Below are 144179 nucleotides of genomic sequence, written 5' to 3' on the forward strand. Positions count from 1 at the left end.
TTATAAAACTTTTAATGATAGTTTCAATAAGTTTGTTTATTTTTTCAATAGGAGAGGTTTTATTATAATTGTTTTAGAATAAAAAAAAAAACAGGATAAAATTTAACAAAAAAAAGAATTTATTTCTTCAAATTATGAGAAGTGACTAGCACTTAATTACAATCGACCAACATCTTCCTCTTCCTTGACAAACAAGGAACTCGATTGCTCAAACATATACACACGCACATTACCGCTGGAATGTATCAATAATCATAATATGCTTCATCATTGTTTGAAGGTATTAACAATAATTATTCATCGGCTATTTACAAAATTAATTACAACACATTTCTATTATCTTATATTGCGTAAAAAATAAAGCACATTCATTTTACAATAATCATTCTTAGAAAAAAAAAAAAAAAATTCAAATATATATTTATAAATTCTTAATATTAAAAGTACAATTATTATTTTATAAATAATTATTTTAAAACACATGACTTTGATGAAAACTTGATATATAGTGTACAGTATAATAAATCACAATTTTTTTTCTTATTTATACAATTTAAATATTTATAATTATAATTTTGATATTAATAATAGTTAAAATAATAATAATAATAATAATAATAATAATAATAATAATAATAATAATAATAATAATAATAATAATAATAATAATAATAATATTAATAATTAATAGAAAATACAATCAAGTTTACATAAAAGTCTCTTTCTCTCTTAGTAAGTTTTCATTCTTTCTTTCACGCAAATATTCCAATCGTGTTTTATTATAATGGGTGATTCTCTGTAAGGACGTCTTAAATCTGTACAAAATTGTCCGACTAAATTATTTTTGATTTTATTAGAAAAAAAATTAACAAGGTCTACAAAACTATCAGCTTAATCATAATAAATAAACAGCATTTAATTTTTGCTTTTTTGATATTTGTGTATCTTTTGCCATATAACATCACAGGGGACTGTTTTTTTTTATCACATTGAGAAAAATCAAGCCAAATATTTCAATGCATTCAACTTTTCAAGTTCTCAATGAATATTTATATTAATTAGAATAATATTAAGACTTATGGAACCAATTTTATAAATAAATTATAGATAAAAATAGCTGCCAGGGGACTGAGTTTTGAAGTGGCCCAGACACATATTTCCAGCACAAGCGATGCTTTGACACTAAATAAAATGGCGATAAAGCGCTAACAGACCTATGGTTATTAACTCAAGGCTAGTTAGATCCTTATAAACCTGACAAAAAGTAAAATAACACGCTGAATTTTTTTTTTGGCTTTGAACTTCTGGCAGGGGACTGTTCTTAAAATGCCTGGGACAAACTTTGGTTTAATGAATTTAATAAAACAAATTAATTTTCGGTACTTTTTATTGAAGAAGATTGTTAGTTAACTAATTAAGTTTATAAACAATATGGACCAAATTATATATTATTGACGAATAACTTAAAATTTAATCTTAAAGTTTTAATTTTGGGAATGGGACAGCCCAGGGGACTGATATTTCGGTGGTTTACGAATTTATCGTAATTTATCGCTCCAAATAGAAATGTTTTTTTACATTCGTAACAAATTTTTTTTAGTAATAAAATAACAATTTTTCTAATAAAAAAATGCCTGGGACAGCAAAAAACATCCTTACAGAGAATCACCTATATATATTATTAAAAATAGTTTATCAGTTTATTTTCACTGTATCTACCTACACACGATTACTCAGACAACAAAAACACACTTTGACACTTAATAATAGACACCGAGGTCACTGAGTCGGTGAGCTTTTATTCCATTAACCGGTGATAATAATTCCGACTGATCTGATATATTATAAATGACAGTAAATAAAATATATATTGTAAGGGTATAAATGTCCAGTCGGCGTACAATATATACAAGGCAAGAAAAAAACAACTTTTTAATTGAAAAAAGTACCCCGGGATTGTCACGACGCTTTATAATAATCACAATAATTATTATACTTGAAATTTTTTAAAAAATAAATAGCTTTTAAATATTTATTTTAGTAAAAAAAATTCCGATGAAAAATTACAATAAGTTGCAATTAAAATTCAGGTCCCAGTAGTCTTGGCTTGACTCAAAACACCAATAGAAAAAAAATAAAAAAATGTGACCTCCGATTACTCTGCTACCGAGTCCAAGTACCAGAATAACCTTTTTACAACCTTACAGAGCCTCGTAGGATGGAGCTATTGACAATATATCAGCGATTAACATAGCCGGTGCTAGTGAGAACGATAACGTCGGTGGTAAGCTCGGGCTCGAGAGGTTTTTCATCTTCTCCGAGGAGGAGGAGGCACAAGAGGCGTCATATGCTGAGAGAGGGTCTCTTTTTTCTGTCCTTGGTGGTGTTTTTTCCGAATATCGTCCCCAAGACCCGTGAGACTGAGTGCACACCCAATTTACGCCTTATCGGTAATGCGCGGAGGAGTTGGACTGATCTAGCTTCCCTGAGGAGTCCTTGAAAGGCTAATGCTGCTCCCGCTGCGCTTTCTGCCGCGCTGACCTCGTAAAATTGACAGCCGTGTGTTAATGACAACTGCTGGCCTTCATCCACGCATACTTCTCTGCAACACAAACATTTTCCGAAAATTAACATCTTTTCATTTTTATTTTCAATAAAATTTACTCTAATCTTTACTATCTTCACTCATAAAAAAAATCGACTTAATTTAAGATAAAAATTCTTTAACCAAAAATATAATTTTTATGAGTTTGATGATCTTGAATTAAATAAAAAAAAAAAAAAAAAAAAAAAAAAAGTGCCATTGGGCAGCGAAATGGAAGTAGATTTCCTACTTAAATAAAATTACAATACTAATAATACAAATAATTCAATCACATCGATGGAATCCCTTCTCCCTAAGTTAAAACGAATGGAATAGTAAAATTTCATTAAATATAGGAGAATAAAATGACATGAAAATTAAAACTTGTTTAATGGGCTTTAAAATGCAATTTACAAAAATTCGATAAGTTATTTAATTAAAAAGTTATCAGCGATAAAAACTGCCAAAATATGAATTTTTACAACTTTGAAATCCTATAATTTTTTAACTACTTGACGAATTAAGCTCATCTTTGAACTTTACCTTGGTATTCGTCTTAAAATTAAGTATGTTGAATTTGGAGAAGATCCATAATGAATTAGAGACGCTATCGTCCGAACAAGCCGCGTTATATCATATATGTATACATACTAGGGTGTGCCAAAATTCAACTTCCGTGATGGACCTATTAAAATTGGAATTTTGAGTTCTGCTTTTAACAGGAGTTATGTTTAGGCATTTCCTGAGATATTATGAGGGTAAGGGATTTATATGATTTTCAGAGAATTTTTTAACAGGAGCTTTGTTTGGCCATTTCCGCTGAAATTTCAAAATTTAGCCAGAAGTACCCAAACAAAGCTCCTGTAAAAAATTCTATTGTAATGTTAAAAGCGAAACTCAAAATTCCAATTTTAAGAGGTCCATTACGGAAGTTAAATTGTGGCACACCCTAATACATACATATATAAACTTATGAACCATATGTATTTTATGAATAGTCCGAGCTATCTAATAATTTTTTCTCGCATATTCTATAAACTCACATTAAGATGATCCTCTCCACAATCCTTTCCTACCAAATATCTTGTTACGTGAATGTGGAACGCTTCACGTAATAATTACCGTAACTCCTATTCTTTCCCGCTTCACAGCATTATTTAAATTTATGTTCGATGAACTGAGTCAGAAAATAGCAAAATTTTTCGAAAGTTCTGCCATGACGACAAATGCAATACACTGAGAAAACAGTTTGTTTGGCTCAAATGCGCAGATTTATTTGAAATAAATTAAAAATATATATGTAATGTTAACAAATTTCTTTTATTCAAATATATATTACTTTGAATCAAATACTACCTCGTTTTGGTTTATTTAACTGAATCGACTCATTTATTTCATTTAAATAAAGATTTGTTAACTATTAACAAATATCACTTTAAGTAAATTACGCTTGGTGTCGATACGGTCGCCACTGTTATTTCTCGACGTGATTTGTAAAAAATAAATAATGAAAATTAACTCAGTTTACAAATGTATTTTGTTTAATTTTTGTAGAAATAAATAAAATAAAAATATATATATATATATATATATATGCTTAGACAAATATGTATTGAAATAGTTAACTATAATAGACATTAATAATTATGATGCTGAAGTTAGCAGACAGCTGTCAATTTTTTTAATTTTTATTACAGATCAACGATAAAACACATATTTTAATGCACTTGTAATTTTTTTTTAATTTTTAGACGTGGAACTTTTTAATTAAAATTTTTTCGTGATAATTTTATTATTATAAAAGTCCTAAAAATTGACAGATGTTTGTTAGTTAATGAAAATTAAGTTAGCCGTCATCTAAAAATTTTTAGAATTTTTTTTATTGAAAAAATTGTTACAAAAGAAATTTTTTTAAAAAACTTCATTCGTAAAAAACTTGAAAAATTATAAGTGCAATTTTAAAAAAATATTTTCTAGATCTAATTTAATAAATAAAAAAAAAAAATTAAAAATTAAAAACGTCGACTAACTTTATAGTATTATTGTTAATTTCAGTATAATTAATAATTCCAAAAGAATTGCCCATTCAACCCCAAACGTTCGATATGTCTACTTTTACTACTTTCCTAAAACTAAAAATCATTGTTTTGAGTATATTCAAACATACCATTTATTTATAGTTAACAAATCTGATTTGGTTGAAATATATCATTGTTAGCACCAAAGAAATATTTGTTAACTATAAACAAATCTGGATTTCATTCAAATATACTGTAACTTTGTCTCAAATAAATCAATTTATTTGTATCAAATAAATATTTCTTGTGATATTTAAATAAGAGATTTATTTATAGTTAACGAGCCTCATTTCATTTAAATGAACTGTTTTCTCAGTGTAGTTAGATTTCTAAAAAAAAACTCGAAAAATTACAGTATATAATGCAACGTGGCGCTTTGTGATGAAAACTGGAAAAATTACAGTTTCAAATGTAATTATTACAGATTTTATAAGAATTACATTGTAGAATGTAATATTTAAATTGAAAGCTCTGAATATTAAATTAAAAAATTGAATTTAAAAAAATGTTATTTCAAACTGTAATTTTTCTAGTTTTGATTTCGACGGGACCGATTTTACATTTTATACTGTAATTATTCGAGTTTTCTTTTTTTCGTGTATGAAATCTATTAAAAAATATTAAACAATTTCTTAGTTCAAAAATTTATTAATTTGATCCAGAGTGATCAAAAATTATATTTTTGGTTCAAGAATTTTTATTTCCAATTAAGTTAATTTTTTATCAGTGTTCATATTGATCAACAATTAATTAACTGTGTCTTTTATTAGACTCTGGGTCATCAATGCCAATAAAATTTTATTAAATTTCATAGAAATAGTGTAAAAATAACTTTGGATAAAAAAAAACTAAAAGAGAGAAAATCATCCCTTTGTTAATGATAATAAAAGGGAGAAAGATTAGCAGAATTCGTGGATCCGGTATGAGTGTAGGTATATATAAATATATATAATAAGAGGCAAAGAGAAAATAACATGTGGAGCCTCCTACGCAATTTCAAAGTCTTCGAATAATATCCACTACGTTGTTAGTTGTTCCGGCGAATTTAATTGCACTCATAAATAACATTTTGTGTTTCGATATATTTTTATTTTTTCTGCTAGTAGTGATGGTAACACAAGCCTTTATCTGTACTTACATCGAGAAACTTTTAGCTATTTTTTTTTATATTTTAAAAAAAGAATTAATTTAATAATTAAATATAATATTTTTGACAGGTGTAAGATAATATTAAAATAATTAAATGGTGTGTTAAACCCGATGACTCGGCGTCAGATTTCTTGCGTCAAGTGCCCTCAAATAATATAAGAGAGTTGGATTAAATATTATATTATAGTGATGCAAAGTAACATTATGATAAGTTTAAATAAATTGTAATAAAAATAAATATGATCGCGTGAATGGTTTCTAGGTGAAATTACTCGAGTATCGACCACTGCCGGTTTTAAACATGAACATACACGGTTGTGCAGGTACAGGGTGTGTCATTCGATTGGATATCTGTTGATCGTGCGGTCTAATGTTTTTTATAAATTTGCTAAACTTTTTGTTTTAAATAAAACAACCAACTGTTCTTCTCCTTGTCCCGTATTATTTACTCTGTTATTTTATTAATCGAGGGTGGGAATTATTTATAAAATAGTTTTAAAAGATGTCGCGTGCAATACAACTCCTGGTTTTCGAAATCGTTCAGGATATAAACACGAAACTGAAACTAAAGATCTTGTTACTTAGGTTTTCTTCATTTATATTATTTTAGTTTTTTATTCAATCAATAGCCAATCAATTAATTACTATAATAACAATTGCAACAACTAGAGGCGGAATATAAATAATAATTAAAAGGTTCGTGCTACTGCATACAGCCAGAAATATTATTTGAATTTTAATTGAAGATACTCCTTTCACTTTTATTAACTCTTATTGTATGTCATTTATTTTCTTTATCATAAATATTAATATAAAAAGAGTCCTAATTATTATTTTTATATTGATAAAAAAATAAATTTATTTCAAGAAAAATTTTTGAATCAAAAATTGTCATTTTAAAAATTTTTCTACTTTAATTAAGACGATAAATTTCTTAAAAATAAATTTTTTGGTTAAAGATTTTTTTTCTTGAATTAATTTACGATTTTTGGATTTAATTTTACAAATAAATGATTTATAGAAAATTATTTAAAAGAAATTGTATCTATAATTTTTTTAAATTTCTACAAATGGAATTTTTTTTCTCATTACTTATTTATTAAAAAAATTATTATTATTTTTGATTCAAGCAAATTTAACTTAATTTAAAAATTTTTAAACTTTAACTAAGACACTAAAATTCTTAAAAATAAATTTTTTAATTCATAAATTTTTTTCTCTTGAATAAAATTAATTTTTTATAACTACAATTGCTAATAATTTAAATGCAATTAAATAAACTGTTTAAAAAATAGTTACCGAGCATGATCGAGATCACGTTTATTTCCAAGTAAAAGAGCAGTAAAATAAGAAGGAAGTCTGAGATCAGCGAGCTGTTTGAGCAAGCCCCTTGCTTCTTGAAAGCTGCGCTTGCACGTAACGCTGTAAACAATGACAAAAGCTTCTCCCCATCTTATGTGCGAGTACAGACATCCGTTTTCCTGAAACACAAAATCATACCGCATATTTTTAGCCTCTATAAACGCAAAAACAATAAAAATAAAAATAAAGAGTAATGAGTAATGAAAATCCTTTATGTGTTCCTTTAATCATTCTTGTTCCACACGGACGTATGTGTGTTCACAGCTCCAAATTACCAACAATACATTATTCGACGGGTCATTCGTGGGCGTCACGAATTGCACGAGCTGTTCTCTCTTTTATTTTTTTTTGCCTCCATACTCGGACAATGCATTAAAGAAACAAAATAAAAGGTAAATTAATTTAAATTTAAAATATTTTTTTTATGTTTGAGTAATCGGTTTTTTTTAGACGAGAAATTCTTGTTCACTTGAATTCTTTATTTTTGTATTTTGTATTTTGTATTGACGCAAGTTCAGTATAGAGTGTAGTGTAAGATAGCTAATGTTACCTCCCGGCCCGCGGCGATCGTTATTCACCGGTAGGAACCCCCCAATCTCCAATCCCAAATGCAACTCGAATTAAAGATCGCGTGTAACACGGCGATAAATGGTAAGAATGAATGAGGATGAGTCGTACATGCTCCATGGACATTAAACATTTAACATTTAACTTTAAACTTGTTATTCCTTTTGGAGTTTATTTTTAAACAAAACTACCACCGGAATTCATTTCAAGTTTTTAATTTCAATTTTTGGCATTCAAATCTAATAAATAAATAAATAAAATAAATAAATAAAAGTCCACTTATTTTTTTTGGACATAAAACTTGATTAAAAAAAAAATATTCACAATGATAAAAGGATTTTTTTATATTTAATAAACTTTATTAAATTATTTTTTAACATCATAGAATTTAATAAATATTTATTAACAGTTAATAAATTATTTATTAAAAACGATTTATTAAATGTTAATACATATTTGTTAACAGTTAACAAATATTTATCAACAGTTAATAAGTAATTTATTAAGCACAATTTATTAACTGTTAATAAATATTTATTAATGGTTAATGAATATTTCTTAACTGTTAAAAAATATGTATTTAAAATAACAAGCAAAAATAGCAATTTTTTTTTGACACTCTTTATAATTCTATGGCTGGAATACATGATAATAATTAAATTCACTAAATAAATTAGCCTTTTTAATATTTAAAAATATAAAAGATAATTATGAGCTGGGGTATTCCATAGTGACTGGTGGGACATTTGACTCTGGAATTCTATCAATTATAAGCTTTAAAAAGGCCATTCGGCTGCCGAAATGGAAGTAGATTTTCAAATAAAAGAAAATTGATTTTTAATAAAATAATATAATAACATCAATAATGTATAACTTATTTATGAATTAAAAAACAAAATTCAATAATAAATTTAAAACTATTTAGAACAAATTTTGGAAAAAATTAACTTTTGAAGAAAAAGTTTCTCAAAAAATTGCAAAAGATTATAAAATTTGAATTATAAATGACCAAATTTTTTAATAACTGCTTAGGAACAACAATTTGCAAATCAATCAGATGTTTGAAACCGGATAAAATTTTAATTGAAGAAAACAATATATAGAACTAATTTGTGACATATTTACTGACGAATCACCTGAAAACATTACACGAAAGACTAATCATTATCGTAATTATTGAATTTACATCATGATTAAGCTATGATGCAGACAATAATTCTAAAACGGCTGCAACAGTAAAACTGTTTCATTAAACGAATGCTAAAAGGAGTAATATTGAGGCTATTACCACTTCTGAGGAGTGGAGAGTGAAGCTTATTAAAAGAGCTTTTACGATACATTTTACCGACGATTTTGATATCTTGTCTCGATCAGTAATTATATCAAGTTGAAGTAGTAAAAACATCAATTTTTACGATTTTCAAAAATTTCAAAATCCTGTCATTTCCAAATTACTCGCCCGATTAAAACTCATCTTCGAACTTAACCTTGGTCTTGATCGATAGATAAAGCATGTTGAGTGTGAAAAGAATCGGTTATAAATTGAAAACGCTATCGTGCTGACAAGCCGCGTTATATCGTGTATATATATATATATATATATATATATATATGCTCATATATATATATATATATATATATATATATAAATACATACATATATAAACTTTTGAACTATATACATTTTCTGACTCAGCTCGACAAACTGAGTCAGAAAACGATTTCGCTTTTCAAAGTTGCGTCATGAGGACGGCTGCAATAGTTAGAATTTTTATAAAATCTACTAATTATGTGACTGAAACTTATACTATAGTAAAATTTATCTTATAATATAGAAGAATAACTAATTAATAACATCCCTTTGTCAAAAACCTCCATTACTTTTCAAATTTCTCGTAATTATCATTTGACGGAGTGTGACTGGTGGGACATCGAAAAATCCTTTTCTCTTATATTACCGCGGTATACTTAAAATCCAATTTTAATTCGACTACTAAACTTTTAAAAAATACTTCCCTCTCAATAAAAAATTTATCCTACAAACATTCAATATTATGAAGAATTAGACTGATTACCTACGTAGAAACAATTAAAAAAATTTTTTTTTATTGTGACTGGTGGGACAGGCATTTGTGACTGGTGGGACAAGTACAAAATGTCTCCATCAAGTTGTTTATTAAAAAGACTTTTATATTATTTCAACCTTAGAAATATTATTGTTTATATATTTATCTATAAATTATTTAAGATAATTAAAAAAAACTAATTAAAAAACACAAATAAAGAATTTAGCATGCTGACAACACGATCTTGATAAACTTAGGTGTTAATTAATAACGAACATAAAAAAATTTGTTCTTAAAACTATAATAATAAATATGTTAGTTAATAACAAACATTAAATGAATTTGTTGTTAAAACTATTAAAACAACATTTGACCCGGATACAAGTTAGTACGGCTGAAAAGTTACTAGGAGAGAAAAATCCATTTTCTTATTGATTAAAAAAAATTTTCTTTACAAATTAGTAAAATATAAACTTTTAATAATAAATTAGGATTTAATTAGAATGAATTAAAGAAATTTTAAAATTTTGGTCATTTTTCCATTTTGCATGGAATGCCCCAGCTGTAATAGAATTAATTTGGTATTTAACAATAAACGTTATTATAATGTAATATAGTTAATGCAAATAATTTATAAAAATGGTTTTTGTTTATAAGAATCTTCATATCATATGACATTGCAAGCAAAACAAATTCACTCAATAAAATATTTATTAACTGTTAATAAATATTTATTAACTATTAATAAATATTTATTAACTATTAACAAATATACTTTCCTCCCAAATAGATATTTATTGAATGTTAAAAAATATTTATTAAAATTTAATAAATTAAATAATTCTCTTCAAATAAATTAAATTATTAACAATTAATAAATCCTTTTTATCAGCGTATTTAATTTATTTAATTATTTATATTGTCATCTTTCAGATTATTTATTAGCATACTTTATTTTATTCCAAAGATTTTTAAAATTCTATTATTCTGTTTCGCGTATAGATTGGTGGGCGTTCAAAGACGGAGAAAGAGACGGAGACTTCCATCAGTGGAAATGCACCCACGCAAATCGATTCTCAATAGTGTAGACTGGGGACTACACTGCATAACAATATGTTCAAATCTTTAGTCAAGCTATTACGATATATATACTTTATATTGTCTACAGATTTGTATTGCGTAGATATTGTGGAGTTGATGCAGTATTCGCTAGATTTAGATTCAGATGGACAATGTCCGATTAACGGGTTGACATGTACTGAACTTTTACAATTACACACATTTACTCCTTCACGTATTTTTTATTCTTTACACGAAAAAAATAATAATATAATTCACAATATAATCATAATTTTAATTTGTTTTGAGTCCACGTCATATGCTTACATCATTGCATTATGAATTAGTTCGTTTAATTATTATTATCAACATAAATGTTAAGATTATTTGTATAAGATTATATACTGTAAGGCCCTTAGGGAGCTTTAGCTTCAGGGTCTAAATTGTTAAATAAATAAATAAAAAAAAGTGGAATAATTCTTTTTACATTAACAATAATTGTGTAGTTTATCATTGTTGGCAAAAGGTGAGTTCATTGTAATTAAAAAAAAAAAAAAAATAAATAAACAAAGTTATAATAAACCTGAGTCAATAAGTATCTAAAAATAACAAGTTGATTCATTGAGAAAAAGATAAAATGCAGTACTACCGTAAGCGCAACCGAGTAGTATAAAATGTATGAAAACAAGAAAACGGATAGGAAGTAATAAGTGCAAAAAATGTTTTAAATGTTTTTCAGTCTGAGAAAAATCGGAACAGTAGGAACCCGGTAAATGGTTGCGGACATCCCGCGGCGTAAAGACTCTTCGTGAACGCCCTCGTTACCGCTCAGATAGCGGAGCGCTTCCTCCTCCTCCTCCACGTACAGTGAAACAGAGAAATAGTTAAGTACAGTAGTAAAGAGCAACCGGACAGTATATAAACGTAGTAAAGTTATATTATATAGTATATCGTAAGAATGACTTGAATCATCCCGCGGTATTACGAGCTCGTTTGCCCTCTATATAATCGTTAATACATATTTACTGCATTTACTATATTTACTACTCGTTACTCAGCAGAACAGTTGCATAACCCGTCTTCACTAACTTCACCAACTTACCCATCGGTAAATGCCCCACTATAACGCTAAATACTCTGTTATTATATTATAATATTATTAAATTATAACTCTCTTGAATATTTAATATTAAGGATTACTCGAGCTAGATAAGAGATGACTCTACTTAAAAAGACAAACTCTAAATACTCAAGAGTGATAACTATAACTACAACTATATAATAAGCATGTGAGATGGACTCTGGTTTCATATAACTCGCTGATGTTAGATAACACATTCTCTTCCTCAATTCTTCTTTCCGTTTATTATTATTATTATTATTATTATTATTATTATTATTATTATCATTATTATTATTATTATTATTATTATTATTATTATTATTATTATTATTATTATTATCATTATTACTAGCAACTTTGCAGTCACTATATGACTGCCAGGACTTGTGAACTATAAATAAATAGATTTTGCTTTTTTAAATAATGACTTGTGTTAAATTGCAGTGTACTTTTTTAACTATTGACGTTTTTAAAGATATAAGCTCATCCCGATGTTACACTTATCAAGAGCTTTCATTTGAGTACCTACATGCATTTTGATATATTTTTCATATATACATATATATATAATATATATAAATATATGAAAAATTGACGTGGGTACTCAAATGAAAGGTTTTGATGAGTGTAACATCGGGATGAGCTTATACTTTTAAAAATGTCAATAGTTCACAAGATACAAGGTCGTTTCTTAATTATGTTAAATTCTACTGTAATTTTTTAACTATTGACGTTTTTAAAGATATAAGCTCATCCCGATGTTACACTCATCAAGAGCTTTCATTTGAGTACCCACATGCATTTTTATATATTTTTCATATATACATATATATATAATATATATAAATATATGAAAAATTGATGTGGGTACTCAAATGAAAGGTCTTGATGAGTGTAACATCGGGATGGGCTTATATCTTTAAAAATGTCAATATTTCACTAGATAAAAGGTCATTTCTTAATTATGTATCTAGAGATATAGCATTTTTGAATGCAGCCTAAGTATATATCATCATAAATTGACTATTGGTGAGAACGATATAAAACCTTCAAAAGGCACAACTTCAGGTCAAGACCTCTCTATTGATACCAAATTTAATCATAAAAACCTATTTTATCATATAAACACACTGGCCACAAAATTTTTCTTATCCTCTTAATAATATATTATTATTATTATTATTATTATTAACTATCTGGACATATATACGCGTTAGTAAAGATAGTAAGGTAATAATATGAGTAGCCTAGATATCTATTGTAACAGTTAAATAATAATATCGAGATCGAGATTGAGATCCCAATCTCGATCCCGATTGAGAATCAAGAATTTAAAATTAAATACTAAGTGTAGGTTTATGTTTGTAATTTCAATCAATGTTATAATTAGCCGAGAATTATGTCAAGATATCTATCTACTGTAATTCATCACAACAGCCTTTATATTTTTTTTTATTTATTTATTATTATAGTTACGCTTTATTTGAATTGTAAATTAACTATACATCCTTATTATCTATTTATTTACTAATCCATTTTACATTTTTATTATTTATTATTGCGAAATCGATATAGAATTTTACTTTATTAGCTTAATTCGATTCTCTCTCAGTATTACGTAATTGCTCTTTACATGTTTAAATATTAATAATAAATTTTATTGTTATGTATTGGGATTTTTAAGAAAAAAAAAAAGGAATGTATTATTTATAAATTCCACGATTATGTAATGATTTATTGTCAATGACATTTTTGCAATTAGCATTACATGGTTGTGATTCAATTTTGATTTTTTATTTTGAATAATTTTATTGTGATTTCCGTGTTATTAAAATACTAATAGAGTTACATAATTAAAACATAATTAGATAAAATGAAAATAATCAATTTGTGATTATGATTAATGATTACTTAACCTATTATCCACTCATTGGTCTAATTCCATCATCATATAATAAATATATTAGAATATAATCAATGAGAGAGTCTTTAATTGCATTCTATTCTCAACTAAGTAATAATTTCGTTAATTTTAAAGGAAGAAAACATCAACATCTTTCATAACATTATTTATATAAACATAAACACAAATAAAATGAAATTTAAATGATGATGACAAGAAACGATGGATGAGCTTGCTTACTTTTGTATATTACATATTTGCTTACACAATACATCAGTCTATACATATATGTACTTACATTCACAGTCCAATTGCACTGATATTGATCGATCAATAAATATTTATGAGCAATTGAGAGAGTTTAGGGACATACAAACCATTTATTTAATGTTTCAGTAATCTAAATATATATATAAATATACCAAAGACTGTTTTGTAAGATAAAAATATTCTAGGTTCGAAGATTATTTTTCAACCAATATTTTATCAACAGTAAAAAAATAAATCGACGGTCTAATTAGCAATTGATCTAACTCATATTTTAGAGAGTGATTTTTTAACTTTTTAATGTAGCAATAGTCCAATTATAAATTATTTCATGAAAATAAGGTTAGTCGACATTTTGAAATTTTTAGAAATTTTTTATAGAAAAAATTTCAATTTAACAATTAAAAAAAAAATTTCATATGTAAAAAACTTGAAAAACTATAAGTGAAATTTTTTAAAAATATCTTTTTAGTTGTAATTTAATTAATAAAAAAAATCAAAAATTTTTAGACGCCTGTTAACTTCAGTGTCATATTATTTTAATGATCCAAACCCATACCGCTTTCAATATTATATTGAATTGACCTCTTTCAGATATTAAATTGTTTTTTAAAGTGATAATAAATTTTGAACTTATTGTTTTTTTGTACAAATGGAAAATTCTCTAAATGGAGTTAGACAATTTGTTAATTAGAACGTCGAAATTTATAATTAAGATTTATTGGAGTTTTAAATACCAAGATCACTGTAGTGTGAAACTGTAAAAATAACATTATTTTTGAGACATATTTCAACTATTACAGTTTCACTTAAAATCTTTTTTAATTTATAATAAGTAAAATATTTAAACCTTTAAATTTTATTTTCACATCTAATATCTCACACTAATTTTTTCTATAAATTCTTTAGATTTCGATAACTGAGCTAGAGAGTTTGAGAATTACAGATTCAGCTGTTATACTTCACAGTATATTTATTATTATCGATAATTAGTAGCTCACACTTTAAATCTTATTTTTCCAATTAAGAATACATTTATTTTGATAAAACTAAAAAATTCATCACCGATAAATCAAAATTTTGAAAGTTTCAGTTATTAACTATTAATTTCTCAACAAATAATTTAAAAAATAGTAAGTAACTTCTAGTTCAAACTTTCCTGCAACTAAAAATACATTCGAAGTTGTAAAATTAGAAATTTCTAATTGTAATTGCATTCTTACAAGATACAGTCTTAATTATTACAGTCAAGTGTAATACTTGCAGTTTTACTAGGGATCTGTTTTACCCTAAAAATTATAACACCTTTTTTAGTTTATAATAGTAAAATGTTCAAACCTTTAAATTTTCTTTTCACATTTAATATCTTACACTTTAATTTTTCGTATAAATTTAGATTTCGATAACTGCAGTTAATGCAGCTCATGAGCTTAAGAGTTTGAGAATTACAGATTCAGCTGTTATACTTCACAGTATATTTATTATTATCAATAATTAGTAGCTCACACTTTAAATCTTATTTTTCCAATTAAGAATATATTTATTTTGATAAAACGAAAAAATCCATCACCGATAAATCGAAATTTTGAAAGTTTCAATTGTTAACTTATTTTATTTTACTTATTTAACTTATTTTACTGTATTCATTGTATTAGAATTTAGTGATGATTGAGTGATTGAGTGACTGAGTGTTTAACACACTACATTATATATACTACTTTATATATACTACTTAACACACTACTTTATATATTATATTAAGATTTTTTGTATCAATTTTGGATGGCTGCAAGGAGTTTCGACTTCATGGCCAATTAAATAAATAAATAATAATAATAATAATAACTATTAATTTCTCCATAAATAACTTGAAAAATGATAGTTAACTTCTAGTTCAAACTTTCATGCAACTAAAAATACATTCGAAGTTGTAAAATTAGATGTTTCCAATTGTAATTGAATTATTACCAGACATAGTCTCAATTATTACAGTGTCAAGTGTAATACTTGCAGTTTTTTCTCCGAGGAACCTATTTTTACTCTAAAAACTATAATTTATCCCCTCCTCTTCTTTCCATGTGGTTTTGCGTCTATGTTTACGAGCAATAAAAATGTTATAAATAATAATTCAATTTTAGGACTTTTTTTACTTAATGATATAGGTGTATAATTTGCGTCAGTCTGAATGCATTCGTAGGTACAGTTATTGAATTACGTTCTGGCAATATCTTTGACCTACTACCGTGTACTTGTTCGTTTAATATTTATTTTTTTAACTTTATTTAGTTCCTTTCTTTATTTTATTTTTTATTCTTTATTTTTCATACCAGCAGAGCCCAGAGTTGGCTTTTTCGCTCTTACTCGCCTTTTTATTGCGCTTCAATGCCCCTAATTACTCCCGGGTCAAGATTACAATCTTCCTTATTAATTGTTATATATATTTTTAAAACGTTTATAATTTTTTCTCTCATACCAGAAGAGCTTAAAGTGTAAAAAAAACATTATTTTTAATCTCCAAAGAAAGTTTTTATAATTTTATTTATTATGATAAATAATACGGAAATGTAAATACACTAATCGATTTGCTTATAATGGAATTAGAATACAACAACGGGGAAGAAATAGTATTACTTTTCTCCCGCGGAATTATTTTTTTTTTTTTAATAAATATAAAAGTATTATTTATTGTATGCAATAGAAGCACCGGGGCGTAGACGATCACGAGGATCGATTGTTGCTAAAGTAGTTCGATTAGATTCGACGGCCTATACTATACTGTTTTTAATGTCCGCACGTACGGATTATCAAACAGCACGATTAGATCCATAGACTTTTTTGTAATATCGATTTAAGATGTAATGCAACATTGCAAGAGTGGTAAGTGCTGGTATCCACTCGATTTACTAACTATATTTATTGTACTGTATTGACTATATTGACGACCTACCAAGTAGATAAAATTAAAGTTAGATATGTAATAACTAGTACTAGCTTTAATAATGTTTACTCTTATTTAAAAAAACTTAATTTATTTTTTAATAAAATTATTTTTAAAAAATTCATATAAAATTATTAACAAAAATTATTGAAATAAAATTATTAAAAAAAAAAAAACAAATATAAAATTTTAAAAGAAATTTATTGAAAAAAAATTATTTTTAAAACAATTATTAAAAAAAAAAAAAAATAAAAAAGTATTAAAATAAAGCTATTAAAAAAAAAAATTATTAAAAGGAATTTAATATAAAATTTTTAGAAAAAAATTATAAAATTTTCCGAAAAAAATGATTAAAAAATAATTTTTTTTTTAATATATTTATATTAAATCCCCTTTCTTACCTTCATTTAAATAATATTTATAATTAATGTTTTAAGAACAGACACATTAGCCGGAAAGCACGTTTAGAAACTGTTTCCAATACGTGGTTAGAATAGACCAACATTAATTATCTTTCTATTTTTTTTTTTTTTTTTTTTTTTCTAATAACACATTATATAAATTAAATTATTATTCCCAGTAAGTATGACATATACTACCTTATAATATTTTTTCTATCCAGCACACAATTCAAAGTTCAAATTAGTAATTGGACTATTTATTTTAATTACCAGGTCAAAGTTTATTATTTTATAATAACAAAATAATTTAAAATTAACAACATCAATGGTTATTTTTTGTAACATTTAAAATAAAAGATTACCGATTATTCATACACGTTGAATAAATATTTATAAAATGTTAAAGATTATAAATGTAATAAATATTAAAATAAAAAATAAATGATGTATGAGTTTAACATTTAAAGTATAAAAACGCGATAACATCTATTAGCAAATTAAACTCATTATACGTTTGGTATTGGTAAACCAAAAGATTAAATATGTAAACAATGGAAAGATGGTTAATCTGAAGAGGAATACGCGTAAGGTATGCACCGTTACATCCAACAGATCCAATAAATAAACGGCCTCTGTACTGCTGTATAGTCAGGAAGCTTTTGCTTCTGCTCCACTCTATACAAACAAACATACATACGAACATACGAGGACACATGTGACTACTATACAAATGACAATATACCTTACTCGCCTTCTCATATTATCTCCACGTAACGATTCTCTAACGATTTGTACGTACGTGTGTACAAAGTCGTGTTTGAAAAGTGCCGACGCCAAGTCGCGGACAAAATGCTCCATGAATTAACTATATGTTATTTATCCTCAAACATTCCATCTGTATTTTTTAATATTTTTTATTTTAATAGTGCAATTTAATTGCTCGACAAAAATATTATTTCGTGTTCAGGTGCAATTAATGTGCGGATGTATATGTGATGGTTTGTGGTTGATGGTCATTGCTTAACGCGAATTGATAATGCGGACAGTAATCAGGCACGGAATGTAAGTGAAATAATTATTACGGGGAGGATGGACGAGAATATAAATAAATTTTAAGAAAAAATAATAAATTAAAGACAGGAGCAGAAGCATGCTCTGCAGGAGATATTCTTAAGAATGGACATAAAAACTCTCGTCAATTGTATTTTTAATTAATATTATCATACTAGCAACCTGCAGTCACTATGTGGTTGCAAATATTTACGAATTATTAATAAAAAAAACTTTGGCTTAGTGATTTTTTATGTTTATCATACTGTACGTAGTTTAAGTACGTTTTAAATAAATTTTAAAAATAATAGTGCTATCACAGGATCATTTACAAATAATTTAATGGACAAATGTGACAGAACAAATTTATAGAACCAAAAAACTATTAAAAACTCCTCCAAAAAATTGACTACTAAAAAATATATAAAACCAAAAGGCACTAATTCTTATCAAGACCTTTCTGATGATACCAAATTAAACTATAAAAATTTCTTTAAAAATAATAATATGCTCGTCACGAAATTTTCCTTTTTCTCTCAATTAATTAAATCATAAATAACTATCACTAAAAAATATCAAACTCAATTTAAGATAAAGATATACCCGTTACTAAATCTTTCTTAGTCTCTTAATTATATAAACTAATTTTTGACATATAATTACATTCACTTGTACAAAATAAAATTAATAAATAAACAAATTTTGTTTATCGCTAAATTCGTATCTATTTATAACTAATTCAAAAACTTATCATAATTAATAAACTATTTTAGAAAAGCATATCGACGTTCTAATTAGCAAATTGTCTAACTCCATTTTAGAGAATCTTCTATTTGTACGAAAAAAACAATTAGTTCAAAATTTATTATCATTTTAAAAAACCATTTAATATTATTAATATTTAATAGAGATATAATATTTAGGTTTGAATCATTCAAATAATTTATAAATGAATTATTGCTACATCAAAATTTTAAAAAATCACCCTCTAAAAAATAAGGAGTTAGACAAATTAAATAAAATTTTGCAACCTCAAAAAGCCGTTTGAACGGAACTCGGCGCCAGATTCTACCGAATCTGTGGATTGCTAATTAGACCGTCGATATGAAACATTGAAAAGGCACAACTTTAGGTCAAGACCTTTCCAACGATACCAAATTTAACCATAAAAACCCATTTTATCATATAAATACTGGCCTCAAAATTTCGCTTATTTTCTTAATAATGTAGATAATACAATCATTATTGTCCTTCTCGGCTAGTTTTAAGTGCCAGAAAGTTTATTCTTTTAATTTATTTTGAAAATTATAAAATTTTCAACATTACATTGCTGTGTGTAAAGACCAGAAAAGACTAAGGAGCGAGATGAAGCTTTAAAACTCTCGATAAATTTTTTTCTAATGATCATTATATACCAATTGAATTGTTTTTGCATCCCCTACAAGATTTTTAAGCCAAAAATTTGATTCGTTTATTATTTTTTTTTATAAATTAATAATTTTTAAAGTTACATCCCCGCATGTCCAGAATAGCGAATGCCTAAAAATAACTTTGGTGGAAGATAACTCGTTGAGGAGTCTCGTGTTTACCTGCTATACCTTATATCTTCATACATAATATACACATATATTACATATATAATATATGAATGTGTGATCTCGCACGAGACCAATGTTATATGTTATATATATTTATATATAACTCGTGAGCTCCTGTAGATTCGGTAGCCCGCGAACTTTCCTCGTAGCCGATTGGCGAGTTGTCTTCAGCAAACAGGTTTTCTACCACTTCTCATTTCTTATTTCTTATTTCGCCCTTTACTCTTTATTTCTTGACTTCTTTGGATGGTTAGGTATACGTATGGACCGTCTTCTCACGTCGTCGTGAGACTTGTGTCTCCTTCCGCTTGTACTTTTCGATTCATTTTTTAGTCAACTTTTTTCTCTTTCTCTCTCTCAGCTTTATTTGTATTTTTATTCCTGGCGTCTCGTCGCGCTCCAAATGTTTGCACCTGTCTCTCACACACCAGTCGAGTCTGAGAGAGAGAACTCCTAAATATATCTGTATAATATGTATAAATGAATATAAATATATATGTAGACTTCCAATGCTGATGCTTAAAATAACTTTGAGACGAAAAAAAAATTTCAAAAATTTTTGTCTTTAATTAACTGTCTCTGGTTTGTTTCGTTATACTTTATATTTTATAAGTTAATTCATATTTTTATTTGAGCTCACATTCTTTGTTGAAAAATAAATATATAAATATTTTTGACACACCATTTTTCAGATAATTAATTATTTTTTGAATTATTTCATTTAATTTTATGAGTCCAAATTTTATGAGTGGAATGTAAATATGACTCATGTTTATGATACTGGATCAAATATATACAAATAATATTTTGTAATACTTTTATATAAAGGACAATAAAACAATAAAAATGAACGTCATGTCGCTGTCATTTACAGACGAATGGTGATACCATTGATGGGGTTGGCATACGATGTATACGCTATATTTGGGCACACCCTGTAGTCCATCTTTGACTACCAACACCGGGAAGAACGCCACGTGATATTACTGATATGCAATGGTAGAATCCGTTTCATGCTTACTTTGATTGACAGGTTAAAACGGTAGTTTTATTCTCGGTCATCATTTACATAGAAATAATATATATATCGAATATCGAACATTGCCACGCCTCTTACACATTATTTCACTCTTCTACCCTCTCACTTTTTCATATTAATCTTCTTTAATATGTCTTTTATTTAAACTTGATTTTTATCCGACTAAAAATATTTTTGTTTTAAAACATTTAATAATATTAGCTAGCAACCTTGCAGTCACTATGTGACTGCCGAGACTTGTGAACTATAAATAAATAAAATTCTGCTTTCTTAAATAATGACTTTTATTAAATTGCACTGTACTTTGTTAAATATTGACGTTTTCAAAGATATAAGCTCATCCCGATGTTATACTCATCAAGAGCTTTCATTTGAGTACCCACATGCATTTTCATATATACATATTATATAATATATATATAAATATATAAAAAATTGATGTGGGTACTCAAATGAAAGGTCTCGATGAGTGTAACATCGGGATGAGCTTATATCTTTAAAAATGTCAATAGTTCACAAAATACAAGGTCGTTTTTCTACTATGTTAAATTGCACTGTACTTTATTAAATATTTACTTTTTCAAAAATATAAGCTCATCCCGATGTTACACTCATCGAGAGCTTTCATTTGAGCACCAACATGTGTTTTGATATATTTTTCATTTATTCATATATATAAATAGATAAAATATATGAAAAATCGATGTAGGTACTCAAATGAAAGGTCTCGATAAGTGTAACATTGAGATGAGCTTATATCTTTAAAAATGTCAATAGTTCACAAAATACAAGGCCGTTTTTCTATTATGTTAAATTGCACTGTATTTTATTAAATATTGACGTTTTCAAAGATATAAGCTCATCCCTATGTTACACTCATCAAGAGCTTTCATTTGAGTACCCATATGCATTTTGATATATTTTTTCATATATACATATCTATAATATATATATATAAAAATATATGAAATATATAAAAATATATGAAATATATATATAAAAATATATGAAATATATATATATAAAAATATATGAAATATATATATATATTATAGATATGTATATATATATATATATATATATATATATATATATATATATATATATATATATATATATATAAATGTATGAACAAAAGATGTGGGTACTCAAATGAAAGGTCTTGATGAGCGTAACGTCGGGATGAGCTTATATCTATAAAAATGTCAATAGTTCACAAGATACAAGGTAATTTCTTAATTATGTATCTAGAGATAGAACATTTTCAAATGCAGTATAAGTACTTACCACTTATTATCATAAATTGACTATTGGTGAAAATGATATGAAACCATGAAAAGACACAACTCTAAGTCAAGACTTTTCCAAAGATACCAAATTTAACCATAAAAACGCATTTTATCATATAAATACACTAGCCACAAAATTTTGCTTATTCTCTTAATAATATAGATAGTAATAATCATAACGTTATTACCATTAAATAATAATTTTTAATTGTTACGACTCTTGACCTCCTGACACTAGTGGTGATCCCTTATCTCGATGCAATTAAGACCCGTACATCCCACAAATAAAATAAACCCAACTACAATTATCCTTAACATCAAAAGTGAGATATAATAAAAATTAAACATTTAAAAGACGGTAAAAATTCGTTTACAACCCAACTGAGCAATAAAAAGGTGTTGATGGCACGTACGAAGGAACTAACATATACCAATGATGCAGAGGTGGATGAGGCGGATCAGACGGACAACAGAACAATCTTTTATCCTTTTATCCTTTCTTGTCTTCTGTATCTTTTTAACTATATACATGTTCACATAATACCTCCCCCTGCCCCCTCAACTGAGTCTTTCCGATGCTTTTAACTCTACACATATTCCGCGCTTACCATTATAACAGTTACCTTGTGTCCGTGTGTTGTCCAAGCAAACATGAATCCCTCAAGTACATGTAGGTAATGTTAAGGTAAACGCAAGTATTCGGATGCAACCAAGCCGCTATCTGAAAGTTACCGCGTTACCGCGATATCAGCTATGAAGCACGTGCTTCTTCTTGTTCCCCCAAGATAATTATCTTTCAGTCAATTGTTTATTTATTTTATTATTTTTTATTATTACAGCTGTAATGGGATTATTCAGAGATTACTCTGAGGCAGTTATTGCAGTAATTACAATAATTAGTAGTACCGTGAAGTGATGATGAAAATGAGGATTTTGATGTCGCTAAACTTGCCAGTACAGTGCTTTTGCCTCGTCTTTGTTCTTTATTTATAAATATAAATTCATGGGCAAGTAAACTCTCGAGACCAAGAGTACAAGAGTAATGTTTGAGTCACATATATATACGTATAATATATAACATATATTAAGTTGAGTATTGAGTATGTAATATTAGTTGTGACTCGGTAAGAATAATAGCCAAGGTAAGTTAAACGTAGGTGGCACGTGTCGGCTCATTACTTCGACATGCCATATATATGACTATATGTATATATATGTCTATGACCAAGTCTCGACCCTTGGCAATGCGACGTAATTCATTCGTAAGCCCACTCAACCACTAAAAAGTTCCTTGTTATACGCTTACGTTTTTCGCTAATTCTTTTATTCCATTATGTTTTTATGACAAATCTTTCCTTGTATCCTTTTCTCAACATTTTTACTTTTATAGAAAAATCTCTGAATTATTTACTGACTTAGTTACAAAGAAAACTGTCCGGAGTGATGTATTCGCGAGGAGGTCGGGGTTTAAATAATAATTTTAGTTTTAGAAATAAAAATTAAAAAAAAATTTAAAATTAAATAACTCACCTCGCACCTCGATGTGTCAAGAATTTCAACATCAGTCATGACATTGTCTATCGTTACACTGTGTCTATAAAGAAAATCTGAAACAAAAAATATAAATTGGAATTTAATTTTTTTAATGATAAAAAGTAATAATAATAAAAAAACAATAATTTATTGGGATTTAACAAGGTGTAATAAAAAATAAATCAGACGGGCAATAAATAAGTAATAAAAAAATAAAAAAGGATGAGCTTAAAGAAGATAATATATAAATATGGGTTTTATAATGTATAATACAGTTCTTTAGGATATTATGACGTCAAAGACATCCTGTTGATTTAACGAAAATAATCTGATAACGGTTTAAATTTTGTGATGGGAACAATGAAGCTGAGAATGATGGCTCTTATTTTATATTTTTATTTTATCTTAACTCTTTATTATTATACTATATTATTCTCCTTATTTTTCGTCTCATCTTCATTCTCTCTGACTGAAATTGAATTTTAAGGAGGACAAGCATGGTGGTAGACGTCCATCGCCTCAATTCATTCCTAAATTTAGGTCGTCGTAAAATTTTCTCCCTCTTTTTCACCTCCACCTCCTCAATTTTTATTCTCGTCATCTTTTTCCTCCTTACAATATTTATCTGATAACATTTGACACAATTTTTATCGACATTAATGTCCCTCGGCCAATTAATCACTATTTATACATCCTTCCTTCCCCTTTCTCGTTAACAATTAACAGACGAAATTTAACTACAATCCCCCTGAATTTAATGATACATTACAAACCTTTAATTAAAAATAACAAAAACTCATTACTGTCGACGGTCATTTAATACCCGTAATTTAACAATAACATTTATTACACCCATCATAAATTATCAGCAAAAATTTATTGATAAAATTTTTATTTGAGATATTGAAAACCTGGATATATATTTTATGTATGATCTATAATGATGGGTTATTGATAAAAATTTAATAGAAAATAATGACGAAAATTGAGCATAGAAAATTGAATTGCCGTAGAGAGTCAGTAATTGGGATATATATATAGATAGTTTGTCTTTAGATTTAGATATTACATTGTACAGATGTATATCACAGAACATAATGACCGTTAAAAGTGTGAAAGTATGTGAGAAACTCTCGATTACACTTAGTAGTTTATTATAATATTGAACATTTTAGATTGCACATTACATTAAACATTATTAGATTATAAAACGACGACAATTTTAACAGTAACAACTGAATAGAAATATATATTAAAAATAATAAATGGACTATTCAAAATAACACATTTATCATTATTATATTATTATATACCAAATACCGCTCTATCATTATCCTCAATAGAGAGACCAACAATGACGACAATGACGACTTTCCCTGACAACATCTTTATATGTCTATTCACATATCAATATAATAAATATATAAATTTTAAGTTATACATATGTTTCATTTTCTCGCCACAGTTTTGCAATCAAAGCGCTCGCTTTCATTTCCATTTATATTATTTTATAAACCAAAAGTAGGCCCCCTAAAATGGTCAAGTTCAATTTTATAATTTTATATTTTAATAAATAACATTCACCGTGTATTTATTTATTTATTTAAACAAAATTATCGTTACGATAAATAAACTTATTTGATTACTCTCGAAACGAGGTTGTTATCTCGAATAGCGCAAACCCGATTCTCGTGTTTTGTTACTAATAAAACTTTACCAACCGTAACGCACTAATAACGAGGCCTTATTTGCTTCATATCATTCGATATAATTTACTTTTTAAAAACGTATAATCCTCTGCTCAGAAGCTTGATAAAAATAAATAAATGAACGAAATTAAATGGATACATGTCGAGGATAGGAACAAAACATCACTCTTAAAACTATTAGAGTAACTATACCTAATATAATAATACTATCCTATGTACTGATGGTTGCTCACTTAAATAAAACGAGCCTCGATTATAGACACGATTCAAACGAGGTGTTTATGGGTTTATTTATCGTTTTACCTTCAAGAGAGACTACTGGACACTTTTCTATCTTTCGAAAGATCAAAGTCTCTATTTTTCATCTTTTATTTATTAATTATCATATTTTTATAAATTATCTTTATAAAAAAAATAATAAAATTTTTGAGTTAATAAAAATGATACAATTTTTCATTGAATGATCAATAAAATTGACAATTTAATAAAATTTTTTTTAATGATCTAAAATCATTGTTAAAAAATCACGAAGCATTAGCTTTCTAATGATAAATTAGAAACTTATCGGGGGAATTATTTGACGAGATGAGACTAGAGAAAATTTGCATTGTTAATCGGGATCGCGAAATAATCGCGACAGACATTATATGCCAAGACATCGGCTGATATATACCCGTACCATCATCAAAACAAGTAACTATATCCACAACATAAATATATAGGTATGTATACTAACAGATAGATAAAAAGATATACAGATAGATAGATAGATTAAAAGAGCTGATTTGAGTGTGTACTCTCAAGGTAATTATTCTTCAGTAGGATCATCGTGATGTTTTCTCTCTCTATAATATGCTCCAAGATACTCTAGTCTGCAGTCCGATATAATACTTGTACTTTTTATAATTTCATTGTATTTTTTCATACTCATTTTATTTTCTTTTACTATTCTAATTCTCTTTAATTTTTCCTATCGGGAAATTTAAGCGTTTACTTTCACGACCTCCAAGATACTCACGACCGATTTATCGATACAAATGTATTATTCACCTCAATAATAATAATAATAATAATAAATAATAATAACAATCATGTTCCCATTCTCTAAAATACTTTGGTATAAATAAAAAGTAATAATTTATAAAATTTAAACAAAGTTTCTTTAAAAAAACTCACTGAATAATAACATCAATTTGTTCTTTCCTGGTGTCTAAAAATTTCGACATTTATGCAACTGTAACGGTCCTCTCGGCTTTTTTATTGCTCTCGATGGTTATAAATAAATATACACTATAAGTATAAAATTTAAAAGTTTTAAAGTGAGTTACTCTTAACGCGTAATCGACGTCTAGCTTTCACCGTTTGAGGGCGTCTGTTGTGTAGAATGCGTTATTCGTATCCAGGTGATAAATGTTTAAGTACCCACTCTTAATGTTTTGTCATACATCTATACAATATAGTACACTTATTTTTTGACCGAAGACGAGGACCAGTGGTCTAAAAAATTTAAACATTTCTCTGTATACTAATAGCAACAATAACACACTGGTTTAATAATTTCGAGAAATAATAATAACAATAATAACGTATAAATGTTAAATGTTGGAATGCCGAAAAAAATGCATCGCGTGATTACTCTTACTATCCAATTTTCTTTAGCCATTGTTACTTTGCGTGATTCGCGTTCATTTATTTAGGTCTCAAGTTTCGCACGTTTTATGTCCGAAAAAAGACTCTTCAAATTATCCACTTAGTACCGGTTATTTTTAGAGATCGTTAAATCGAAAATATTTAAAATAAGATACTAAGACACACCGAATACCGGACGATTATTCATAAAATCGTATTTCAAATAAAATAAAATAATAAATTTTATTTTTCTTAATTAACCGAATATAATGTCTTAATTATTTTTAATTAATAATTCTTTAAATAATTAAGTTCAAAACTAAAAGTGAAATCAAAGAAAGCTAATAATTTAACGCCAGAGCCAATTCATCTTGCTAATAGGTGTTTTCCAATGGTTATTTTTTTTAAAGGGGCAAAGTAGCTCTCATTTTACCCGGGAAAAATAAAATAAAATATCCAATTTATATTGAAGCAGTAGCAAAAAAATAAATAAATCTCAATGAATAAAAATAATGAATAAATCGATTGAAATCACCTGTTTGATTGTAAGTAGGAAGGAAGGAAATTGGTCCTTACTCTTGGGGTTTATATCCACAGGCGAGTAGCAATTATTACGGGCGAGGTAGCCGAGTATGAGTTATGGGAGAGATCTGCATTCTATGTGATTTAAAGGTGGGGGTGAATAAAAAATAAGAAGAGGAAGAAGATAAAGAAGAAGAATAATAAAACAAAGTATAATACGAAGAAATAAAATAAAATATATAAGTTAAGACCCCTGAAGCTTGAGGCCCTATTTCATATCGAGTCTTTAAATCTCAGCTGCCTCACTCACAATATCCCTCTCGAGCGTATATATCGCATTATATTCTCTCACTTTTATTATATTGCCCTCTTGCTCCAAATAAACCTCCAAGGCAAATATATTTATATACTCCACGTGCATTATATTATTTAGGATAGAAAGCTCAGACTTAAACTCCGGAGGACGAAGACGCTTTACTTCCTGCAACCTGTACTGTCGATCCCCATAATTTTAAAATCCCAATAAACAATATTTTTCACTCTCGCTTATCGTTTATTTCACTTTAGTCAATTAATAAATTACTCCGTTTGTGTTTATTGATTATATTTTATTCTTTTTTTTTTTTAAGCGCTAAATGCAATGAAGTGATTGTCAAGCATTTTAAAAGTAACATAAAGATCATCTAAAGTGTATAGTGTCTTAGTCTAGACCGCCTGGAAGGATATGTCTGAGGTATATCCTCTGGGCTAGCTCGTTGTTCTCGATATGGCTACTGATACCACCGACTAGAAAAGACTACACACAATATTTAATGCTATGTGTGTATATATGCTCTGTGTATCCCGATTCAGAAGCCTGGAAGGCTAAACTGGAACTCTCGGTGAAGAAAGATGATCAAGACTTGTAAGCCAACCAGATAAAACTCTTTTATAAGGCAACGCCGGAATTTTCTTAGAATTCAACTCTATCTTATTTTTTTGCTATTAATTTAATGGATTATTATTTTTACTGAGAGTTGAGTTATAAATTTAAATAAAAATATTTACGTGATAATAAAGCAATATTTTTATCTTTACAAGAATCCAATATATTACTTTTTTTTTTTTTTATTGTATCGGTTAAGTGATCTTTCAACGAGTTAGTCGGCTATTTTTTTAAAAGGAAGAATATAATGTATGTACTGATCTAAATCATAAATATTATAATAAAAAGTATTTTATTGATGTAAAACTAAAAATGAAATTTTATTTATATAATTATAAAAATCTTTATATTCGTCATGTCAGATATTTTTATAAACTCGTACATATAGCTTTATTACATATTTTACGTCCCGGCAAAATCCCTCAGTGACAACCGAGTAAAAATAAAAGCTTAAATTTATCTTTAACAACAATATTTTTAAATGATTCATTTTCGGGCGTGAATTGCCATTATTGTACAATATAAATCACAAATATCCATTTTATATATTTTTATTTTTATTTAACTTACCACTGGTTGAACTGTACTCTCCGATATACCGCCTCGTTAGATACCGCACCACCACAGCTAAAAAATAAACATTAAATCAGAGTTAATAAAAATAAATATAAAAAAAATTGCTTGCATTAGTTATAAAGGGAGACTTGTGTTGTATGAAGAACGAAATTGATTTTATATGATGAAATATTAGCATTTTAATACGCAGTAAATAGGTCCGTAAACGATTGATCCGGATTTCGCGGGGATTATAATCACGGTGGAGCTGTCTGCACTATTATATACATATATATATATAGATTGAGAGTTGTTAGTTGCAAGCATGCAAGTCGCAACTTGGAACCAAATGGACATCTTGGCGACACGCAAAGAACCTGAGTACACACAAGTGTTATAGATAGATCACGTAAGGAATAATTAACTCTACACACGTGCACACAGACTGTAAATACAGCAAGTACATGCATGCAGATATATATAAATCGATCTTTAGGTTTACATGCAGCTCTAATTGCCATCGATAAATTTGACATCTCCTTGTCTAACTCTACCCAAGGGGCTTGTTAGAAAGTTAACTATAAACTCTCTTTAATTTAATACATTCACACATACACTCATACAGATATGTTAATATCTATGACTTACTGCTGTACAATATTTGTAAAATATGTAGACATATATTTAGTACACGCGTCATTTGTTTGCCACCTCGTTACGCGTGACTGAAAAGTAGAGACAGAATAGACAGAGTATTCAAAATAATAACTTTGAATTAGAAATACTAATTGATTATATTTTCAGTTATTTGTTAATTTTATTGTTATAAAAATTAAAGTTTTCAGAATAAAAACAGGTCCCTAGAAGATACACTTGACGCTGTAATAATTAAGACTATATTTTGTAATAATGCAATTACAATTGGAAATACCTAATTTAATCAATATTTATTTATTTATAAAGATGTTACCTTTGTGCTCTTAACTCTCTATTATACTCGAATGTATACGTTAAAAGGATTAATTATTTCAAATAGATGGACTTGCACTGGTTAATTGAGTAGTTACAATTAAAAGGTGTCTATAAGTTCTAATGTATATTTTTATAGGGGAAAATTCGAGTTTTTAGAGTAAAAATAGGTTCCTCGGAGAAAAAACTGCAAGTATTACACTTGACACTGTAATAATTGAGACTATATCTTGTAATAATGCAATTACAATTAGAAATGTCTAATTTTACAACTTCGAATGTATTTTTAGTTGCATGAAAGTTTGAACTAGAAGTTACTTATTATTTTTCAAATTATTTATTGAGAAATTAATAGTTAACAACTGAAACTTTCAAAATTTCGATTTATCGGTGATGAATTTTTTTGTTTTATCAAAATAAATGTATTCTTGATTGGAAAAATAAGCTTTAAAGTATGAGCTACTAATTATCGATAATAATAAATATACTGTGAATAATAACAGCTGAACCTGTAATTCTCAAACTCTCAAGCTCAATTCTCGAAATTTAAAGAATTTATACGAAAAATTACAGTGTGAAATATCAAATGTGAGAAGGAAATTTAAAGGTTTAATCCTTTTACTATTATAAATTAAAAAAGGTTTTAAGTGAAACTGTAATAGTTGATATATGTCTTACACAGAAAGAAGAAAAATTACATTATAAATAGTAATAAGCGTTGCTTCGTATAAAAAACTAGAAAAATTGCAGTTTAAAATAACATTTTTGTAAATTCAAACTATGAATGTTAATTTTCAGAGCTTTCATCGTAATATTTACATTTTACAATGTAATTCTTACAACATCTGTAATAATTACAATCTGAAACTATAATATTTCCAGTTTTTTATATGGAGCGCCACTTTACATTATATATAGTGTACTTATTCTATTTTTCTTTTTTCCGTTTATAAATAATCTAATTTTTACAATTTCACGCTTCAGGGATTTGGCTGGTATTTAAAACTAATACATCCTGGTCATAATAAATTTAATTTTAAATTTAATTTTGTTTAAATTAACACTCTGACTAAAATTGGAGTAAAAAAATAAAAGTTTTGTAATTTGTCGGATTGAGTGTGAAAAGAAAGAGAGAAGGACAGAGGAAGATAAAATTTAGGTTTACTTTCTCGTGGTAGAACGTCACAATGACGCAAGGAAGGCCACTCAGTTTGTACATAATATTATATCGGTGGTATTGTGTATACACTGTACACCAGGGAGAGTTCAAAATGCCCGTAACGATGTTTTCACAGCTGATAACCCGTTGTTTGTATTTATAAAACAATGTCTGCTCAATCTGATTTAATCACAATCAAGTTCAAAGTCTGGTTAAGTGGTATATAATGCAACAGGATATTTTTTATTTATTTTTTTTTTTTTTTTAATAAAGAAAATAAAGAAAAAGGGAGAGTATTCTCGTGTAAATCGACGGAGTGAGCGTAGAGCCAGAGTAGTGCCCTGCGGGATCAAAGAGTAGGAAGAGAGGACGACATCGTGGCCGAGAGTCGCGCGTGCCAGTTAATAAATATTCTCGACTGATGCACTTGCGGCGAAACTCGTTTCCCCGCTATATATACATACACATATACATATATATAATATATACTAAAGAGTATTAACTTTGAGAGTAATAAGAACGTGGAGATTCGAATAACCCGAGAGTTTGAAAAACATTTAACTTTTATTCCGCGAGACAGAATAGTATCGCTAAAAAATTTACTGATGTATAAAAATAATAAAATATAAATAGATTTGTCGCGGAAAATAATAAAGTCGCTGTGAAATTCTTTGATATAGGCATTAAATAAAACAGGTAGGCTTTTTTCCAAAAAGCTTTAGCTTTATAAGCTTTTATGTAGCAATAATTTACAAGTTATGGTTGTAAAATATAAAATGATTCTTTTTGGAGTAGTTTATATAAATAGAAAAATATATTAAGTCGCGGCAGCGCGTCGCCTACCAAGATAAAGAACCAGAGCAGTAATATCTTTCGATGGATAATATAGGTATTGAAGAAAACAAGTGTCTAAGGTATAGAGTGTAGAGTAATTCATTGCATCAATGGATTTATCCGTAAACTCTGTAAAAGTGTTGCCAATGAAGCTCGAACATAAATTGTTGGTTACCTTTCACGTGTTATGTGCTAGTATGTACTCCAAAGAGAAAATAAACAAGAATAAGAGGTAGAGGAAGAAGAAGAAGATAAAGTTTATGAGAACAGGGGAGAGTGTCGTAGACTAAAGCGAGGACTTAACCAAGTCAACTCACCTGAGAGGTCGATTGTAAATTATTACCAAAGTTATTAAACGTTTATTAAATAGTCGTAGTGTTTACATTAGTATTTTTTTTTTTTTTTTTAGTGGTAATAAATCGGGTTTAAACTTTATGAGATAAAAATAATAGATTAATAAATAGAACTTGGTGAGGGTAAACTTGTAATATTGAAATCGAGATGAATGCTAAATAATGGAGTGTATTTTCCGACGGTGAAAGGAGTTCACCCTACGTCCCGGATGGCAGTGATATAAGCTTGCGTGTAAGGATCTTTTATTTGTGAGAGTTTGTATTATATCGATACACATTTAATTTTTTTATTTTATCGTGGGTAAGGAGAAGAGATCGTGGAAGATGAGATGAGTAATTGAAAGTTTTAAATACCCTCCGGCGACAGCTTTGAGACGAGACAACGTCATAGCCTGTTGCTCTTGCTCTTGGACGGTGTGTCAAGTACAACCGAGGAATAACGTGTGTACTATAATAGATCGACTTTTTCTTTTTTTGTTGTGAAAAATTCATTTAATTACATCACAGGGGAATTTAATTATTTTAGTTTCTCACGAAAAATAAAAAAATAATCTTTCAAGTGTGTAATTTAAAATCAGCTAAGTAATGACATAAATCACGAGGCAAAAAAATAATGATAAATAGGTAATTATTATTTTAATTATCGAATAGTCAGGCATGTCTAATAAACTTTTAAAAGCCAGTGTGAAATATGATGTATTTATTTTTTTGCTCTTAAAACCGCATAATACTTAATACTTAATACTTTACCATATTTAAACATAAATATACAAATATGTGTATGGAAAGCGATATCACGTTGAAACATGAGAAAATTTTTAGATTTATACGCGGAAAAAGAAATGTGGAAAAATTAAATTTATAACTAGGATTTATTAGAGTTTTAAATACCAGCCAAGTCCCTGTAGTGTGAAACTGTAAAAATTAGATTATTTTTAAGATATTTACCAACTATTACAGTTTTAAGACCTTATTTAATTTATAATAGTAAAAGGTTTAAACCTTTAAATTTTCTTTTCACATTTACACAAAAAAAAAAGAAATTGCATTATAAATAGTAATAAGCATCGCTTTATATAAAAAACTAGAAAAATTTTAGTTCAAAATGACATTTTTATAAATTCAAATTTTGAATGTCAATTTTCAGAGCTTTCAATGTAATATTTATATTTTACTACGTATGTTATGAACCAATAAACAGGATTGCCAATTTAGTTAATAATCACTGTATTGAGTTAGATTACTTTGGTGGTTCACTATCCTCCTCTACATCTAATGTAAAAAACTTGTAACTACTATATTAGTCTGTGCAATAATTCTTTATATTTAATTATATTGATAAAAATGATGCTATTTAATCATTTATTTCTGTAATAAAAACTTTACATGTATATAGTCGATTTCCGTATGTTCTATCGAAATAAATAAATAAATAAATTTTACAATGTAATTCTTACAAAACCTGTAATAATTACAATCTGAAACTGTAATTTTTCCAGTTTTTTATATGAAGCGCCACGTTACATTATACAATGTAATTTTTCTCTTTTTCTTTTTTCCGTGTAATATCTCATACTGTAATTTTTCGTATAAATTATCTAGATTTCGATAACTGAGCTTGAGAGTTTGAGAATTACAGGTTCAACTGTTATAATTCACAGTATATTTATTATTATCGATAATTAGTAGCTCACTAAGAAAAATACATTCGAAGTTGTAAAATTAGAAATTTCTAATTGTAATTGCATTCTTACAAGATACAGTCTTAATTATTACAGTCAAGTGTAATACTTGCAGTTTTTTTCTCCGAGGAACCTATTTTTACTTTAAAAACTCGAATTTTTCCCTATAAAAGTATACATTAGAACTTATAGACACCTTTCAATTGTAACTACTCAATTAACCAGTGCAAGTCCATTTATTTGACATAATTAATCCTTTTAATGTATATATCGGAGTGTAATAGAGAGTTAAGAGTACAAAGGTAACATCTTTATAGATAAATAAATAAATAAATAAATATTGATTAAATAGGGAAGCTTTCTAAATGCCTTAATTAGTCGAAAATATATCGCACGAGCGGAGGATGGAATTGAGAATGAGAATATAAGTTGAGAATGAAAGCGGCGATGCTTTTCACCGAGTTGATTAACCTTATGGTAGATCGGCTTACAGCCTCACAGCAGAATTCTAGTGGGTACCAGACTTTAAACTCCTCGATGGCATGCAAGGTAATAGATGCAGGCATAAAAGGAGGATAAGGATGAGGATGAAGATAGAAGAAAGAAAGGAATTAAAAGAGGTAAGGCTTTGCTGCATTGATCGTCCTCTTCCTGTCGATCGATATACATACGAGTTTGCTGAGGAAACCAACGACTCTGACGACTCTGATGACTGTAAGACCCATACCAAGACCCAAGACCAAAGATTAAACTCTTTACAACAGCTCCTAAGTATACATTAAATAAATATATATAAGTAGGTAGAACTTACATAATTGCTCGATTGTCTGTTAAATAGATTCGAGCCATTTAAACCATTCAAACAAGTGGACAAGTCTATCGGTGATATACTATATATTTTATTATATATTGTCGATCATTTCCTTACTGGTATTATCATTTGAAGAGTAATTGGTTGGTATATATAAATATATGGCAGTAAAGAACCGACATTTTGACCTTTGACGATTAAAAGAGAGTGAAATAAAAAGAAGGAGGGTATTACAAACATTAAACATTAAATATTATATTATATGTGTATCTCAGCTCCATTTATCTCAGTTTATGTTTTATTGGCGTAATTAAAGTACTCAAGTGCAATGTCCTTTATATAATTATAACTTTGGTGGTACTGATGATGTGGCAGTTATTGAATTTTAATTTACATACTATCAGACACACTTTAAATTTATTTTTAATTCTCTAACTAATAAAGAGAAACCATAAATATTAATTGATTATAAAAGGTTTATTAATTAAAATACTAAATTATTTAATAATTTATATATATGATTGATAGTAATTATTAATAAATGGAAAAGTTGTATCAGTTTTTATTAATATTATTTTTTATCCTCTTTAATTTGTTTGTAATATACTGCTTTCTTTAATTTCACTTTGATTATTTTTTTACACTTTATGCAATTAAAGTTAGTTTTTAAATAAAAAAACCTACTAATTTTATTTTTAAACTTTAATTTAAATTGATCAAATAAAAATTTTATTATTTAATGTAATAAACTTCCGTGATTTACTTTTACAATCATACTATCGTACTACATGTTGTATTATTATGTATTTTAAATCTACTTGTTGACTTTTAATTATCGTGCACTGTAACTATCGTCTCAATTAATCGGAATTAATCAGAGAAATTAATCAAGGAAGTGTCGTTGATAATTAACATACGTACTAATTGATTAATCAGATTTAAAATGTTTAAATAATAATAATAAAAATAAAAAATTACTATAAGTCGAATAATCTAGATCTGAGTATGCAACGATATTGTTCGGTGTTAGTTTAAAATTTTCTAGACCCAAATAAGAGTACAGAGAATACTGAAGAGAGGGATCGACTGGATAACCGATAATGTCCGGAGGTCCTTATTACGCCGCTGTAGAAGACGATACAAGTTAAACTTTTACGGATTCCTGTCGCCTTTTCCTTAACCAGTCTGGTTCAACAAATCGGCATTAAAGGAAGCCGCGTGAGAATAAATTACAAATGCTACCGCTTCTCTTCTTTATTCACTATTTTCTTACATACTTCTTACACTTTACTTTACTTCTTGTTCGTTCATTCGTTTGTTTTTTTTTGGTCTTGTTTTTCTCAGCATCTCCTTAACTTCTCTTTGCGCCTTTTTTAACTCAAACCAATCTGCTTTGGGTTCTTTTGCAAACACTGTTCAACGTAACGACTGTAAGACCTTAGGATAAGAACACTTGTGGTGTTATGTGCTTTAACCGAGAAAATAATTTACCCTGATCAACACGTTGATAACAAAACTCAACGGTACCGTTCGATTTACATTTTACAAATTTTTTTTTATCATTTTTAATGTATTGATAAAAAAATTAACAATTATAAATAATTAAACAATCATTTATTTTTATGGTCAGTGAAAACTATTTTACACTGAGAAAAAAAAGTAGTACTCTTGAGAAAATTTTCTTGTCACAAGAATATATATTCTTGATAATTTTCAAGAATATATTTTCTTGTCTCAAGAATTGATCGAATTATTTTTTGTTCAATTCAAGTAAACCTATTCGTTTGTTAATCTATCAAAATTAATGCCAATATTTTATTATCATGATAGATATTAATATTCTTCTATCAAAAAACCAAAATTTATTTTAAACGATTCTTGAGCCAAGAAATTTTTTTCTGGACAAAAATTTTTTTTTCTCAGTGTAGAAAAAAAAATAAATAAATGGATTAATCTAAAAAATTCCTGGGATAATTAGAACTCGATAAAAATATTTGGATATTCAAATGAACTACTATCTGGAATTTTTTAGTTAATTCAAAACAAAAATTTAAATATGTAATTGATTAAAAAAAAAAAAGTATCTTCTATGTAAAATAACAACACAAGACTCATTAAAAATCAATAGCGCAAAAGATAAGAGAAGAATAATGAAATTGACTCACCAGATTTGCCGACTCTGGGGCCGCCGAGGACGACCACCCGGATCCTGTTGACGTTGGTCATCCCAAATCTTCTTCAGGTATCATCAGAGCCACTTTTACACATAATAGATACAATAAATTCATCAATAAAATCACTTTACACTTTAAAATGATAAACTTTTAACAACAAATCACAGTGTGACAGTTTTAAAACACTTAAAAAAAAAAAAAAAAAAAAAAACAACAAAGTTTGTTTATTTTATCCGGAATGCAGCAATCGGGCAATCGTACGTACTAAAATACCGCTTTGTAATTATTTCCTCGGCACCAACACCGAAGGACTCGTCATCATCATTATCATCATCATAATTATTTTCATGATAATAATATTGGTCGTGGTGTCGCTAAAGTTAAATTATAACTTCCTCATCCTCATCCTTCAGCTTGAGAATAAGCAGTATTTTCCCTCCTCTTGGTTCTTTTTATTTTGATTATCACATAAATTTTTATTTATCCCTCACTATTCAAGTATTATATATATTTTTATAACCAGCAGGTTGAACGTGAATCAAGATGAGGTGTCTTTCTCGGATGAAGCTCACTATAATACATTATTTTCCTTCTATCCGGTCAGAGGGCCAGAGTTTATTCTCAACAAAACTCCAGAGTGGTCTACAGAGTTAAACCCACTGTATAATACTGAGTAACCAGGTAACAGCACTAGCACTAGCACTGGCAACAGCAGAAGCAGTTTGTCTTTCTTAAAGAGCAATCACCTGGAGCTGTGATGAACCTGCGGTCGAGGAATAACTCCAACTATCCTCGGATCTTTTTTTTTTTATTTATTATTTATTTAATATTACTTTTTCTTCATACTCTTACTCTCAAGCACGTGCATAAGATCTGAAGGAATAATCCAAGACAGAGAGAAGCATCTAGACCACAAAAGGCCTTACGTTAATTCTTTCAGTCTTTCAATGTGACAGGAATAATTTAAAACCCGAATAATAATTTAAATTAACAACAGCAGCGACGTTAGTAGCCCTCAGTATCAAGTTCAATGACATCCACTCAATCAGCAAATATAAAACGACGTAATTCTTCTCTCTTGTCCTTATTTTTCTGAATTAAATAATAATAACTGATAAATATTTAAAAGTTCTTGATGTGTTATGCTTTGAATTTAAAATTAAAAAAAGATAAATGAGACTGGTAGTTTCTCACGATAAAGGTGTAAAACACTCATGGAATCTCGTAATAGACAGTGAATCGTCGTTCGTCACGTTGTCCGACTGTAACTTCTGAGGCGCCACTTCGACCTCGGTATTTTCTGATTCTCTTGTTGCTGTTATTCTCTCGCTGAAACTTGTACTATTACATACTACCCAGTACGACGACCAGTTAATAAGTACATACTACAAATATACAAACACAATTACACGGTTTTATGTATATATGTATATATATATAGATATAAACAGATGAATTTTGCTGTCGAGTATTGAAGCACTGAGTATGACTGACATCAACCGAGTAGATGAGAGTAGAGTAGTACAAGAAGTAAAGGAGTGAGCCGTTGCTCTTGGTCGCGGCTTCTTTCACTTTCTCTGAATCCTTCACTCACATCAAGCTTCAGGCAACACTCTTCTGGTTAACACTGTTACCAAGAGCTGTTAAATGGAACGTGCTTATCCCAAAATATTTGATAAATTTTCCTGGTGCAGTTTATTATTATTTACACACATAGTCTTCCATTTTCTGAAACAAATTAAATTAATTTTATTTTTACAACACGTTAAATAATTTAAAAGCAAACGACACGAAAGTTAGCCGACGTTTTTAATTTTTTTTTAATAATTAAATTAGAACAAAAAAATATTTTTTTCTTTTTTTTTGGAGTCATTTTTTCAATAAAAAAAATTTTTTTAATTTTTAAATGTCGGCTAACTTAATTTTTATACGAAAGTAAGCAGACGTCTAAAAATTTTTTATTTTTTTTTATTAATTAAATTGTAACTAAAAAGATATTTATAAAAAAATGCACTTATAGTTTTTCAAGTTTTTTACATGTGTAATTTTTTTTTTAATTGAAATTTTTCCAATCAAAAATTTCTAAAAATTTTGAAATGTCGGCTTACTTTATTTTAATTAAAAGCAAATGTGTGAAAATTAAAATTACTCCAATTTATTAAAATTTTAAATAAAAATGACAGAAAATAATAAATTTAACTGTTGTTATCAAACAAAAGAGCAAACACTGAGAGTGTGACACAACTCCCAATGTCAATTATACGCTTTGATAATAAACATTGTTAACTCTGAAATTTGCGCGCGTGTTATCAATTAAACGTCAGCGGTTTTATCAAAAATAATTATTTACTTAAATAAGTTAAGTTTAATCACCTTATTATTTTATTGTATTTAATAAAATTCACTACACTCACAATTATAAATTCAACTGACAGAAATATTTTAGTAAACAAATTGGTAATAATAAATCAATTGTTGAAATAATGTAAATGAAATTGAATGACATACCACTCACGGCGAGCTCTCGCCCGCGAATGCGAGCATTCGTCTCAGTACACCGTCTAATATGCACACTACCGGCTACATGCTACACGGTACGACGGTACACGCGTTTTACTTGGCGCATCAAGACCAAGAGAGCGCCGTCGCAACACCTACATACACTACATATAATATAATAACTATTTTATATTCATATTTTCAAATTATATTATTATATTATTACACATACACCTTATACACTGAGTTGAGTAACATTATTCCTCGCCGTGAGACAATTAATAATTTTTATCAATTACATAATTATCTTCAATAAATATCGATAGACATTTTAATTAATAATCACTTGTAATACACCTCCTGTTAATTGATTGTTGTAATTAGCAGTTACTGATAACGCGAGTCTATTACAAGTTGTTACGTTTTTAGAGAGCTTGTTTTATAGTTTATTAATAATTTTCATTTAAATAATTATTATAATTGGATATTTTTATCGGAGAAATGATGCAAGTGAGTATTAAGTAAATTAACATGAATTTATGGAAATAACGGGATTGTTTAAAAAATATTACACAGGAAGAGAAATGAAAACAATCATTGGAATTTTTAAAATAATGTTTGTTTTAACTCTTCCTGTCATAATAACAATAAATTTTACTTTTTATTTTTAAAATTATGAATTCTTTACTCATTAATCAACTATTTTTAATTTTTTAATTTTATTTTTGTTTATACTTACTTACATTTAAGTTTATATTGTTATTATGATTGTTTTAGTAACATTTCTACTGAAGTAATAGTCTTCATTAATTTTTTCTAGATGAAACTATTTAATTAATTAATTTACACTATTATTTTTACAATAATTATTTATTAATTGTGATTAAAATTTTTTTATAATGATTAATATTAATTTTTATATTTTTAATAATTTAATTTTAACAAAAAATTTAAATTTGTGCTGAAAAATATGATCAGCTGATTTAAAAATAAATAACATACAGCGCCACTAGGAAGTTTCACATGAAAACAGTCACTAAGCCCCCGGGAATTTTTAAAAATAGTTACCATGACAACGCAAAAAATAAAATATAAATAGATTGACATAACTTGAATGTTAATAATTTTCATTAGTGCTAAATATTTTTATTAAACAAAAATAAAAAGTAAATTGGAAAGAAAAAAACGAAATTTAAAATGGGTAAACCGGAAGCTGAGTTGCTTACTAAAATAAACTCATCCAAAAAGAGGTCATTGTTGAACAGGTATAATATTCCAATTGAACACCTGTCTTACGAGTACATTACCGAGTGCAACAACACCAAGAACCTCGAGAGAATTGTTTTAATATTGAGGTGAGTAAATATAACCTTACTCAATAAATAAAATTATAAATTTCGGTAAATTAAGTGAATTAAATATTGATTATTGTTGTTTATAATTAGATCTGGTGAAGAAGGTTACTATCCGGAGTTGACAAAGCACGCTGAAATTAAACTAGCCTCAATATTTCCCCAAAGTATGGTTTTAAGAGAACCACAACCAATAATAAAACAGAAAATGCTGAAAAAGGATAAACAAGAGGAAATTGATTGTGAAATGGATACTTGGATAAAGCAAATGAATTTGAGGGAAAAAGATTTAGAGGATGGTAAAAGTTTGAATAATAATCAAGATATTCCTCAGCCGGATATTCGTAAAATAATTCCCAAGTCGAAATCAACGGGCGATGATTTGGGAAATGAAAATAAAGGAAATAAAAATAGAATTAAATCATTCGATTACGATGCATGGGATAAATATGATGCTGATACTGAGTTGAACAAAATAGATTTACAGGAGGAACAAAGACAAGCTAAATTTAAAAAATTGCAGCATGATAATGAAAAAATGGCTCAAAAATTTTCACAAGATGAAATTGTCAACAATTGTAAGTATTTTTTTTATAGAAGTGTCTATTCATACGTAAAAAAAATCCTGATAAATTCACACAGCGTGAATATAAGGACCTTTATATTCACGCAGCGTGGATTAAGAGAGAAATAATATCAACTTTAAGTTACCAAATTTTACATAGTATGAAAATTCGTTTGTTATTACTGTAATTCGCTTGTGAGAGCAATTGCCTGCTGATATTGTAGATTCTGCGATGAAAATAAATTTAGCAGATACTTAATAATTTTTTTAAAATAAATTATGACAAAAAAAATTAGAAATAAAATTGACATGTAGAAATTTTAAAAGATAAAAAATGCATTTTTTTAAAAATAATTTTTTGGAATAAATTTGTTTGTTAAAAAAAATAAAAAATTCTCTAGTGACTGCTAACTTTAATGTCATATTCTGCGAGCTTGGAAATTTTTAAAAATAAGATGTATGACCACTTATTTAATCTGGACGTTTTAGAACACTCATTTATTTAAACTTTATTATTACTTCTGAATTTTGTCAAGCCGTTGAACAAATTGGTTAAATTGGAATGTTTTTTATTTTTTTTTTAATTTAGAATAGATTATAATTAAATAGTTACTTTAGCAAATACTAATATGATTAGTAATAATGATACTAGTAAATATTGTTAATTTATCACTCTAATTGTATACTTTTCATTATTTCTGTATGTATATATGATGTACCCTTAATTATGTCTGTATTTTTTATGTTTGCCATTCAGCCATTAGGCCTTGGCATAATAGAGCAAATCTATCTATCTATCTTATATTCACGCAGCGTGGATTTATCAGGACTTTTTTACGTATGAATAGACATGCCCATTTTTTATTATATAATAATTGAATTGATTTATTTATTAATAGTTAATGTGTTTTACAGTAACGTTGTCTGGTACGGAGTTAAATATAATGAGCGAACGTGAACGTGAAAAGGGGAATGAAGCCTTTCGTGCTGGTGATTATCATGAAGCATTAACGTTCTATAATTCTAGTTTATCTATTGATTCATCGATAAATGGATACAATAATCGAGCAATAACATGTAAGTATTTAAAACAATTAAAAAAAAATTTTTTTTAATTGACAGAAACAATTATTGTTTAGATATAAAATTAAAAAGATTCAAAGAAGCTGTCGATGATTGTAACATGGTCTTGGAAATAGAGCCAACAAATATAAAAGCTCTGTTACGAAGAGCTTCTGCCGCTGAAAACATCGGGGATAAATCACAAGTGAGTTATATTTTTATTTTATTTCAATTATTTATTATTGAGTCATTATTTATTTATCATTAAATTTTGTTTTATTTTTTATGTATCTGTTTTTACTGGTAATAAATATTATTATTAATATTGTTTTAGGCAATAAAAGACTACGAAATGATTCTCAAGTTAGAGCCTATGAATAAACTAGCAACGAATGCTTTGAAAAAATTACGTGGACCTAGTGTAGCTAAAAAAGTACGAATTAAAATAGAAGATGAAGTAGAAGAAACTAAATCAAATACTTATGGGGGAGTAAATATCGGTGAGGAAGAAAAATCTGATATAATGTTACAAATGGAGCAGAAGTATTACGAAAGAAAGGGAATTTGTTTTTGCAATCGAGCTCCAAGTACATCTCGGTACACTAAACCTCTACCGCATAGAAAAGCTAGTTATTGTTATGAAAGTATTTCTACCAAACCAAGTTTGTATAAATATCCAAACATTTCGTCATCAGCTTCATCAATATTTAGTGAAACATCTACTTCTTCAAAAAATTCTGGAGTTTTTATTGAAGAAATAATCGAGAATCCAAAAGTTAATAATTCCGAGCCTAATTTACAAAAAGTTGAAACTGCTCAACTCAGTTCTTCAAAATCCGAGTCTGATATTAATTTTAAACACAAAAAAATATTGTCTCACAATAATGAAGATGATATGATGAAGTTTGGAGAAATTAGAACTCCATATGATTTTGGTATTGCTTGGCTATCGGTGAAAAATAAGTCTCTCAAATCACGTGCTCGGTTATTGAGAGCTGTAGGTCCAAGAAATATTGGAAGAGGTAATGATTTATCAACATATATTATTAGTGTATTAATTATTGCCATTATCGCTATTATTTTTCAACAGTAATAAGTAACAAACTAGATGGACCAATGTTTAGCTTAATTTTAAAAACTTTAGAAACTAATTTTACTACCAGTAAAGATGTTGAACTTCTGAAAGAATTTTTGGAAGCTTTTAGTAAATTAAATCGTTTTTCAATTATTTTATTGTTTGCTGATAAAAACGATCAACAAGGTATGGATAATTTTTTAAAATTAAATTCTAATAATATATTTAAGAAACTAATAATGTATTAATTATTTCAGCGCTGGAAAATATATTTAAATTTCTTGAACAAGAGCAAGTGCCTGATATAGAAAATCTTTACAATACATATCTTTTGAAAGAACAATTTGTATAAATAATTAAGCATGTTAATTTAAAATAAAATAATGAATTTATTACAATAAAAAAATCTGATTAAGGGGCACAACCAGTGTGACAGCCTAAAAAAAGGCGATTTTTGGGAATTAAAATAAAAAAAACTCCTGTATGAATTGTTTTAAAATTTTAAGGGTATATTAATACATATTTTAAGAATATACAGTAAAATTTTTGAAGAAAAAAATTAAATATTTTCCGAGTTACACGTGATCTCCGATGGCGCTAAAAAAAAGTCCTCCACTGCTGGAGTGATTCCGGCCTTCTCCGTGGATAAAACCAATAAAAAAAAAATTCTCGCTCAACTAGAAGATATTGTCCGTATGATGACCCATGGTCGAAAAAAAAATATCAAAAATTGACAAAACGGCGGCGTTTAAAAAAAAAATGTCGAATTTTACCCAAAATTTTGGTCGTTTTTGGCCTGCCAAAATTTGATTTTTGATCAGATCAAAAAACTGGAAGATTGTCGTATGGATAATTATATACAGAACATGCAGAAAAAAATTTGATAGTGATTGGATCATTTGTCTTCGAGTAATCACTCCAGCAAATTCGAAAATATGAAAATTAAATTAGCCGACATTTAAAAATTTTTATATTATTATTATTATGAGTTTTACTTGTATACCGTTTTCTGGTTTTTACAAGGTTACTTTCCGCTCTATATTATCAACTCAGTTTTTCAATCCTTTTTTATTATCAACATATTCTCCACTCTTTTTATACTCAACATGTTCTCCACTTTTTATAATCAACATATAATTTTCGCACATATAATTTCATTCCAATGCGGCTGTAGACCGACTTGTGCTTTCTGTACTGCATTTACCCTATTCCTCACCCCTTTCTATCGGTTGTTGGAATAGTGGCGATGGGAAAACCACAGAGAAAACCCATGCCAGTACAGTTCGGCTACCGGAGTGACCCCCGACGGTTGGTGTTGAAACTATTCGAACAACCGTCGGGGCTCGAACCCTCGCCTCACGACATGATGCACGAACGAACTATTGGGATACTGACTTAGTCCGCTTGATCATCATGCCACTTTAAAAATTTTTATAATTTATTTTATTAAAAAACAATTTTTAAAAAATTAAAACAAAAATTTTCACATGTAGAAAATTTTATAAATTATACGTGGAATTTTTTAAAAATAGTTTTTCAGTTCTAATTTTTAATTAATAAAGTAAATCAAAATTTTTTGAGTGTCGGCTAATTTAATTTTCATTCGAAAAATGCTGTTTCGAGAAAAACGCGTTTTTCTTTAGCTAATGCAACGATCTAACTGCCGAGCGGCTACTCTTTAAATGGCTGTAAGTCAAAAACTATTTGAGATATCGATTTAAAATTTGAGTATATTACTTTTAAAGGTATAATCTATCGAATTATGAAAAAAAAATCGATTTTTTGAAAATTTCACACTAAAAAATTAATGATAAATTTAGGTGAATAAAAATTTTAAATTGTATTTGGCGCTAAAATTAAGATGAACTGCAGCGTTCCTGGCGGCAAAATTATTTGTTGCATGCCATGACCGCTTAAGGACTGGTAATTTCAGCGCTAGTGTTGCATTCATTTCCGTTACATTAATTTTCTATCCTTATTTCCCGCGCTTCATTAAAACATTATATTTCACGGATTAAAAACTTATTTAACTAAATTAAAAAATTAATTTTAGCATAAATAGAAAGAATAATTATAAACGTTTAATATTATAAAAAAAGAAAGTGATAAAAAGTTGATATTAACAAATAAAAAATAATAAAATAAAAATAATATCTCTCTCTTTTGATAATGATCTTAAAGATGGCCGGGAAGTTGGTAGGTGGTGGCATCTACCTCCGACCGTGACTTTAGTAATTTAATTTCTGGTTACTCTTTCTCTCCGTTTCAGTAGATGCTTGTGACATTTTTTTCCGTTGCCTGCAAGATGTTTACTCGGTTTAACAGTGAAAAATTAACCATGGCGCCCGGAAAAATTGGATATAAAAGCGCAATGGTATCACTGCCAAAATCAATCTAATCACAGAGGTACGTTGTGCGTCTAACAAATATCGAGTGATTTAGACAATAAATATTAAAATTTATGTTGGGATGTATGTGTGTGTGTGTGTGTTGCCTTGAACTCTCGCGGCTCGTGAGCGCCCAGACAGGGTACCAAGTGTTGATGTGTTTGTGTATACGTATATTCACACACGTAAATATACCGATGTGTGTGTTTATAGCCTACAAACCCTGACATAGCAATGGCGTTTACTGTTGTCGCATTATCTAACATTAATGTTGATATTTAACCAAAAAATTAATAAGTAAGGCATTTAATTATCATTTTTAGTAAAACTTATTAATATTTATTTTTGTAAAACTGAATAAGCGCGGGTGGATTTACTTTTTTTTTCACCCGGGAGTCGACGCCCTCGGTTTCCGTCAGTACAAGTTCCGAGTGTGCCCACGTCGGTGGTTTATTCTTGTGTTGGGGTATATATACATATATGTGTGCGTGTGTAAAACGCTGAGTACAAGAGTGTATTACTCGTGTGAGCCTCTTCTGCCCCCGAGTAAGTCGAAACGGAACGAGCGGCACGCCATCCTGCCCGTGACTTCACCAAGTCTACTCATTTTATTCTCTATCTAATTTATATCCTAGATAATATATTTTATAAATTTGTAAATATTTTGTTATTTATTATTTTTATCATTGTTATTGTTTAAAGTATTAATTAAATGCCGCCGGTTATTGTTTTTGAGTTGGAGTTTTTTTTTTCGCTCTGTAATTTTTGCTTCTCGTTTCCTGAAGATTGTACTTGTTGATGGCGGAAAAATCGTGACTGCTGGATATTTTTTTGTCATGCGATTCGAATGAGGGGGTGTTTAAAACAATTAAATTAAATGTCTTTGTTATACACAAGTGTATGTATATAGATCTATATGTGTACTATTATTATATACAAGTATGTGTGTATTTGTTAATGTTTTATTGTAAGTTTAATTGTCTTTTTAAATGTAAAGTGTTTTTTACTGAAAATTTGTGATGTGTAAAATTATTTTAGTGTTAAAATATAATATTGTATATTTTTGGTGATTAGAAACAGCTAAGAGTCCACACACGGACCATGGATGATGAGGAACGTCTTGAAGGTGAGGAGGAAATGGAACTCGATGATGCATCTGATGGTGATGATGATGACGAGGAGACGTCGGGAATTTCTGTATCACCAGCAAACATGAACATGGATCCATTTATTGGAGCATCATCCACTCCAGGAAATGGTAATTATAATTTTATTTATTTTTTTCTTTTTTTCTATTTCTAAAAATTAATTAATCAAATTAAATTAACAGGATTAATGATTTCAGTTACTCCTGATGAAGCCTTTCATAACCCACTGCGCTATCAAAAGTTTCCATTTCCTGGTGGGAAACCTCTGACAAACATCAGGAGAGGTCCTGGTAGACCGAGAAAAGAAAGACCTCTTGGGTCCATGCGTGGTGGGGGTTCTCGTCGACATTTTAGTAGAGGTTCAACTAGAGGCAAAGGGTCAGTGATTAATAACATTTTTAACTTGCTATTTTAGAATAAAAAAAAAAAAAAAATACTTAGTTATTTTTATTAAATTAATATTTTTTATAATCTTTAAATTATAAAAATATTTAAAAATATTAAATATTTATTTATAGGTTGGGTTATTCCAGGGGAACGCTTCGTAGAACAAAAAGTAAAGACGATGATACTCATTCAGAGTCACAGAGTCCTTTGCGACTTACTGATGATTCTGGTATGGATGGTGAGTCTTCAGGAGTCGGAATGATGCCGGCACCTGAAGAGCCTCCGTATTTCCCAGAGCAATGGTAAATAAATTTTCAAAAAATAAAAAAAAAAAGGAATTACAGTAGAACCTCATTAAGTCGAAATAATTATTGAATCCCTACAAGCTATTTCTGTACATTTTTACCCGCCATAACTCGAGTACATACACTTGGACCTCTTTATCTCGAATTTAAAATTATTACCGTATGTAAGTATCTTATTAGTTCGTGAAATTCGAAGACGACTAAATATTCTATTATTATTAATTATTAATTTCTGAAGAGAAGAGCATCAATATTTATCTTTGAATAATATATAAACAAGAGAATAGATTTATTTAAATTAAGTAAAAATGATTACTGCCTAACTCGAAACCCTCTATAACTCGAATTTTTTTGCCTCTCCCTTGGAGTTCGAGTTATAGAGGTTCTACTGTAATTTAAAAATAATAAATTAAATAAATTGAAAATATGTTTTAATTTTTAGGCCGAGGAAAGTATGTGCATTTTGCAATTTAGGAGAAAGAAGTCAACTAGGCCAGGGCGAATTGGTTCGATTGTCTTGTCCTGAAGATTTCACCCCTGAGAATGCAGTTAACCACGTTGAAACAACAGACCTTATGGACGTGTCTTCCACCGGTGATAAAAGCCCTCGCGGGTTAATGGGAGGCGGCGCAGTAACTTGTCGTCGTCAAAAGAGCCTAGCTAAATGCAGAAATCCTAGTCTTACTAATTTTACAGAACCAGTTGAAGAGCTGTCAATAGTTGGTTACTCCGACAAGCCCGAGTTAACAGCACTGTTTGAGTCAACAGGTTACTATTATGTTCACACTTTTTGCGCAATGTGGTCAATTCAAAATCGAGAATTGATAACTGAGCGTATAAGCCCGATATTAGTACAATCATCATTACGCCGATGCGCTTATTGCGCTCATTATGGAGCAAGTATTCCATGCAGAGTACAAACGTGCAATCGTACATTTCACTTGCCCTGTGCTGCAGCCTCGGGTTGCTTTCAAGATATGAAAATCTTCAAGCTATTCTGTAACCAACATCTTGGGCAAGTGTCTATTTTACTAGAAAACAGCGACGCTATTTGTGTTTCTTGTTTTAAAATGGACGATATCGCTAGCTTGGTTATGTGTTCAGTTTGTGGCTCTCATTATCACGGTCATTGTTTAGGAATCACGATAAACCCGAGTGTAAGAGCTGGCTGGCAATGCACTGTATGCCGTGTGTGTCAAGTGTGTCGTCAGTCAGAAACAGAGATGTCTAAATTTATGGGATGTGAGCATTGCCATAAGGCGTATCATCCTGGCTGTTTACGTCCTGTTGTTACTTCTGTGCCTCGATGTGGTTGGAAATGCAAGTGTTGTCGTGTGTGTACTGATTGTGGTTCTCGTACACCTGGTGCTGGTTTGTCCTCACGTTGGCACAGTCATTACACTGTTTGCGACTCATGTTATCAGCAACGTAATAAAGGTTATTCATGTCCGCTTTGCAACAAAGCCTATCGTGCTGCTGGTTATAGAGAAATGGTACAGTGTACTGTTTGCAAAAGATTCGTACACAGTGGTTGTGACGGCGAGGCTGACCCAGTGACTTACCAACATCGCAAAGACACTAAACCAGACTACGAGTACGTTTGTTTGGCTTGCAAGGGTATGGCGATAGTCAAACGAAAAGATTATGATGAATTGTATACAGGAGATTCAAGCTTGACCGCATCTCAAGAAAGTTTATATGGAGATGGTGATTCATCAGAATTTGATTATCAGGGTGGTGACGAGGCTCATTTTTCAATAGGCCTTGGAAAGGGAAAACCATTTTGTGCGTCGAAGGTCGCTAAAAAACGATTGAGCTTGCAGGGTGTTATCGGCCGGCCGAAAGGTGTTGGCAAATTTGGCTATCAAAAGCGCCAAAAAATGAATGAATTTGGTCGCAAACGCGGCCCTAAAGCCAAAATGCGGGGAATATTTGGAGCACCGGGTGTCGGTCTTCAACGTCCAATTTCAGACTCTTTTAACAAAGAAGAAGAACCCGGTGTTGAAAATAGGCTTGTTTTGTGTTCAGCTAAAGATAAATTTGTATTAACTCAAGATATTTGTGTTATGTGTGGTGCAATTGGTACTGACACTGAGGGATGTTTAATTGCTTGTGCCCAGTGCGGTCAATGTTATCACCCTTACTGTGTTAACGTTAAAGTTACTAAAGTAATATTACAACGCGGGTGGCGTTGTTTAGACTGTACTGTATGTGAAAAATGCGGTCTAAGAGACCGTGAAGATAAACTTATATTATGTGATGATTGTGACATAAGTTATCATACGGATTGTCTGGATCCGCCAATGGAAAATGTGCCTTACGGTACATGGAAATGTAAATCGTGTGCCGTTTGTCAAATGTGCGGCTCCGGAGATCCTGGGTTTAATAGTATTTGGCAGAAAAATTTCACCCAATGTGGACCATGCGCGTCTCATTCATCTTGTGCCTCATGCCAGGAAACTTACACCGAGGGAGATTTAATAATACAGTGTGTAGTATGTTCTAGGTGGCTTCACTGTTCTTGCGATCACATAATGACAGAAACAGACGCTGAAAAGTGTGCTCAAGCCGGTTATCACTGTATTATTTGTCGTCCTCGTGATGAACCACCGCCTCATCAATTGTGCAATCAACCTAAATTACAGCCAAATAAATACCATCCAAGATTATCACCGCCAATAGTTCGCAGTCCAGAGCACTATAAATCACCAATGTGTCATCTGATTGACGGCGTTTATTTATCTGAAATTGGAATGCATCACATTAAATCACTTACTATAGAACATCAACAGACACGTAAAAAACGGCGAAAAGTACTGCCGGTATTGGACAAAGATGCTGATATTATGGCGACAATTGATTCTGTTGTTGCTGGTAATAGTCTTGACAATTCTTTGGAGGATAATCGAGATTCTAAAATGGAAATGATTGATATAAAAGAGGAACCCGGTGAAATATTAAAAGACGGCATGCCTTGGACACTGCGTGATCAACCACCTCCAGAAGGTTACACTGTCTGCACTTCTGAGAATGGTGTACCTATTTTAAAGCGTAAACGTCAGCGTAATTTACAAAAATTAGGCATCGGGGGTTTTGTACCACGTAATCGCGGGACACGTAAAGATAAAGATGAGGAATGTGAAACAGATAAACAGCTTGCTGGAGACAACAAACAATCATTATCGATTAATGGTGTTGGTGTTGGTGTTGGTGTTAATATCGGTGTCAGTAGTGGCAGTATTGACGGGAAACCGCGTAAAAAAACACTCCGCAAAAAACCAAAGACTAAACTGTCGGAATCGTTTCCTCCTTATTTGCAGGAGGCATTTTTCGGCAAAAATCTTATGGATCTCACCAAAGACAAAGACTTGAAGAGCAGCAGTGATTCGGATAGTGAAAAAAATACATCCGGTAATACTGATACTATTCAATTGTCTCAAGATGAGATCAAGGCTATTGAACAAGTTAATAATCAAGCTAATAAATATGATAATAATAGTAATGATAGAAATGATATTAATAATGAGGAACAAAAGTTACCGATAAATAATAATAGTAATAGTAATAATATTACTAATACTAGTAATAATAATATTAATAATAGTAATAATAATATCAATAATAATAATAGTAGTAGTAGTAATAGTAATAGTAGTGGTAGTAATACAGTAGCAACAGCTGCTGCAGGAACTAAACAAAATATTATTAAACGTGAGGACGATGGTAATAGCCGTAGTATTGATGATGACAATGCCAGTGATACTGATGCGTTAGGTGATATACTGCCTATATCGTCTGATTTTGTTGATAATGAATTAGTTAATACGATAATGAATGAGCCAGATGAGGAACTCGTTAAAGCAAGTGTTGCGCTAAATGAACTGGAAGACCCACCAGGTCCTAGTGAATTTAATGATATACTTGGCAGTCCGCATTTTAATTTAGTCGAGTCTATGGTACCAGATGATACAAATTTGCCTAATATGGCAAGCAAAGATGTCGAGGATATGCTAAAAAGTGTATTGACCGACGAATCTCAAGAGTCACAAGAGTCATCAGTCTTTCCACTGCAAAATCAAACAGCTCATACGCCTTCGACACCAACACCACTGGTATCGCTCTCACCACATCCTGGTAAGAATTTATTTTTATTACGTTATTTGTTTATTTTTCATTTCATTAGATTGATGATTTTTTTTTTCGTTCTTTCTTAGTTATTATCTTTACTTAATTTTATTCATGTTTTACAGGTATGCAAACTGGTTTACCACTTGCAAGACCTCAAGTACCACCTGTATCACTCCCAACTGTTGGACAAACTACCTTAAATTCACCGTTGAGTTTTCCACCACCATCACCTTATCACTCTGAATACAGCAAGTATGTTAAAAATATAATATTAAAATTTTATGAATTTTATTATTCAGTTAAAGAAAAATTATTAAACTAATATTTATTTTACAGTAGCCCTCAATTTAGTCCAGCATTTTCTGAGCCACCTAGCCCATGGGTCAATCCTGAAGAAGAAGGTCCCAGTTGTTCAATAAACACGTCTATCTCTAACAATCAGCGTAATAACAGTCAAAAGCTTGAAAAAGATGAATTACTGGGTCCCAATGCTACAAGCTCAGCTATACTTTATGCAAATCTCAATCATCCAGATTGGAAAATTGAATTTCCAGGTTATTATTTATTTAATTATTTTTACCACAATCTGTTGTATTTTACTGTAATAATAATTTGTTTTTAACAGTTTGGAATGAACGGTTGAAACAAATACTGAAAAAATGGCGATCTTTGCCAAATGAAACAAGACAGCCTTACTTGTCACAAGCTCGTGACAACAGAGCGACTAATCGTATGAGAAAAACGCAACAGGTGAGTCAATTTCTTAACATATGCAAATATTTAGACTATCATACAGGTTCAATAACTCAATTTTTTAATCATTCATTTAATAATTTATTCAATTTCATACATGAAAATCTCAATTTTTTTTTTTTACAAACCTGCGTTTTTAGTTGATAACGTTTAATAATTTTTAAAAGTTTTCTTGTGCTAATCCCTGAGTTGAACTAACAGCTCGAATATAAAATTATTTTGTTTTTCCATTAATTTTTTTTGTGTTACGTCTAGTATTAGTCGTCATTAGTAACTGGTATTTTAATTAACGTTACAATAAATATATATACATATATGCATAGTTTGATCACAAAAAAAATCAATTATCATTATAGATATAATTTAATTAGAATCCGGCCTTATTCAATTATTTACTAACAATAATATAAATATTTAAATTTACAAAGCAAAATTTTTTTATTTAAATTCAATTTACCAGTTACTAGTAGACGATTTGTGTGTCCCCATTATTGACATATTTGGACCACTAGACAATTGTTATTTGCCATAAGCATTGAGCCTGTTAGCCTAATCCTCTGTCATCCCTTGCAGTATCTAACTTACCTTGTAACTTTAACATTTATTTAAAAATATAAAAATAAAGACAGAGATAGTCGATAACAAAGCCATTGATGAATAAATAATGGAAAAAAAAAAGTTTTCTTAAGAAATCTAAGTTAAATTAGTTATGTCTAATGTTTAAAAAAAAAAAAAAAAAAAAAAATCTAAAATACAAAAGTGTGTGAACGTGTGGCACCCGTTGAACCGACAGATACCAAGCACGATCCCAGTCACTGCAACAAGCTCACCCACCAACACCAACACCACCAAACCCGTCACCACAACGATGGCTGCTGGGCAAGTGTCTCCAGTAGTACCAATGGGTACTGGTCAGAACCAAATAGGTCTTTTGTCATCTGTAATAAATCATGACAACTCCCAGCAAGACAAGCCATCAACATCATCATCAGTGTCAGTAGGAGTTATATCAGCCGGACCTTCCTCAGTTTTGTCAACAAACGTCACGGGTGGAATCATCGTAGCAACATCGTCAACATCCACAGCAGTATCAGGATCAAGTACATCCACTGCTGTGGTAGTTGGTCATCTAGCGGAGGTGTGTGCGGTACAGGGACAGGGCCCGATGTCAAGACAGCTAACATCTACCTCACCCAGTCCATCCCCCACCTCAACCAGCTCTTCCTCATCACCACGACCCAGCTCTGTCAATTCAATTAATAATTATATTAGCAATTTATCGCACCAAGAGTCCAATAACTCTTCAGCAAAATGTTTGCCACAGTCGCCTGCCACCACGGCTACTATTTGCACGACACCGGCTGTCTCTTTCTGCAATACGATCATCACCGAGGGACAACTTTCTTCAGCGAATTTGCACCAGCAACAACTACGCCCGGTGTCTACAGCTCATACTACTACTACTATTAATAATAATAGTAGTAATAATAATAACAACAATAATAATAGTAGTAGTAGTGGTGGTAGTAGTAACAACAGCAACATTACTAATAGCAATAATATTACTACTATTGTTAATAGTCCAAGTGTTGTTGTTTCTCAGTCCCCCAGTGGAACTGCAGGTGCAATCGTGGTGGCTGGCACTGTTCGACAATTATCCTCGGTAGATCATCAGATTAGAGTACTCACCCCGTCTGAAATAATGCGCACCCTCCCTTCCCTCAGCCAGGAGCACTACGATCCGCCACCCACTGCAATTATTCACACTGTACCTGTACAGACCCCGGTCATGGTGAGCCTACAATGCGCCTATAGTGTCTTGTCTTGTACAGTACAAATATATGTATATTTATATATTATTTATTCATATATTTGTATATCAAATCGATTTTTTAGTTTTTTTATACTTAAATACGATTTTTTTATATTTGTTTCATTTTAGTATTCAATTTTCAGTATCAAATCTTTTTTGTCAATGTTCTGTAAAGAGAAAAAAATTACAAGCGATTAATCTCATATTTTTAAAAATTTGATTTTTTATTTCAAGTTACAATTTTTAACAAACAATAATTGTTTGTAATTATTTAAAAAAATGTAATCGCTTGGAAAATATTTTTGCTCTTAGTTTTTCATTAGTATTTTATTTAAAAGAGAAAAAACAAAAAGTATAAAATTTCTTCATTTGGAATGATGGAGTTAAATTGCATCTCACAGGTCCATTCGATATATGTTAGATTTTTTAGTTATTTTTTTTGTTTTATTTTCATTAAATAGATATTTTTCCCCCGTGAATGACAACGTGTATAAATATTAAAAATGTGGCATGATGATACCCCTTAGCACAATCCACTCCTAAAAATTCCTTACTATTTCAAAATATCCATTGCCGTTACCCAGTACCTTTTTTTTTTTTTTTCTTTTATTTTCCAAACAATTACTAATAATTATTTTTGCTTACTGTATTTTCGTTGATTGGGTAAAAGTAGAATTGTATTTAATTGTCAATATGAACGTCGATAGATAACCTACGCTTTGGTTTTATTAATTTTATTCTACTCTATTAGACTATTAGTTGCTTAAAATTACTGTCTACGACTTTATATTTGAAAAATCACTTTTTATTCGATAATTAATTACACAATTTTGCACGTATTGTATAATTACAGGCCAAAAAAAAAAAAAAAAACAGTAGACCATTGTTTGTACATAAAAAAATTTGAATGTAAGCGTGTATGTGTTGGGTGTTTCAATTATTTTATAATTTATTATTATTATTATCATTATTATTATTACAACTTATTATCTAATTATGAACGGTGACTGGATACTTTCTGTCGTACAAAATGCACATGGAAAAATAATTTCTAAAACTATTTTATCAAAACGTATGTAAGAATTTATTTAATCAAACGATAAATTAAATAACACAACGTTGTATCTATCATTAGATATTGTTATTTTCTTTTATTTAAACTTGTGAATGCTCAGGTTGTTGGTGTATATATACATATAATTTTGGCTGATTGTAATCGACGCCTTCATATATTAATCACAGATATTTATAATAAAACTGTATTATTGTTCCTCAAAACAATAATAGTTGTTATTAAAGAGGTGCAATAATTACAGGATAATTTTAAATATTTGGTTTTTAATTTCAATATTTTTAACAGGAGCAAGATCGACTTGCTAATCGAGATCGTACAACTAAAGAGGCCGAACAAGAACGTGCTTGGAAGCAATTGCAACAATATAGACAGCAGCAGCATCAACTTCAACAGCAAGTTATTCATGATCAACGTTTAACCGGTATTTTTAATATATTATTATATTTAAATTAATTTATAAAAATAATTATAAATTTATTTATTTATTTTTCCAGCAATGGCAAGAGTACAGCGACAAATTAGCGATGATGGAGTTCAACTAAATACAGACAATAATACAGGATTGACAACGCAATTACAAGTATCAACTGCTCAGGTAATTATAATTTATATAAAACTATATTTAATATTTATAATTAAACAATTAAATTTTTTTTAACAATCAAAAATAATCCTCACCAATTGATAATAATAATAATAATAATAACAATAATAATAATAATAATAATAATAATAATAATAATAATAACTAGCAACCTTGCAGTCACTATGTGACTACCGGGACTTGTTAACTATAAATAAATAAAATTTTTCTTTATTAAATAATGACTTTTGTTAAATTGCACTGTACTTTTTTAACTATTGACGTTTTTAAAAATATAAGCTCATCTCGATGTTACACTCATCAAGAGCTTTCATTTGAGTACCCACATGCATTTTGATATATTTTTCATATATACATACATATATATATATATAATATATAAACATATGAAAAATTGATGTGGGTAGTCAAATGAAAGGTCTCGATGAGTGTAACATCGAGGTGGGCTTATATCTTTAAAAATGTCAATATTTCACAAGATACAAGGTCGTTTCTTAATTATGTATCCAGAGATAAAGCATTTTCGAATGCAGCCTAAATACTTATCATACTAAATTGACTATCGGTGATAATGATATGAAACCTTGAAAAGGCACAACTTCAGGTCAAGACCTTTCTAATGATACCAAATTTAACCATAAAAACCCATTTTATCATATAAATACACTTGCCTCAAAATTTTGATTATTTTCTTAATAATATAGATAATAATAATAAAATATTTATTTAAAGGACGTAAATCATCTTGGACCAATGGCGTCTCCATCACCGGGGTCTCGAGCGACATTTGCCACCCCACCGATGAAAGTTATTCGTGGCAGCGCACCTCAGAGTCCACATCAAGTGATGCCGAGATTACCAAACCAACAGTGTGTCCCATCAGCGCGTCCAGTTTCGGTAGCAGTACGTCCAGGGTTGGCGACAAATTTCCCGCAGCCTCCGTCACCATTTTCCCCTCAAGCACCGCAGTCACCCCACGACTACCCACAATCTCCAGCGTCAAGTCACGTTGCAGTTTCAGCAGGAGGGCCCGAACATTTCCAACGATTTGAGAATCCAGCAGAAGCATTTACTTCAGCAGGCAACCAGACACCTCGTCCGCTTATGCCAGGTACTCCTACTTATGCGACATCGCCTCGCAACGACGTATTTTCCCAGTCTCCAGGCACCCCGCGTGCCCTCTTTAATCCCCCTACTCCCCGTTCTTCCACCCACGTGTATGCTCCATCACGTACTCCCGATCCTTATAGCAATCAACCTCCTACACCTTCCCCGGCGCCGAGTTATCCCTCACCACGGCCTGAACTGCGTCAGCAAGAGGTAGTCCTGCCCACCTCCGAAGTTTTCAACCAACAGTCTGAGGTTAATCAGCAGCTGAGGGACTTACTCCAGCGGTCTCAATTTCGTAAAAAAACTGATGGCATGCCTGGAAACACCTGGACTCCAGATACAAATCCAGCTGCTGCTGATGTACAGCAGCAACAGCAACAACAGCATCAGCAGCAACAGCAACAGCAGCAACAACAACAACAGCAACAATTTGAACCTACTCATGTACAAATTCCTCAGCATGCACAGCCTGCTAATAATGTTGAGGGTACTTTTAGGCATCCTTTACCTCCGGGTATTAGGCCGCGAATGCCTATTCAATTAAATGTATTTATAAGAAATACTCCTGGTAAGTTTATCATTATTTATTTATTTATTTTTAGGTAGATTTCATAGAAATCAATCTTTTGCATTGGTCCTCATGTCGGAATTTACTCGGAATTTTGTCGTAATATCTCTTAACTAGTCGTGTAAAGCTAAAAAATAACGTTAGTTAAAAAATTTATATATGTATGTATATGGGTGATTCTCTGTAAGGACGTCTTAAATCTGTACAAAATTGTCCGACCAAATAATTTTTGATTTTATTAGAAAAAAAATTAACAAAGGCTACAAAACTATCAGCTTAATCATAATAAATAAACAGCCGAATTAATTTTTGCTTTTTCGATATTTGTGTATCTTTTGCCATATAACATGACAGAGGACTGTTTTTTTTTTTTATCAAATTGAGAAAAATCAAGCCAATTATTTCAATGCATTCAACTTTTCGAGTTCTCAATGAATATTTACATTAATTAAAATAATATTAAGACTTATGGAACCAATTTTATAAATAAATTATAGATAAAAATAGCTGCCAGGGGACTGAGTTTTGAAGTGGCCCAGACACATATTTCCAGCACAAACGGTGCTTTGACACTAAATAAAATGGCGATAAAGCGCTAACAGCCCTATTGTTATTAACTCAAGGCTAGTTAAATCCTTATAAACCTTACAAAGGGTAAAATAACACGCTGGATTTTTTTTTTGGCTTTAAACTTCTGGCAGGAGACTGATCTTAAAATGCCTGGGACAAACTTTGGTTTAATGAATTTAATGAAACAAATTAACTTTCGGTACTTTTTATTGAAGAAGATTGTTAGTTAACTAATTAAGTTTATAAACAATATGGACCAAATTATATATTATTGACGAATAACTTAAAATTTAATCTAAAAGTTTTAATTTTGGGAATGGGACAGCCCAGGGGACTGATATTTCGGTGGTTTACGAATTTAGAGCAAAAAAACCAAAATTTATTTCATTTTAATTTTCAATGCTCTAAATAGAAATGTTTTTTTACTTTCGTAATAAATTTTTTTTAGTAACAAAATAACAATTTTTCTAATAAAAAAAATGCCTGGGACAGCAAAAAACATCCTTACAGAGAATCACTCATATAGATATATACATGTAATATAACGCGGGATGTTGCCGCGATTTTGTCTACAGTTCTTGACGGATCTAGATGAAATTTGTTACACATATTCTTTGGATAATAACCTTGAATGAGCTCAAAGATGAGCTAAATCCATCAATAAGTTTAGAAACGGCAGCTCTTCAAAATTTTCAAAATAGTGAAAATCACGTTTTTGGTGAGTTTATTGATGTATAACTTTTGATTGAAAAAAGATGGCTAATTTTTTATGCATTCATGTGAAAGTTCATGAAATTACGTTTAATTTGACGTATATAACATTGACATTTTGACCATTTATAGTTATTTTATCCAAGTTAAGAGTTCTATTGAACCATTTTCAGGCAATGTGTGGTACAACTGACTTATGAATGTTATTCTGTCGAGAATTCTCAACAGATCCTAATGAAATTTAGTGTACAAATTCCTTAGACAATTAGCTTGCATGAGCCTTAAAATGAGCGAAATCCTTCGATTAGTTCAGAAATTGTAGCTCTTCAAAATAGTAAAAATTACGTTTTCGGTGACTTCATTTATGTATAACTTTTAATAGCAAAAAGATAGCTGATTTTTTATAAATTCATGTGAAAACTTACAAAATTAGTTCTAATTTGACGTATATAACGTCAACTTTTTGACAATTATTAGTTATTTTATCGAAATTAAGAGTTCAATTGAACCATTTTCAGGCAATGTGTAATACAACCTACTTATGTATGTTAAAATAAATTTCATTCCATGTCAAACGAAAGTTATTGAGACAAAATCATAATACATTCTATGAAATCTACCTTCCATTTCGAGTGTGGCCGAATGGCGTCTTTTTTTTTATTAATAAAAATTAATTATAAAAATTTATTTATTAAAAACAGATGCTAGATTACAAAGTATAGATCCACGTACAAGAATGCTTCTACAGCGACCACAAGTGCCTGGTGGAATTCCTCAACAACATTTTCAAGCGCCACCTCAGCAGCAGCAACAACAAGTACTTCAACAGCGAATGACAGCTCCTAGAAATCCACAAGAGCAGTATGATATTCTTCAACAGTCTCAACCTTCACAGCAACCCTCACCTCAGCAACAGCAACAACAACCAGGACAGCCACGATTTCCCGATCCCAGTCATGTACACAATCAGCAAAACATGGTACAGCGTGTAATAAGAACTGGACAGGATATGAGCGCTAGTGTAAGAATGATGAACGCTCAAACGATATCCCGACCAGGTTTAATGCAAACGACTGTCAATGACAACACTGGTACGTCGTCTGAGGCATCGGAAATTCCTGATAACGTCACTGCAGAACTGGAAAAACTCGAACAAGAAGGAGCTCCTATGGTAGAGGTCGAGGGCGTTGGTGCAATATTAGGGGACTTGGCTGATGATGATGATGAGCTTCTAGGTAAACTTTATTTTTTATATTAAGGTAGTTTGGTAGCCAAATCACTTAAACTTGACCCCATATTTTTTTATATTTATTCGAAAGATTATGATTAAATACATCTATAGAAAAAAAATCAGATTTTTTAACCATATTGTTTATGAGATATAATTAATTAAAATTAGGCAAAAAATATGGCAAACTTGACCTCACAATAAAACTTTCCAATAGATAGAACGATGTTTCATTCATATTCTATCAAAATTTTATAACGATTTACCACATAGTTTTAATTTAATTAATTTTTTAATATTATAAATTGGTTTCTATATTTGTTGTTTGTCGGAGACATTACTCCTCTATATTTATCAGGGGAAAAATGGCGACTTCTAGGTGCGTGGCAAATTTGAAATTGAAATATAATGATAAAGTTTTTTTGCATTAAAATAAATTGTTATTAAACATTCACTAAAAGTTCATGTAAATTATAGCAGAGTTAACATATTGAAGTGATACTTGCAAATTTAAACAATAAATGAACACCGTGAGCAACTGTTTTAAGTACCGACCTTACATAATTTATAACAGTTGTTATTGTTTTATGACAGCCCAGTACTTGTCAGTTGATATTTTAATAATTATATAATTATAATTATTTAACCATAATTATGAATTGAATTTAGACAATTAAATTCTGATTAGAAATTACGAGAAGGATAAAAATAATTTTATATTTTATGCTATTTTTCGAGTGATTACTTGCAAAGAAGAAAAGAAATATCTATTAATTTGACCTTGCATTGCGACTACCAAACTACCTTAATATTTTAAATTAATTTTTAAAAATTCATAATAATATTAATAATTTTTCAACAGCTGAAATGGGAGCAGATTTTAATATTCTCGAGTATGCAGATCCCGAATTGGGTAATATAACAGGTGGAGAAAAGACAAATATTCTTGATATGGATTTAGAGCAAGTTGAAGTAGAGACTAAGGAAGAAAAACAGAAGAAAGAAAAAGAGGAAGAACAAAAATCTGAAGTTTTAACAGTAAATGCAACAGCACATTCAGATATTGCTAACGAGTCATCTAATACAGGCGTATCGACACCCGTTGAACCGACGATGGTTCCCAATGTCACTCCTGCTGCTACAGCAGCGACTATGCCGATTTCTGCGGCATCCCAGCCCCAAGGTTCGATCATCCAGCAACAGCAGCAGCAACCCGGAACAATAATAGCGCCAAATCATGCGCAAGCGATGGCTGTTCAGCAACAGATGCATCAACAAGTTCAACAAGCCGCTGCTATGGGTCGTCCTATGCCTCCGGGAACACGGTTACTATCTGCCGAAGGTGTCATTGGAGTTGTTACATCAAGTAACACTGTTACGATAAGTTATCCATCAACTTTTCCCGGACATCCTCAACGAATTCTTCAATCGCATATGCAACGTAATTATTTTTGATTATTTTTATAAACTTTTTTTTTAAACATACATCTAAAAGTTGTATTTTATTTTTTAGTCCAACAGCAACAGTCTCAGCAGCCACAACAGAAACAACCTCAACAGCAACAACAGCAACCACAACAACAACAACAACAACAACAACAATCACCTCAACAGCAGCAACAACAGCAGTTGCAGCAGCAACAACAACAACAATCACAACAGCAGCCTCAGCAGCAACAACAGCAGCCACAACCTCAACAGCAACCACAAAGATTAGGAATAAGAGTTGCTGGAGTTCAAGGCATACCCGGACGAGTTGTTTCCGTGGGACACATGATTGGTCCTCGTATGCCCTTGGCACCGCCACCGCCACCTCCACCGCCGTATCCTGGACCACCGCCTCCTTATCCAGGGCCTGTACAGGTTAGTAATCATTTTAATAAATAAGGAAAAATATTTTGACCGTTGAAATTGATACTACTTATACGAAAAGAACAAGATGACACTGGATATCATCCCAGATTATACTCAGTGATATCTGTGGTGAAAAAAACTTTCAGATAGTAGCTAAAAAAAAAATTTGGAAAATCCAAAAGTGCACGACTCATAATGCTCATTTAATTATGAAATATTAATAAAATAAAAAATGTGAAAAAAAGATATTTAACTCAATTAATGCATTTTTTCGCAAGTTACAGTGTTTTCAGAGTTTCATACATGACGGACAGGAAAATTTTTTAACCTATTTTGATGTTTTTTTTTTCCGTTTTTATTGCACTAAGATAAAAGACTCAGTTATTGACACTGGCCTAGTTGTTTGACACTTGCAATTTTATTCTAATTAAAAATATTAAATGTCCTCAAACACCCAATTTTCTTAAAATTTATAATTTAAAAACTATATTTCTTAATTTATAAGAATTGATTTGTTTTTTTTTTTTAATTAAAATTAAAATTGCAAGTGTCAATAACTAGGCCAGTGTTAATAACTGGGTCTTTTACCTTAAATCAATTTTTAAAAAATGTCAAATTAATCTCCATTAAATTATCTGGACGATACTATGCAAAATATCTTGATTCCGTGAACTAACAAGACTATAATAATAAAAATAGTTGCCGAAATAGGGTAAAAAAAAATTTTCGATCGTAAAGCCCTCTCTTATGCTTCGCATCACGAGTCGTGAAAAATCCAGATTATACTGCGTGATATCTGGTTTATATTAATTGTAATCTGGATTATACTCATTGTAATCTAGATAATACTCATTGTAATCTGGATTATACTAGCTACTATCTAAATCTTTTTTTCACTCAATATAATCTGGGATGATATCCAGTGTTATATTGTTCTTTCCGTGTATAAATTTGATTTTATATTATAACTCATGTATCAATTTCACGGAAATTTAATTCGCGATAACACAAAATAATAAGACAATTTTTCAATTGATTTAATTACATTAAAATAGTTATTATAATAATAAACTATTCGGTTCATATCCATAATTATAACAGTAATTAATTCACAAAAATGTTTATATATTTTTTTTTTCACGGCAAATTGTTTGATTCAATAAAATAAATTAAAATATTTAATTGTGAATGTATTATTGTTGTAATAAAAATTTTCTGGTGTTGGTATGAGTTTAACAGAATTTATTAATGAAAAAGCATGTGATATTTTATTTTCTTATTAATTAATTAAATTTATTAAATATCTCATAAATAATATTTTTAAAATAAAATCAGCCAAAAGATTGTATTCGAGCGAATTTTAAATAATAATAATAATAATAATAAGATTGTTGATTTTTGTTAAAATACACTGTTATTATCATTGTCATTATTATTATTATTGCAAAAGTAATGGCTGGTAAAATATAAAATGGTGTTTTGGCCTGGGTGTGTTGCAATTGCATTGGTGTTGGTGCATGTTTAGATGGGGCTGTGCCCAGGTGGACGGGGTGTTATGCCGCCGCGAGCCCCAGTTCATATTGGGCACCAAGTGCCTGGTGTTGTTCCGGGTCCACCGATGGCCCCAATTGTTCACACGGGTGCAACTCCTCCTTCAATAACGCCGCATCCACATCGAAGACCCTTGCTTCTCCAGGTGAGCAAGTCTTGGGGCACTTAAATTTTAAACCAATCTAATAACCATCGATCATTCCTCTATTTTCATTTATTTTTCTATATTTATTTATAAAAATAAAATTATATATTATCATTAATTCATATACTAACATTATATAATTTATTATAAGTAAAAAAAAAAGTTTTTATTCTAATATTAAATATAAAAGCGTTAGATTCTGGCTGCAGCAAAAAATGTGTGCATGATGTGTTAAATTTTGAAGTTAAATGTGTGTTAAAATTTTAAAAATGAATAAGAAATTTTTTTTTTCTTAAATAAAAATTAGTTATTTAGGTTTAACTGACTTTAACTGTCAGCAGTCATGTTCACAGGAGCAACCGTTGCTGTTGGAGGATCTATTGGAGCAGGAAAAGCGGGAGCAAGAAAAACAACAGCAGCAACAACAACAGCAACAGCAACAAGCCCAGCAGCAAGTTGACAGCACACCAACAACAGGCGCATTATTGAGTGATAGTGAGTTTGAAAGACTAAGAGCTGATGTTTTGGGGTCTTCTGCTCTGGGTTCGCCGCCTCAAGGAATTGTTGTCAGTGGCTCAGCAACCAGTGGTCCTATTATCAGACCACCATGTAAGCCGAGACCGCCATCAACTCCTGGTACTCCTTGGCCTCAAGCTACTGACTCTGGTAAAATTATACAGCCTAGACAACCAATTGCAACTCAAACACCTCCTGAAGGTTTGTTATTTTTATTTTTATTATTTTATATTAAAAATTATATTAAGGTAATTTGGTAGTCGCAATCCAAGGTCAAATTAATAGGTGTATTTTTTTTCTTTTTTGCAAGTAATCACTTGAAAAATAGCATAAAATATAAAATTATTTTATCATTCTCGCTATTTCTAATCAGAATTTAATCGTCTAAATTCAATTTATAATTATGGTTAAATAATTATAATTATATAATTATTAAAATATCAACTGACAAGTACTGGGCTGTCATAAAACAATAACAACTGTTATAAATTATGTAAGGTCGGTACTTAAAACAGTTGCTCACGGTGTTCATTTATTGTTTAAATTTGCAAGTATCACTTCAATATGTTAACTCTGCTATAATTTACATGAACTTTTAGTGAATGTTTAATAACAATTTATTTTAATGCAAAAAAACTTTATCATTATATTTCAATTTCAAATTTGCCACGCACCTAGAAGTCGCCATTTTTCCCCTGATAAATATAGAGGAGTAATGTCTCCGACAAACAACAAATATAGAAACCAATTTATAATATTAAAAAATTAATTAAATTAAAACTATGTGGTAAATCGTTATAAAATTTTGATAGAATATGAATGAAACATCGTTCTATTTATTGGAAAGTTTTTTTGTGAGGTCAAGTTTGCCAATTTTTTACAAGCCCTTAATTTCCGGAATTATTGAACAAGGACACTCATTAGAGCTCGTGTATTTTTGCCTAATTTTAATTAATTATATCTCATAAACAATGTGGTTAAAAAATCTGATTTTTTTTTCTATAGATGTATTTAATCATAATCTTTCGAATAAATATAAAAAAATATGGGGTCAAATTTAAGTCATTTGGCTACCAAACTACCTTTTAATCAGTAATAATAATAATAAATAATAATTATTACGTACTTACAAGTATTTAATATCAAAATAAAAATTATTGTAATAATAAAAATAATTTTGATTACAGCGAGAGTAGCGACGTTTAATATACCTCAATTGCCAGCACCACCAGCTCCACCAGAAGTAATATCAAGTGAGCAAGATCGTCAGGTACAACTCCAGTATGAACTTTGGCTTCATAACCAGCAACAAATTTTACTGCAGCAACAAAAATACTATGAAACCGAAGTACAAAAATTACGGAAGTCTCGTAAAGCATTAAACAGCAGACAACGACAATTGCGTAAATCCGGGAATGAGTTGACTGAAATTGATGCAGCTGAGCTGCAGCGAATTTCCAGTGAACAGTCAATCTTACAAAAACAGCTGGATGCAAGCAGAAAACAAGTTCGTCAACATGGTATGTTAGCGCAAGAGTACAAAAGTAAACAACAGCAAAGACAAACTCAACCTCAAACAAGTGAACCGTGTTCACCATTGATGTCACCGTCCCAGCACTCTTCTCCGATGCACAGTCCAGCTGGTCTAGTTTCTCACAGTCCTGGACCCGGCAGCGTACCCAGTATGATTCAACATTCACCGGTTACCATAATTCAACACAGTCCAAACCCACCGCTGTTACAGCACAGCCCTGGTACTCAACAGCAGCAAAATCCAGGAACAATTTCTCCTCACAATATGCAGCAATCACCTCGAATAGGAACTCCACATTCGCAAAACGAAGAGAGTCCTTTCAGTCCTGGTGCAATGCCTTCTCCAGGTTTGTGTGGTCCAACACCTCGCATGACTTCTCCCCAACATCGTGCTGTGATAAGTGGACGGCTTACCACTAGTCCCGGAGCTTTTCCACAAGAAGTTCGACAAAATCAACAAATAATCAACGAACAGGGAATAAGATTGCAAAATACACATCAAAGATTCGTCAGGCCTTCAGCAGTGAGTGATATTGGACAACGACCACGTATGCAAATGCAAGGAGGTATTATTTATAATCAACGCTCACCTTTGGGAAGTCCTCAGCCAACGCAACAGCCAATGTTGACTCAACACCAACACCAACAAATGTTGCAACGACAACAGATGATTCAACAACAGCATGAAGTAGGTACTATTAATCAGGAGACTCAGAACACTATCAATCAACGTAATTTGCAACTTGCACAGCGCCAACAGATTTTGCAGCAACAGCAGCAATTAGCTCAACAACAACAACAGCAGCAGCAACAACAACAACAGAGGCAACAATTTTTGCAAATGCAACAACAGCAACAACAGCAGCAGCAGCAACAACAACAACAACAACAACAACAACAGCAGCAGCAGCAGCAGCAGCAGCAGACTCAACAACAGCAAATTCAGCAGCAACAAATTCAACAACAACAGCAGCAACAACAAAATCAATTAATGCAAAAACCCCCGAGTTCTCCGATGATGTCTCAGCCAGCGAATTCACCTAGTCCTCAACTTCACCAACAAATTCAACAAAATTACGGACAGCCTCCAAGTTCGCCTATGCCTCGTAGCCCAATGATTCCACAAACAATGGGCTCACCAATGTTGCAGCAGCAATTGAGTCAAAATTCTCAGCCTCCTAGTCCTATGGGGTCAAGAATTCATCCACAGCCACCTTCACCGATGGTCTCACAATACCAGCCACCTAGTCCAATGGCCAGAAGTCATCCGTCAACTTCACCGATGCTTCAACACCAGCTCAATAATCAGCATCATCCTCCACCACCGCCACAAACTCCAAGCTCACCTATGCCACGAAGTCCTATGGTACCATCACCGATGCAAATGCAACGACGACAGTCCAGTGGGAACAGTCCCGCTATGCCCGATCGTCCTCAGAGCGTAGAAAATCCTGGAACTCCTCGCACTCCACATACTTACACTTACAATGTACAAAATTCAGGACATGTTAATAATGATCAACAGCAGCAGCAAATCCAACAAATAAATCAAGAGCAATCAAATCAATCAGATTTAAATCAAAATCAAAATCGCGGAGGAGGAAACCCACATCATCCTTTAACTCCAATTCCCATAAAATCTATTTTTGGACGGTATGGATATTTTAAACCTGGTTTAAGAGGAGGCTCGCCTATGTGGTCGACAAAGCCCGAGTGTAGTAAAGGAAAAACAGTAGAGCCTAGGATTACAGCAGCGACCTCCAATTTGAATGAAGACAAACCAAATACTTCTAGTGTAGTTCATAGAAAAACAGGAATTTCTCAGTCGAAGATAAATAGCCTGGTGCATGCTGATTATAATGATTTTGACGATGATTCTCATACTCCGCCACAAACTCCCCCAACAACAGAAACTAAAACAAATACCACTTCAAGTCTCGCTGTTGAAAAATCAGTATCATCTTCTCTCGCTATCGGAAGTCCAGATAAATTAGAAACTATGCCGGACACCACCGATTACGATGATGATAAAACAATTGTCAATGAAGAGGTTACTCTAAGCTCCACAGCTCAGAGAGACAGTGATGATACTGTTATTGAAGAACTGGTTGACGTCTCACTGGGTCCTGTTGATCCGGACGAAATGCAAGAGTCTTTTTTTCTATTCGAGCCTGTAGATCTTTCCAATGACAGCAATGACATTCTCAGCCATGCTTTGGTGAACAACACCAATCAAAACCATGAGCTCGTTCAGATTCTCCAAATAGACCCTTCTCAAAACGACGATTCTATTCTCAGCGATGATGAGCTCGTACCTTCCAACAGAAACAAAAAAACCCTACGTTTGGATATCATGCGCACTTTGCAGACCGGGAAGAGACTCGTTACAGTCACTGATACTCCTGAATCTCCGGATCAGGAAGACATGGCTGTTGATCCATCTCCTGTCGCTTCGCCTTTTATAGACAATCCTGATGATATAATGACCCTTGGAGAAATTAGTGCTTCTGAAGTCGTGATAATTGATCCTACCACTAAATCTCCGGAAGATCATTTGAACAAAGAGTGTGAGGAAGAGACTGAAAAAATTGACAGTACTTTTGAAGTCTTGCAACAACCAGAGCAACCCAATAAATCTGAGAGTAATTCTGATCATTTAAATGATAAAAAATCTTTTGATTTGACGGAAAAAATGTCACCTGTTTCTGTTCCTAATTCTGTTTCTGATCCGATTAATGACAAGGATCAAGTTGATGCTGGTGATAAAACAAAAATAGAAAATTCTTCGACTTCAGATGTGATACTTGAAAGTAATACTGTTTGTAAAACTACCAAAACTATGTCTAAATTAGTTACAACAACAATTACAACAATGACAACATCAATTACGACAGTAGCAGCAACAAGTACTATTAATTCGGTAACCACTGTCGCTAGCACAAAACAAGTTATTAATTTGAGTGATAATCAAAACCAAGTATTGCCTTCTGTGATTAGTAATGTTGCTGATATTAAAGTAACGAGTGAATCAAATAGCCAATCTTTAGAAATTTCTAATTCTAGTACGAGTCCCATTATTACAAATACTTTAACTAGTTGTAGTAGTGGTAGTGGTAATACTAATACTAATACTAATTTAAAGACCAAAATAAATTCTATTGATACTGTTGAGCCTGATTCAGTGGCGTCGAAAATTTTGGCACAACTTACTGATAATAAAGACCGGTCAGAAATATGTTTCAGTGTCGCCAATGAAAATGTATCTCTTTTTCCAGTTTCTATTGAAAATGAGGTTAGTTCTAAATTGACTGTTGTCCCATCAACTGCCGTTACATTAATGAAAACAAAATCCAGTGAAGCTCCGAAAAATAATTTAATTAAAAATAAAGTTGAAGATAAAAAAATGGTTAATATTAATGAAAAATCTAAAGAAAAAAATGATAATTTATTGAATTCTGTGAGTAATAGTAATAGCAATGAATCATTGTTGTCATCTTCGTCTTCTTCACCTGTAGAAGCTACAACAGAAGAAAAAAAAAGTGATCCTCTTAACACGACAGATGAATTGGAGAGCATGTTGGAAGCAATTCATAATCCTGATGAAAATACCAGTGATAGTAAAAAAATAATTTGTGATAATAAACCAGATATTTCATCGTTCAAACGAATGTCACCAGTCGCTGATGAAATGTCTCTGGTAAATATTCTAGAAAATGATTCCGAGTTGGTTATTAATGAACGCAAGGAAAATAAATTTCAAGATACAGATCAGGCTAAAGAACCAAGTGTTTTGCATGAAAAAAGTTCTGTTGATAAATTCACGGACAATAACGAAGTTGAAGAATCTTCAGACGTTATTTTAGATATGCTTCATAATATAATATCATCTAAACCGGAAATGGCGAATACAAATATTTTGGAAGATCAACGCAAGTCCACGAGCATGATTTATCAAATGCCAATGCCTTTGGACACATTGCCGTACAATATTTTGCAAGACTCACTGATGGATTTTGATCAACCTATCCAAGACGAACAGGAGCCAGAAGAAAAGACTAAACAACCACCCAAGTCTCTGGATGTCCCAGTTACTAAAACAACTCCAATTACATCTGTGACTTCAGCTTCAATTCCAACTTCAGTTTCAACTCAAATTTCTGCTCCAATTCAATCAACTGTAAACACTTTACCAAAATCAACAGCAGCAGCAGCAGCAGCAGCAACAACAACAACAACAACAGCAACAGCAGCAGCAGCAGCAACAACAACAACAACAACAACAACAACAACAACAACAACAACAACAACAGCAGCAGCAGCAGCAACGAAAACAGCAACAGTAGTAACAACAGCACCAACAATAGCAATAACAACAGCAATAGCAATAACAACAACAGCAGCGTCAACAACAACTGTACCTCATTTGTCTCCGCTGTCCAAACCCACGGAATTGACGTCGAACATGGCGACAGCATCTCACCAACTTCGTTCCTTGCTGTCTTCTATTCAAAGCAACCATTCATCACAAAATTACACAACAGCTCAAGCTGCTATTGTGACAATGGTGTCTTCAGCGATGTCAAATAGTAAATTGGGGGTCTCTTCTCCATCAACTGTTTCAAACTCTCTTAATCCTCAAACGAGCTTGAGTTTTCGACTCCAAACTGTGACAAGTCCAGCGTCAATGAGCGTTAAATCATCAGCAGACACTACAACAACATTTGCTCTCCAACTTAAAGACAACAGTGTTTTATCTTTGGGAAAAACTACAGCTTCGGAATTTACTAAGATATTAACAAGCACAATTCAATCTCAATCGATCAATTTACCGGTAGTTACAACAGTACGGTCAACTAATTCCGGAATATCAATAACATCAAACGCGATGTTGAATGCCATGTTATCAGTAACTCCGACAGTGAAACCTTCGATAGCTGGTCATCGTGCTAATACTATCCTGACGCAAACGAGCAATTTATTGAGCTCTGTATTGCCTACGCCGTCGGTTCAACGTAACCAGAATCTTCAAGCTATTTTACAGGTAAGCTCGTCTCCGTCGCGAGTTAACACCGTGGCTTCTACAACTACGACCAAAACTACTCCACTGACAAGCTCTGCGACGATAAATGTCACCACTTCAATTCTCCAGTCAACGTTGTCTCAAACAACATTATTACACTCACAGTTAACATCAGGATCGTCGAATTTATACAAGTCAACAGAAATTCTGCCGATTGATAAAACCAACGAGGCTGAAAATGTTCCCACGTCAACGGCAAAAGACGATGAGATTAAGACTCATGATTCTGAAATGCCCAAGCAAAATCATCGAATTGAAGATTCAAATGTATTGTTAAAACAATTGCTACAAAATACCAGATGTGCTACCACCAGTTTGGTGGCTAATACCTCTTCAACGACAACCATGCCAACTGCTCCATCTCTAGAAGCACAATTAGCTCGGCCTGTTGTTTCAACAGTGTCCTCTGGTTTGCTACCACAGCTCGTACATAAAACTCCAACAATAAAACCGCTTACCAAACAATTATTGACACGTGAAACGTCGTTTGTGTCCCAGCAAACGTCCTTGCCTCAAAAGACCCCGAGCCCGCCCATAAAAGAAGATCCACCTACTCCAAGAGTAACCACTCCAACGGCTGTACAATCGTTGTCTCCAAGAGGAACTGTTGATACCAAACATATTCAATTAAATACCTTGGGAAAATTGACTACTAGCTTATCAAGCGCTGTCACTCTGACATCTTCAACTGTAACGGCAGCGATTCCCGTAAAACCGAGTCAGATTAAACTAGAGCCTGGATTGATTACCCACCAGGAAGTTACAAGTCAATCTTCTCCGTTAAAACCCTCCTCTATGAGCGAGTCATCGTCATCTTCGTCGTCTTCACAGTCGTCATCCTCGTCGGTGATTACCGGCCAAAATCAGTCTCAGATACGGATTACGCAAGTACCGACGTCTTTTACAAAACTTGTTTCGACTTTAAGCAAGCCAGCAATGACATTAGCAGCTCCCCCGAAGACAGTTCAAGCTGCTACACCACAAGTGCCCAGTAATATTCAACAATCATCTCAGCCTTCTACACCAGTTGCTACTACACCACCACAAACGCCATTGTCTACTACGCCGACACTTATTTCTGCCCAAAAATCTGTACCTGTTACTATTCAACAATCACAACTTATGCAGCAACAACAACAAATACAACCGCAGCAGCAACAGCTACAACAACCGCAACCTCAACCTCCACAACAGCAACCACCACCACAGCAGCAGTTGCAACAACAATCACAACAACCTCAACAACAGCAGCAGTTGCAACAACAACAACAACAACAGCAACAGCAACAGCAACAAAAGCTAACTCATCAACAAATACAACCAACAGTGCCTCAGACGATGACCCAAAACTTGAGTCATCAAGTTCATCTACCACAGGGTGCAATTACGCAACACACAGTGCCTTTAGTGGAAGTTAAAAAAGAAATTCTTGATGAAGTATTGTCTGGCAACATTACACCACAATTATCTGATACCAAAGACTTTCTTACTGCCAAAGAGGAGCTTATGGATGGTTCCATTGACGATAAGACCGGTAATTATTCTTTTTAATATTTTTTTAACTCAAAATATTAACTAAAATTAAAATTATTGCTCAGAATAATCCTTTATTTTTCTGATAAAATTATATAGCGATAATTATTTGACGATAATAATAAAACAAAATAATTTTTCAGATCTTAGAAAATTAAAAAGACGTCAGTATCAGCAAAAACGTCGCCAGAGTCAAGGAAAAGATGCATCAACACCTCCGCAAAAGAAACGATCCCGAAAAGTCTCTCGTCTAGACGAAGACTATGATACATTTATTGAAAATTTAATGATTCAATTGCGACAATTGCAAGCAATACCTGTTCTAGAGCCCTATCTCGGACGAAACTACGGTGTTTGTCCCATTTACGGTTCCGGTGACTTGTCGAAACTTTGCACTCAAAAAGACTACAACCCTCGAACTGGAGATTTACTGGGAGTTTACGGTGCCGCGAGGCTTCCTGGGGTATCAGATCACTACAACACCCAGCCGTTTGGTGAATTAGAGCCATTACCACCTCCTCAGCCAGTTTCAACTCAGCGTGGATTTTACGATCAAGAATTTCCACCTCTTAAATTAGAGGACGCGAGTGATAAAAAAGATTGTTTGTCATTGACCCGTGATGTGGACACTCCCGACACTATTGTAAGTTCTTCATCTCCTGAGTGTGTGATTCCCGAATTTGTTCATAATTTTCCGGGGTTGAGATTGATTGACGACAACTCTGACGAAGAATCTGACTGGCTGAAACGCGTTTCACCTGTTATTCCAATAATTTCGCCAATTCCCATCAGATTAAAGACTCCAGCAACAATGGCAGCGGAACTAGCAGCAGTAAGAGCAACAACAACGGCTATTAATACCTCAGTGACAACTACACCCGCAGTGACAGTAGCTGCTGCCGCTGCTGCTGTTATAAAAGACACTGCTAAGCAGGATAAAGAAAATCTCGGAATCACACGAATCGGTAAATCACCACCAGTGGCCTTACGAGAAAACAGCAATGTTACAGTAACGCTGACACTCAATAGTCAAGCAGCTGATGATATTATGGGAGTTTTGAAAGATCTTGCAAATATATTAAATATATCACCGCCCAATGGGTACCAAGTCGTTGAACGTACCACGACACCACCAAGTCAAAAATTAGGGCTCTATCGAACTAAGGGCAAGGATGGTAAAGAAGGAGCTCCTGTTGATATTCAGAGTATACTCAATGGTGCGGCTAAATTTTGCCGTCATTGTGATGTTGTTATTTTAAATAGTCTTATTCGTAAAAAAGTATCTGAATTACCATTTTTAAGTAAAGATGAAGCTGAACCTGGTGATGAACTATGCTTCTGTTCTGTTAGTTGTTATATGCAATTTGCTCTGATACATCGTACACCTATCACTACTCAAGGAAAAGTAAGTTTATATTTTTTTTTAATAATACTAAAATTACCAGACATCTGACAATTTTTTTTTTAATCTTTATTTGTAATTCTTTTAAAGTTTATTTAATTATTTATTTAGTAAATTAACGCCAATCGGCTTTATATAGTGATTAAAGTAGATATGCATACAAGAGAGAAGTCGTAAATTAGTGATGATGGTAATAATAATGGGAAAAATTATTAAGCTTATAATAATAAGTAAAAGTTATAATAGAAATATAATATTTAGCATTTTTATTTATTTATTTATTTATCTGGTAAGGAATTCTATCGAGGTGTAAAAACACCTGTGTATAGAACCAGTAAAAAAAATAACAGTTTTATAATACATAGACTTTTGTACAAAATTTGTGTCGATAATACAATGCAAAGAGATAATAAGTACAAAAAGTAATAAATTTTTAGAGAAAGAAATACAAAATCAGAAAAAGAAATATCCAATCAAATACTCGCATTTTCCATTACATTTTTTAAGCATATTAACCATTAAGGTTTCTTATCCAGTAACTTAACTTCTTTTTTAACAATTTTTTATTACAATCTATAGTTTTCATATCAGTAGGGAGTTTGTTATAATATTGAATTGCTACATTAATTTAATTTGATTTGCGGCTTCGACTTTAATATTAGAGAGACATCGGAAATCAAAATTCTAAGGTAAAAGCCCCCATTATTGACACTATAAGAGTGATCATGAAAATTTGAATTTTTTTTATTATGTTTCAAATCAATATTGTAAACTTTTTTTTTATAGGACATCTTAACCATTGTTTTTACTTATATAATTTAATTAATTAACTTTAATAGCAATACATTTAATAATTATTATATCAACTTAAAACCAACAACGAATGTATGTATTATTGACAGCGCAAAAAATTCAAAAAGCCGATTATTGACATACCATTGACCCTATTATTGACAAGTTGTTTACTACAGTTAAATTTATATTAACAATAATCATTTTTACTAACTAATGCAAAACTATCAATAATTTTTATTATTTTAAAATTCGTTGAAGACCTAGCTTTTCTATATTTCTTACCAGGTTTTTTTTAGCATTTTTTTCTAGTCTCAAATACTTTGATTCTTATAGAATCACATGACAGTATGTAAACATTAATACGTTGATATGTATGTTGAGGGGATTAGTTACCTTACGTTATGGCCTATGTCATTAGTTGACGCAAGTTAATTTTTGTGTCCTCATCATTGACATCCGCTATTTTTAAATTTATTTTAATTCGATAAAATATAAATAAATGATTATATGGTTATTTTGGCTATAAATAATCTAAAATAATTTTAAGCAAAGAAATTACATAAAAAAAAAAAAACATTGAGAAATCTGGATTTGAAAATAATGTCTTTCTTAACAATATTGTTAAGAAATTACGAATGTATAAGCAGTTTTGGTCTACTTGAAAAAATGAAATTTTTTTGCGCTAAATATTTTATATCTTGGAATTAAATTTTACTATTTTTTAGTTTTGAAAATATGTAAGATTGATATGAAATATCAACAATTGTAATAGATTTTAAAAATGAAATAATAAAATTAAATAGGGTATCAATAGTAGGGGGCCTGTCAATATAGGGGGTAATCGGAAAAAATAAACCCGAAAAAAAATTTTAGAGTTATGGAAAATTCATATTATTTCATTAAAATTATTATAAAATAAGAATTATAATATTCACCTCTACATTTTTCCTGAAAAACAAACACCCCAAAAATGATCGCTCGATTTTTTGTTACATAAAAAAAAATACTATGATTATTATTATAATTTTTATTTTATAATAATTTTAATAAAACAATATAAATTTTTCATAACTTCAAAATTTTTTCCGGAATTCATAGTAGGGGCTTTTACCTTAAATATGGAATTTTTAAATTAAAATTTTTTTATAATAATCGAAAAAATTGAAAGATGACTATTAATTTCAGTATCATTTTTTTTCTTAATAATAAAAAATAATTTTCTTTTATTAAAAATAAAAATTAAATTTCAGGCTGCGACAATTGTTGATCATCTGGGTCAAAAAACCGACTCCAAGTTACTTGACAGTGCTTTAAAGAAAAAACTTGAAGAGAAAAAACTAATAGAAAAACAAATGCTAAATTTAGCGGAAATTAACATGGAGCCGATGGACATTTGCAATGTCATTAAAATAAAAACCGAGAAAGAGGACCTAGACCTTCATGACCACATAAAGCAAGAACTTGTCGACAAGCGACCAAAGAAACATCCCGCAGATCTTCCAACTGACCTCGAGTTTGAACCACCCTTAAAACTGCTTCGGGGTACAAAATACAAGGTTTGGAGTATGGGTGTCCTCCAGCCGACGAAAAAATACAAAAAGCCTTCAGACAAAGACATAACCGACCTGCTGTTCCGGATGGCTGTGACAGTGAACCCTGCGAAGAACGAGGACAGTAGACGTTGTATGTTTTGTCAAAATCAAGGAGACGGCGCTGCTGATGGTCCTGCGCGGCTCTTGAATTTTGACGTAGACAAGTGGGTCCACTTGAACTGCGCGCTCTGGTCTGAGGATGTTTATGAGACAGTAAACGGGGCTCTGATGAATTTGGACACTGCTTTACAACATAGTCTCGCAATGAATTGCATCGTATGCGAGAAACCCGGAGCTACTGTAAAGTGTTTCAAGATGCGTTGCACCAATGTCTACCATTTGGGTTGCGCTGAAAAGGCTGGTTGCGTTTTTTACAAAAATAAAAGTACTTTTTGTTCCCAGCATGTTCAGAAAAATGAAAAAGACAACGAATTAACAACTTTGTCAGTCTACCGACGGGTTTACGTTAATCGGGATGAAAATCGACAAGTTGCCGCAGTAATGCATCACACCGAGCGCAATCACCTTTTACGAGTCGGTAGTTTAATTTTTTTGAACGTCGGACAACTTTTACCTCATCAACTCCCGAATTTTCACACTCCGCATTATATTTATCCCGTGGGCTATAAAATTGTCAGGTTTTATTGGAGTATGCGTCAACCTAACAAGCGGTGTCGATACGTCTGTTCTATTCACGACAAAGACGGACTCCCAGAATTTCGGATTCTTGTCCAGGAGTCCTCTCACGAAGACAGCGAGTATGTCGGTAAAACTCCAAGAGCAGCTTGGGAACACATTTTAGAACCACTTTCTAAATTAAGAGAATCCACCAACAGCATCAAATTGTTCCCACTGTATGTCTCCGGAGAAGACCTCTTTGGCCTGACAGAGCCGGCTATCGTCAGAGTCTTGGAGAATTTACCTGGAGTTGACACCCTGACTGATTATAATTTCAAGTATGGAAGGAACCCTTTGTTGGAGCTACCTCTGGCGGTGAATCCCAGTGGAAGTGCCAGGACTGAGCCGAGATTGAGGAACCAACTGCCTTGGAAGAGACCACACACCCAGAGGACTGGCTCCACCGCAAGGGCAACCTTCTCACCAACAAATACTGTCGCCGGCGAAACAACTTGTCCTTACTCGAAACAGTTTGTTCACTCTAAGAGCTCACAGTACAAAAAAATGAAACAAGACTGGAGAAATAATGTTTATTTAGCGAGAAGTAAGATCCAGGGGCTGGGGCTTTATGCTGCTAGAGATTTGGAGAAACATCAGATGGTTATTGAATATATCGGAGAGATTATTAGGACTGAATTGGCTGAAACAAGAGAAAAACAATATGAAGATAGGGTAAGTTTCAAATTTTATTTTCATTTATTTGAGTAATTTATACTAGCAATCTTGCAGACACTATATGACTCCCGTAACTTGTGAACTGTAAATAAATGGAATTTTCTTTTATTAAATGATGACTTTTGTTGAATTCCACTGTACTTACTTAAATATTGACGTTTTTAAAGATATAAGCTCATCCCGATGTTATACTCATTAAGAGCTTTCATTTGAGTACCCACATGCATTTTCATATATACATATATATAATATATATAAATATATGAAAAATTGACGTGGGTACTCAAATGCGGAAGGTCTCGATGAGTGTAATGTCGGGGTGAGCTTATATCTTTAAAAATATCAGTAATTGACAAGATACGACGTCATTTCTTAATTATTGTTATTTTTAAAGATATAAGCTCATCACAATGTTACACTCATCGAGATCTTTCATTTGAGTACCCACATTGCATTTTTCATATATTTTATATATATGGTATTTGTGAAAAATATAAATATATAAAATATATGAAAAAATGCCATGTGGCTACTCAAATGAAAGGTCTCGATAAGTGTAACATCAAGATGAGCTTATATCTTTAAAAATGTCAATCGTTCACAAGATACAAGGTTATTTCTTAATTACGTTAAATTGCACTGTAATTTTTTAACTATTGGCGTTTTTAAAGATATAAGCTCATCCCGATGTTACACTTATCAAGAGCTTTCATTTGAGTACCCACATGCATTTTGATATATTTTTCATATATACATATATATAATATATTATATTATAATATTATATATATATAATATATATAAATATATGAAAAAATGATGTGGGTACTTAAATGAAAGGTCTTGACGAGTGTAACATCGGGATGAGCTTATATCTTTAAAAATGTCAATAGTTCACAAGATACAAAGTCATTTCTTAATTATGTATCTAGAAATAGAACATTTTAGAATACAGCCTAAATACTTATCGTAATAAATTGATTATCGGTGAGAATTATACGAAACCTTGAAAAGGTACAAATTCAAGTCAAGACTTTACAATGACACTAAATTTCTCTAAAAAAAAAACGATTTTATCATATGACTATCCTGGATACAAAATTTTTCTTATTTTCTTAATAATATAGATGGTAGTAAAATATTAATTTAATTTTTTTTTTTTTTTTATTAATTTAGAATCGAGGAATTTACATGTTTCGTTTGGATGAAGAACGAGTTGTTGATGCAACCCTGTGTGGTGGATTGGCACGTTATATCAATCACTCGTGTAATCCCAATTGTATTGCTGAAATCGTTGAAGTTGAACGTGATCTTAGAATAATTATTTTTGCTAAAAGAAGAATTTCACGTGGTGAAGAGGTAATTTTCTATTTTTATTCATTATTATTATTATTATTATTATTATTAATGAATTTTTTTTTTCTTTAATTATTAAAATAATTTTTTTTTTTAATTCCAGTTGGCATATGATTATAAATTTGATATTGAAGACGACCAACATAAAATTGCTTGCGCATGTGGAGCACCAAACTGCCGTAAGTGGATGAACTAAATGAATATTAAATCATGTCGATCCACGTTGTTATTGTTGCTACGTTATTGGGTAAATTTTTTCAATTAAAAGATTAATAAATAAATAAAGAAAAAATTTTTAAAAATAAAGATATTGAAAAAAAAAGAAATATAAATTCTATATATATATAAATAAATATATATAAATACATATAAATATATATAAATAAAGTAATAGACACATTATTTAATTTGTAAAGTGCCATTGCGGTTTTTGATTAATCAATTTATATAAAAAAAAAATTAAAATAAAAAAAAAAAGTTGGTGCTACGCCATCACAACATTCCTCCAAAGTTGTATAAATGATGTTAGTTTTTACTTATAAAGAAGGAAAAAAAACTAAAAAGAAAATAATAAAGGGGTGATTAAATAATATGTGAACATTTTAAATATAATGGTAAATAATAATTTGATAATTTGTAATTGTAATTGTAATTGAATAATAACTTGTACATTATAATTGTGAAAAATTTTGTGTGACGAAAAAAATTATTAATAATGACTAGATAATAAAGTTATTAAAAATTTTTTTAGATAAAAATAATAATAATAAATATAAGTATATAGTTAATAATATTGAGATTGCGAGTAAGAGAATAGAAATAATTATGAATTGAATAAAAGTAATGTTATGTAAATCGTGAATGCGAAATAAAATAATTATTTGTATCTTTGTATGTGAAATAATAATAATAGTAATCAGTGATGATTTAAAATGGATAAATAATATTAACAACAATAATCATTATTAAAATAGTGATTATTAATAGATTAAATATTAATTATTGATGGTGAATAATAATTATAATATTTAAAGATTATATGATTATCCTCGTTGTAATATATAACATTTATCAATTATTGCATATATAATTGCACTGTGTCTGTACATAAGTAGAATACATATTATTTTCAATTAAATCACCAGAAAGTTATGTAAAATAACAGTACCTAATGTAATATGTAGAATTATATACAATTATAATTATAATAATATTTGATTATACAATAATAAATCGATTGAAAATTTTATAAATCGAGAAATTATTTATTCCTTTGGTAATTATTTACAAGTGGGGTCCACATTATTTTTGGGCATATCTAGATAAAAAATTAACATTTTTCAATTTTTTTTTCTTCTGATTTTTACGGTGCATTTGTGATAAAAAATATCGTGAAAAAAAAAAGATTCGATAGCTTATTTGCTTTACAAAATTGGAAAAAGTTTTGGCTCTCATATTTTTGAATAAAATTTATATTTTATCTTTTTTGATATTTTTTTTTTTTTTGAAAAGTACATAAAAAATGAACACTTGAAAAAAAAAAAGTTAAATATCACAATTTTTTTAAAAATTTATAAATTTTTTTGAAAATTTGTTAAAATTGTGATAATCAACTTTTTTTTTTTAACTTATTCATTTTTTTATGTATTTCCCAAAAAAAAATATATCAAAATTTTCTTTCGAAAATTTTGAAAAATACATAAAAAACGAACAGTTTAAAAAAAAAGTTGAATATTACAATTTTATAAAAAATTTATAAGATAAAAGACCCAGTTATTGACATTGGCCTAATTATTGACACTTGCAATATTATTTTAATTAAAAAAACAAATCGACTAATAAATTAATAAATTTAATTTTTTAATTATAAATTTTAAGATAATTGATTTTTTTAGATTTTATTTTTTGTTAATTATAATAAAATTGCAAATGTCAAACAACTAGACCAGTGTCAATAACTGGGTCTTTTATCTTAAATTTTTTTGAAAATTTGTTAAAATTGTGATAATTAACTTTTTTTTTAACTTATTCATTTTTTTTGGTATTTTTCAAACAAAAATATATCAAAATTTTCAAAAAAAAATTTCATCCGAAAAAATGAAAATTAAAATGGTGAACCCTACTTATAAATAATTACCATTTCTTTTAAAAAAATATTTTAGCTCTCATGTTTTTGAATAAAATTTCTATTTTATCTTTTTTTGATGTTTTTTATATATTTTTTTTGAAAAATACATAAAAAAACGAACAATTTAAAAAAAAAGCTGAATATCACAATTTTTTAAAAAATTTATAAATTTTTTTGAAAATTTATTAAAATTGTGAAAATCGACTTTTTTTTTTAACTTATTCATTTTTTTAATGTATTTTTCAAAAAAAAAAATATAAAAATTTTCAAAAAAAAATTTCGTTCAAAAAAAAGAAAATTGAAACGGTGGACCTCACTTATAAATAATTACCATTTTTTTTAAGAAAAAATTTTGACTCATGTTTTTGAATATAATTTCTACTTCATCTTTTTTTGATATATTTTTTTTTGAAAAGTACATAAAAAAAAAGAACAATTAAAAAAAAAATTGAATATCATAATTTTCTAAAAAATTTATAAATTTTTTTGAAAATTTTTTGAAATTATGATGATCAACTTGTTTTTTAACTTATTCATTTTTTTAGTATTTTTCGAAAAAAAAAATATCAAAATTTTCAAAAAAAAATCTCGTTTAAAAAAATGAAAATTAAAATAGTGGACTCCACTTATAAATAATTACCATTTCTTTTATATTAATATATAAAAATAAATGCTAAAAAGAAATTATTGACTCTCCAAAGATTAGACGGCGCAAGTCTCTAAAATAAATTGATTAAATTTCTTTAGATATTTTTTAACATCAAATTAAAAGTTATGCAACAATTATATTAATATATTTTTAATTGGAGCCAGGATTTGGTTGTAATACGATGTTCTAACGAGTTTGCGAATTAGTTTATTTTTGTTTATAAACTTTTTTGGCTAGTTTGCTCGATAATAAAGTTTATATATTTGTTCTAGGAAAGTATAATGTTATTTGGGGCAATCAGAGTAACCTAGTTTGCTAATAATTTAAGTTCAAATCAACAGATATTTTTTTACACTGCATTTGGATAAGAAAATATAAATATATCTTTCTGTAAATAATCAATACACAATAAAAATATTAAATACATTAATTAGTAAATTTATAAAAAAAAAAAGCTTTAAATTTATCCAGCAATTGGAGTTAGAGTAGAACTACTTGTAGTAGGAGCAGCAGTAGTTGTTATATGACGAGCGGAAGACATGAGTAACGACGGTCGTTGTTTATCGAGATGATTGTTCAACCATTCTTCAATGACAGGAAGATTTTTTTTACTCCACTTCAATTCTTCCTCTAAATCTCCCATTACTTTTTTAATAATGACTTCTGACGGATCAGCCTCCCTTTGACGGTCTTTGTACAATTGCGATACCATATCATAGCCTTCCTGAGTGCTGAATGATGAAGTAGCTGAGTTAATAATACCGTTCCACAAATGCTCTTTGCTTTCAAATCTTTGCTTCATCAGATCCCAGTGATCTACGAGAAAATCAAATAATGCAAAATATCCGGTTGCGCTTCCTGTCAAGGTACTATAGATTAATTGAATATCCGAATCCGTGAAGTTTGAATTCTCATTAAGGATTGTAACATTCAATAGCCTGTAATTTATAAATAAAATTTAAAAAAAATGATACTGAAATTAAGACATCTGATAAATTTTTTTAAATAATAAACTAGCGACCTTGCAGTCACTATGTGACTGCCGTGACTTGTAAACTATAAATAAATGAAATTTTACTTTATTAAATAATGACTTTTGTTAAATTGAATTTTTTAAATTTATGTTTTTAAAGATATAAGCTCATCGCGATGTGACACTCATCAAGAGCTTTCATTTGAGTACCCACATGCATTTTGATATATTTTTCATATATACATATATATAATATATATAAATATATGAAAAATTGATGTGGGTACTCAAATGAAAGGTCTCGATAAGTGTAACATCGGGATGAGCTTATAACTTTGAAAATGTTAATAGTTCACAAGATACATGGTAATTTCTTAATTATTGATATTTTTAAAGATATAAGCTCATCCTGATATTATACTCATTAAGAGCTTTCATTTGAGTACCCACATGCATTTTGATATATTTTTCATATTTACATATATATAATATACATAAATATATGAAAAATTGATGAGGGTACTTAAATGAAAGGTCTCCATGAGTGTAATATCAGGGTGAGCTTATATCTTAAAAAATGTCAACAGTTCACAAGATACAAAGTCATTTCTTAATTATTGATATTTTTAAAGATATAAGCTCATCCTAATGTTACATTTATCAAGAGCTTTCATTTGAGTACCCACATGCATTTTTGATATATTTTTCATATATACATATTTATAATATATATGAATAAATAAAATATATGAAAAAATGATATGGGTACTTAAATGAAAGGTCTTGATGAGTGTAACATGACAAGATACAAAGTAATTTCTTAATTATGTATCTAGAGATAGAGCATTTTTGAATGCAGCCTAAATACTTATCATAATGAATTGACTATAGGTAAGAATGATATGAAACCTTGAAAAGGCTCCAATTCATATCAAGACCTTTGCAATGACACTAAATTTAAATAAAAAAACCGATTTTATCATATCACTTTCCTGGACAAAAAATTTTTCTAATTCTTTCAATAATATGGATTATAGCAAAAAAAATTTATTTAAAAAATTCCATTTTCAACAGCTCTAAAAAATTATAAATACACTTTTTTCGTTTTAGTTTATTTAAAAAAAAAATTATCAAGTGTCTGTTAATTTCAATGTTAAAAAAAAATTTTATAATTAAAATTTAATAGATAATACCTTTCAATTTTACTTTTATCAACAGGACATCCCGCTAAAGTTTTCAATAAATATGTCCGCTCGCTCTGTTTTCGCTCCATTGTTTTCTGGGGAAAATTAATTACTCTTTGAAGACCAAACTCCCATTCTTCCATCGTGCCCCATCGGAAAACTGGACAAATAAATTCATTCGCGACTCTGGAAATAAAAATAACTTTATATTAATATATATAGATAAAAAAAAAATTTTTTTTTAAAAAAACTAACGGATTTCCTTCATCGGGTTCATCATCCTTCATCCACTTTTTATACTGTTCTTTGGCTTCTTCGATGCAAGGACGGTAACCGGCGCGACATAAGAAATTCTTGACAAGACCTCTCATGTGAGTTTTCCACGAAGGCTCATTTGGACTTGCCGTCTCGCCGAGCTGATTCTTGTACAACGGCTCAAGGAGACTAAAGATGTACGCCTGACGTAATTTATAAATTATAAAATCAACGATAATTAAATTGTTTAATTAAATTAACATTTATTAACATAATTAGATAATTTACTTCAAAATTAGATGCTACAGTCTCTGATTCTTGGATTTTTCTGCCAACGTGATCAATCATGGTGAAAAACGGCTGCCAGACAACGTGACTTGTTTCGTTTTTTAAAAATAGTGTCATATTGAGCGCTACTTGGAAGCAAAAATTACCTGAGTATGCCATATTCCAGGCGTCATGTAATAGTTTAGCGCGAGTTAACACCGGTATTGTTTCTCGGTTGGGTCCTTGAAGAAATTCACTTAACATTTGCCAATTGCAGAGATCGTAATTTACCGGAAACATTCCTGTTGATTTTTATAAAAAAATTTTATTTTTATTAAATCACCAGATATTTTATAATTTTTAATATTTATAACAAAATAATTATTAAAAAAAAAAAAAACACAGTAAAAAATTTTGCGTCATTGCGTCAAAAAATTTTGTGTTAAAAATTTTTATGTTAAATATTTAACACTATTTTGTGTTAATTTAACAGAATTAATGTTAAATTTACACATGAAAGTGTTAAATATTTAACACAAAAATTTTTAACTAAGTTTTTTGACCCAAAATTTTTTACTGTGTATTTTTTTTAATTTCTACACGTAGAATTTTTTTTCATAATACTTTAATTGTTATAAAAGTCTTAAAAATTGTTATGATACTAAAATTAGCCAACGTTTAACAATTTTTTATTTTTTTTTATTAATTAAATTAGAACTAAAAAAAAATTGCACGGAAAATTTTTAAAATTTTCTGCATGTGAAATTTTTTGGTAATTATTTACAAGTGGGTCTACCATTTTAATTTTCATTTTTTTGAACGAAATTTTTTTTTGGAAATTTTGATATATTTTTTTTTTTGTAAATACATAAAAAAATGAATAATTAAAAAAAAAAAGTTGATTACCATAATTTTAACAAATTAAAAAAAAAATTATAAATTTTTTAGAAAATTGTGATATTCAACTTTTTTTTTTTTAATTATTCGTTTTTTATGTACTATTCAAAAAAAAAATATATAAAAAAAGATAAAATAGAAATTCTATCCCAAAATATGAGAGCCAAATTTTTTTTCAACTTTTGAAGGCAAAAAAGCTATCAAAATATTAGTTGTTTAATATTCTCGATATCATCACCATAAATCCTTCGTAAAAACAAGCAGAATAAAAAAATAAAAAATAAAAAAATGTTAATTTTTCACCTAGATATGGCCAAAAGTAGATTTTTCCCCACTTGTAAATAATTACCATTTTTTTCGTTTTATTTCTTTTCAATAAAGATATTTAATAAAATAAATTATAAAAATTTTCAGTTGTCAGCTAATTTAATTTTCATAAAATTATTAGATGTCTATTATTAATTTCAGTGTTATAAATAATAATAATAAACCAACTTCTTTGAAGATTCAATGTCTGCTTTCATAACTAAGATCAAAAATACAATACTAAATAACTAATACATTCACAATATCACCTATTCTATTTTATTTTATTTTTATTTTTATTTTTGGCTTCATTATTTATACTTATATTAAATTCAAATATCACTTAAAATATTTGATTGTTATAATTAATGCATACAGCCGATCGGCGTTCTTATGCAATAAATAAATAAATAAATATAGTACCTATTTCTTCTGGATTAACAATAACAAAATGATCTTTGGATGTAGAATCTGGTACAGTGATAGTACTGTCACTTTTAGTCAACCATAAATTAGGATAAAGTTTAGAAAATTTCAAATCATTTTGTGATACCATTATAATTGGTATGTCCCATAGATAAGACATTTTTTCATTAGAAGCTGGTGGTAGTTGACGAAGAAATACATTCTATATTTAAAAAAAAAAAATTAATGATAATAATAATATCAATAAAAAAATTGAGGGAATAAAATTGTTGCCTTGAAAAAAATAATGGTGCATCATAACGACTAACAACAATAATAATAAAAACATCACTAATATTCAAAGCAACTCACTTGTGTGAAGGTTATACTTCCGGTTTCGTAATCGCGAGTTACTGTTACCACTGGTACACGGTCTCTATTTATCCAAGGCGCTGCGATGCTGCTGATTGTCAGGTCATTAGGCAGGGTTAAATTATTCTTCACCCTCACTTCATCCAATTGACTGAATATTTCATTAGCATAAAAACTCCGACTGTTTACAAACACATTATTATTGTTATAAAAATATAATTTAATTAAAAAAAAAAAAAAAATACAATAATAATAAATACTTTTTAGCCGATTCGTGAATAAATTTTTGGACTCCCTGCCGGAAAATATCTTCACCAAGTGTATAATTAAACATGCGGAATACCAATTCAGCTGTAAAATAATAAATAAATAAATAAATAACGCGTTGAAATGTTTGATAAATCACGTAGTTTAAATTACGAGTGTAGTTATTTAATAACGCATTGACGTTATTATCAGAATTATTGCCGCGATTCCTGTGTATGTTCATGTATTCACATATACAGAGTGAGGATTTGTAGATGTAGATAAAATTCATTAAATACATACAACAGCGAAGGCTTCGCGCACAATTCTAATAACAAATCACAAGACTCTCTTAACTCTGGTTAAGACCTTGACTAAATCGTAAATTTTTTTTTAATGCATCTATTTATATTTTTTGTCTTACTTTTTGAGCACGTCGCTTCGTGTCTTATACCAGCGACTCGGGTAAATGGCAATGTTTTACCAAACTCGTAGTACAGAGAGTATAAAAGTGTCATTGGCCATTTTCCTTCCGTTTCATTTGGATCAATCTGTTAAATAATTTTTTTTTATTTAATATTAAATTAAAAAAAATTAAAAATAAATTTACACTCACGTCTACTGTTGTTTTAGACGCTAAAAATGAATTCAGCGCTTTGTTAACTTGAGCGTCACTCCATCGGAAAGGAGTGATTCTTTGTCCAATCCATTGATAAATTAATTCATAAGCTGTATTCCAAACTGATGGACTGCTCAATTCACTTTCTCTGAAAAAAAAATAAATAAATAAAAACAGTAATAAAATTTAAGTAATCGGAGAAAAAGGCCCAGAAAAAATTTCTAAATTAATGAAAATCAAGTTAGCTGACATTGCAAAATTTTTAGAAATTTTTTATTGAAGAAATTTCAACTAAAGAATTAAAAAAAAAAATTTCACATGTAAAAAACTTGAAAAATTACAAAGGCAATTTTTTAGAAATATTTTTTTAGTTGTAATTTAATTAAAAAAACAATTCAGTGTCATTAATATTATGAAAAATTCATATTATTTCATTGAAATTATTACACAGAAAAAAAAATGTTCTTGAATCTAGTATATAATTTTGAGTAAAAAAATTCTTGATTTAAGGAAATTTTACTTGATTCAAGAATTTTTCGTCTTGATTTAAAACAATTACCCTTTTCAAAATTATATTTTTGGTTCAAGAATTTTTCTCTTGAATCAAGTTAATTTTTTTTTCAGTGTATAAAATATCACACCCTCAATTTTTCTGAAAAACAAGCACCCCCAGAAATTTTTTCCGGTCTATTTTTTTTCGGGATTCTAAAATTTATTATTAATATTAATAAAAAAATTTTTTACTTGAAAAACATAAGACCCCAACTGTCGGACGCTTTTGAAGCGGTGTACATGGGCATAGCCACAAGATCCAATTTAGGCAGACCGATTGAAATATTAAAATAATTTTGTAAGTAATTAACAATTGTAACAATTTTATTTGGAACTTTAGACAATGTTGGCAAATATTCTTTTCTTCCCCAGATTTTTATTTCCAGCGGAGCGCGACCTTCTGTCGGATTAACAGATCTACTGGGTGACATACTTTCGAAATCCGAAATCATAAATGACAATTGGTACGTCGAAATTTCAGGAGTTTTTTCAAAAATATCTCTCATTAAATTCGGCTCTCCTGATCTGAAAATAAATTTGTATAAAAATAATTAATTATATAAATTTTATGAATTACTCTTTGCTACTTACATTTCAGTAGACGCTATGAGAGGCATATTTGAACGAGAGTGGAGATTTTTTGGACGAATCAAGGAGAGCATAAAGGTTGCCTTATATTCCGGCTCATCGATGCAAGGAAATAGTTTTCTTGCATTATTGAGTCTCAGATGAGTAGCGAGAAATGTGCTGACAACAGTACGTCGTTTGAATAAAAATTGCATTGATAGCACTATTTCTTAAAATTTAAATCTAATCTACCATTGAAAATTTTATTTTTTTCTACTCTATTTTTTTTTTTTTTTGACTAATTGAAACTACATAATATTTCATTTTTTATTTAAAAAACAATTAATGTTATGTACTTACTGGGCTTGAGCGAGAGTATCCAGATATGAATTCATGAAAAATCCATACGAGTCAGACGTTGAAATATTACCGGTGTAATTGATATTTATGATACATTTTTGTCCTCCGGTGTACCATTGTTCCAAATCGATATTTAATTCAGATTTTTGTATATTGTGCTCACGCTCAGCTACGTTAGCATCTTCAAATGTCGACCTTTTTATCACACAATTAATTTATGATTAATGTTTGACAATTTTTTAATTATGATAGAAAAAAATTCGGTAATTATTTACAAATGGGGTCAACCCCAGTGAAAAATTAACATTTTCAAATTTTTTTTTGATTCTGCTTGTTTTTACGGCGCTGTAACAAGGGTCACTGTGTGTATGACAGTATTTTTGTTTATTATTATTAATTACTTAAAAATCAATAGAAACAATTATTATGATTATTACGACGATTATTATTAATTTTCATTATTGTATTTATTTAGTTAATATTATTATATTATAATAATATAATTATTCGGCTGCCCAATTTCAAAACACAGTAACTGACAATTTTAAGATTTTAAAAAATTTTTCTTATTAAAAAAAAGTTTCCGCATTAAATTGATGACGCACAAAATTTGATTTATGAATAGAAAATATTTGAATATAAATATTTTTAAGAAAAAATACTTGAAATTAAGGTCTAAAAGTTATAAAAAATGTAGCAATATTAAAAAAAAAACAGGTATAAAAATTTTGCAGTTACTGAGTTTTAAAATTGGGCAGCCGTATTGTTACTGAAGGTTTGATTAAATTAGAAATTTGAAGAGGGTGAGAAATTATTTTGAAGCCGAGCGAGTTTAGCGAGTAAAAGAGAATAATTGTAACAGAATTTAAAAGAATGGGAAATTATTCCAAGTCCCAAGCCGATTTAGTATGGGAAAGAAATAATTTTGTAAGAAATTATTTAAATTTAGAAAACGTGGACGTGACAGCGCATTTATGATAAAAAATGTTGTGAAAGGAAAAAATAAAGATTATGATGAATTTTTTGCCTTCAAAAGTTAGAAAAAATTTTGGCTTTCATGTTTTTGGATAAAATTTCTATTTTATCTTTTTTTGATATATTTTTTTTTGAAAATTACATAAAAAACGAACAATTAAAAAAAATTTACTTGCAAATAATGACCAAAAATTCTTATAATTTTTTTTAATTTTTCCATGCGGAATTTAATTAAACTTTTTAATAATAATTTGTTTTAAAAATTAAAAAATTTTCAGACGATTGCTAATTTAAATATTATATTAATTAGACCGTGTTAATAATTATTAACAAGTGATAAACAAACTCACGTAGTGTTCGGAGCGATACATTGGATATTTATGTTAGTGATATCCAATCCACGATCGGCATCCAATTTTATTCGTGAGCCATCACTGATCCAATTGCCAAATATTTTAAGATTCCCAACAAAAGTAGCATTTATTGTGTAAGGTTTTATTTCAAGTTCATAAGTGTCTGGTTTAAAACTCCGGGGCATTCTGTATCCAGGTAATTTAACTACATCATTAAAGTCAATGCTTCTTCTTGATCTTCCCTAATTAAAAAAAACGAATGAAAAAATATTGGAAATAAAAAAATGAAAATTCTTATCAGTACTTTTGAATATTTTCAATACTTTTGAATTCCTTCTAGATAAAGTCGATAATTTTGAATTTCTTTTTCTAATACCCAGGGATCCTTTTACCTTATTAAAACAATCAAATCGTTCACTATCACAATTATGCGCATACAATAATTTTTATTAATTATTTTTTTCACTTACCTTAGGCTCCGATGTTACGATACTTGAAAGAGTTATTAATATTAATAAAAGATAAAGAAGAGAGCCAATAAACTTCATGGTAATTATTGGACTCTCTGAAACTATTTTTCTATAAAATAATTAACCTGAAATATAATTAACGATAAATAATAATTAGCTGGAGGTAGATAGGATTAACGTGATGTCTCACCTACTTTAGTTATATAATGTTGGAGGTACGATAAAAATAGTTGTTGAACTGCAACTGAAGATAGACCTGAACAAACTGACAATTTGCCCTCGTCCCTAGATTAACAATTATCGTTCTCTCTTATTTGGTGCAATCCATCTCTTTATCACTTATTGCTACTTGGTGCGTCTCGGGACCTCGTGTCAGAACCATTAAAAAATAAATTTATATTGTTATTATTATTAATATGTAGCAGAGGTACCACTAGCATCTCGCTGATTGAGTAAAATAACTTTATCTCAGTAATCTTTGTAATCTCAGTAATAGGTGAATAGTTTTATAATAGTATATGGGAGTATGGGTCGTCACTCTTATTATCCAATTGACAGGTTCAATCGTCACATGAGGAAAACGTTATCTAATAATGCTTCTCAATAGACTAATCTGAAATATTATAGTTGGGTTACATTCTACCATTATCACTAAATTAAAAATGAATGGAATTTTATTATTATTATTAGTACATATTATTGTGAAGGATGTCACTGATAGATAGATAATCAGTTAGTTACCTGCTAACATTAGCAATCATGTACATACATTTTTTTATTTATTCCTAGCAACCTTGCAGCCACTATGAGACTGTCGTGACTTGTGAACTATTTTTTTACAGTGCAATTTAACTACTTTTCTTAAATTGCACTGTATTTTCTTAAATATTGACGTTTTTAAAAATATAAGCTCATCCCGATGTTACACTTGTCAAGAGCTTTCATTTGAGTACCCACATGCATTTTTGATATATTTTTCATATATACATATATATATAAATATATGAAAAATTGATGTGGGTACTCAAATGAAAGGTTTCGATGAGTGTAATGTCGGGGTGAGCTTATATCTTTAAAAATGTCAGTAGTTGACAAGATACGAGGTCATTTCTTAATTATTGATATTTTTAGAGATGTAAGCTCATCCTGATATTATATTCATCAAGAGCTTTCATTTGAGTACCCACATGCGTTTTTGATATATTTTTCATATATACATATATATAATATATATAAATATATGAAAAATTGATGTGGGTACTTAAATGGAAAGTCTCGATGAGTGTAATGTAGGGGTGAGCTTATATCTTTAAAAATTTCAATAGTTCACAAGGTACAAGGTAATTTCTTAATTATGTATCTAGAGATAGAGCATTTTCGAATGCAGCCTAAATACATCATAATAAATTGACTATCGGTGAGAATTATACGAAACCTTGAAAAGGCACAAATTTAAATCAAGACCTTTGCAATGACACTAAATTTAAATAAAAAAAACCGATTTTATTAATCACTTTCCAGGATACAAAATTTTTCTTATTCTTTTTATAATATAAATATTATTATTATTAAAGTTGTGCCTTTTCAATGTTTCATATGCATTTCTAAAATAGTTTATTTATTATGATAAGTTTTCAAAGTAATTATAAATAGATTCGAATTTAGCGATAAACAAAATTTGTCTATTTATCTATTTTATTTTGTACACATGAAATGTGTAAATGGTTGTATGTCAAAAATTAGCTTACATAATTAAGAGACTAAGAAAAATTTAGTAACGGGTATATCTTTATCGTAAATTGGTTCTGTTATTTTTTAGCAATAGTTATTTATGATTTAAATAATTAAAAGGAAAAGGAAAATTTTGTGACGAACATATTATTATTTTTAAAAGAATTTTTATAGATTAATTTGGCATCATCAGAAAGGTCTTGATAAGAATTAGTGCCTTTTGGTTTTATATATTTTTTATGTCAAGTTTTTGGAGGAGTTTTTAATAGTTTTTTGATTCTATAAATTTGTTCCGCCACATTTTTCCATTAAATTATTTGTAATTGATCCTGTGATAGCACTATTATTTTTAAAATTTATTTAAAAAGTACCCAAACTATTGTGATTATAAATATAAAAATCATTAACCCAAAGTTTTCTTATTCATAATTTGTAAATCTCGGCAGTCACGTAGTGACTGCAAGTTGCTAATTGACTAATTATTTATTAAATTCATATACTTCTCTTATCTACCTACATACTTCTCTTAAAAATTAAATAAATTTTTTTATCTTTAATGATTATCATTAAATATTCCTTTTTTATCCCTCCAATATATAAGTAAGCAAATTAAATTCATATACTTAAAATCCACAACAACTGTGTAAATATATGTGTATATATATACATATATATAATGATCATCAATATTAATTTATTTTAAAAAAAATTTAATCTGTAACCTATATAATAATTATAGAAGCTAAAAATGAAAGAAAAAATATTTTTTAGGTAATAAAATAATAATGATAATAATAAAAAGAATACTTGTTACTTATTGCTTATTGTAATATTATATTCAAGTAAAAGTGAGTACATACAAGTAATAATATAGGTATATATAATATTTAGGTGGGGAGTTACCGATCGACTAGCGAATCGCATCCGCGTATTATTCCAATCGCAGGTGGTATACACAGGCTAATTGCACTTTACCTGTTTAGAATTTAGTTAAGCGTTAACAAGACTTATAATAACATATTCCTTTTTTCAACCTTACATGTTATATATAAAATATATGTATACTGTTATTTATTACTCTATTTGTTAAACAATGAGACGTGGCTCGGTAAATACATGGGAGTCTTTCGGTCGACGGAATTGTGAGTATTTTATTTAATTAATTAAAAAACTAAAACTCGACCAAGCAAAATTTTTAAATCATTAATTAGTTTATTGAAAAAAAATTAAAAAGTTTCCCTAAAAACTTTTAACGAGGCTCAAGTTAGAAACTTTTTAAACAAAGTAGCAATCAATCAAATGCAAACAAGCGAATGAGGAATGGTAAATGAGTTTTCAGTTAATTTAATTGTTTTTATTGTTGTACAGTGACTATCATGAGATTTATGTACACGGCAATTATAATTGCAAGGGTTATAAACACAAAGCGCTCTTGGATAACCCAGTTTTTACACTATACTATTTTACTATTACTACTACTACTGTCAACTCGACACTAGTACGCTAAATTATTACGTCCTAGTGTTGTTTATCATTTTATTATTTTTTTTACTCTGACCATTAAAAAAATTTGAAAAAAAATTAATGAAAGTAAGTTGTATAATTTTTAAAATAAATAAGAGTAAACTTTTATAAAAAATGATTCATTCAAATGTTTACTTACATATGTTATTAATATAATTACAATTAATAATGATTACATTAAAGATAAGATAAATATAAATTTAAACAGTTAAAAAATAAAATGATTATCTTGGCCCCAAGAGCACACTATTTAATAATAATTACCTGCTATTATTCAAGTTAAATATATTAGTTAATAATATGAGGATTATCTAACTAACCACTATAAATAAGAAAAAAATATAAGATAAATAAAACAATGAAACTTCTCACGCAAGACGTCACGGTAGCTTTACTTCTTATTATATATTGAATATACATACGGTTTTATCAATTTTTGTTTTAGTGCTACTTTAGACGGTTACCGGTAAATATTTATCAGATAGTTATTTATCTAATACTCATTAATTACAAAAATTAAATTAGCTATTTAAATTTTTCTTCTTTTTTTTTAAATTAATTTTGCGGATATTTGATAATTTTAAGAATTTTTTTAACAAATAAATTATGACAGAAAAAAGTAAAAAAAAAATTGACAGAAATTTTAAAAAATAAAAAATGCAATTTTTTTGGAAAAAATCTATTTGTTAAAAAAATTAAAAAATTGTCAAGTGACTGCTAACTTTAATGTCATGTTTTTTTTTATTGAAAAAATTATTTCAAAAAATTTTAAGAATTGTTTTAACAAATAAATTATGATAAATAAAATTTTAGGAATTTTTTTAACTAATAAATTATGACAAAAAAAATTTTAAGAATTTTTTTAACAAATAAATTATAACAAAAAAAAGTAGAAAAAAATTGCCAGGTAGAAATTTACAAAAATAAAAAATGCAATTTTTTAAAAATAATTTTTTTTGGAAAAAATCTATTTGTTAAAAAAATTAAAAAATTGTCAAGTGACTGCTAACTTTAATGTCATGTTTTTTTTATTAAAAAAATTATTTAAAAAGAATTTTAAGAATTTTTTTAACAAATAAATTATGAAAAAAAAAAATTGAAAAAAATTGACAGGTAGAAATTTAAAAAAATAAAAAATGCAGTTTTTTAAAAATAATTTTTTTGGAAAAAATCTATTTGTTAAAAAAAAATTAAAAAATGGTCAAGTGACTGTTAAATTTAATGTCATGCTTTTGTTATTGAAACAATTGTTTTAAAATATTTTTTCAAATTATAAGTGCAATTTTTTAAAAATACTTTTTAAGGAAAAAAAATTATTATTATAGCGGAAAATATGGCGCAATTTTCGAGTAATCGCCACGAATTTATGACAAGTGAGCCAGGAATGAGTGGCATTGAATACCAGCGTGAAGGAGGGTTCTTTTTATCACACAGAAAACTTGCCATTGTTATAACAGCTATTTTTCTTTTGCTTGTTGCTGTTGGATTTATTGGAGCTTATGCTGGAGCATTCCCACGTAAAAAGGTACCTATAAAACTTTTTGCTCGATATAATTTTATTATATAATTTATAATCAATTTATTTATTCAAACAGATAGAATTTGATACAACCGCGCTTATTGCTGAAGATGAAGGCTCGGAACCGGCTGATGCTGAAAAGTATTCCCTCTCAAAATGGGTATTTCCCTCAAGGTATCTCATAAAGTTGACGCCGATTGTTGAAGATAATAAAGTTTCCCGAGTTCAGGGCCGAGTCATTATAAAGTTTATCTACAATGGAACCAAAGAACTTAATAACATTGTCTTGAATGCCAAACACATAAATATTTCACAGATAAGGATGTGGTCGCTTGACAATAAATTCAATGACGACAATATTAACAATAATAGCAACACTACAACAGATTTACCTATAAATACAAATGATACAACATCTCAACCAGCAGATTTTTCTAAAAGTATTTTTAAATTATTTTATTTATATAATTATTGCTTAATATTTTTTTTTGGTAATTATTTACAAGTGGGGTCAAACCCATGTTGGGCGATAACTAGATCAAAAATTAACATTTTTTTTTACGGCGCATTAGTGATAAAAAATATCGTGAAAGAAAAAAAAAAGATTTCGATAGCTTTTTTGTCTTTAAAAGTTGGAAAAAATTTTGGCTCTCATGTTTTTGGATAAAATTTCTATTTTATTTTTTTTTTATGTTTTTGATATATTTTTTTTAAAGTACATAAAAAAAACGAACAATTTAAAAAAAAAGTTGAATATCACAATTTTCTAAAAAATTTATTAATTTTTTTGAAAATTTGTAAAATTTTTTTAAATTGTGATAATCAACTTTTTTTTTTTAATTGTTCATTTTTTATGTATTTTTCAAATAAAAATATATCAATAAAATCAAATAGAAATTTCGTTCGAAAATATAAAAATTAAAATGCTCGTCTTTACGGCGCATTTATGATAAAAAATGTCGTGAAAGAAAAAAATAAAGATTTCGATAGCTTTTTTGCCTTCAAAAGTTGGAAAAAATTTTGGCTCCAATTTTTCTTAGATAAAATCTCTATTTTATCTTTTTATGATGTTTTTAATATATTTTTTTTAAAGTACATAAAAAAACGAACAATTAAAAAAAAAAAAGTCGAATATCACAGTTTTCTAAAAAATTTATAAATTTTTTTGAAAATTTGTTAAAATTGTGATAATCAACTTTGTTTTTTTTTTTAATTGTTCATTTTTTTATGTATTTTTCAAAAAAAAAAAAAATATATCAATAAAATCAAATAGAAATTTCGTTAAAAAAAAATGAAAATTAAAATGGTTGACCCTACTTGTAAATATTTACCTTTTTTTTTACAATAAATTATTTACAGGCGAAAATTCGAGTAAAATTGTTGATTCTCTCGAAAGAAATTCCCGTTCTGCTGATAATCAATCGGATATACAAAGTAATTTTTCAGAAATATCAAACAGCTCAGAGCCGACTTATAAAATTACTGACAATAATAATAATGATGATGATAATTCAAAATTAGCAAATGATGAACTTAATATTGAAGAGATAAATATAACTGAAAGCAAAGTTGATGAAGAACACGGTATTCTAACAATTACTCCAATTTCGGGGATAAAACCCGGAAATTACTCTCTGGAAATAATCTACGAAGTTCAAACTGACAATCGAACATTACTTGTCGCTAATTTTAGTGATAGAGATGCTGATCGGTAATTATCATTTTATTTAACCGACAGATTGTTTATTAATTGTAAATTAATTAATAAATTAAAAATTTAGGTGGTTAATGGCAAGCAGATTAAAACCTACCAATGCGCGTCGACTTGTTCCTATTTTTGACGATGTTAAATTAAAAGCACGATATGTAATCTCAATTGCTCATCCGATTGGAATGGTTGCACTTTCAAACACTCGGAAGATATACAATGCAAGCCTGTATGAAAAAAAAAATAATACTTATTAATTTATCATTAAAATTAACATCCATAGTATATGACAATAATATTAATATTAACAGAAAATTGGACCAAATTAAAAAACGCAGATTATTGATTCCGCGACGCTTCAGCCATTTTATTTGGCCTTCTTCAGGCGTCTAAAACATACATAAAAATATCAATAATTACACAGTAAAAAATTTTGCGTCTTTGCGTCAAAAAATTTAGTGTTAAAATTTTTTGTGTTAAATATTTAACACTTTTATGTATAAATTTAACATTTATTCTGTTAAATCAACATGAAAAAGTGTTAAATATTTAACATAAAAATTTTTAACACAAAATTTTTTGACGCAAAATTTTTTTTTGTGTATACAATTAATCAAACATATTCAATATAACAAGTTCATATAATTAGACAATATAAATGTACCTCAATTCATAAGCGTAACAATACAAAACTTAATATAATCCATCCTTCAGCTCACTCACTATAATTAACAAAATTCGTTTATTTTATTAAGGGGGAACACCACCAGCCATATCAAAGCAAATTTTTTAAGGGAGTTGGGAAAGAACGGATAGGGGAAAGGGGGGGACCTACTCAGTGGGAATTTTTCCGTAATTGAAAAAATAATCAGACAGTCCAGACTGGGAATCGAACCCAGATCTCTCGGTTACGCGCCAAGGGCTCTACCAGTTAAGCTATCCGAGACAAGTACTGACTACTTTACTATATTTATAGTATTAGTTATAATTAGAGTATATGACGATCGAAAAAAAGAGGTGATTTTCGGGAATTTTTTTGACAGGAAAAATAAAGAAATTTGGGAATCGGATTGTTTTATTTTACTAAGGATACATTAAAGATTATTACCCTAAATTTTTATTAAAAAATATTTAGTTATTACAAAGTTATTAATAATCTCGTAGAGCACTGGAAAAAATTTCGCTCTCCATGGTCGGTTCGATAACTCAAAAATGGATCATCTGAAAATAAAAACCCAAATTGCTTTTTAATCAGTAATGATGTAGTTATCGTCGCACGTACGGAATTTTGAAAATTTTAATTTTTAAAAAAATGGCGACTGAAAATTTTCTCACTATTCTCACCGTTTTTTTTTGTTTTAACCCGGCTAAAAAAATTTTTAAAATAAAAATTTTTCAAATTCCATACGTGCGACGATAACTACATCCTTACTGATTAAAAAGCAATTTGGGTTTTTATTTTCAGATGATCCGTTTTTGAGTTATCGAACCGATCGTGGAGGGGGAAATTTTCTCCAGTGCTCGATGAGATTGTCAATAACTTTGTAATAATTAAGTATTTTTTAATAAAAATCTAGGGTAATAATCTTTAATGTACCCTTAATAAAATAAAAAAACCCAATTCTCAAATTCCTTTATTTTCCCTGTCAAAAAAATTCCCGAAAATCACCTCTTTTTTTCGATCATCACAGTGGTGTTCCGCATTAATTAAATAAATAAGAACAGCTAGCAGATAAAACTTATACTTGATAATCTGCGTTTTTCAGTTTGGTCCAATTTTCTGTTAATATTAATATTATTGTCTTATTAATTTATTTTTTATTTTATTATTTTTTATATTTTTAGACCAAATAACTGGATAATTGACACATTTGAAGAGACTCCACCCCTTTCACCCCACAGTATCGCGATAATTCAAGGTCACTTGACATCAGTCAGTAGTAAAACTATCAAAAGCGGTTCGGGAAAGGGGGAGGAGATTCAAATAAATTTCTGGAGCGAAAAAGGGGAAAATTTGATCCCGAGTTACTTGCATAGTATGATTAATCAAGTAATTATAAGTTTTCAACAATTGTTTTCAGTTAAATTTCCTATGAATAAATTGGATATTGTGAGCGTACCCTTCGCCGACAATTCCGGGAATCCCGGATTAATTTCAATTATGTAAACATAATATACATTTATCATTTATAATAATATTAAAAATAATAACAGCAGTAATAATAATATCAATTGCAATAACTACAGGGAAAATTTGTTTAATGTGAGTGATACATCGCCTGGAGTGACTAAATATGAGACGTTAAAAACTTTAATTCGATTGATTGGCAGACAATGGCTCGGGGGATCTGTCAATTCTCAGAATTGGACTGACGTATGGATTTTAGAAAGTTCATTAATTGATCTTCAGCATTATTTTGTTAAAAAAGTTAGTTTTCTTTTTTTTTTTTTTAATTATTTTGATTGATGATTTAAATAATAAATTTTTTTTTTTAGATAGACACTACATTTAATCATACAACATTTTTATTAGACGTTCAACTTGAAGCTTTTGAATCAGACGGCTACAGTGTCTCACAATCTCTGAAATCAAAAGTTAATCCAGAATATTTAGAAGCTTTTCACCCCGAAGAATTATATTACCGCGGTAAATATTTTTGAAAACCAATGTAATTTTATTTGAGCATACTTAAATCAATTGCTCGTAGGTGCATGTCTTTTACATATGTTGCATGGCGTGTTGAAGCAAAATGACTCTAGAACTGGCTACAGGAAGTTCGTTTCACGGTGGTGGGTAATAATAATAATAACAATAAAAATAATAATAGTATTAAAATTATTGTACATCCTGTTTATACAGTAAATTTAAATTCCTCTGATAAGTTATTTCCTGTGAGTGTTATTTCAAGGTCGGTTGTAGATTTAAATATATATACATATATATCTGTGTCAATGTTATTAGGTCGAATGGAAATGGTGACGTCAATTCATTTCTTGAAGCTATGACCAACAATGATGATGATGATAATCCAGACAGTGTTTCTCTTATAAATGTAATGGAGTCCTGGATCAATAGTCATGGATATCCAGTTGTGTTTATCAATCGTGATTATAAAACAGCAACTGCTAAAATTACTCAAGTATGTTTTTTTTATTTAATTTTTGTTATTTTTAATTTGATTTTTTAATTTTTCTAATTTAATTTTTAATTTTTGTTAATTAATTTTAATTTTATTTTAACTAGCAACCTTGCCGTCACTATGTAACTACCGTGACTTGTGAACTATAAATAAACAAAATTTTGCATTATTAAATAATGACTAGTTAAATTGCACTGCAATTTTTTAACTATTGACGTTTTTAAAGATACTTATAAGCTCATCCCGATGTTACACTCATCAAGAGCTTTCATTTGAGTACTCACATGCATTTTCATATATTTTTCATATATACATATATATAATATATATAAATATATTAAAAATTGATGTGGGTACTCAAATGAAAGGTCTCGATGAGTGTAATGTCGGGGTGAGCTCATATCTTTAAAAATGTCAATAATTCACAAAATACAAGGTCATTTCTTAATTGTGTCAAATTGCACTGTACTTTTTTAACTATTGACGTTTTTAAAGATATAAGCTCATCCCGATGTTACAATCATCAAGAGCTTTCATTTGAATACCCACATGCATTTTCATATATTTTTCATATATACATATATATAATATATATAAATATATGAAAAATTGATGTGGGTACTCAAATGAAAGGTCTCGATGAGTGTAATGTCGGGGTGAGCTCATATCTTTAAAAATGTCAATAATTCACAAAATACAAGGTCATTTCTTAATTGTGTCAAATTGCAATGTACTTTTTTAACTATTGACGTTTTTAAAGATATAAGCTCATCCCGATGTTACAATCATCAAGAGCTTTCATTTGAGTACCCACATGCATTTTGATATATTTTTCATATATACATATATATAATATTTATAAATATATGAAAAATTGATGTGGGTACTCAAATGAAAGGTCTCGATGAGTGTAACATCGAGATGAGCTTATATCTTTAAAAATGTCAATAATTCACAAGATACAAGGTGATTTCTTAATTATCTATCTAGAGATAGAGCATTTTCGAATGCAGGCTAAATACTTATCATAATAAATTGACTATCGGTGAGAATTATACGAAACCTTGAAAAGGCATCAATTTAAATCAAGACCTTTGCAATGACACTAAATTTGAATAAAAAAAAAACCGATTTTATTAATCACTTTCCAGGATACAAAATTTTTCTTATTTTCTTAATAATATAGATGATACTGTAATCAACAGACATTTGAAAATGTTTGAATTTTTTATTTTAAATCAATTATAATAAACAAAAATATTTTTGAAAATTCGTCCTTATAATTTCAAAAATTTTTTTATGTCAAATTTTATTGATCATAATTTAATTATCATAAAAATCTGAAAAAAAAATAATTTTGGAAAATTCGCACTTAAAAATTTTTTTAATTTCTACACGTGGAATTTTTTAATAAATTTTTTTTCATAATACTTTCTCATGAAAATCTAAAAAATTTAAAGATATTTATTAATTTCAATGTAATTTATTTTATGAAAATTTTTTTTTAGAGTCGTTTTAGATTTGACAATCGAACATTGGATGACCAAAAACCTTGGCACATACCGCTTACTTGGGCAACAATTGACAAAAAAAATTGGACGTCTCCATCATTAATTTGGATAAATCCCGATAATAAAGAAACTGTATTAGACAATGTAGGAAATCCTGAATCAGATGTTGAAGACAAAGAAAACTGGGTAATCTTTAACGTAAACTCTTTAGGTAATACTTATTTATATATATACTTAAATTAATTTTAAAAAATAAATGATAGATTTTGTTTTATAAGGATTAATTGTTAGGTTACTTTCGAGTTAACTACGACGATAAGAATTGGGAATTGATTGCAAAAGCTTTAGAGGATAATCCAGCTATTTTTCCTTCCGCGGTAAAAGCTTCTTTGGTAGACGATGTTTTAAGTTTAGCTTTTGTGGGATCAACGTCTTACGCTACTGCTTTCAGTGTTATCAATTATTTGAAAAATGAAACCCAGCCGGAGCCCTGGACTGCACTCATGCGTCATGCGATTAAACTCGATCTTGTTTTATACGATACCACAGTTTATCCCGATTATCAAGTAACTATATAAATATTTTATTTTATCATTAATATTATTAATAAAAAAATTTATGAGACTTAATTTAATGGATATTTGATCATTTTTAACAAAAAAAAAAAAAAAAATTAATAAGTAGAAATTAAAAAAAATTTAATTTTTTGGAAAAAATTTATTTGTTACATAAAATAAAAAAATGAGGTAATTATTTACAAGTGAGATCAATTCCATTTTGGGTTATAACAAGGTGAAAAATTAATATTTTTAAACTTTTTTTTTATTCGGCTTGTTTTTACGGCACATTTATGATAAACAATGTCGTGAAAGAAAAAAATAAAGATTTCAATAGCTTTTAGTCTTCAAAAGTTAAAAAAAATTTTGGCTCTCATATTTTTGGATAAAATTTTTATTTGATCTTTTTTTGATATATTTTTTTTTGAAAAATACATAAAAAAACAAAATATTTTACCATTAATTAATAACTGCTCCATTGTATTATTAAATTCAACTTATGATAATGACTGTAAACTCCAACGTTCATTAAACTCAGCAATCCGTTTCATATTTAATTTATAGCGAGATGAACATGTTTCGTTTTATAGACGTGAATTGGGATGGTTGTCAATAAAGCGTCATCGAATTTATTATACTTCTTGATATTTTTATAAACTATTAGAAATTGGTAAAACCTATTAGAAATTGGTAAGACGCTCTAAGCGACTAGCAGCGAAGAAAAATAATATCCTCTTTTTAAATTACTGAATTTCAGTACTACTCAATATAAATCTTCCTTCGTTATTACAGTGATACGACTATGGGAAGAATTACCGGAGGATATTATAAATTTGTCTAACTTGGGAATTTTCAAAAACAAGATGTTTGATTATTTATTTAATCTGCGACGGTCTAATTAGCAATTTGTCTAACTCCATATTTTTTAGAGGATGATTTTTTAACATTTTGATGTAGCCATAATAGAATTATAAATTATTTGAATGATTCAAACTTGAATATTATATCTCTATTAGATAATAATTATATAAAATGGTTTTTTAAAGTGATAATAAATTTTGAATTAATGGTTTTTTTCGTACAAATAGAATATTCTCTAAAATGGAGTTAGACAATTTGCTAATTAGAACGTCGTCTTGATGTATGATCCTAAACTATTAGTCAATTCTCTTATTTTTATGATTCTTAAATTTGTTAGTTAATTCTTTATAAATTCAATTTTTTATATTCATTCATAATTTTATTTCAATTCAATATTATCTATCTTTAAAATATTTTTTTGTAAAACAATTTAAATGTATATAGTTTAAACAGCACAATAACATAAAAATTTTTATGTATATTTTCTTTTTGCCATTTAGCATTAGCCTTGGCATAATTATTAATAAACTAAACTAAACTAATCAATTATAAAAAAAATTTGGATATCACAATTTTCTAAAAAAATTTATAAATTTTTTGAAAATTTGTAGAAACTGTAATAATCAACTTTTTTTTTTAAATTGTTCATTTTTTTATGTATTTTTCAAAAAAAAAATTTATTGATAAAATCAAGATAGAAATTTCGTTTAAAAAAATTAAAATTAAAATTTTTGACCCTACTTGTAAATATTTACAGAAAATGATCAAGTAACTTCTAACTTTAATGCCATAAAAATTGATATTTTAGAAATTCATGAGAAGATTAACGTCAAGCTTGTTTAATCAAGTCGGCTTAAAAATAACCGAAGGTACCCGAATGACCTTGATTTCTCATCAGTTTGGATCAGCATTTGAGAATCCTAGTTACGTTGATTGGGCCAAAAATAATTATCAGGATCTAAAACGCTCACATATATTGAAATTGAAACAAAGGTAAAACTATTGTACTACAGTAAAAATAATATTGTGCTATTGTTGTTAATTGTGTTGTCAAAACTTTGTTCAGCGTACCTTCGTATTTGCGTGAGACACTTCTCTGTACTTTTGCTAAGCTCGAGGATCAACTTGGATGGGAATGGTGGCTGGATAAATTAGGAAACATAACAAAACGTGATACTGACAGAAATTCATTCTTGTCCTCTTTGGCTTGCTTCCAAGTACCCTGGATGTTACAAGCGTAAGTTTTAACTCTATTAATATTTTTAATCGGATTAGAAAATAAATAATACTGACGGTCTTTTTCAGAGTTTTGAATGAAATACTTAAAGGAGAAATAGTTGATGAACAGGATGCTTTAATTATTCTTAAGGCTTTTGATGATCATCCAGTGTCTGCGCAAGTGGCTTTTAAATTTGTTCAAAATAATTGGCTGGAAATAATGAAGAAATATAAAAAGTCTTATCCTATTTTGCGAGCTTTTGTTGGATCTGTAGGAAGTGGATTTACTAATCACAAGGATCTTATTGATGTAAATTTAATTTTTTTATTTAAAAAGATATTTAATTTTTTTATTTAAAAAAATATTTAATTTTTTTATTTAAAAAAATATTTATTTTTTTTATTTAAAAAGATGTTTATTTTTTTTTAATTATTTATTCTAATTATTAATTTATAGTTTCAAAATTTCCGAGATCAAAACTACGAAAGCTTGAAACCAGTTGGCTATATCACTGCGTTCGTAGAAGCTAAAGGTACATCGTGGATATCATTTTTAAATAATTCACTTTCAGATTTTGAAGAAACGATTGACAGATTTAAAGATTGATTACTTAAATAAGTGATATTACATTAAAAAAAAAAATTTATAGTATTTAGCATTATTAAATCATTTGTATAAATCCACAAATAATAATATTAATAAATATACAAATTATTATAAAATTAAATTAGATTATTATTATTTTTTTTTATTTATCTGACTCAATATTACATATTTAACAAACATTAAGAAATACACATTCATTGTAATTTCAACAGCAATAATAATAATAATAATAATTATTTAAAGTTAGTCATTAACAAATGATAAAAATAATATTTAGACTACAGCAGGCATATATAGCCTTTTTTTATAAAATTTTTTCAATTAATTTTAATAGTTTAATAAATCAATAATAACAAAAATAAAAATGACAAAATTTTCACTGATCATTTTTCAAATTTCTAAATTTTACCACCTAATATTTATATTTCTTCTAGTTTATTCATCAAACTATTTTTTTTCTTCATATTCACGATATTTATTTATTAATTTTTTTTGTTGGGTCTCTTAATAATATTAATAGCATAATAATGCAATTAATTTCTTTAGACAAGAAGAAAAAAATAAAAATAATGAAATTTCCTATAAATTTCACAAATGTTTCTTTGTCCAATATTTACAATATCCCTTTATTTACACACAAACGTTTTAGCTTAAGTATATTTCTTCTAACAGCTTTAACTTCGATATTTCTTAAAGTGCTTGTAATTTATTATGACTTTACACAATATTAATTATTAATTTTATTATTTTTAATTAAATTATTTATATTAATTTTCCTTGTTTCAAAGTTATACAAATATTTATTTATTTTTTTCATTCAATTTTCTAAATATTATTCCAGAGTGCGTACGTCGCTAAAATATAAAATGTGTGCGTATTTTTTTATTTCCATTTATTGTTTTCATATTTTATCCAATTTATTATTACAATTATCTATTTATTAGTGCAACATTTTAATAAATTTAATAAAATTGCGAGCAGCAAAAGGCACGCTCGTACTATTATTTTTTTTTTATTGTTTCAGAATTTTATTTTTTATTTTCATTAAAAGATTTTTTTTGTCTAAAATAAATAATTTTCAATAAAATAAAAAAATTTAATTACAAATAAATTGACTGAATAATTTATAAAACGATTAAATATCGTTTACAATTATAATTACTTATGACAAATATATATTTATATTGTTGGCAGTAATTGATGGAAATTATTTCCAATTAACTTCTAATTATTATAGTATTTAATTAAATATTAAATCGTGACCTAGTTGTTATATATTTTATTTACAGGACTACAAGGCAAGATAACAACTATCGTAAATAATAATTAATAATATTATTATTATTATTCCTTTGATCTTGTTCCATTAATCTCAAAGAAAAGTATTGTATATTATTAAATTAGTCGAGTTTTTAAAACAACTCTGTCTCAATAATTCACAGTACTTGTGCTGCTAATTTGAATTTTATGATTATTGTTATTATTTTCATATTATACAAATTGGGAGGTACACATCTATCTAAAAAAATAATTAACGTAGACGACTCACAAATGACATCGACTACGAACTACAGCATATTGAACAACGATCTCAGTTGTTCATAGCTCGCTACAACTATCAGCTTTAGAATTGTTATGCTTTACTTTTTCTTATAATACTAAATGCTTAAAAGTTAATCGCGGCAATATGTTGAGTCATCAAACTTTTTATTATTTTTTTATTATATTACAATTATTTTTTATTTCTATTAATAAATATGTATATTAATAATAATAATTTATTTTTTTTTTACAAAATACGTAATCTGTTTTTGTTTCTTTTCAGGCGTATTTTTTTTATTTTTATACTACGGAATTTTTTTTTAAATTGATCTATTATTTACATATTTACTAAATTTTCTTACTATTTAAATGAAATATGTGTTGACCTACAAGGTAATTATTATTTTACAAAAGAAAATATATCGGTTTTTTTTTTTTTTTTATTATAAAATAAATTTATAACGATAATTAACGATAACATCTATAATTTAATTTTAATAAAATAATAGTAATAATTCACCGATAGTTAATTTTGATTAAAATAATGGTAATAAAAAATTACTACTATTATTTTAATCCTCCTTTAGGTTTTTACACTCTCCGGATTTATTTTATATTCCGAATTTCGATGATATTAAAAAAGTATTAAAATTAAATCCGAGTAGTGTAATCTTACCTTTTGACTAGCGCATATAATTTCATCGAGTATTTACACGCACTCAAGTATCTTGGGTGTATTTATCAATTAAAGCTCAATTATTTTATTTTCCATTTAAATAAAATAGTCTTAACTAAATAAAATAATTTTAAGTCTTTGAATAGAAAAAAAAATTTTTTCCTAATAAAATTATTAATAAATTAGGTCGTTGTAACAAAAAAATTAAAAAATATGGGGCATCCATAGTGACTGGTGAGACATTTGACTCTGGAGTTCCATAAATTATAAGCTACACGGAAAAAAAATGAACTTGAATCAAGTAAATAATTTTGAAGAACTTCATCTTCTTGGTTTGAGTAGAAAAATTCTTAAACTAAAAAATTTTTCTTGGTTTAACTAAATTTTACTTGATTCAAGAATTTTTCGTCTTGATTCACAACACTGAAATTTTTCAGAATTATTTTCTTGGTTCAAGAATATTTCTCTTGATTCAAGTTAATTTTATTTTCTGTGTATAATTACGTGACTGAAACTTATATTATAGTAAAATTTATCTTACAATATAGAAGAATAACTAATTAACAAGATCCCTTTGTCAAAAACCTCGATTACTTTTAAAGTTTCTCGTAATTATCATTTGACGGAGTGTGACTGGTGGGACATCGAAAAATCCTTTTCTCTTACCGCGGTATACTTAGTCTAATTTTAATTCGACTACTAAACTTTTAAAAAATACTTCCCTCTCAATACAAAATTTATCCTACAAACATTCAATATTATGAAGAATTAGACTGATTACTTACGTAGAAACAATTAAAAAACTTTTTTTTACTGTGACTGGTGGGACAGGCATTTGTGACTGGTGGGACAATTACAAAATGTCTCCATCAAGTTGTTTATTAAAAAGACTTTTATATTATTTCAACCTTAGAAACATTATTGTTTATATATTTAACTATAAATTATTTAGGATAATTAAAAAAAACTAATTAAAAAACACAAATAATGGATTTAGCTTGCTGACAACACGATCTTGATAAACTTAGGTGTTAATTAATAACGAACATAAAAAAATTTAGTTTTAAAACTATAATAATAAATATGTTCGTTAATAACAAACATAAAATGAGTTTGTTGTTAAAACTATTAAAACAAAATTTGACCCGGATTCAAGTTAGTACGGCTGAAAAGTTACTAGGAGAGAAAAATCGATTTTCTTATTGATTAAAAAAAATTTTCTTTACAAATTAGTAAAATATAAACTTTTAATAATAAATTAGAACTTAATTAGAATGAATTAGAAAAATTTTTAAATTTTAGTCATTTTCCTTTTTCCCATGGAATGCCCCATATAGTAAAAGAATACATAATAAAAATATATAATATATAATAAAGGAGGCAGCTTCGTTACAAGTTATTTGAGCATAGGCTACGTAGTATCTATTATTTTTGCTCATATATATAATATTACAAATACTTATTTTGTTAATAACTTTATTTCACAGCTGCGAGTAAAGCCGTTTATCAGCTGTTTAAAATTCAATATTCAATAAAATAATAATTAAACAACAACAGTAGACTATTGTTCATATTGGCAACCGATATACCGTAAGTATATTATATATGTATACATATATTATTATTATTATAATTATTATTATTATTTATTTATTTATCATACAAGTTTAAATATTTATTATCAATTCGAACCTACTGTGGATTATAGTCTATTATTTTTTTATCATTACTATTGCTAATAATTACCATATTATTATTATAATTATAATTATAATTATTATTATTATTATTGTTGTTGTTATACTTATACAACGACGATATTGATGACAAAAAGGATGGCGATGTAAGATGATGAAGGGCAAGGACTATTGAGGAGGACACCTGACGACAGTGTCTTTGGCATATTCGCTAAATTTCTTATCAATAGGAACTCTGTCATCGTAGAGAGTCGGCGCTTGCAAAATAATTCCAGCTGTTCCCACCAAAACAGCCAGAGTGAAAATCCACAAAAATAACCTGTCCAGTACCATCGCTACGTACTTCCAGTCTTCTTTTACCTGCATAAATAAAATAAATAAGATTGAAAAATATTTAAAAAATAATTATTTTTTCTTAGTTTTACCTTGGTAGAATCTTCAAGCATTTTAGTGTGCTCAGCAATAAAACGAACGCAAATGCAGGATCTATGAATCTCAGGTGGGCAACTTGAGTGGGAAAATGTTGAAGAATTTCTAAGAACTGGACTTTTGATATCTTCAATCCCAGCTGCACCCGGTAAATCCTCGCACTCGGCGTTTAAAGGAAGCGGTGGTATTGGACCGTGGATCAGACAGCTTCCTCCAAATCTTGCTTGTTCTGCCAGGCTGTTTTATAAAATTGAAATTTTGTTTTTAATTTAATTTTTATTTTTTAAAATTTAATTCATTTTTTTTTTAATACACGGAGAGAAAAATGTGAAAATCATTCCTATAATTTTAATGTAATGTTTTCCTATACCATTTTAGGAGCGATTACTTAAATTATGGTAATTGTACCTATAATGTTACTATAATTATGGGAATGGTTCATATAATTATAGGAACGATACCTATAATTATAACTGTAATATCGGCATGATTCCCATAATATATAGGAATGGTTCCCATAATATATAGGAATAGTTTCTATAATATTATAGGAACCATTCCCATAATATTATAGGAACCATTCCCATAATATTATAGTGATGATGCCTAATAATATCGAGATATTTATCATTACAACTCAAGTTATTTGTGACTTCGATGACCACTTTGAAGCATTTGAAATTATTAGTAATTTCGATAATTTTACTTGCTTCCCAATAACATCATTTGAAATATGTAAAATAAGTAATATTGTTCATATAAATAATAAAAGTTACATATCCAAAAGGTGGATTTAATAAATATTCAACGTATGTATTGTAAATAAATAATTTTTTTTTTTAAATAAAATAAAATGAAATTGTAAAAATAAACAATGAATTTCCACATCTATTTTGCTCCTCTGATTGTATAGTGAGAAAATATCCCTTTTATTAGAGAAACTTTAGAATTGCTACAATATTTTTCAATATTATCTAACACAATAGTAACTGAGTTGGAATAAACAATTTAAGATTAAATAAACACGTGAATAAAAATTATAATAAAGAAATTTTTTCACTCTACTGAAAGATCAATTTTTATTTACAAAAAAAAAATTTATTAGCAAAAAAATATATAATAATTACTTTTTATATTTTTGAAGTGATTGCTTCATTATTATGAACATAAACATTTTTCTATTATTATGTGCTTCATTCCCATAATATTATAGGAACCATTCCTTTAATAGTATAGGAACCATTCCTATAATATCATAAGAATCATTCCTTTAATAATATAGGAACCATTCCCATAATATATTGAAGCTATTCCATTATTGTATAGGAACCATTCACATAATTTTTGGAAAGGTTCCTATAAATTTCTCTCCGTGTAAAATTTTTATTTTAAAAAATTTAATTTTTAATTCAATTATAATTATTGTAATTTTTTATAACTACATATTTAATCAAGTAAGATAATGAATACATTAATAATTAAATTATTAATTAGCTAATTTATAAAGTAAATTAAATTAAATTTTTTTTAAGCGTCCGAATTTTACATAAATTATAATAAAATATAATCGATAATGTAAACATATGGACAGTAATTAAATATCCGGATAATAATTTATAATTAATAATAATCAACAATATTCGATAAAAAGACTCTTAATAGAATTATTATTATAATAAAAATAAAAATCAAAAATATTTTTGGTATTATAGTAAGAACCTGGAGGGTGAAAGATCCTCTTTAGAAACATGTCTGCTAGAAAATCTCTTGGGTGTTAAATGTTCTTCACTGTCTTCTTGACTCGAAGGATGATAAGGATAATAACTTGCTTTTTCTTTTCCTCTAACAGGTCTCATGTTGAGAACTCGTCCGGAAGAAAATCTTAAAACATTTATATAATAAAATAATTTAGCTTCAGCGCTGGATAAAAATACGCTTGAGCTTGAAGGGCTTATCGATTAAATTACATTTACTAGAAGATACACATACAATTTTACTGCTACTTGTTCTATTACAATTTTTACAATAATAATAAAAAGTATTAATAATTTATATTTTTTTTTAACTAATGAATTTTATTGCATGAAATTATTTTTAAATAGCTTTACTTAATTTTTACATGAATAAAATACTAACCGACTTGGCTCAAATTTATATTGCGGCCTTCGCATCACTAGTAATCGTGGTAAAATGTGGATAAATACCCGCTTTACCCAGGGCGCCATTTTATGTGTTTGCGGTGAACGAAAGTGGACATTCAATACCACCACTGTAACACATATGCTGAAACAAATAACAATAAATAACATTATTCGCTTTTATGTTTTGAATTTTTATGAAAATTAAGTTTGCCGACATCTAAAAATTTGTAGAATTTTTTTTAATTGAAAAATTATTACAAAAAAATAAAGAAAAATTTTCATTTGTAAAAAACATGAAAAATTATAAGTGCAATTTTTAGAAAATATTTTTTCATTCTAATTTAATAAATGAAAAAAAATTAAAAAATTAAAAACGTCGGCTAACTTTAGTACAAAAATTTACTGTACAAAAATATTAACTCCTACTATCTGAAATGATAATAAAATTAATTAGTCACAAATTAATAGGTGGTATAGTTGACAATTGTAATAGTTACTATCAATAATGGTAACGATTACTATCGAAAATGATAATTGTAATTATTAAAAATTATAACTGATATAATCGAAGATGGTAACTGTAACCATCTCAAATTGTAAAAATTCTGAAAGAAAAAATAATATAAATTTATGTAATTAAATTCTTTATTTACATCCATATTTTAGTTATGTATATTTTTTCCTTTAAAATATTAAAACAAGTAATAACACAATCGTTTAAATCCATATATGATAAAAATTTCCAAATATAAGAGCTGTTATTGATTACTTTGAATGACATAATTTTTGAAAATTATGTTTTTTAAAAATTTTTTGTAAGATTTAAAATTTTTTTTTTGAAATTTTTTTTTTTTTTTTTTTTTAATTTGTTTTAAAGTCACATAAACTACTAAGGTCATGAGCGACTACGGTAGGGGGTAAACTTTTGAGATTGGAATTCGTTTTTTTTATTTTTTGGGCTGAGCAGAATAATACACTTAAATATTGAAAATATTCATTGGTGTACGCCGGACTCGAACCCGGTCCAATGCTTTGGTAAGCAAGAGCCGGATCCGATAGGGCTACTGCGCGCCTTTTTTGAAATTAAAATTTTTTTTTTTAAATAAAATAAAAATTTAAATATAAATTCAATCCGAATTTAAGGCCGATTTTTTGTGCACTACACTGCGCTACAACTGCTTTTGGATAATTCAGAAATGCATTCACGCTAACGTAGATTTTTAATTTTTTTAATATTTTTTACTAGCTTAGATAGTAACTATTATTATTACTGATAGTAACTGCAACCATCAGGTTATATTAGGAATTACGATTTTAATAATACACGGAGAGAAAAATATGGAAATCATTCCTATAATTTTATTGAAATGTTTTCCTATACCATTTTAGGAGCGATTACTTAAATTATGGGAATTGTACCCATAATTTTTGGAAAGTGTTACTATAATTATGGGAATGGTTCCTATAATTATAACTGTAATATCGGCATGATTCCCATAATATATAGGAATAGTTTCTATAATATTATGGGAACCATTTCCACAATATTATAGTGATGATGCCTAATAATATTGAGATATTTATCATTACAACTCAAGTTATTTGTGACTTCGATGACCACTTTGAAGCATTTGAAATTATTAGTAATTTTGATAATTTTACTTGCTTCCCAATAACATCATTTGAAATATGTAAAATAAATAATATTGTTCATATAAATAATAAAAGTTACATACCCAAAAGGTAGATTAAATAAAAATTCAAGGTATGTATTGTAAATAAATAATTTGTTTTAAAAATAAAATGAAATTGTAAAAATAAACAATGCATTTCCATATCTACTTTGCTCCTCTAATTTTATAGTGAGAAAATATCCCTTTTATTAGAGAAACTTTAGAATTACTACAAAATTTTTCAATATTATCTAACACAATAATAACTGAGTTGGAATAAACAATTTAAGATTAAGTAAACACGTAAATAAAAATTATGAAAAAGAAATTTTTTCACTCTAGTGAAAGATCAATTTTTATTTACAAAAAAAAAATTTATTAGCTAAAAAATATATAATAATTACTTTATATTTTTGATGTGATTGCTCTATTATTACGAACATAAACATTTTTCTATTATTATGTGCATCACTCTCACAATATCATAGGAACCATTCCTATTGTTTCGTCTAGCAGTAAAAATAATTTGTTAATTTTTAAACATATTTTATTTATAAGAACATTTGTTAACTAAAACTTTCATTATTAGAAAAACTTTAGCATTAGAAAATAATTTTAGGCCGTTTATGGTCATAAGCCTATTTTATTTTCTTTAAGCTATTGAATATTCTTTTAAATAGTTTTCTCTTTAGAATTTGCTGTACCTCATTTAAAGCTAAACCTTTCAATCTAAAATTTTAAATACTATCGTAAATTTAGGGATTGAGTATCCTTGAGTTTATTTTTTATTATCTTTTTATTGCATCTCACGACGAATATTTTTTCTAATCTGTGAGAAAATTTTTCTGTCAACCATGTGCATAACAGCTGTTTATGTTCTCTAACTCACTCTCTCTACCTTCAAATTATTTGTTTACGCCTACAATTTTCATTTACCAATAATTTTGCACAAATAACGTTACCACACCTATCGACCCTTTCCTCATTACCTCAAACTGTAACCTCTGACTGTATCACTTCAAACAAAATTCTTCAGTCAGTCATCTACTCACAAGACAATTGCATCTATCTATTCATCGACTATATATCGACAATCTATCTATACATCGACTATCTATCGACAATCTATATATCTATCGACAACTTATCAATTTTCTATTAATCAGTAATTAATTTAAACATATCAAAAAGTGTGTAATTTTACATTATTAAGAAGTATTTATCAATAAATCGTTAAGAGTAAAAATTTACTTTTGTGTGTTTAAAATCAACAATTTAATTGAAATATCCTCGCTCCAGTAAATTTTAGCTAGGAAATAAACACCTATAATATTTTAGGAACCATTCCCATAATATATTGAAGCTATTCCATTATTGTATAGGAACGTTTCCAATAAATTATGGGTATGGTTCCCATAATGAGCATAGTATTGATACCTATAATGATCATTTTATCATAGGAATCATTCCCATAATTTTTGGAAAGGTTCCTATAAATTTCTCTCCGTGTAGTAGTAACTAATTAAAATAATAAAAGCTATTATTACTGATTACCATCATAGTAGTAGTAGTTACCATCAGAATGGTAACTACTACAATTCAGATGGTTTACATAATTATTTAAATAATATTTACTACTATCGAATTCAGTTAATAGATTTAACCATAACTAGATAATAAACTCTACTATAAAATTTTCTCCGGGTATTATTGAATTTTTTGTTTTTCATTCAAGAAAAAATAAATTAAATTATTAATAATAATTATTTAAATTTAAAGGAATAATTAATGACCTCAATAAAAAATATTCGTAACAGTTTTACAGCGTCAGTAAAGTCGATCCAAATTGCAACCACTTTTTCATCTACCTAAGTGTCTACCTAAGCATTGATCAACGTCGACTCGAAAGGACGACGCAATTTATTCTTCACTATAAAGATGAAAGCTCTGTGGTTTTAATAAAAAGCGAAAAAATAAACCATTGAAAGATAAAATCTTTACTTTTTGGTGTATGTCAATATATATTAAAGTTAAAAAAAAAATATATAATCCAGATTTTATGAGAAAATATTCATAAAAATAATTCCAACAAATTTATTTATCATTCAAGATATTTAAATATATTTTTTGGTATTAATGACAGCAATTTTTTTCCTTTCAAAAGCGTAAAATTATTATTTTAAATAAACAGCGTATTGAAATAACTTTCTGCACAAAAGTATTACTCTATATTAATGTAGGGGTAGAGGAAAAGTTTTTTCAGCATTCAGTTTAAAGTTTGTTTAAGGTTCGAATGCAGCCTTATCAATTGCTTGGAAAAAAAAAAAACTTTTTACGGATTTTTCAGTCATCTCAACGGATATTTTCTACATTTTTTTTTTATTTATAATTGAAGCTCTTGCTCATTTCTTTTTTTTATTTTATTATATTTTTGAGGTTGCTCAGTTGTCAATGTACATACTCTTGAGGGATTTCACCAAACGGAAACGTCACCATGTCGAAATAGAAGGATGAAAAAAAAAAAATAAAGGCGAGGAGTTTTCTTTTAAAGTTTAACGTGATATAACTTACTTGGTGACTATGACACAAGTATAAGTTTTCGATGAAAAGTTTCCACTAAATATTTAAATACTTGGTTAAAACTTTAATTCATCAATTGTCTTTAATAATACAATGTGTAGAATGATTTTATTGTTGGGAAATAATTGTTGTAAGAGTAAAAGGGATAATCCGATTGGAGATTACATATAAATCAGAAGACGTTAATTAAATCAATTAACAGCCTCATTTCTCATCGGCTAATCCTTATTTACATATATTATATGATAAATTGATAAATCTGTTATATTTGGAATTTGTGCTGAAAATTATCAATTATTAATGGTAATGATTAATAATTGATGAATCAATGAATAAATAACTGGGGCGAGTGAAAAGTAAAAGTGATGTTGTTAAAAAAAAAACTCTTTGATAAAAAATATTAATGAAATTTTTTGGTACTCAATAGTTAATAAGAAAAGAATAAAAGTGTGTCAAGCTTTTAAAGGATTTAATAGAGTTGAGTGCATCATCATATAAAATGTCGTTTAATCCGAACGGGAATATTAAGCGAGTTTACAGGTAAAATTTGCTTATCTTCGTAATACCATCAATGTCCATAATAATTTAATCGTTTTTATTAAATAAATTTATTTTATAAAATAATAATAACTAGAAACTGTGCAGTCACTATGTGACTGCCGTGATTTGTGAACTATAAATAAATAAAATTTTGCTTTATTAGATAATGACTTTTGTTAAATTGCATTGTACTTTTTTAACTATTAACGTTTTTGAAGATATAAGCTCATTCCGATGTTACATAAATCAAGAGCTTTCATTTGAGTACCCACATACATTTTGATATATTTTTTATGTATACTTATATATAATATATATAAATATATGAAAAATTGATGTGGGTACTTAAATGAAAGGTTTTGATGAGTGTAATATCGGGATGAGCTTATATCTCTAAAAATGTCAATAGTTCACAAGATACAAGGTTACTTCTTAATTATTGACATTTTTAGAGATATAAGCTCATCCCGATGTTACACTCATCAAGAGCTTTCATTTGAGTCCCCCTATGCATTTTGATATATTTCTCATATATACATACATATATAATATATATAAATATATGAAAAAATTATGTGGGTACTTAAATGAAAGCTCTTGATGAGTGTAACATCGGGATGAGCTTATATCTTTAAAAATGTCAATAGTTCACAAGATACAAGGTAATTTCTTAATTATGTATCTAGAGATAAAGCATTTTCAAATGCAGTCTAAATACTTATAATCTTAAATTGACTACTGGTGAGAATTATATGAAATCATGAAAAGGCACAACTCCAGGTCAAGACTTTTCCAACGATACCAAATTTAACCATAAAAACCCATTTTATCACATAAATACATTGGCCACAAAATTTTGCTTATTCTCTGAATAATATAGATAATTTTTATAAAATTTTTATTAAACTTTTTAGTTAAAATAAAATAAAAGAATAGTTTTTATTGCTAATAAATATTTCATTGATCGTTAGTGAGTTTGCTGTTTGCTGTTTGCTGTTTGCTGTTTTCTGTCTCAAGAGATTTCAAAATCTCATCAGAAATTCTTTGAGTAACTTTAACTTTTGTTTTCACTTATTACTTTAACAACGATATTAATAAACAAAATAAAACTTCTACAGCTTAAAACATAAAAAAATGTTCCTGTCTTGTTAAAAATAATAATAATAAATATAGTTTATATATATATTTTTTTTCCCAGTTGATATATGTTAAAGTCATTAGAGTCTTTTGTCACCACTGAAAGAAGAAAACAAGAAAGAAGATAAAGAAGAATAGTTTGTTAGTAAGGGAGTTTTGTAGTTTAAAACGATAAAATAAAATTCAACAATTTTTTTCCATTTAAAAAAACAATCGCATGTTGGCTTTCAACCACAATCGGGTCGGGGATGAACTATGATGCCGCTTATAGCAATAAGCTACTCGTTTTAAAGCTCAATTCACGTTGGAATATTATTTTTATCTATATTTCAAATTTAATCCCTTCTGTTAATTAAAAAAAAGTTAATTCCTTTGGTGACAATATTATTTTTGTGATGAAATGAAATATTATATTATCACATAAATATGTAGGATGCTTTATTAAATTATTTCATAATATAAAATTAATGATATTCTGTCAGCAGCAGATAACAACAAAAAAGACGAAACGACCTGCAAAAGCTAGCTGTGATGACTCTTGAGTTTCACCCAGCATAAATTATTATTTTACACACCTACTGAGTTAACTGTGTTATTTTATTGAACTATAAATCTTTTGATTATCAACCACAATACATTTTAAATCCGCCAATTAAAAAAAAAAGTTGATATATAGGTAATGTTGGATAGAAAATTAAATTTATAACTAGGATTTATTAGAGTTTTAAATGACAGCCAAGTTTTTCTAGTGTGAAATTGTAAAAATTACATTATTTTTTAGACATATACCAACTATTACAGTTTCATTGTTGTCGCTTTTCGTTGCTATGGTGACCACCTTGGCAACGGTTTCCATAGCAACGGTTATCATGGCAACAGTGACCGTAGCAACTACTATGGCGACGGTTAAATATTAATGACTAAAATTTGTAAAAATATTGATTAATTCAATTGTCGATAATAAACATTCTGACCGAAGCGCGCAAAGCGCGTTCGATTTTCTACACTGTAAAAAAAGCGGTGTTAAAATGGACTCATTTTAACACCGCTATGTAACACCTGTGTATTAACACCGGTGTAGCGGTGCTCTTTTGCGGTGTTAAACCGGTGTAATATCAGTGTAACCGGTGTAATACCGGTGTAACAGTAGAACAAATTTACACCGTATCGGAGTATAAATATTACATGATCCATGAAACACAATTAATATTCAATATTTATCAAAATGAGACAAGTAACATTTATTTAAGAATTTTCAATTTATAAAATTACGCAGAAATTGATTTAATGAATGTTATACAACAAGTTAAATAATATTTACAATATTAAATGTTTAGGAACAATATAATAATTATTTTTATCGTAACCATAATGTTTCTCATAATATAATGGATGTTTTAAACATGTTAAAATAAATAATTTGATAACTTTGCTTTTTTTTTTCAGATATTTCATTTGCACATAAACTCATATTGTAACACATAGTCTCTTATAGCTTACACAACAGCATTATATTATCATTATAAAAGAAAATTCTTTGAATTTCACCGTAAATGGGTAATTCGTAAATTCTTAAATTGTCCCAAAAACACCCTAAAATTGTCCAAAAAATTTTTCATCCATTAATTTCGGGACAAATCTACAGCTGTGCAAAAATAAATTATCTCTATGAAAATCGTTTAAAAAACGTTCAAAATTGTCGTAAAATTGTTCTAAAAATGTTTCAAATTTGTTGAAAAAACTCTCTAAAACTGTCCAAGAAATGTTCCAAAATTGTCTCAAAAATATCCGAAAAATGTCTCAAAAGTATTCAAAATTTGTTCTCAAGTAGTTAAAAAAATGTTTTAAGATTATTCAAAAAAGATTCCACATAAGTTTTAAGGACAAAATTTCAACTAAATTGCTTCAAATAAATTGCATTGATTCTAAAATTATATTAGAAGTATTCCGAAAATCTTAAAAAAAATACTTAAAAGTTATGAAATTATTACTAAAATGCACTATTTTTAAGTTTCCGATGATATATATATGATGTCCCAAAATGCTCCGGGTCCATTTTTACATCGAAATTTTTTACAGTGTATTTATTTTAATTAAAATTTTTTATCTACTTAATATTTTATTATTTTCAACTTTTTAAATTAAATATTAACTTTTTTTGATTATTTATTTTTAATTATTAAACATAAAAAGTTTAATTATAAAAATTGTGTTAATTAAAATATTATCAGCACTGGAAAATTTATAACACCGATTTAACACCGAAAAAAAAAATTTACACCGCGAACGGTGTTAGTGCTACACCGATTTCGGTGTTGAATTTAACACCGGAATTTTTAGCACCGTACACCGCATAGACTCACACCGGTTTTTTTTTACAGTGTAGTAATAGTAAAAGATTTCAACCTTTAAATTTTCTTTTCAGATTTACATAGAAAAAAGAAGAAGAGAAAAATTATATTAAAAATAGTAATAAGTGTCGCTTTTTATAAAAAACTAGAAAAATTGCAGTTCAAGACGATATTTTTATAAATTCAAACTTTAAATATTAATTTTTAGAGCTTTCAATGTAATATTTACATTTTACAATGTAATTATTACAAAATCTGTAATAATTATAATCTGAAACTGTAATTTTTCCAGTTTTTTTTTTTTATGAAGCGCCACGTTACATTATATAATGTAATTTTTCTCTTTTTCTTTTTTCCGTGTAATATCTCACACCGTAATTTTTCGTATAAATTTTTTAGATTTCGATAACTTAGCTTGAGAGTTTAAGAATTACAAGTTCAGCTGTTATAATTCACAGTATCTTTATTATTATTGATAATTAGTAGCTCACACTTTAAATCTTATTTTTCCAATTAAAAATACATTTGTTTTGATAGAACGAAAAAATTCATCACCGATAAATCGAAATTTTGAAAGTTTCAGTTATTAACTATTAATTTCTCAATAAATAACTTGAAAAATAATAAATAACCTATTTCAAACTTTCATGCAACTAAAAATACATTCGAAGTTGTAAAATTAGGTATTTCCAATTGTAATTACATTATTACAAGATCTAGTCTCAATTATTACAGTATCAAGCGTAATAATTGCAATTTTTTACGAGGGACCTGTTTTTACTCTAAAAACTTATTTTTCCGTGCAATAAAAATTTATCTCTCTTTATATTTTTACCTATTGTTAATAATAAGCGCAATAATATTTGTAGTTTTATTATTAAAAAGGATCTAAAGGTGTGAACCCCTGATACTTAAAACTAATAACCACAAAACTTGCCATCTGCAGGTACATAAAATTTATATATAAAACTTGAATGAGAGAATGAGAGAATGAGAGTGAGAAATAAAAATAATGAAGGCTACTAGGGACCTGTTTTTTCTCTAAAAACTCTATTTTTTCCTCGTATTATATAAAAAAAGCAAGTCTAAAATATATGAGTGCATACACTATCATAAATTACATCTGTGAATTCTATCATTTAATATTTACGCTTAAGCGTATTAAAGAAGATGTACAAACTCAATATTTACTTCAGTAAAATATCAAGAACCTGAAAATTAATTAAGATTTCAACATTTAAAAATAAATATTAAAATTTGATAAATTGACGTTGAATTATTTGTGAAAATGAGATTCAGCTAAAAATTGTAAAACTGACGTATTCTAATGACTTTAATGATTCCCTTGGGTCTGAGTAATCAAAGCCGTACTTGACATTCGTACCAAAAGTCACCTTTAAATGAATCAACTGAATAAACGGCGCTCAATCCAATTTTATTTTTCTCTTTTTGGAGCGTTTGAAAGAATTTCAATGCAGTCAGTAGAACGATAAGTGGAAAATTACGGATAAAGTTCTTTTTTTATTTTACTTTCTACCAAAAAGTCTGGAGAGTTAGCAGAGCAGTGTAATATACTATGATAATTATTATAGAACTAATTATTACTGAAAGAAAATTAAATATTAAATAAAGTTTTATTATGTAGATAAATTCCTGGTTCTGAAGTGATGTATTATTTGTTGAGAAAGGAAAAGGTTGTTGAGCTTCCGGAATAAGTTGAATTGATAATGTGGTGTGCAGCCGCTGGTACAGAGCTTTTCTCTTAAATCCAGTTAAATCTTAAGGGAAAATCAATTTTAATTTAAGATTGATAAAATGAATGCTTTCACTAACAAAAACCAAAAATTATAATTTACATTTAAAGTTTTAATTAAACAACTTTAATAATATTTTATAGATAATATACATTTTAGTTAGATATATATTGGATAAGAATATAAATTTCTGCAGTCTGTTTTGTCGTAGTTTAAATTAAATTTTATTTTTTCGAGTGGGTGTGAAGCACTCGTATTGAGGTTACTTATATTCCAACTATCCAACTATCCATTATTCTTACTCCATGACATCTCTCTGTCTCAATATGCCAGCTTGGAATTTTCAATTTTACATTTTACAGTCGACTGTTTGTCTCCAGATTCTATTTATATTCAATGAAATTTTATTTCATTTTAACATAAAATTTTATCTTAGAAAAATCTCTTAAAGAAGAAATTTATTGATAATTAGTGATGATAATTTAATACGGTAAATTTATTTTAAATTTATATTGATCGTCTATATGTATGTCAATGTTTGAGTAAATTCAGTAAATGTATGAACCTGTGGTACTGTACGACTTCTGTACGACTTCTGTACGACGGATAATATAAAACAAGACGTTAGCTTTACGGAGCGGAAGAAAAGAGAGCTTGGCTCGTTTCCTTTTACTTCCTCAACATATATTTCTGGCTACTTTCCAAAGTATTTTCCTTCCGTAACCTCCATACCACCTATTTACACTATATGTACAAGAATCAAGATTGTTAAAATCCTAAAACATAAAAACATATAATAATAATGATAATAAAAAACAAAGTGGTCGTTTTTAAAACATTAATTTTTTTATTTTTATTAATTTATTACTGTTTTTTTTTATTTCTTCCTTAAAATTATATTATCATAAAATTTAAATAAGAACATAAATTATTTTTTTATGAAACTTATTTTGCAACAGAAGGATTTATTTTAATCTTTATTGTTTTTAGTAGACATTAAAATAATTTATAATAATAATTTTAAAATATTTTAATAAAATAATTTATATTATTAAGAGGATAAGCAAAATTTTGTGACTAGTGTATTTATATGATAAAATGGGTTTTTATAGTTAAATTTGGTATCGTTGGAAAAGTCTTGACCTGGAAATGTGCCTTTTCATGGTTTCATATCATTCGCACCAATAGTCAATTTATAATGATGAATATTTAGGCTGCATTCGAAAATACTCTATCTCTAAATACATAATTAAGAAATTACCTTGTTTCTTGTGAACTATTGACATTTTTAAAGATATAAGCTCATCCCGATGTTACACTCATCAAGACCTTTCATTTGAGTACCCACATCAATTTTTCATATATTTATATATATATATTATATATATTTATATATGAAAAATATATCAAAATGCATGTGGGTACTCAAATGAAAGCTCTTGAGGAGTGTAACGTCAGAATGAGCTTATATCTTAAAAAACGTCAATAATTAAGAAAGTACAGTATAATTTAACAGATATCTTGTGAATTATTGACATTTTTAAAGATATAAGCTCACCCCGACATTACACTCATCGAGACCTTTCATTTAAGTACCCACATCAATTTTTCATATATTTATATATTATATACATATGTATATATGAAATATATATAAAAATGCATGTGGGTACTCAAATGAAAGCTCTTGATCAGTGTAACATCGGGATGAGCTTATATCTTTAAAAACGTCAATATTTAAGAAAGTACAGTAATTTAACAAAAATCATCATTTAATAAAGAAAAATTTTATTTATTTATAATTTACAAGTCACGGTAGTCACATAGTGAGTGCAAGGTTGCTAGTTTATATTATGTGTTTATTTAATGAAAAAATGTTTTTGTACTTAAATAGTCTTCACTATTATCTGTATTATGGTAATAATTTATTATTATTGTAGACGCTGAGATAAATTGACTGTTTAATGATGTAATTAACAATATTACTCTTGGGAAATTAACGGCTAGTTGATAAAATCTAAAAATTTATTATTCAAATAAATAATGAAATGTAAAACCATTTAAAAGGGGATTTTAATATTTTAATAATAAAATTATTCTACTAATTTAAAAGTGTTTTTAATCGTGAGCACGATTTATAGTTCCATATCAATTCCACATTATGGTTATGGAGATATTTAATTATCATAATATTTTATTCATTTTCATGCTATGATATTTAAATTTTCTGAAATTAAAAAATTGAAGGAGTTATTCTTTTTTTTTTTTTTTTTTTCAAGATTAAAATTTTAAACTAAAAAAAGATATATTATATTCTGAGAATAGATTGTTTACGGTAGAAGTGTAATCTGTATATTGTCATAACTGAAACAATGCTTTTCAGATTTTTTGTTTACGTGTTATATATATTTTTTTTTTACCTTTTTTTCAAATGTACACTCTATTTTGATGATACATAGTAAAAACAGTGAAAACCCCGAGGGAAATGATTCGTATCTATATAAATATATATATTACAAAAGAAAGGAACATTCACTGAGCAAGCTTTTACTATCCGATTTACCGATTTGCCGGAGGGACCCCACAGTCGGACCAGAAAAACAGATGAGTACAAAAATTTCCACTTGGCTTACGTGAGAAGATCTGAATCGGAAGATCTAAAGGTCTAAAAATGTTAAAATGTAAAAGCTTACATATCTTTTCTCTATTTTATTGTAAGAAGGGTAAATTCCCATGAGATTATATGAATGAAAAGCTACAACAATCAAAATCAACTTTTATGTTTTTTATTTATTTATTTATTTTTTTTTTTTTTTTAACAAAATTTTTAGTAAGTCAGTTCAAAAATAATAATAATAATAATATTAATAACAATAATAACTAGCAACCTTGCAGTCACTATGTGACTGCCGTGACTTGTTAACTACAAATAAATAAAATTTTGCTTTATTAAATAATGACTTTTGATAAATTTCACTGTACTTTCTTAATTATTAAAGTTTTTAAAGATATAAGCTCATCCCGATGTTACACTCATTAAGAGCTTTCATTTGAGTACCCACATGCATTTTTATACATTTTTCATATATATATATAAATATATAAAATATATGAAAAATTGATGTGGGTACTCAAATGAAAGGTCTCAATGAGTGTAACATCGGGATGAACTTATATCTTTAAAAATGTCAATAATTAAGAAATTATATTGTATTTTGTCAACTTATGATATTTTTGAAAATATAAGTTCATCTCGATGTTACACTCATCCAGAGCTTTCATTTGAGTACCCACATGCATTTTTATATATTTTTCATATATACATATATGTAATTTATATAAATATATGAAAAATTGATGTAGGTACTCAAATGAAAGGTTTCGATGAGTGTATCATCGGGATGAGTTTATATCTTTAAAAATGTCAATATTTCACATGATACAAGGTCATTTCTTAATTATTGATATTTTTAAAGATGTAAGCTCATCCTGATGTTACACTCATCAAGAGCTTTCATTTGAGTACCCACGCATTTTGATATATTTTTCATACATACATATATATAATATATATGAATATATGAAAAATTGATGTGGGTACTCAAATAAAAGGTCTCGATGAGTGTAATGTCGGGGTGAGCTTATATCTTTAAAAATGTCAATAATTCACAAGATATCTGTTAAATTATACTGTACTTTCTTAATTATTGACGTTTTTTAAGATATAAGCTCATTCTGACGTTACACTCCTCAAGAGCTTTCATTTGAGTACCCACATGCATTTTGATATATTTTTCATATATAAATATATATAATATATATATAAATATATGAAAAATTGATGTGGGTACTCAAATGAAAGTTCTCGATGAGTGTAACATCGGGATGAGCTTATATCTTTAAAAATGTTAATCTTTCACAAGATACAAGGTAATTCCTCATTTATGTATCTAGAAATAGAGCATTTTCGAATTCAGCTTAAATACTTATCATAATAAATTGACAATCGGTGAGAATGACATGAAATCTTGAAAAGGCACAAATTCAAGTCAAAACCTTTGCTATGACACTAAATTTCACTAAAAAAAAAACGATTTTATCATATGACTATCCTTAAGACAAAACTTTTCTTATTCTCTTAATAATATAGATAATAAAATTTTGAATTAAACAAAATTCAAAAATAGTACTTCAATTAATATGAAGTTACAATGAAGCTAAATAAATTTATCAATACAAAAAAAGCAAAATAAGATAAAAGATAATCCTTCAACATATCTCGATCTTGACAACCGTACTAACAACAAAATGAAGCAAATCAAGATCTCTTAAGACGAAAAAAAAGTAACACAAGAGAGACAATAATTATAAAATAGAGCTAAAGGAAAATAGATAGTAAAAGTGCAATGGCAGCTTTCTCTTACTCTGCAAGTGCCGGAAGTAATTAAACTCAATGCAATTCAGATTTAAAGCTACTCCTTGTGATTCCGATTCTGATTCTGATTCTATTCCCCGAACGCTCGGCAACTACGACCTCTGCTATGTGCTCTCTACTCTCAACCTCAACAGTTATGCTCCGTAACGTCTCTTATTTTATATAATTTGCATCCAAATCCAATATACTTTTCATATGTACTATTGTTAAAGGGTAAAAAGAGGAAAAAGATTTTCCATATCTGATTATACGAGTTATCAATTGGATAAAATTGATCTAACTTACCTGATTGAAACGAGTATCATTGCGAATATCAGGTACTTTCCAAGCAGTGGTACTACCAGAGATGTTGGAGGTATAATTTCGACGACTAGCAAAAAAAATACGTGGAGACTGATGAGAATTGATATTGATAATGTTACCTGGAACAAATAAATAAATTTTATTGATATTTTTATTTTAAATATTGAACTTATTTATTCATTAAAAAAAATATTTTTAAACTGTGAATAAATGTTAAATATTTTATTTACTAAAATAAACATTATATAATAATGATAATATTTTATTCATCTTAAAAATATGAAATAGAAAAAAATTAATAAAATAATACGTGAGAGATTATAAATTGAAAAAATATTAAATTTATTTTTAGTTATTTTCCGTATTGTAATCAAATATATTTTTTAAATATTTAAATTAAAATGATTTTATTCAAAAATAAATTATTTAATATTGTCGCACAATTTATTTGAAAAAAGATGTTATAATAATAATTTAAGGGTTGAGATTGAAGATTCTCGGCAAAATTTGAATTTATTGCTCATGGGAGATGGAAATGGAGAAGGGTAAGACGAGACGAGGGATGTAATCAATTAACTGTAAATTGACAAGAGAAATCGAGACGTAAAAAAAAAATAACAAAGATTTATACATTAAGAAATAAAAACCATCAAGTTACTAAGAAACTTTTTAAAAGTACAGAGTCTATGAAATAAATATCACGCAAGTAAATGTTCTTTTTATTTTTCCCTCATGGTGGTTACTCTATTCATTCTGATAAATGAGACAAATAGCTGGTGGGACACTAAATCTTAGTCAAAAAAAAGTAAAGTTACAGATTCCCGGTTAAACCAAAATGTATGACATTTTATTTATTACCACTAAATCTTTTTAAGAAAAATATTTATTTAATTACTTGCGAATACCTAGAATAATCGATAATATTGTACACTTAATATTTTCATTAAAAAAAAATAAAAAATATGTTATCTTTTAATTTAAGTAAAAGTGGTGCTAGAGCCAGGATTTTAAGTATTAATAAGATGCAGATTAATATAAAATACCGTGATGAAAAAATTGTAAAAAGCAATTCTTACTGTTGCTCAATGTTAAATAAATCTATCTATAAATTATCTTTTAATTTAAATTTATAAATAAACTCATAACCCAGAGAATAATAAATTATACCATTAATGATTTTATTTTAAATATAATATACAATTTCACATACTCTGAGAGAAAAAATTTCTTTTGAAAAATATGGGCATTTTTGTGGAAAAAAAGTTTTCTAGATTTGAGAAAAAAAATTTTGTTAGAAAATTCTCAGGTTGTCTATCTAAAATTCTTTTCTTTCAAATCTAGAAAACTTTTTTTCAATAAGAAAGTTATTTAATTGAAAAAAAAATTGTCAAATTTTCTAAAATAAAATAAATTTTTTTTTTTTCAATTACATAAAAAAAATGTAAAAAAAATCGGCCCTGCCCGGGATAAGCGGGAATAGTTGTCAAATTGATTGAAGTTTTTTTTGAGAAAAAAAAATAAAAAAAAAAGTGACGATTTTGCTCAAAAAAACCGATCATTTAATAGAATTGATCATATTTAATTTTTCTTGTGTATTTTTTCGAAAAGTTCATTCAAAAACAAAAATTTTTAAAAAGAAAAGGTACCCAAAGGTCAATGTCTAAAAAAGTTATGGCTATTTGAAAATAAAAAAGCCATTTTTTTGCGAAATTCATAACTTTTTTTGGGTTGGATGAAAAAATTTGAAAAAATTTTCAAAAATGTTTTTCAAAGGGTAGAAAAGAATGATAAAGTTTCAGCTAAATCTAAAGGGGTCGAGTTCAAAAGTGGTCGATTTGATATGGAATACCCCACACGCATAAAACGATTTTGTTGAAATAAAAAAAGACGGGATAACTGAAAAATATGTTGTGGTAATAAATGAGTATAGTTATAGCAACAAATCCATTAGTTGCATTAACAAAATGTTTCAAGTTTTACTAACAAACCAGTTTGTTAAATCACAAAATCAATTTATTGCTCTAACAAAATCATTTTGTTGCTATTACAAAATAACTTTGTTGCTGCAAGAAAATGATTTTGTTACTGTTACAAAGTAATTTTGTTGTTGTTACAAAGTGATTTTGTTGCTGTAACAAAGTGATTTAGTTGCAATAACAAAACTAGTTTGTTGCTTGTTAAATTTATTCTTATAAAATTTACTGTAACAAATTTATTTGTTATTCCAACAAATTCTCTTTATTACTACAACAAATTGTCTTTGTTACTCCAAAAAATTTTCTTTGTTATTTTAATAGAATAATTTTGCTGATTCAACAAAAAAATTTTTTATACCAACTAAAGTATTTTGTCGAATCAAATAAAAGATTTTGCTATAGTAACAAAACTGTTCTGTTGTTATAACATATCAATAACTTGTTATAATCTAAATTTTGTTATTTTAACATATGATTTGTTATCCCTATGTTAACAAATTCATTTGTTACCACAACATATCTTAGGTTATCTTAACAAAATTTTTTTCTGCGTGCATATATACTTTTACATAATCGACTAGCACCCTAGGTAATTAAATTAAAGATATATAACTATACAGTTTTTGTAAGACTATTGTTCTACTTTGTTTCGTTTTGTTGGCGAGAACAAGAGGATTGGAAGGATTCATGTAAAATCGATAATCTGACGTTTACTGAATAGAAAAGGATGACTCGGTAATATCCACCAGTTGTACTGTCTATACAGTATGTATTGTTATTTCCTCTGTTTCTAACGACAATTAGTCACGCCTAGGTGTCTCCCTCGAGAAAGTTTAGCGTGAGACCATTAAACGGTGAAGTTTATTGTCAAATGGACATACACGAGCTTGCAACTGTCGTCTACACAACTTTCCCTTTACCACTTTCATCCCACTTTACTCCTTTTACCAATTTATCTCTTTTTATTCGTCTCCTTGTTTCGACATTTACTCATTAATCTCTCAAGCTGTAGATTATTAATGCTATAAATTTAATAGCGCCCAACTAATTACTAATTACCAGATCCTCTATTTTTTTTTTATTCTTTGGCTTTAGTTTATAGAATTACAAGACGTAATTACTTAAAATAAATAAATAAAAAAAATAATAGGACACAGATTAAAATTTGTCACTTTTCAGAGTTGACGTTCCCAGTACGTGAGGTTTCTTTATTACATTATAACGTGCAAGGATCGCCGAGAAAGATAAACAAGACCGAGAAATGAAAGGACTATTGTGTGAGAAATAACAAAGCTAAGATAAAAGATAGAAGATAAGAAATAAGTACAAAAAATAAATGTATGAGACAAAAATGTCATTGGGTTTCACGCTTAGCCTTTATTATTTTTCTTTCTTACTCTCATTCTCATGTTTTGTATAAAGATTGTATGTACCTGCAGATGGCAAGTTTTGTGGTTATTAATTTCAAGTATCAGGGGTCCACACTTTTAGATCCCTTTTAATAATAAACTACAAAGATTATTACGTTTATTATTAACAGTAGGTGAAAATATTAAGAGATATAAATTTTTATTACACGGAAAAATTAGTTTTTAGAGTAAAAACAGGTCCCTCGTAAAAAAACTGCAAGTATAACACTTGACACTGTAATAATTAAGACTATATCTTTTAATAATGTAATTACAATTGGAAATACCTAATTTTACAACTCCGAATGTATTTTTAGTTGCATTAAAGTTTAAACTAGAAGTTATGTATTATTTTTCATGTTATTTATTGAGAAATTAATAGTTAATAATTAAAACTTTCAAAATTTCGATTTATCGGTGATGAATTTTTTCGTTTTATCAAAATAAATGTATTTTTAATTGGAACAATAAGATTTAAAGTATGAGCTACTAATTATAGATAATAATAAATGTACTGTGAATTATAACAACTGAACCTGTGAATATAGATATACAAATACATGGAGTGATCATCTATTGAGGCTTTTACCTTAAATGTGAAATGGAAATTTAAAGGTTTAAACCTTTTATTATTATAAACTAAAAAAGATGTTAAGTGAAATTGTAATAGTTGGTATATGTCTCAGAAATAATGTAATTTTTACAATTTCACATTAGAGAAACTTGACTGGTATTTAAAACTCTAATAAATCCTAGTTATGAATTTAATTCTTTCACTTTTCTTTCCATAACTCAAAAATAATTAATAATATTATAATTATTAATCACCACTAAAATTTTAATTGAAGATTTATCGAATTTCCTCGGAAATATCTTCCGTAAGTTAAACTTTCTCCAAATAATTTTATTTTAGATTCAGTCACGTCTCCAAAGATAGATTGCACGCTGGAGAAGGTAATCTTTTATATATTATTTTGTTTTTCTCAAATAAAAGTTCAACAATCAACCTAGAATTTAAAATTCTAATAAACTTGTCGATGGCTCTACAAATTGACGGAATGATTAATTTTACTATAAAAATAATAATTACGAACAAAAGTAAAAATAAAAGTTTTACTCGGGTGCGGGAGGGGGTTCAGTGGTTCATTGGAAAAACTCCGAGACACTCGACCTCCCTTTATTAATGTAAAGCCTGGAAACACTCGGTAGTTGTACACCACCATGTTGTTTCACAGCTAAAAAACAAAAAAAAAAAAGGAGCGGCTTGCATGAATAGTACATCTGAGTATTTTTAAATTATTATAGTCGTACTGAATAGCTTACATTATGAAATGGAAAAAAAAAATGTGCATAAATTATAAAAGCATAATTGAAGAGAAAAATGCTCAACACTGCGCGTTGATTATTATTTCAATTGAAAAATGTTAATCAATAGAAGCGATAATTAAAGATTTTTAATCAATAAAATTTTTTAATAATCTTCAAGTTCAATATTATCGATTATATTTACTTGATTGGAATAATTGACAGTTTTGACTAGCAATATGTCGCGTTTAAGATGCTACAAGGGCTTATACTAAAAATTCTATTTTTTTTTTCTAAGTGTGCTGAGCCACAGTGTCTAATGTGTGCCAGGATGTATTAGGCTTTAAAACTTTCGATGAATTGATTTCTAATGGTTATTATTATATACCAATCGGATTGTTTTTCCATCCTCGACAAGGTTTTTAGGACAAACAGTTGGTTAGTTTACTATTTTTTTTAGAAATTTAGAATTTTAAAAGCTACATCCTTGCGTTTTGAAATTAGTTGACATTAGGTCACCTAGGCTTTAAAACTCTTGATAAATTTATTTCTAATGATTATTATTTACCAATCGGGTTGTTTTTACATCATCTATAAGATTTTAAGCCCAAACAGTTAATCAGTTTACTAGCAACCTTGCAGTCATTATATGACTGCCGTGACTTGTGTACAATAATTAAATAAAATTTTGCTTTATTAAATAATGACTTTTGTTATATTGCACTGTATTTTCTTAACTATTGACTTTTTTAAAGATATAAGCTCATCCCGATGTTACACTTATCAAGAGCTTTCATTTGAGTACCCACATGCATTCTCATATATTTTTCATATATACATATATATTATATATATAAATATATGAAAAATTGATGTGGGTACTCAAATGAAAGGTCTTGAAGAATGTAACATCGGGATGAGCTTATATCTTTAAAAAGGTCATTAGTTCTCAGGATACAAGGTTGTTTCTTAATTATGTTAAATTGCACTGTATTTTTTAACTATTGACGTTTTAGAGATATAAGCTCATCCCGATGTTACACTCATCAAGAGCTTTCATTTGAGTACCCACATGCATTTTGATATATTTTTCATATAAACATATACATAATATATATAATATATATAAATATATGAAAAATTGATGTGGGTACTTAAATGAAAGGTCTTGATGAGTGTAATGTCGGGATGAGCTTATATCTTTAAAAATGTCAACAGTTCACAAGATACAAGGTAATTTCTTATTTATGTATCTAGAGATAGAGCATTTTCGAATGCAGCCTAAATATTCATCATTATAAATTGACTATTGGTGCGAATGATATGAAACCATGAAAAGGCACATTTCCAGGTCAAGACTTTTCCAACGATACCAAATTTAACTATAAAAACCTATTTTATCATATAAATAGATTGGCCACAAAATTTTGCTTATTTTCTTAACCCTTCAGCACTCTCGCAAAACGATTTACTATCATGACTCGCGCGATAAGAAAAACTCTCACGCCTTTTGTGGAAGCGCACGCATGCTTATAGCCCCTTTAATTTAAAAAATCTCAAACAAGATAAATTTTTTAAAACAAAAAAAAATTGACTTATTTAAAAATATTATTTAATAATAATACATCTAAACACAAATGCACTCTTACGGGAACCTCCGAACTGTACCGATCAGACCCGATTTTTAAAATTCTGACCCCCCTACTTTACTATTGCGATGAGAAAATATCTCACAGAGTTAATAAAATTTATTTTATTTTTTTATAGTATAGAACAATTAAAATAATAATATTGCAATCTGAAATAATATTAATTTTTTGGCAGATAGAAAAAAATCACATAGTCATTCCATTTGAAATTTGAAAAAAAATTTGAGTTATTGATGAGCGTGAGAGAAAATCTTATAGTGAGAGTGCTGAAGGGTTAATAATATAGATTATTTTTTAGAAATTTAGAATTTTCATTATTGCATGCCCGCGTGTCAAGATTAAGTAAATGAGTAAGTAAGATTAAGCTTTGAAACTTTCGATAAATTTTTTTCTAATAATTATTATTATATCGCGTTTCAAATACCATGAGGGCGTATACCGGTAAAAAATACAGGTGAAAAGTGATAAGGGCGTATAAAAAATTTTTTTTTCAGGAATCGACGTATTTTTGTCCGAAATGTGCAAAAATACAAAAAAAAAAATTATACGCCCTTATGGCATCTGTAACGCGATATTATAATAATAAATCATCTTTATTTTATCACGTTAAAATATTGTAATTGATAATAGAACGAGATTTATCAAACATAATAATAAGTTTTAGTAGAACTATAACAAGATGAAAGACGGTAGACCGTGTCTGACTATAACTACAATAATTCCCTTTCCGCACAGTAACTTACAGCAAGTATAATTGAAAATATATTCAATATCCAAAGTTATATTGATTGTATTAAAAATAGTTTTAATAGTTTTAAACAGTATAAATATTTATTGTAATTTGTTGTATGTTAAAATATTAAATTAAAGAGTTGAGACGAATTTATTCGGAAAGCCGGTGAATAGAGTGGAATTTATCTCAACAGTTGAGGAATGTGAGCTCATAAAGGGTAACGATGATAGTCCTGATAGAGTCCTAAAGACGTGGGTTACTTAATATGTACAACAAAATTAACTTACTCTCAAACTTTTAATTATTATTTATTATTATTATTAAGGATCATCATAAATAAATTAAGTGTTATTTATTACTCACTTTCTCACCACTGTCACTCGGCAAATAGAATGTAAGTACGGTAAGAAATGAAATTCCCATGCACGGTATAATTATGTTGACGGTGTAAAACAAAGTTTTTCTTCTTAGTGTTATATTAAACGTAATATCAAGGTACGGTTCATCGCAGCACGTATAAAATTTTTCATTTCTGGAACAAGTAAAATAATTTATCCTTTTTTTTTTCTTTTTCATTCAATCAACAAAATAATAAAACTATTAAATTCTCTAAATTTAATTTCAGTCTATCAATATTCAATTTTTTTAGTAATTAAAATTCTTTCTCCGTTGAACTATTTGGAAAAACAAAAAACAGTATTTTTGTTACCTTACTGCTGGCACTTCGAGAATGTCCCATTCAACAGACATATAGAATTCGGATAAATCAACGCCAACATCGACGATATTACTCCCAGTCTGCTCGTCCATGTGCCTCAAATCAACCTGCGTTTTAAATAAATAGTTATTAATATTTATTCTTTTTTTTATTTATTATAAATAAACATATGATATTTATTATAATAGTCAACTGTTATAATTAATTTTCATTATTGTTATTAATATTATTATTATTATTCTTATTATTATTATTATAACAGCTTGATGCGTACGATGCTGAAGATCTGCGTCTTCGTTGCGAGTGCGATGTCATAATGCCAGCTATTGAAAACACTTAACTAATAACACACTTAATTTATTTTTTAAATATTTCAACCTTTATATTTATCATTTTTTTTACTTAGTAAAAAAATTATAAATTAAAAATTTATTATTATATAAAAATAATTATTTTTTTATATCATGCTCAAATAAATAAAATAAAATTTATCAATAAAATGCAAATTCAGAATGAAATTTCCCGGAGCGAAAAAATATAATTAAATTAAAACAATGTAAATTTATAAAGGTTAATCTTATAATCTTATAAAGGTTGATACATTTGCATTCAAATATATGTATACATCGATTTAATTAGCGAATTGTCTCGAAATTTTTTATAAAATAATTCTTTGTTTAAAGATTTAAACATTTAAACATTTAAGGAAGTACGAGCACCAAGGCAACTTTTGATGAAAGGCTTGATTTTTTTTTAATATGAAGTTTAAATATGTCTAAATAAATTCCGAAAATTTGAAGGAGATTGCCTGATTATTTAAATAAATAATTAACTTTGAAATTGAGCAATTTAACATTGGTCTTATGGGGTAACCTCCAAACATTGATAAATTTCTGTATTTTTCTCGTAAAACTGTCGGTGAATATTTTTAAAAAATTTATGGATGAAAGTAAATATATTAGTGATAAATTTAATTCAAAGAAATTTACACTTGCCCGACTAATTAAAGTGTATTAATTAAAAGAAAAATAAATGCAGCCATTAGCCAATGTTAAATGTATATCTACACAGAAAAAAAGGTTCAGTTGAGCGAAGAAAATATTTTTCTTCCTAATTATTTTCTTGAGCAAAAAAAAATTTTTTTTTTAACACAAGAAATTTCACTTATTCCAACAAAATTAATTCTCTTGCTTTAAGAATACTGAAAAAAATAATGGGTAGAGGCTACCGATTGGTAATCGGTAGAGGTTACCGATTTTTTTTTTCGGTAGAGACAACCGATTAAAATCGGTAGAGGTTACCGATTTTTTTTCGGTAGCAGCTACCGATTTCTAATCGGTAGCCTCTACCGATTTTAATCGGTTGCCTCTACCGAAAAATCGGTAACCTCTACAGATTTACATTTACCGAAGAAATATTTTTTGGGGCCGATAACTAAAGTATAAATGATATGTCAACATGATTTTCATGTGACAGTAACATGATTTTCATGTGGTAGTAACATAATTTTCATGTGGCAGGTAATTCTTTATTTATAAATTGATGTAACGTTTTCATTGATGTCGCTTTTTGTTACTATTGCAACCACTTTGGCAACGATTACCATCATGAGAACGGTTAGATATTATTAATTGAAATTTGTAAAAATATTGATTTGTGAAATTTTCGATGATAAACATTTTGTCCGAAACGTTCTCAAACGACACATCTCAATGAGAGTAACATCAGGATGAGCTTATATCTTAAAAATGTTATTAATTAAGCAATAACCGTGTATCTTGTGAATTATTGATATATTTTAAGATATAAGCTCATCCCGATATTACACTCATCGAGAGCTTTCATTTGAGTACCCACATCAATTTTTCATATATTTATATATATTATATATATGTATTAGGGTGGCCCAAAAAAACCGACTATTTTTTTTTTTGAGTCTCGAGTGAAAAAATGTTAGTTTTTGATGTTTTAAGAGCCCTCTCCAAAAGACAGTTCAAAAAAAAATTTTTAAGAGGTCACTCCAAATTTTTTTAAATTTCAAAAATCTACAAAAATCGAACTTTTTTTTTAAATTTTTTTTCTCGTTACGGTATAATTTTATAAACTAAAAAAAAATAACTTTCTGAAAATTTCAGTTCAAAATTCAAATTTTAAAAGGTTGCTCATAATTTTTTTCAATTTATTAGTGCATTAGTTTAGATTTTTTCAAGCGACCTTTTACTATTCAAATTAAAATTCCATGCATTTTTTTTTTTTTTATTTAGTACCATAATCGATAAAAATACATCTCGAGATGAACTAAAAATCAAGCACAACATAGAAAATATAATTTTTTTTTAATTTAATAATTTTATTTAATCAACTGCCAGGCGTGGATTCGAATCCCAAGCTGGTCTTAGAAACCAGCTTGGTTGAGATTTGACCTTGCCGCGTAGGTTAAGATTTTTACAAACCAAAAAGTCCCCAACGTACCACTCCCAACAGTTAAAGTCAGCGATATGACTAATTAAAGAAAAAAAAAAAAAAAAAATTATGAGCGACCTTTCAGAATTTAAATTTTGAACTGAAATTTTTAGAAACTTATTTTTTTTTTATCTATAAAATTATACCGTAACGAGAAAAAAAAATTAAAAAAAAAAAAATTCGATTTTTGACGATTTTTGAAATTTTTAAAAATTTGGAGTGACCTCTTAAAAATTTTTTTTTAAGCTGTCCTTTGGTGAGGGCTCTTAAAACATCAAAAACTAACATTTTTTCACTCGAGACTAAGAAAAAAAAATAGTCGGTTTTTTTGGGCCACCCTAATATGTATATATGAAAAATATATCAAAAATGCATGTGGGTACTCAAATGAAAGCTCTTGATGAGTGTCACATCGAGATGAGCTTATATCTTAAAAAATGTCAATAATTAAGAAATGACGTATCTTATGAAATATTAACATTTTTAAAGATATCTCATCCCGATGTTACACTCATCGAGACCTTTCATTTGAATGCCCACATGAATTTTTTTTATATTTTATATATTTTAAAAATATAAAAAATATCATACATATGAAATGTATGAAAAAAATCGTGTGTGTACTCAAATGAAAGGTCACAATGAAAGTAACACCAGGATGAGTTTATACTTCAAAAAATATCAATAATTAAGAAATGACGTTGTATTTTGTCCACTAATGATATTTTTAACGATAAAAGCTCATTCTGGTATTACACTTATCGAAACCTTTCATTTAAGTACTCACATGATTTTTTTATATATTTTATATATTTCATAAATATGAGTAATATCGTATATATAAAATCCTTTATTAAAATGTTAAAAAGCTTATATCGTTAAAAATATCATCAGTGGACAAAATACAAGGTAATTTGCTAATTATTGAAATTTTTTAAGATATAAGCTCATCCTGATGTTACGCTCATCGAAACCTATCATTTGAGTACACTTCTGTCAAAATGTTTATTATCGAAAATTTAATTAATCAATATTTTTAAAAATTTTATTCATTATTATCTAACCGTTGCCATAGTAATCATTGCCAAAGTGGTTGGCAAAGCAATGAAAAGCGACAACTATGAAAACGTTACATCAACTTTTTAATAAAGAATTGCTTGCCACATGAAAATCATGTTACTGCCACATGAAAATCATGTTGCTTACACATGAAAATCATGTTGACATGTCATTTATGCTTCAGTAATGAGCCCCAAACAATATTTCTTCGGTAAAGGTAAATCTGTAGAGGTTACCGATTTTTCGGTGGAGGCAACCGATTAAAATCGGTAGAGGCTACCGATTGGAAATCGGTAGCTGCTACCGAAAAAAAATCGGTAACCTCTACCGATTTTAATCGGTTGCCTCTACCGATTATTTTTTTCAGTGAAATACGTATTTTGATCCAAGAAAATTTTGTTGTTTTGAGAAAATTCAGCCTCTTGCTCCAAAAAATTTAGTTCTTGATAGAAGTAAATTTTCTTGTCTTGAGAAAATTTCTCTCTTGCTCCAAAAAATTAAATATAAAGATAGAAGTAAATTTTCATTAATATTTTTATTGATTAACATGTCAAATGGGAAGATCAAATAATATTGAATAATTTTTTTTCATTTAATATGTATAATTGCACGCTAGAATAATATAAAATGGGGATCAAATATTCAAGAGAAAAATTTTCTCAAGGTGAGAAAATTTTTTTCTCAGTTGAAGTAGGTGGCGCTGCTTCCCTAAAGTATCTAAAAATATAATCGTGATGTAATATAAAAATTTATTGTATCAAGTATTTAAGATAATTTGAATTAAGAAAAAATGACTTCCACCAAGAATAGAATTTCAAAAAAAATTTTTACTTCGGCCAACACAACTTCAGTCTTCCTTCAGGCACTCGAAAATTTTCTTGAGCCAAGAATTTTGTTCTTCAGTCAAGAAATTTTTCTTTCTGTGTATATATTGAGAAAAATCATATGGTTACTGCTCTCCCCTTACGGCGTTAGAGTCGATACCTATCCCCACCCCGCCTAGCGCTCGTACTTCCTTAAAGATTAAAAAAAATTTTTCTTCACTGATTAGAATTTTGATGTATACATATATATATTTATAAAAAAAAGAAACCACTATACGATGCGCTAGCGTTATTTCTACGCATATAAATAATTATCAACATATTTAAATATCAATTAAAACAGTCGATTTAATAGTATAATAATCGAAAAACATAAACAGGCTCAACGACACAGATGTCCATCAAACAGCTTGTCCAGGCAATGGTTGTCAAACGGTAGAAAAGCATCGCGCTAAAAAATATTAACAGTAATAACAATAATTTTTATTTTAGCGGCGTCTATATAATACCTAAACACAACTTTTTAAATATAAAGAGGCTATTTTATTTATTCGGCGCTCAGATTCGAAATACTGGGGGATGGTTTCTGATAAATTAAAATATCAGATAAAGGAACTAAATTGTCGCACCAAGTATCTATTAATCTATTTTTTAAGTCTTTGGGTATAAAGTCAAGTCTTTTTAAAATAATTTATAATTAGGATAAGTATAGTCAGGTACTCTACCAATAATCAACAACGACATGCATGTCTTGTTGGTATTAATATAATATTAATTTATATTTAAATCTCGATTGAAGAAATAAATTTGTTTTTTTATTTTTACGATATTCATCTCAGAGCAACGACCCTTTTACTCGTGTCATGTTTCAAAGTTCCCGTTCAATGCCGTTAAACGTGACAGCAGGAAAATGCAGTCTATATTTCTCGTAGTCTCGTCTTGTCAGTTTACGCCTACTCTATATTATATATTATGTATTTAACTTTATATATTTTTCTTGTCATTACTTTTAAAAACCACGAACAAATCTTATGACCGAATTTTATTTTAATTTATCTGTTAAAAATTTATATAATACAATAAAAAAAAATTCACTTGATTTAAGAAAAAAAATTTTTAAACTGAGAAATTTTTCCTGTTTTAAGAATTTTACACTTAAATCTTGTTAATTTTTTTTTTTTGGTGTAAATTAATTGAAATTTAATTCTTTAATGTCGGATAATAAATTTATTTTTATTAAATAAATAAATAGAGACAATATTGTGTTAAATTAGTAAAATTAACTTTTAATGATTCTGTTTTTTATATATTTATTATTATAACTATTAATTGGCTTTAATTATAACTATCAAACCCTAATTTTATTTTAATTGTTTTAAATTCAAAGTAATAAACTCTTAAAGCTTTTGTAAATTTACAAATTCATTGAAATTTTAATTAATTATTATTATTATTAGATACATGTTTGTTATTATCGGTAGTGATAAATCACTTAGTGAAAAAAATAAAATTTTAAGGACATAAATCCATAAATGTTAAAGTATTGATCCTGGAATCATTGACGGATGCAAAAATTGGATGTCGCTAGCAGGAAGATGCACCAAAGGATTTAGCTCGACAATAGATAAGAGAAATGAGAGAGAAGAAATAAATCACGAACGCGTTTGTAATTCAGAATGAAATATAAATCCACAGAAGCGTCTTACTTATTCTAATAGTCAAGTCTCGAATAATAATAATTATTATTATTATAATAATCGTGACTGAAAGCACTAGATAGAAGATAATATTCAATAATACATATTTTTATTTTTTGTACTTTTCATTGTAAAAATTTAATTCTCTTTCATAATATTATTTTATTCTAATTGATATTAAAATATATACATGATTCTATGCCAGTGGAATTTAATCAATAATTATTAATTATTTTTTAAAATTATGGATAAATTATATCCATTTTTAAAAATAGCTTTAATTTAAGTTTTTATTTTTTTATTAAAACTTTTAGAGGTTTTGGATGAAGAAACTAGATTGATTTTAGAGAATAAAATTATATAATATATTTAAAAAAAAATAATTGGTTTATATTTTCATTTATTTAGACAAAAGCTTTAAAGAGTTGAATAAATATTGATAAAATTTTAAATTTAGTCGATTTACCGTTGAGCTATTCCGAGTAACTGGAACCGACGAGTGCTTTTCTTTTATATTCAATTCGTCGTTTATTATTTATTGTCATCGATAAAATATAAATTGAAAAATTTTTTTCAATAAAAAAATAAGATACACTTTTACTCTCTTTTTATTTTTAAAACCATTATTAAATTTAATAATATTATTTTTTATAATAACAAAAAAATTAAAGATATTTTAGTTTTTATACGGTATAAAAGTGTTTTTGGACTTTATATCAATACGTCAAACCAACATTTTAAATAAATTTTTACTCAATGCAGGAGTTAAGAATAGAAAAAGAAACAAAAATAACAAAGAGAATGAAAGCTCGACATCTCAAGCTTTCACAGAAGTACACTCACTTTTTTTATTTTTGTGGTGAAATGAAATAGCAAAGTTACTGTAACCGTCACTCAAATTTCTTTTTTCTTATTCTAAAACTTTTTTTTTAACTCTCTATGTGACAAATAAAGTGTTTTTTTAAATTTATAATAATAATAAAAATAATAAGCGATGAATTTAATAAATTTTTATATCATAAGTAGTGAATCATTGAAAAAAATTTTAAATGTAGATTTTTGGATGATTAAAAAATAAAATTTTAAACATTTTTGCAATAAAATGAATTAATAAAGTTTATGCAAAAAATAAAACAAACCGATATCAGAATATAATTTATATACATATCCGAATGACGACTGTCGACATGACCTACTTTTTTAAATTTTACTTCCTGATATATCATGTATCTTTACATTAAAATAACCTTCAGTTTTGAATATAATTATTTAAATAATAAACAATTTTTTAATAATTCAAAATATTTAAAATAAATAAAAGAATAATAATAGTTGAAAAAAAATTGAGAATTTAAACAAGTATACGAATTTTAGTCAGACGGTAGGATTTAAATTAAAAAAGTTTTTATTTTCATAAATTTTTTTAATTCCTATACAGCGTAGAATTAAAAAAAACGACAACTTTATACATTAGTACTTTTATGAGCTTATGAATAGTTTAAGTGAACAAAAAGCTTACGAGTTTTAAAAAAGTGAAAACTTAAATGAGGGTACACGTCGACTGGGCAAAGAATTCGATTAATGTAAGTAAAAGTAAAACTACTAACTACTAGGTATAGTAAAGTGGCGGCAGTAGTATAGGGTGTAGGAGAGTATATAATATGATGATGCTGCTGCTTAAGACTTTGTGCGAGTTTTCGTTATGCTATTAATGCTCCTGTCTGTATGTTTCATCCTCTGTTACGATGTAATTATCTCCAGTAGAGTATTCTCCGATAATAGCACTTTCTATTGTTAACTAATGGAATTCTGACATCACGTAAAATGATTGATTATCAAGATTAAAAGCTTATTCACTCATTTTTATACTAATTTTATTGTTACTACACAGAAAAAAAAATTTACTTGAATCAAGTAAATAATTTTGAAGAACTTCATCTTAATTTAAGGGGGTATTCTAGTCTCACGTGCCAATTTTTTGAGACCCCCCCCCCCACTTCATCAGCTGCTAATTTTTTGAATTTTAAACTTTTTTTATTTTTTTCTGTATTCTTGTAATGTTAATAAATAAATTATGAAAAAATGGATAGTAAAAATATTGACTGCCTTTTTTTTACGGCACTTCAAAAAATTACCTGAAATTCATGCTTCTAAACTAGAATACCCCCTTAAGTAGAAAAATTCTTAAACTAAGAAATTTTTCTTGGCTTAAGGACGTTCCTAGACAAGAAAAAGACTCCAATAGGTTATGACTATTGGTTTCTTTCTCACGCACTAACTTCAAATATTTTTTATAAAAAAATGAATACCGCTCGTTTATGTTATTTTTGATAAAAAATACTTGTTATATCTTCAATTAATGATTCTCAATTTTTTAAAATAATCCTAAGAAAAGTACGATTGATACTTAATAAAACGTTCGCTTTAATGTCGGTTAGCATAGGATTTGTATGTAAAATATACACAGAAAAAAAATGTTCTTAAATCAAGTATATAAGGTAAAAGACCCAATTGACACTGGGCTAGTTGTTTGACACTTACAATTTTATTCTAATTAAAATAGTGAAATGATCTCAAAAAAGCAATTATCTTAAAATTTATAATTTAAAAATTATATTTATTAATTTATCAGAGTTAATTTGTTTTTTTTTTAATTAAAATAAAATTTCAAGTATCAATAACTAGGTCAGTGTCAATAACTGGGTCTTTTATCTTAATTTTGAAGAACTTAATCTTCTTTATTAATGTAGAAAAATTCTTGAATTAATAAATTTTTCTTGATTTAAGAAAATTTTACTTGATTCAAAAATTTTTTGTCTTGATTCAAAAAAATTACCCTCTTTAAATTTATTTTCTTGGTTCAAGAATTTTTCTCTCGAATAAAGTTAATTTTTTTTTCAGTGTCCAAATTTTAAATGATAATATTTCAAAAATTAGTGTCGCAAGGACTATTTAAAAAAATTCCTGCGTATAGAGGACACTTATGAGTATAAGTACTCAAAATTTCAAAAAAAAATTTTAAGAAAACGGCTTTTTCTTGGAACATCCTTAAGTAAATCTTGATTAAAAAATTTTTCGTCTTGATTAAAGACAATGAAACTCTTCAAAATTATTTTCTTGGTTCAAAAATTTTCATCTTGATTCAGTTAAATTTTTTTTCAGGGTAGTCCTACTTAGTTTTTAATTTTTTTTTTAATAAATTAATTAGAATATTAGAAGATAAAATTTGTCTATAAATTTTAAAACTATTCTTTAAAAAGCTTTATTCAAAATTTTTTACTCGTAATCATATATATTATATATCAAATTACTGACTTTAATTATTGGAAAAATTTGAATAGCATGAAATTGAATTGGGTAAACTTGTAACTTTAAGGTTTCTACTGAATTTAATTCAATTCGTCGTTACTCGATTGATTAATACTATCCCGTATTTATAAAATAACAATCCGGATAATTATTTCATTTTATTCAAACAGTATTATCAATATAAAAACAACTATTTAAGTAGTTAAACAAAATATTGTGTCAGACCTGATACCTATCAATAATAATTTATTTCCTTTTTTTATTATTAACTTACCGGATAAATTTATTCGTGCAAACTTAAAAAAATATTCAATTATTGAATTATTGTTAAATGAAATTAATGATAATACTGATTTGTTTGATGTATATCATTCATTATTAAATGACATAAACAAGGCATATACATATACATATAAAAATGTAGACATGCACATACACACTTAAAAA

At 28.3% G+C, this 144179-nt stretch overlaps 6 protein-coding genes and 1 long non-coding RNA gene across 14 annotated transcripts in view; 4 read left to right on the plus strand and 3 right to left on the minus strand.

The window, feature by feature from the left end:
* Positions 1-1625: 1625 nt before the first annotated feature.
* Positions 1626-39071, minus strand: LOC123264856 (ras-related and estrogen-regulated growth inhibitor-like). The gene is made up of 5 exons (XM_044728377.1): positions 37320-39071; positions 29362-29418; positions 24004-24080; positions 7111-7292; positions 1626-2602 (listed from the first exon to the last, which is right to left on the minus strand). Exons 1-5 carry the CDS (start codon positions 37378-37380, stop codon positions 2344-2346), a joined length of 636 nt encoding a protein of 211 aa, XP_044584312.1. The 5' UTR covers positions 37381-39071; the 3' UTR covers positions 1626-2343.
* Positions 33166-35469, plus strand: LOC123264879. Its single transcript, XR_006509434.1, has 3 exons — positions 33166-33285; positions 34696-35114; positions 35182-35469. It is a non-coding gene; the product is annotated as an uncharacterized LOC123264879 (long non-coding RNA).
* Positions 39072-40194: 1123 nt separating the features above from the next.
* On the plus strand, positions 40195-44298 carry LOC123264798 (sperm-associated antigen 1). Its single transcript, XM_044728286.1, has 8 exons — positions 40195-40337; positions 41007-41182; positions 41273-41757; positions 42660-42821; positions 42884-43011; positions 43141-43828; positions 43897-44067; positions 44139-44298. Exons 1-8 carry the CDS (start codon positions 40329-40331, stop codon positions 44231-44233), a joined length of 1914 nt encoding a protein of 637 aa, XP_044584221.1. The 5' UTR covers positions 40195-40328; the 3' UTR covers positions 44234-44298.
* A 2855-nt stretch (positions 44299-47153) lies between these two features.
* On the plus strand, positions 47154-79715 carry LOC123264872 (histone-lysine N-methyltransferase 2C-like). Its single transcript, XM_044728397.1, has 23 exons — positions 47154-47207; positions 47343-47526; positions 47599-47794; positions 47935-48105; positions 48551-52242; positions 52359-52488; positions 52573-52790; positions 52862-52986; positions 53783-54781; positions 56163-56298; positions 56372-56472; positions 57214-58159; positions 60142-60675; positions 61531-62109; positions 62182-62531; positions 64048-64218; positions 64560-64935; positions 65922-67132; positions 67253-72881; positions 73024-74285; positions 76328-78019; positions 79199-79381; positions 79482-79715. The coding sequence occupies exons 1-23, from the start codon at positions 47169-47171 to the stop codon at positions 79572-79574; spliced, it is 19017 nt and encodes a 6338-aa protein (XP_044584332.1). The 5' UTR covers positions 47154-47168; the 3' UTR covers positions 79575-79715.
* A 2529-nt stretch (positions 79716-82244) lies between these two features.
* On the minus strand, positions 82245-91302 carry LOC123264787 (aminopeptidase N). 4 transcript variants are annotated; one of them, XM_044728270.1, is made up of 16 exons: positions 91151-91302; positions 90957-91081; positions 90810-90878; positions 90484-90728; positions 89159-89353; positions 88823-88978; positions 88424-88756; positions 87677-87827; positions 87485-87611; positions 87075-87165; positions 86815-86995; positions 86461-86665; positions 84856-85136; positions 84568-84770; positions 84322-84498; positions 82245-83093 (listed from the first exon to the last, which is right to left on the minus strand). In XM_044728270.1, the coding sequence occupies exons 2-16, from the start codon at positions 91032-91034 to the stop codon at positions 82619-82621; spliced, it is 2967 nt and encodes a 988-aa protein (XP_044584205.1). In that variant the 5' UTR covers positions 91035-91081; positions 91151-91302; the 3' UTR covers positions 82245-82618. The 4 variants fall into 4 exon arrangements, with proteins under 4 accessions (XP_044584205.1, XP_044584203.1, XP_044584204.1 ...); XM_044728268.1 differs by having other exon boundaries at positions 88823-88993; XM_044728269.1 differs by having other exon boundaries at positions 88823-88993; positions 91147-91258.
* A 2349-nt stretch (positions 91303-93651) lies between these two features.
* On the plus strand, positions 93652-105421 carry LOC123264785 (aminopeptidase Q-like). 2 transcript variants are annotated; one of them, XM_044728265.1, is made up of 16 exons: positions 93652-93829; positions 95537-95736; positions 95807-96170; positions 97090-97441; positions 97512-97667; positions 99284-99601; positions 99686-99866; positions 99935-100085; positions 100147-100228; positions 100401-100578; positions 102087-102300; positions 102381-102655; positions 104316-104500; positions 104574-104744; positions 104813-105035; positions 105183-105421. In XM_044728265.1, exons 1-16 carry the CDS (start codon positions 93781-93783, stop codon positions 105330-105332), a joined length of 3249 nt encoding a protein of 1082 aa, XP_044584200.1. In that variant the 5' UTR covers positions 93652-93780; the 3' UTR covers positions 105333-105421. The 2 variants fall into 2 exon arrangements, with proteins under 2 accessions (XP_044584200.1, XP_044584201.1); XM_044728266.1 differs by lacking the exon at positions 93652-93829 and adding an exon at positions 94659-94677.
* Positions 105422-109228: 3807 nt separating this feature from the next.
* Positions 109229-144179, minus strand: part of LOC123264805 (acetylcholine receptor subunit alpha-like) — a 68713-nt gene continuing 33762 nt past the window's right edge. For 3 of the 4 annotated variants that reach the window (XM_044728299.1, XM_044728296.1, XM_044728300.1), the window contains exons 6-12: positions 134372-134487; positions 134026-134194; positions 126573-126709; positions 111813-111959; positions 111396-111557; positions 109673-109913; positions 109232-109607 (exon numbers count right to left, since the gene is read on the minus strand). In XM_044728299.1, the coding sequence (XP_044584234.1) occupies positions 109416-109607; positions 109673-109913; positions 111396-111557; positions 111813-111959; positions 126573-126709; positions 134026-134194; positions 134372-134487 (1164 nt within the window). In that variant the 3' untranslated portion in view covers positions 109232-109415. Of the gene's footprint in view, positions 109608-109672; positions 109914-111395; positions 111558-111812; positions 111960-126572; positions 126710-134025; positions 134195-134371; positions 134488-144179 lie in introns of all 4 variants that reach the window. The other variant, XM_044728298.1, reaches the window with a different exon arrangement.

The sequence above is a fragment of the Cotesia glomerata genome, linkage group LG5, assembly GCF_020080835.1.
Source record: "Cotesia glomerata isolate CgM1 linkage group LG5, MPM_Cglom_v2.3, whole genome shotgun sequence".
Classification (NCBI taxonomy): domain Eukaryota; kingdom Metazoa; phylum Arthropoda; class Insecta; order Hymenoptera; family Braconidae; genus Cotesia; species Cotesia glomerata.

Excerpts from the sequence above, each read along its gene's own strand:
- LOC123264856 (XM_044728377.1), bottom strand. The coding sequence starts at position 37,380 with ATGACCAACGTCAACAGGATCCGGGTGGTCGTCCTCGGCGGCCCCAGA. Across the intron at positions 29,419-37,319 it reads CCCCAGAGTCGGCAAATCTG|CTGTGGTGGTGCGGTATCTA; the intron begins GTGAGTCAATTT and ends TTTATTTTTTAG. Across the intron at positions 24,081-29,361 it reads AGAGTACAGTTCAACCAGTG|ATTTTCTTTATAGACACAGT; the intron begins GTAAGTTAAATA and ends TTTTTGTTTCAG.
- LOC123264798 (XM_044728286.1), top strand. Across the intron at positions 42,822-42,883 it reads CAATAATCGAGCAATAACAT|ATATAAAATTAAAAAGATTC; the intron begins GTAAGTATTTAA and ends ATTATTGTTTAG. Across the intron at positions 43,012-43,140 it reads ACATCGGGGATAAATCACAA|GCAATAAAAGACTACGAAAT; the intron begins GTGAGTTATATT and ends ATATTGTTTTAG.
- LOC123264785 (XM_044728265.1), top strand. The coding sequence starts at position 93,781 with ATGAGACGTGGCTCGGTAAATACATGGGAGTCTTTCGGTCGACGGAAT. Across the intron at positions 96,171-97,089 it reads ACCAGCAGATTTTTCTAAAA|GCGAAAATTCGAGTAAAATT; the intron begins GTATTTTTAAAT and ends AATTATTTACAG. Across the intron at positions 102,301-102,380 it reads CTTTAACGTAAACTCTTTAG|GTTACTTTCGAGTTAACTAC; the intron begins GTAATACTTATT and ends ATTAATTGTTAG.
- LOC123264787 (XM_044728268.1), bottom strand. The coding sequence starts at position 91,034 with ATGAAGTTTATTGGCTCTCTTCTTTATCTTTTATTAATATTAATAACT. Across the intron at positions 90,879-90,956 it reads TCGTAACATCGGAGCCTAAG|GTAAAAGGATCCCTGGGTAT; the intron begins GTAAGTGAAAAA and ends TGTTTTAATAAG. Across the intron at positions 87,166-87,484 it reads CGAAGCGACGTGCTCAAAAA|CTGAATTGGTATTCCGCATG; the intron begins GTAAGACAAAAA and ends ATTATTTTACAG.
- LOC123264872 (XM_044728397.1), top strand. The coding sequence starts at position 47,169 with ATGTATATAGATCTATATGTGTACTATTATTATATACAA. Across the intron at positions 56,299-56,371 it reads TCATGATCAACGTTTAACCG|CAATGGCAAGAGTACAGCGA; the intron begins GTATTTTTAATA and ends TTATTTTTCCAG. Across the intron at positions 56,473-57,213 it reads TACAAGTATCAACTGCTCAG|GACGTAAATCATCTTGGACC; the intron begins GTAATTATAATT and ends ATTTATTTAAAG.